Below are 143,104 nucleotides of genomic sequence, written 5' to 3'. Positions count from 1 at the left end.
TTGCGGAAGTTTGAAACTTTTTCCTCGTAGTCGGGAGGGAGCTGCTGACACAGACTCGTTTGTACCCTGATGGACAGGCCTTAAAGTCTCATAAATCTTAGACACCACGATGGTCCACCTCTAAAATCCTCAAACTTCATTGCGTTTGCAATTGTTTTGGCTTTCAGTCGGATCTGCACAGTGGAAACAACTCGGCCGTCTGCTCTCTGTGTGTTGATCCAGTCTTCAAGCTCATTTTCTAGTTCGGGCCATCTGCTTTTCTTCCCTCTGAAAGCTTTTGTTGTCTTTTTGCACTGAGTTAGTTCCTCACGCTGCTGTTTCCAATGTCTTATCATTGACTCATTAAGGCCAAGCTCCCGTGCAGCAGCTCTATTTCCTTTTCCAACTGCCAGATCGATCGCCTTCAACTTGAAAGCTGCATCATATGCATTTCTCCGTGCCTTTGCCATGATGAGGGTGACAAAATGACACCGTAATCAGAACGATGGGAAGTTTGAGCACGCTCGATTTACGTGACATTATGTGACGGTGCTCAGTTTTTTGTCTTTTTTTTTTCAAAATCCCATTTTGACGGCATGAAGCTTGTGAAAGCGGGAAAAATCCATAAATTAGCCGCGTCATTGTATAAGCCGCGAGGTTCAAAGCGTGGGAAAAAAGTAGCGGCTTATAGTCCGGAAATTACGGTACATACAGTGGGGCAAAAAAGTATTTAGTCAGCCACCAATTGTGCAAGTTCTCCCATTTAAAAAGATGAGAGAGGCCTGTAATTTTTATCATAGGTATACCTCAACTATGAGAGATAAAATTAGGGAAAAAAAATCCAGAAAATCACATTGTCTGATTTTTAAATAATTTATTTTCTAATTAGTGTGGAAAATAAGTATTTGGTCAATAACAAAAGTTCATCTCAATACTTTGTTATATACCCTTTGTTGGCAATGACAGAGGTCCAACGTTTTCTGTAAGTCTTCACAAGGTTTTCACACTGTTGCTGGTATTTTGGCCCATTCCTCCATGCAGATCTCCTCTAAAGCAGTGATGTTTTGGGGCTGTCGCTGGGCAACACGGACTTTCAACTCCCTCCAAAGATTTTCTATGGGGTTGAGATCTGGAGACTGGCTAGGCCACTCCAGGACCTTGAAATGCTTCTTACGAAGCCACTTCTTCGTTGCCCTGGCGGTGTGTTTGGGATCATTGTCATGCTGAAAGACCCAGCCACGCTTCATCTTCAGTGCCCTTGCTGATGGAAGGAGGTTTTCACTCAAAATCTCACGATACATGGCCCCATTCATTCTTTCCTTTACACGGATCAGTCGTCCTGGTCCCTTTGCAGAAAAACAGCCCCAAAGCATGATGTTTCCACCCCCATGCTTCACAGTAGGTATGGTGTTCTTTGGATGCAACTCTGCATTCTTTCTCCTCCAAACACGACGAGTTGAGTTTTTACCAAAAAGTTCGATTTTGGTTTCATCTGACCATATGACATTCTCCCAATCCTCTTCTGGATCATCCAAAGGCCCTCTAGCAAACTTCAGACGGGCCTGGACATGTACTGGCTTAAGCAGGGGGACACGTCTGGAACTGCAGGATTTAAGTCCCTGGCGGTGCATAGTGTGTTACTGATGGTAGCCTCTGTTACTTTGGTCCCAGCTCTCTGCAGGTCATTCACTAGGTCCCCCCGTGTGGTTCTGGGATTGTTGCTCACCGTTCCTGTGATCATTTTGACCCCACGGGGTGAGATCTTGTGTGGAGCCCCAGATCGAGGGAGATTAGCAGTGGTCTTGTATGTCTTCCATTTTCTAATAATTGCTCCCACAGTTGATTTCTTCCCACCAAGCTGCTTACCTATTGCAGATTCAGTTTTCCCAGCCTGGCGCAGGTCTACAATTTTGTCTCTGGTCTCCTTTGACAGCTCTTTGGTCTTGGCCATAGTGGAGTTTGGAGTATGACTGTTTGAGGTTGTGGACAGGTGTCTTTTATACTGATAACGAGTTCAAAAAGGTGCCATTAATACAGGTAACGAGTGAAGGACAGAGGAGCCACTTAAAGAAGAAGTTACAGGTCTGTGAGAGCCAGAAATCTTGCTTGTTTGTAGGTGACCAAATACTTATTTTACCGAGGAATTTACCAATTAATTCATTAAAAATCCTACAATGTGATTTCCTGGATTTATTTTTCTCATTTTGTCTCTCATAGTTGAAGTGTACCTATGATAAAATTACAGGCCTCTCTCATCTTTTTAAATGGGAGAACTTGCACAATTGGTCGCTGACTAAATACTTTTTTGCCCCACTGTACGTGCTGAAAATGTTTTCATGTATGATTTTAGAGTCATCTAAAGCAGCCAGACTGTCCTATAAATCCCCCTCATGCATTTGTTCTGTCATTTCCAGGCAACCCGGTACCCACCAGCATGCTCTCCCAGGGATTTTCCACCATGAACCTTGGACCTGCAGCAGTCAAACCACCTGTGAATCCCATGATGCACCCTGGTGCTGGCATGGGCATGGGGATGGGCATGGCGATGTCCCCCAACCAGGGCATGATGGGGATGGGCATGAACATGGGGATGCCACAGGCGGGTATGGCCATGGGGATGCCCAGTGCTATGGGGATGAACCCTGCGATGGTCCAACAGCCCAAACTCGATGCCTTCGCTGACTTTGGCAACTTTGGAAAGTGATAGAGCCGGAGAGCAAAGATTACCTGGTGGAGTGTTGTTGATCTCTCTCTCTCTTTCTCTCTCCGTCCATTGGTGAAGGATTGTCACGAGCTGCAAACAAAGAGTACTTGAATAATGTCAACTATCACAAAACAACACCCTGCAATCTTTTCTTTCTTTTTTTAAGACATGCTGTGTAGTGGATCTAAATGGATTTGTTTTTGAACCAATGATCAGTCTGGTCTTGGGTGACTGCTTCGTTGGTTATGAGAAGGAAGAATGTGCCGCCAAGAGAATGTCGGGGGGGGGGGGGGGGGGGGGGGTCTGCTTTATAACCTCAATCAAGTGAAATCATCAATAGCAAAAAATATCAGTAGCTGCGTAATTATACTGAGATGCATTCTCAGTCATTTTACTGATTTAAGTTTGAATAACATGATCAGATATTTTAACTTTTTCTAATGTACATTTAAGAATGTCAAGTTACCTCTTTGCTTCTTTTTCCATTGCTCTTCCTCTTTTGACCTGTAAATAGAAAATCTGGAGCCCTTACAAATAAGTTATGAAGTTCCGATATGAGAGGCAGCGCTGTGTGAGGAATGGTATCATACCGACCAAATCTGATATGAATCCAGACCCACAACAGAGCACATCGACACCTTCTACATGTACATACCACACTCCAGACATGCTACAGTTAATGAACGAGTGTTTGGAGTGAAGATTGATTCATTTAAGGAGTTATCAGACCATCATTTGTGGCCTTTCTTATTGCTATATGAATATATATATTTTACTTATGGAGAATATAATCAGTTTGCATCCAAATAAGATAATCAGTAGGTAGGAAGAGCCTCGTACAAGGGTCGCGGGTTCATTACAGCACAGAGAGCCTGAGAGACCTTTTGCCTTTCCTCTTCAGTTAACCTCTTTAAGGAAACGATGCGACTGCACAGAACTGAGCGCCTGCTTCTGCCCATGCCTCAAGCCAAGAGGGCTGTCTGTACAGGTTTCAGATGCAATCCTATAATTATTTTTGTTTGTCCCTTGCACACTTTCAGGTCAGATAATACCTTCAGAGCGCAAAAAAACATTGTGTTGAGACTGTTATGTCATTGTAAACGTCCACCAGTGCAGTTGGGTAAATGCTGCCCTCTCACCTTCCGTCATTTGTAATGTTACTTAATTAAAGTCTGTCATAACCATCATCAGGTATCAAGATTGTGAGAGGAAGCACCTATTAGGACACAGTTTGATATGCCGGTTCCATGCCTGTGTTAACGCATAATTAAATGATCTGTTAGTCATACAAAACAGTGCTCTTCAGTGGTTCAAGTGCCTGCCGGTGGTTGCCTCCTGACCCTTGTAATGAGTGATAAGTAAATCTTGGCTGCCTGACATTTTGGGCATGTCGACGATTAGATAAATAATTCACTGAGCAGAGGTGAAGGCGGTGGATCGTGCTGGCCCGAGAGCATCTCCCTGTCCCAAGGGCTCAAGAGGCAGAGCACACTAACACATAGTAGCCTTGCATCGGAGTCTGAAACATTAAAAAAAAATGACCAAAATCTGTTTGCTGTTTTTTCTAAAAGTAGAGGTTGTTTTATTCATTTTTTTTATTTTCTACTTCAAATGTTTTTTTTGGATCTTCTCTAAAATGGGATTGTTACTGAAACACTAGCATATGCAAATGTAAGAAAAGAAAATCCTTTGAGAAAATGAATTTTTGCATTATTCCCATTTTGATTTACACATCGATTCTTTATCTACAACATTAAACAGTTGATTGAAATGTGTTAATGGCGTGTGTTATTTGGTGTGCTGTGTCATTAGCCTCATTCAAAAGAGCTTGAAGCAGCAGATGTGAAATCACTGCGCTTCACTTTGAAATTACATTTAGTTAATGCTAGTTTGTTAACCTCATTGATTGAGGTAATCACGGAAAGTCTTTGATAAATATGCACATTTACAAATTAATAGGGCAAAGAAGAATAAACTGAAGGGAACAAAGAACGTTCAATAATGCAAATCAGCTAAAATATGTAGTATGCTGGATACAAAATCCATAGGTTGTAACAAACGAGAACAAATAATGCTTCTAAGACTTAAAAGGGCCCTATTGTGCTCATTTTCAGGTTCATATTCGTATTTCTTGCCTCTGCTGTCACATGTTAACATGCTTAATGTTCAAAAGCTCTTTATTTTCTCATACTGCCTCTTTTCACCCTCCGTCTGAAACCACAGCCCAGTCTGCTCTGATTGGTCAGCTGGCCATGTCTGTTGTGTTGTTAACCGCTTAGAGATGTCCTGCCCCCTTATCACGTACAATGTGTTGGAGCGTCAGCCAATAGATGCGTGAGTGTTAGTGATGTCACTATGTTATGGAAGTAGACAAAGGAGTCCAAACGAGAAGTGTGTAGGAGGGATTTTAGCCTTTGCAGACCATTTACATGCACAAAAACCTATATAACACACTACAGGAAGGGGTAAACCCTCCAAAATCATACGGTAATAGGGTCCCTTTAATCTGCAGAGTAAAGAAGGTGATTATCTTTGTGTTTGAAGGCAACACATCTCAAAATCTCAACCCTTATATTTAATAAAGGCTGTTGGTGTTGTACCTAAAGAACTAATACTTTGTGTCGTTCAATATCCAATACATAAACTGATATTTACAGTTGCCCTAATGGGATAGATGGCCTGATTACTCTGGTGATATAATACACTCAAGAGAAGATTGTGGAATCTAATTGTGGCTCATCTCTTCACCACAGTGCCCTTCTCATATTTCATCAACACACTAGTGTGACAAACATGAGTAAAACACAGCTTGCATTAAACAATTGACCCTGTTTTCAATCTCTGGAGAGGAAGACTATTAAATAGGCTACACTAATAATATATATGTATGAAAAGTAACAGCATATAGATGAAAAACAGCTCAACTACTGCTACAATTTGTCCCATTTAGGGCATAAAAATATATAGAAAGAGGGTCAATTAAACTCTGCAGTCAAATTAGAAATACTGAAATAAGGCAGACCTAGAAATAAAGCAACATGCAATCATGCGGTGCAATTCATCATCCAAAAGTAACCTCTGCCATTTAAAAATGAGAAAAAAACGCAACATCTTTACAACTTCCACAAGATGCAGTAAATTGTGCTTTTATGGGTAATGTGCCCATTAAAGAGTAAAAGCAATCTGAGACGTCAAGACAAATGACAGCTTTTGAGTGCCATCTGCAATCTCTAGCTTCACAAACTCAATTATTCATAATGCATTTATGAAGTCCGCTGAGACTGCGCTGTCGTTCCTGTTCAAACTAACGGGGAAAAGCAACATAAAGGGACAAGCTCTTCCAGATGACAAAGGCCTCGCAGATGGCACTGATGTGTTTATGCTGCCACCTGCTGGGTAATAACCATAACACCGCAGTTTATGCTGTGGCATAACGGTGTCAAGATACATTTCCTTTAGTGACTGTCAGACAAAAGGATTAAAAAAAGACTATAATTAGAACTGAGAAGCTTTTATTCCTCAAAATCAAGATCATTTCTGTGGTGGGCAGAGAGAAAGCTTCATATCAATATGATATAACAAGGTCCTCTTTTGATTCCTCTGAATCTAATTACATCTCTGGCAGTTCATCTTTCACACCTATCATGACAGATGTGCAGCGTAAAATAAAATCTAAATTGATAGTAATTTTTATTCAGGGGTTTTATCAAACTCAATAATCAGAGAGGCTGTGGGTTAACCAGGAGGACGCTCTCCCCCCGGATGAAGAGTTGGTTGATGTGGCGTGTGTGCACCTTGCCATACTTCTGGGAGGCTTTCTTCTGACAGACCTCTGGCCCCCTGGCCTTCAGCGAGACTTTGTGTTTATCTGTTCTGATTTTAACAGCGTCTGACAGTTTGGACTCAGTCCTGCCGTCCTGTCTCCGGCTGGTGAGCTGAGCAGCAGACAGGTTTTTTGGAGCACTTTTTGGGTTTGCAGTCTGATGCTTGCTGGCTGTTTCCGGGGCTCCGTGCTTCTTTGCTGGCTCATCATCTTCTGGACTCTCCTGGAGCCTCAGCTTCTCAAAGAGCTGCAAAGAGATGTTGGTCACATTAATAAATAAGGTTTGGTAGGAGCACCTCCTGGATTAAACATATATTTTATTTGAGATGCTTTTTGGATAAGGATACATTTAAATGCAAAAAATCAAAACAAGCTGTAGGGACCTCTATTTTGAACAATTATAGTGCTTTCAATATAATGGCACATGAGAAAATGTGTGTCTTATATCTGTTGAATGTCCGCCTTCCTAATGCATCACATTTGTAATTGCTGCTAGTTCTCAAGCTTTCATTGTGAAGCAGTCACAGGAAACAGGCATTTGTGAGGTTTGCACTGACAAAAGCTCAGAAAACTACTCAGACATTAACGTCAGGTTGCAGTTACAATTGTTTTTCACTGACTTCTTTATGAAAACACACATTACTGATTGTAATTTCACTATTACAGAGCAAACATATACTTCTTTACTGCCTACCCGGGAAATGGTGAGGGCCTTTTCATGGTATAAGGCCTCTCCAAGCAGAGGCTCTCGGTATGTCTCATCTACATCCACCATGGCCTGACAAAGAAGTTAAAACAAACAGTAAACATTCAATATAAAAAAGACACAAACTTCATGGTTTCAAGTGAGATGCAGATTATTTTTTCAGCATATGGCATCTGTTGAATAATGAGTGAGCGCCCACCATGTTCCAAAACTTGTCGAAGGCCACAACAAAGCCCGAGCACACTCCCCTCAGCCCCTTGAAGGTCCTGATGTGAACTCTGACCCTGATCTTCTCCTCCACGCATCGGTACAGCTCCCCCAATGGACTGCCTTTACACACTGAAAACACAACAAAGAATATGAAGATTTAATTAATTTTTTTTCAGATTCCTAGCTTTGTTAATCGAATGTCTTTGCATTTTGGACTCTTTGCTGGAAAAAAGAGCTATTATTTGGTCTTGTGGTATTGCGTTCTTTTTTTATTTTATTATTCTTAGTTCATGGTAATAATTTAGTCAGTTAAACACTACATGTAAGTGAGAAAAGTATAAAAAGCTTGTTTTTGTTTCCATTTGAAGAGCAGGACCATATTTTTCTATAATTGAAAAATACTACGGATTCATAATTGACTATTTTATTTAAATTTCAATGCCTTGTTTTTTATGCTGCTGCAACGAAAACATTTCCCAATTAGGGATCAATAAATACATCTTATCTTATCTTTATGAAAGCTTATGGTTTGGTGGCCTGTGCAAGTATGTGGAGTAGTGGCAGCTTCCAAGGGATGGCAAGCCTATCCTAAAAGTCAACATGATAGCATCCCACTTATTGACACTGAATGTGGAGCTCCCAACAAGTATGAATGTATGCACTGATGTAATAGAGGGTCTTATTGAACCTACAGGGCATCCTTGTGAGGACATTTTTCTGCGGCTTCTGCTTTCTTCTCCGCGGTGCGCCACTGCTCTCCCCCTCCGGAGTCACCGGGTTGTTCACCATGAGCTTCTTCAGCCTCTCAATGCGCTCCGGGTCCGCCACCCCTTTCATCGCCTTCTGCCGCTTCTTCTCCACATTCTCCGGCTTGGCTCTGCCGCGGCCGCCCTTCAGAAAGCTCTCGTACGCCGCCACATTGTTGAAGCTTTTGACTTTTGGAAAAGGAAGCGACACAGTGGGAGAGTACAAGGCCAAGAGAGGGTCGAAGTCTTCCGAGCAGACATCTGTTTTATCTGCGCCATCGCCCGCAGGTTTACCTGCCGCCTCCGGGTCTGATGGTGTACTCGAACAGGTTGCAGTGACCGGTTTCTTTGGTGTGTGACTTTTCACTTTTTCTTTCCTTCTCCTCCATGTTCGAAACAGGCGCAGATGAACACACGGTGCAGTGACGAATCCGGGGAAAGTGACTGTCGTAAATTGAGGCTGAGCTCTCACTCTGCACACATTTCAAGAGCGGTGGCGAATTTCAATCACGAAAGCCTTGTGTGTTCCCTATTTATTCTGTAATATTTTGATAGTGATTTTCATATTTTGATAGAAATGACTTGACCTATGTTTGAATCATTAAATATAATGAAGTAAATAATTTCCCCAGAAAACAGTATCTCTGGACTACAAGTTCCGCTTGACGTATTTCCGTAACCTCTTATTCACGATCTTTGGTTGCACTTTCCCTCCCCTAACCAGAAGATGGCGCCAAAATACAGATTATGTTTTTGTAGTTTGTAAATCTGCTTTGATTATTTATTGCAGTAGCAAAATAACGAATTGGTAATTGACGATGTTTTTTGAAGAGGGTGAGCAAGAAGTGTCTGAGAGCGGTATGCTATTTGTGATTAATGAATTATTTGTTTATGTCAGTCTGCTCCGGAACCTTTGTTTGTACTGTCTGCCGCACCACTGGGACATCATTCGTTGACGGACTGTACACAAACCAGCGTGTGTTAGCGAGCTGACTCTCAGGATAAATGTAGATATAATTGTATTTCTTTAATGTTTACCCTACTAACTCAAATCTTGGTGTTAATGTACATAATGGAATAGATAGATTTTAACGCATGAAGATGACGGGTTTTTAGTTAGTAATTAACCTACTGGTACTGTACATCGGCTAACCTTCACACATCACATCTAAGTGTAAGTATATATCTATAATTAGTTGAATATCCTGCATTTTTGATTACTATTCAATGGTTGTAATTCAACACAACACGATAATTCAATGACAAATGTGAGGGGTTTTTTTTTAAAGCTAAAAGAGGCCATCACTGCAAACACAACAGCAGAACAGATGCAACTATTTCGAAAACCAAACACCCACCCATAGAAGTGCCAATCTGTTGAGTTTAAAAATCATTCCATTCATGCTGTAATTGTGCCAGCTTTGTATTTTCTTTCTCTTTTCAGGATCCCCTCCATGCTGTTTGGAAAGGCCTGCAGATTTGGTGGACGTGCCAGGTATTGTGTTGTCAAACCTTTGGCCTGTCTTTTTACTACTTCCAGCAACATGGCCAAGAGCAAGTTTGAGTACGTCCGCAACTTTGAAACAGATGACACTTGTCTACGGAATTGCTACATCGTTGTGAGATTGGATGGTCGCAACTTCCACAAGTGAGTTTTCTCTTCAAGTTGAGTGTTTTGTCATCTCTGGGAAGTAAATAAATAGGATAATGTCTTCACATCTTTCTGTTGTTTTGAGTTCCTCCATGCACCTTTTTTTCAGGTTTACAGAGCAGCACAAGTTTACCAAACCCAACGATATTAGGGCTTTGGGCCTGATGAGCCGGAGTGCACGCTCTGTCATGGAAGAGTTAGAGGATATTGTCATTGCTTATGGTCAAAGTGATGAGTTCAGCTTTGTTTTCAAGAGGACGTCAACCTGGTTTAAGAGGAGAGCCAGGTACAGTTTTGCAGCACTGTGACCCGATCTCATTTCCACACATGCCTTCCACTCTCTGACTTTATTCCTCCACCTTTCTCTTCTGGCAGTAAGCTTATGACACATGTGGCTTCCCAGTTCTCCTCCTCATATGTGTTTTACTGGAAGGAGTTTTTTGGCGAGGACCAGCCACTCTTGTACCCCCCCAGCTTTGATGGACGCGTGGTCCTGTATCCTAGCAACCGCAACCTCAAAGACTACCTCAGCTGGAGGCAAGCAGATTGTAAGTGCCATAACTGTTTTACAAAGTCACACATACAGTACAAGTGATTTATTTTATTAAACCGATGAGGACTTCAGACTGTGTGCTGTTCTGTCTTTCAGGCCATGTGAATAATTTGTACAACACAGTGTTTTGGACTTTGGTACAAAGGGGAGGACTCACCACAGTCCAGGCAGAGGAACGCTTAAAGGTGAGAGTGTCCCAAATCTTAAATGAACAAAAATGTGCATGCTTTATCTAACAATTATCCTGCATTGTGTAATTATATCGAAGGGTTTTTCATTTTACATTTCTATCAATTACTTAAAATGAACAAGACGACCTTTCAAAAGATGACAAACAATAATAAGGAGAAAACACTGCACATTTAGAGGTTACCAAAAAATGCAACATTAATTAAGAAATTACACTGTGTCAATTTTGGTACAACCTTTCTAAATGTGCACATCAATTTATCCGTGTACTGTGTTTTTAATTGTAAGCCACTTCCAAAATGGCCTTGTTGGTGAAAGAATTGGCTGATTAAGTAGGACATTATTAAATTACATTTAGAGAATATGGCCTTTATGTAATAAACAGACCCAACATTTGCTGGTTCAGCTATAATAAATTATTATGTTTTCACAATTTTGACTGTTTCACATCATTCTAAATTGAATGACATTCGATAATACAAACACAAACAAACCAATCAACAGGAAGACATCCCTTTAGGGCCTGATATTAAACAACTGAATATTTCTGACCTTGTCCGACCAAACAGAGACAATAGAAAATGTAACTATAATTGGATTCATTTATTATGACAAGTATAGTTAGTTCGACTAAAATGCAAAAAGATATTCTGTAAACTTTATTTTATATTATTACATTAATGTGTTTTTACAAAGAAGACATGGTCCTCGATTGTCTTGTTGACGCCTTGCTTGTGTAACTATTTTGTGCTTTTCATTGGCCGATTTTTCACGTGTATTCTAAGGGTGACCACTGTATTTACTCCTGGTTTATTCTGGTTGGAGATGAACACATGCCTCTGACTGAAATAGCTGTTCTCTTGAAGTCACTTTATTCTCTGGTGGTCTGTAACTCAGATAAAGTGATGACAGCTGACGGCTTGTGGAAAGTGTTTATTCTGGATGATGAGTCATTCACAACCCATCAAACCACCATGTTTCTGCTTACTTGTATTACTTCCGTATTAAAAGAAACAAAGCAATAATAGAACAAGTTGTGGGAGGTGTGGATGATAAGATTCCAGCAAAGCATGACATATGAGCTGATTTTTGTACTGCATACAACACTTTTTGTAATACTAATTTCACTGTCTTTGTTGTGTCGCCCTCTAGGGAACATTAGCTGCAGACAAAAATGAGATCCTGTTTTCTGAGTTTAATATCAACTACAATGCTGAATCACCCCTCCTCAAAAAAGGCACCACTCTCATCTGGGAAAAGGTGAGCTGCTACAGAATAATTTACTTGGTTAACTCCTACTCATTTAGATATCTTTGGTTTGTGTGACAAAAGGCTTTTATTATTCTCACCTCAGCCACTTCGACTTCACACCTCCTCTAGTTGTGCTTTAGTCAGTGATAGCTGAACATTTTCCCATGAGTAGTGTCTATCTGCCTGAGACAAATATCAGCAGAAAAGGATGACAAATAAAATAGTTTTTTGCACCTGTCTTCAGTTTTGCAGGTTTAGCTGACAGCATAACCTTTATTGTTCATTTATGCTGCACTTACTATTTGTGTTTTGGAAAGCTGTTTTGAGTTGTCTTCTGTGAATGTTTATTTACTAATGGGCTTTTCCCAAACATAACATTACCTGTCAGTTTGTCGGTTAAGGTTGCCTCATAGTCATGTGGTCCATTCACTTTTCATTTGCCATCTTAAACATTCCACTGTCTGAGGTATTAAAAACAGCTGCTAAATTCATATTGAAATGGCTTTTTATTGTTCTAATGTCATCAAAAGGTCAAAAAGTCCCTGCTTGCCCTTAATTCCAAATACTAATAATGTAGCTTAGCTTGATATAATGTTCACTATGTAGGAAAACATACGTAACACAAACAACTTCCAATTTTTTATCACAAGATCTTCATACCACAGTTAAATTCAAGGAACATAAATTAATTAATGCCAGTCAGGTTTATACCCAGGGCACAGACAGCTTAGCTTAGCATAAAGATTTGAAACGAGGGTTAAATTCTGACCAAAAACCTTAGATAAAAAATACCAGTCCCTCTAGAGTTTACTAATTAACACTTTATGTCCTGGTATTTTTGTCAATTCAAAAACATGTTGTTTAAATGCTGGATTACTGCGTGCAGCGCCTTCCCGATGTCTGCAAACTGAGTGTTCAGGCGGAAATGGGATTGGTGCTTTACCAAAATGTTACATTTCCTTCAAACGGCTCATACTCCTCATCCTTTGTGTCCAGCGAGATGAAACTGTGACCAAACGCATGAAGCTGCCAAACGAAGAGGAGAGGGAGGTGGCGGTGACCCGCAGCAGGAGGCGGGTGCAGGCCCATCACTGCGACGTTATAGGAGAGCAGTTCTGGGAAGAACACCGCGACATCCTGGAGGACGACAACTGCTAATGGCTGCTGATGGGAGAAAATCCTTAACTGAAGTTCGCTTGAACGGTTGAAGTGGACCCAAACCAGCAGTTGACAGATAGCCGCTTGTTGTTGACTACATAAAATCAAACATGTCACTCATGAGGCTCAGTGCTCCCTTGAAAGAGCAATTTCTGAGAGTCAGGCCTTTGATAACTGATTTTGTGCAATTATCCTCTCACAGCCGGAACATATTCTTGCTTTCACATATTAAACTTCTTTCATAATGTTCCCTTAAAGTAGGGCGTTCTCTACTTAAATTGATGGTGATGCCTGTCATGTTCAAAGAGAGGCAGATGATTTCTAAATCTTTTAGCAGCGTGTATTGAGGACAAACAGCAGCTGCACCAGACATTATCAAACTCTTGTGCATGAAGCTCTCCTAAAGTTCCTTTTACAAAAATATATATCATTTGATAATGTTTAGGATAATACCATCATTTGATCTTTCAGCATTTTTGATAAATAATTCCTCTTGACCCACTGTTGGCCTTTGTTTAAATCTCGACTCTCCTTTTTTGTTCATAAAGCAGAGTTCTTGTGGTTGAGTTTGAATGATTTGGGAAGCCTATTTGCAAAGTGTTCAATTTCACTTACAGTTTGTAGTAAGGTGGAGCATACTTGATAGGAATAAGCAGAGTAAAGCAGAAACTAATACCTTGGCAGGAACAAGTGGTCTTGTCTTGCAGCCAGGATGCCATTTAGAGATGTGAATGGATTTGGCGGCCTGCACTGTCATCAGTGCTAAGAATACCTCACACACCCTGCATACACTCTATCCTCTGACATGTGCTCCGTGGCTAATTTATCATCGCACTTATAAATGACCGGCTCAGTATGAATGGCTGCTGGAGGATTGAAGTGGACAAGCCAACTGTATTTTAATACTGTAGTAGGCTCAGTTAACGTTGAGATTTAGAGCTGTATTTTTGGTCTCTAAACAAGTAGCCCTCTCTACTGTACTTTATGTAACCAGGATTCAAATCATTCACACTTTAACAAATCATTTTACAGTAGCTTGCATGTTTTAATCAGTCCTCTATGGTTTTATGAACAATAACCTGCTTCATTTTAGATTTAGGTACAAAAACACATTATGAAAGCCGAAGTTTCTCTTTTCTTAAGGACTTTTTCTGTATGCTTAGGATCAGATCCCTGGGAACAGTTGCCAACATTACAATGACTCAACAAATGCCTTTATTGTATAGGAGGTATCATAGTAACCAGAACGTGTTGAGGCAAGCGGTGTAGTTATTTAAAGAGAGCATGTGTTTACATGCAGGGTCTAAACTTAATCCCATTGGGATACTGGTTGAAAAAAAACAGGGAATACTCTAAAGACCTACAATAATATTGTACTTTAATAGCGCTTGTAAATCCTTTCCTGTCCTCACTTCGTTTAGGTAAAACAGCCACTGGGAAGTAAGCCGTCTTTACATCTTATTGCTCAACCTTGGCTCCTACAAAATGATGTTACAATACAACTTTACTGCATTCTTAATGAAGGTTTGAGGGAAACATATTTTTTGCAAGATTACGGTTGCATTTACAAACATGTTGTTAGTGTAGTAAATTGAAAGAAAACAGCATGCAACAAACCTACTTGGTAATGTGAAGGTAACACACAATTCCTTGGTTATTTTCTGTTAAAAATTGACTAACTTCATAATTTTCCTGTTTTTGTCTCTGGCAACATTGTGAAAATGCAGCAGTCTAGTAAAAGAAGTAAATTGTAATCAGTTTCATAGAAACGAGGAGTAATACTGTAAAAACAGTGGACGTCTTCAGCAGCTCTGAAGTGGGAGAAGATAACCGTGATGATGTCGCATTGATGTCATCACCGTTATATCCGCTTGGTCTTGGAAAGTACAATGTCTTGACAAAAAGTATGCATCACAAAAATAATAGGATGTAGGCTTTAATCAGGCATGGAGGGTCCAATGAAAACTAAATGTTGCATGATGGGAAATGTAGGATCCAGATGAGCCCAAAGTATAGTGTGATAACTAAGTGTGATATCTTAATCTCTACTGCTACAATTTCGAAACATCTTTTTAATCTGCCTGTTATGAGTACGCCAACTTTATCGAAGTACAAAAATAGAATTGCTGGAGGCCTATCCCTTTAAGAGATAGGGCTAGCAAATGCAGATAGTCCTTAAGCAACCCCTTCAACTATGTAAAACTGCTTCGTTTTTGACTGACTATTATCTGTTTGATGCGTTTTAATAATAATAAAGATTAAAGACACATCTACTCAACTCTTTATTTTCCAATGTAAGATAGTGCTCCATGGAAGAGCTCTACATCGCTTTTGGAGTTTCTATTAGTCTACGGTAATCGTGATTTCAGTGTCTTGTTCTCACTAGTACATCTTTTCATCACATCCTGTCTTATCTTTCCTCATGTCAGTATCCCTGTCCTTGTGTTTGCGCGCATGTGTGTAATAAAGAAGGGGAGGGGTTGAGAGTGAGAGATGTGCTGCCCTGCAAGCACCTCATTCAGACGCACAGTTTATGCGATGTCACACCCGCGGCGTTTTCTCCATCTGATGTGAAACCCTCACGCTCGGCTCCCCGCACATTGATGTCTCAGTCCAGCACAATTTTCATTTGGAGCCGCGTGTTGTTAGGATGCGTCCGGGAGGAGCGCGCTCTTCTCCTGCCGATGCTGTGCTGTCCTCCCTATGTCTGTGGCTCATAGCTTCACTCCCCTGTGTTCTTCAGGCTGCTCTGTCTGAAGGCGCTGTTTACAATGGTGAGTGTGATTTCTCTCCCGGAGCAATATCTGAAATCAGTCTTTAAGACGTCTATCTGTATTGCATTTCATTCCAAAACATTGGTGGTTTTAAATGCAACACCTCACGTGTGTGTTGGGCATGTACTATGTAAAAGATACTTTGTTTTCATTTGTTAAAAGTCAATCCTCTAATGCATATATTATATTTTGTAAATTGGTGATTATGAGTGAGTATTTACAACATGATTATGTCATGTTGTTTCTGTTTAATCATCAGGAGAAGATAAGCATGGCTCAGTGAGGAGCCTCCTTGACCAGGTACAGAGTTATGAGATTACTTATCCCACATGGCTGCATCCTCACAGACACAGGAGGTTTGCCCACGAAGAGGTGAGTCTCTGCCTCTTTCACTCTTCATCACTAGCATCACTGACACAGGCGAGGGTCTACCACCCCTTACTGTTAAACAAAGAAAGGATAGTATTCTTAATGACTCTTCTAATCCTGCTACTAACCATCTTTTAATGTCAATCCTTTCTTTTAAAATACTCGGTATATCAGAGTGAGATGCAGACACACAATGCTTGTTTTTTTTTAGAAGAATCGGAGGATGAAACCCTCTTTATTGTCACATACATGCACACAGCAGAGCACACACAGTGAAATTGGTCCTCTGCATTTAACCCATCCTAGTACTAGGAGCAGTGGGCAGCTACCGTGCAGCGCCCGGCAGTTCTTTTTATTTTACTCTCAATCATTGATGTTCTGCTATTATTCCTGTCTAAGAGTATTAATGACTGGGGTTATTTAAGTTTTCGATGTGTGACCTCACCATACCAAATTTCATCAGCAAGGCAGATATAAAACATTATAAATATAATAAAGTTGGCATATGTGTGCCAGTCAGTTTTTGTTTGACAACTTGCTGTAATCTTTGTTCCCCGCCTAGCATCCTGCAGAGGCCCAGGTTCTGATCTATGCTGAGGGCCGTGAGCTCAAGCTACACCTGGAGAAAAACAAGTTAGTGACCCCAGTGCACTGCACACCCTGTGTGTTCATACAGAAGGTTCATATCTCTCATTTTAGCTGTCCAGGAAGTACACAAATGAGACAAAAGCCCAAAATAAAAATTCAAGTCGTCGCCTTTATCAAACTGTTCTCATGACAATAAATTAAGTCTTTAAGAATCTCCGACATTGAGCTGTGTATTCTTAGACGGCCAGTAGACGTTTACTTGACCAGATGTTAGCCGTCACACATTTATAAGGTCAGTCCCCCCCTCGGGTGCAGAGAGAGGGGGATGAATGGAGGAAAGGAGCTGATGGTTTTTAGATGACAGAGGGTTGACACCCGATCTGTGTGCCCTGGGCAAACAGGAAGTAAGACTGTGCGTTTGCACCTAACATCCTGTAATCTGATGGAGCGGTTCCTGTCCGGCAACAATGGGATGGTGATAGGAAGAATATTGCTGGGTTAATGGATGGCGTGGCCGCTGTGTGGGACAGCAGGGGTAGACCGGACCAGTGGAGATGTGTGCGGGGACTGCAATGCTGTGTTTATCACTTTTGGATTTGAGCCAGGACAAAAATGGAAATGGAAGCTTTTATGAACATTAGAAATACAGTCAATGTTTACCATCAAGTGCATACTCTCCCTGTCACTCATTCACTCACAGGCACACAGATTAACAGACCATGACTCCTCTGTGTCCAACTGAGGGATTTGACCCCCTGAGGGATTTGACCCTCCCCAGCAGGTGGTCACACTGTTAGATTTCCTCCTGGGCAAGGAATTTTAATCAATCACACACTGGTGGTCAGTGTGTGTGTGCTTAAGAGAAGGACAGAGAAAAAGACAGATTAAAAGTTGGTTTGAGATAGATTTTATTTTTTTAAAGTTACATGAGATACAGTAGAGATGCTGTTAACTGATTTAAAGATTGGCCTGAGAAAGAGGAAATACAATGCTGTATAAAATACTTTTAATCAGAAAATATATTTCGAAACCCTTTTTGTGCAACTTCTCAACGATTTCCTGGTTCAAAAACGCTGGTTACATTTCTTCACTGTTGCCAATCACTTCTGCTTCAGTGACAAAGGATTGAGGTGTTCTTTATTTTTAATTTCACCACAATTTGAGTGAAGCAATCTTCCGCCATGAAATTCTTTGTTTTCATGCTCCTTCCAACATAAAATAAGCATAAAAAGAAAGTAAAACATTTATGATTAAGAATGTAAAGATATAAACATGAAAGAATGCATGAGATAGAGTAGGTCGATGTAAGCAGCTGAGAACCTTAAAAAAAACAGACGTAGTTCAATATTAAAGGAGCTCATTCCATTTCCTTGTCATTGATCCTTTAATGTTCTGTTTCTAAGAGCTTCATTGATGTGGGGAAAAAAATCATCTAAATAGTATTTTCTGTTTCATCCACTTAAGCCTCAGTCTCTAGTCTCCACTGAGGGACTGTAGAAAAATGAATAGGAGTGACTCAAAAGGGGGAGGGTCCTTTGTGTCTTTTCTGTTCTAGTTAATTCAGTCGCTGACAGTCAGGACTGATAAAAAAAAAAAAACTGCTGTAATGTTTGGTGAACATGATATTTATGTTAACTATGATTTACAATAAGGAAGGTGTTACATAGTTTAACATAGTTTAACTTGAAGACAAAATACAACTTTTTAATAGCATAGACCTCAAATTTATATGAATAAAGTCGAAAAAAAATCGAGTTTCTCGTTTTTTAAACATTGTAGCACAGTCCCCCCCCCCCTCCCAAACCCAATAACTTTCACACAGCCCCTTACAGAAAATCTTTGCACAGCTTTCAGAGGAAGACCTTTCTGACTCTCTTTGAAGACACATTATTTAGTCTGAGTTTTACCACTTTACCCAGCTACCAGCCATGTCTCCCCTCTCCGCAAGCCCAAACATTAAATCCCCCGACAGCAGTTTGTGTCACTGAATATCAATCTCTGATTTTGGAGATTAGCCAGAGAAAATGCTGCCAGTTACCATCTCTGTGTCCTGGCTACTCCTTCTTGTCCTCATTGCCCTTACAACTGCAACTCTGATGGTCACCAGAGAAGGGAGAACCCACACTCGCTGTGAGATGGTCTTAATCTTGTCTTTCTGTTTATCCTACAGAGGCATTTTGCACTTCCTTTTTTCCCTTTCTCCCCTTTTATTCCACTCCACCTCCTCTACTAAATGTATCCCTTCATGAAAACCTGGAGAAAGACTTGGCTGTTTATGTTTGTGGGCATCGGTACTCCCTGTGTCTGGAGTACAGAGTCAATCCGTTTATGTCCTCCTCTCCTTGCTTGCCAATTTGTGTGTGGGTTTTCCTTTTTTTTTTTGGTTTGTCGTGCATCGATGCGAGTGTCTTTGTGTGTCAGCCTGAGCTTTTATCTTAATGAAAGACTGTAGAGGGCTGATTTGGTTAGGAGTCAGGCAGTGGCTAGTGTGCTGACTCAGAGTGCAGGAATAGGGATGTAAAAGCAGAGTGAGAGGGGGAGGAAGCATTGTAAGAAAGTGAATGATGTGCCAGAGGAGAAGGGTTAAGGTGAGAAAAGTCATGGAAAGAGAAAAGTAGCGACGCACTGGGTCAGTTTGGGTGTGACTTATGTGGTTCAGATATGAATCCTGTGGATGTTATTGCTTCATCCTCTGCATGACTTTCTCTGTTCTAATGGTTAATGCCTTTCCTGCACACCCTTAAGTGCATGAACCTGAATTAAGCACTCTCATGGGAAATGTTCAAATCATTGTTCCTCCTCTCCCCTCGTCCTCACCTCGTATGTCTTCCACTGTCCACTCTTAAAAAACGAGCACCCCAATCTTTCTTGTTTTTCGCCTTCTCTCTCCTTGTCTGACATTCCCCAGGGCTCCAATACAAATATACATCTCCAACCCGTCTCTGCGGTCAGGGTTTGAGAGACTCTGGCCACACGCAGACAGACGACACACACACACACACACACACACACACACACACACACACAAACACACACACACACACACACACACACACACACACACAAACATACAGCAGCCTGAAAGAACACAAACTACGCTGAAAGACCTGATGGATTACAGGTCTGGGAAGCAGAGATGCACTCGCTTGTCCTTGTTTCTATGTTTAGTCTCACAGTGGCTCGGCTCTGGCTGCTTTGATGTCTTAACGTTGGCCAGTGTGTGTGTTGAGGAGACACTCACACACACTGGAGCTTCACACATCAGTACAGTGGCCTCCCTGTGCAATAAAATACTTTTCATCATCCGTTGCAAAGTGGTACTTTGACTTTGCGTCAGCTTTCTCTCTCCCTCCACCCGCGTGCGGTGATGTCACTCGATACCATGAGAGAATGCGACCCACTGACCCTGATGCATTACCCCGCGTCCCCTTCTCCTCCCTCCCCCCTGCCTCCTTCGTTATCTCCCAAGTACATTAGCATTACTCCCCAACCCCTCCTCTCCCTTCATGAGGCTGAACCAAGCCTTTGTCTCGGCCTCACTGCCAGACAGTCCTGGTTCTTCCAGTATTGCGCTCCTCAATCACAGCATCTGTCTGAACACTGGACAACTTCCAAACTCTGCAAAGCTCTCCCGCGATCACAAAGAGCAGTATGCAGATTTGAAACAGCTTTTACCAGAATTGAATTAGAGTCAATCGGTTTAGGATATTCCAAGGGTGTTTGTCTTTTTAACTATAAAACTGAGCGTTAGATGAGAATGGCATTGCACATTTACTTCTTTAGGGTACATATGAAAAGACTGCCAGCAGAAAACAGGGTGACTTCGCTAGCTTTGTCCAAAGGTAAACAAAATCCTCCTTAATTGGCCTTTGAAACTGATTAACAAATTATCTGTTCTTGTGAATACCAAAGTGTAAAATCAGCAAATTTGTTTTTGCAGGATGTTGAACGCAGAAGTCGTTGTGCACCAGGCCAAAGAGTCCTGCATGTAAAACCTGTGTAACCAGAAATTGCTGTATTTACTCCTTGCACTAATCAAACTTCAAAAATGGCTAAATCATTGGCTTTAAAGGTGCTTTTGAAGTTCTTTTTTTTGGTAAGCATTGGACAGAGCCATGCCAGCTACTTCCAGACTGTTTAAAATTATTATGCTAAGCTAGTATAACTGGCTACTAATTGCAAAATTATTAATTTTGTCACTTTATCATTTCAAAAGATTTTCCTCCCTTTTCACTGATCAAAAGCTATCGTTATGTATAACAGAATTAGATGTATATGAATATCAGTGCTATATTGGGCAAGACTATTCTACACTTATTCTACACTACACATATATATCCTCCTATTGTATATAAAAACAGTTCCAAGAGATGAAGCCATGACTCTGCTGCATTGGTCCATTTACCTCCTTTTACTGCTTGAAACACTGATGAGTCAAATTTAAACTAAACTGTTTTAACCCACTTGCAAGTCTTGGGTGTCTCTTGTGGTTGATGCTTCAGGCAAGGTAACGGATGCTTTGTTTCCTGCTAACAGTTTAAATAAACCATAGGGGGGTGCAACTGCAGTGGCTTTGGCACTATTTGGTCATGTAAGTTATTTTTTTCCTTAACAGATAAGGATGTATTTCACTTTTAAGGTCTGAATATGACAAAATAAATCGCAAGGTTTCAACATCTCATCAGAATTTTAAGACAAAACTAAAACACTGAAACTAAGCTGGTAGTGCTTTGAGTAATGACAATGGCTTTGTTAATAAAATATTTTGTCTATATGTAACATGGCAGCAGATGATTTAGTTATCAGTCTTGTAATGTGCACAGCTGCTGCGGGCATGGGAAAATAAGGGAGTATAAAGGAGAGAAAGAGTCATTATGTGTCTCCTCATGGAAGAAGTGATCCTTCCTGTATGAAGACAGCAGCGTAAAGCTCAGTCCATCATCAGGCACGCTGCCATTATTTCTGCCCGTAAGAGCGACAGAGAGGTCTACACAGATGAGAGGAGAGCATGATGGGAATATTCCGGTGGTTAGACAAGCAGGAAAACTAGAGGAAGGCCAGATATAAATGCGGTTAGAAGGTCAAATCGCAATAAAGGGGGGTTACCATGCTTATGGTGACATCAGTCGGATACATTACAACTGAATGAGGATTTTTTACTTTTCTGTTAGACTGCTTATATGCGTGTGTGGGCAAACAGAGTCGCCCTCACCCCACCAAACCCAGAGTGGTAATCTGTTAAAGGATGAATCAGATGTTTTCTGTCTTTGACTTGCTTTGTGGCTGATTGCATCAACAAGCGGTCATTGTTTCAAGACACTTGTCTCCCTCAGGGCATCTGAAGGGAGAGAAAAGAAAAATCCCCATGTTCCCTTCATTTGTCTTCATTGTCCTTTAAAGGGATAGTTTGACATTTTAGTAAAATGCCCTTACTCACATCCTTGCCAACTGTTAGATTAGAAGATCGATAAGTTGACCGTCTCATGTCCTCCCAAGCAAAAACCTGGAGCTGGCTAGCTTAGCAGAGTTAATGTAGTTTCCCCCTGACTTGAAACAGGGGGAAAATATTAGCATGAATTTGTCCGGGAATAACAAAATCAAGCTATTTTGACCTCACTCAATAACTCATTAAATGTCATTTACAAAACATTGCAGATTCACTGTAACCAGAACGATGCTAGCTGTTCCGCTATTCCAAGTCTTTGTGCTTAGTTTTAGCTTTAGCGTTTAGCTTTAGCTTTACATTGAGCCAGGCTCTGTCCAACAATAACAAAACCCAGTAGCTAACACATCTAAAGATCATTAATTAACATAATTCATTATTTAACATGTCATATGTTTTAATTTCTTAGCTAAGCTAAGCTAGCCAGCTCTTGGCTATAGCTTTACATCAATCTTCTTACCGAACTTTTGTCAAGAAAGGAATAATTTGATAATTTATCAAAATGTTGCACCATTATTTAACTCCATGCTGATTTGCAATACTCAGCAAAGATAAAACAGGAATCCTTACTTAGCTAGTACCCTAAGGTAAAGCCACACACTGGCTTAGTTGGGAAATGGATTGATAAATAATACAATCTCAGTGGGACATCTTAGTCTCTGTCTCTGTATGGTGTTTATTTTAGGCTTAAGTCAAGTCTACTCCTTTAACCAGCACCAGTAGAAACATGAAGGTTTCTCCAAAGCCTGATTTCACTGCAGTTACAGCCTGTTTGATGCATCTGAGTTTTACCGTGGGGGAGATTTAGAGAGACACAGCAAAAGAAAAACAGCTGTGAGGCAGGCACAGTTTATGAATCAAAACAGGAAGAATGGATTGAGACAGAGTTAGACGGAGAAAGACAGGAAAACATCTGTGCAAGATGTAAATATTGGGCCGGTGGGTTGACAGAAGTTTGACAGAAACAGCCCTCAGTCTGAAGACACTCACTCAATCACACTCACAGATGGAGAGTAAGAGGAATGTGAGGTTTTACCGCAGTGAAATGTATGTTTCTTTCGGTTTGTGTATGTTTTCACTGATTTATCTGCATCTCATGTGCAGTCGGTATTGTATACTAATGGGGAAATTCTACAAAATAGGACTTTTGTAACAAATGCACTCTCCTACTTTAGCTGTACTCTACACAAGGTCAAAAGCGTCATTAGAGAAAGGTACATATGGATTTTATTACAGTCCCAACTTATTTCCACACTATTCCTCTTATGTCTGTGAGGATCTTTGTCTAAATCTTTTAAAGCAGTTTGGTTTTGTAGAGTGTCTCTATCAAAGTAAATGTTTTATGAGCTGTGGGCTGCTGGAGAGACTTTTTTCTATCTCCTCTGTCTATTGCAGTTTTTACATTTTTCACCATTGCCCTACCATATTTGTAGCTGTTTCAGGCTATTGAACATCTGACACTACATATATTCTTTTGCATTCTCTGAGTTTGTGCCATCTTTCACCAGGCATCTGTTGGCCCCTGGATATCAGGAAATATGGTACACTCCCGAAGGAGTTCGCAAGTCCTCCTTTCCTGCCAACACTGTAAGTCTGTGCGACAGTTTGATGCTCTCCACTACCGTGGGGAGCTGTAAATGATCATAGAAGAGGAATAGATCCCATTTGGGTTGATCAAAGCCTTTGGCAGGAGGATAACAGGCAGTATGGAAGTAAAATAATACATTGTATGCTCACCTAATATGATCTTCTGGTTGAATGATGGCCTTATCACTGCATCAGTCTGCTTCCCCACACAGAGTTAAGTGTTATTATTTTTCTCTTTCAGGGACACTGTTTCTACCATGGGGAGGTTCTGGGCATGGAAGGCTCAAGTGTTGCTGTTAGCACATGCTCAGGACTCAGGTGAGTAAAACTCCACCACGGGTTGTATTCATAAACTTTTCTAATATTTAGAGTTGGTCCCTATGGTGAAAGGCCTTTCTTAGAATTCTAAGAAGTCTCTCATAAGACTTAATCCTTTTAAAAGTAAAAATGTAAAAAAAAGAAGCAATTCATGAAGACAGCTCTTTTCTCCAGTTTCTTCCGCAAAGCAGTAAAGAGATGTAAGAAGCAGAGCCAAGAGAAAAGTTACCCAATACTCCAAAGCAGGGAGTTAGTGCTGCAGAATAAATCGTGGAGGGATTACGTTTGTGATTCATCTTATTAAAAATGTGTTGGCACTGCTAGATCAATTAATTAAAACATTTAGCTCCATTAATACTAATTTCTGCCCTCAGTTCATTTGTTTTCGAACTGACACGAAAAAACTTTGGGCCAACAGCACAGAATTAATGGGTACATAACCATTTTCACAATGTCATTGATATAATACCTGTCTAAGTAGCATGCAGTAATACATAAGTTACTGTTGTTTGACATTCTCTATTTGGTTAAACTTGTCCTAATGTTGACACAGATTTGACTTATATTAAGATATTGTCAAAAAATGCATTAATCAGGGTCTAAGCTTGGAATCCTTACTATAATTTATTCAAGTCCAGTGCAGTGCAGTCCAGTAGGTTAGTAGGTCATTGGGTCCAGAGCTGGTTCATTGAGTACAGCTCAGTATGGAGATCCTGTGTTTCCTCCTGCTGTAGATCCAAGGCTGCTGACCCTTCCTGCTAGAGACAATCAGACAGGCCAGCAACAGAGGAGGAACTGGCAAACACTGACAGAAATCTTAACCATATGTGTGTTTGTATGGGCTCAGCGCTCTGGAGGATGAGTGAATGAATAAGTCTTCTTGTACTGATGTGGATTCTCTTAAGGAATGCAAACTCAGCACAGAGAGACATCTACATGTGGGCGTCTGACCTCTCCAGATGTTTTGTACAGCTGTTTGACCTGCTGCTGCGTGCATGCGTGTGTGTGTTTGTGTTTAGACGTCTGCCATCATGAAAGAGTTTTGTGAGAATGCCAGAGGAGTGTGTGTATCCCTCTGTGGGCCCCAGCTGATCTTCATTTATAATCGGCAGTAAATTGCCTGAGATGTTGCGCTCTCCTCCACCAATCTATAAAACCACCACAGCTGAAGAAAAAAAAAAATCCAGATCTGACATGCAGACATTAGTTTGACAATGCAATAAAAGATTACTGCTCACAATAACATTAAATCAGAGGTTTTAAGACTTAATTGTAGAAACTATGATTTCCACAGTCCATCACAGCGTGCAGAGGCAGCCAGCAACGTTATTGATCCACCTCGAGCCCTGATTGGATGGAACCATGAACAGTGTCTTGTTTCCCCAGGGGACTGATTTCTCTGAACACAAGTGTCAGCTACATGATCGAGCCTCTGTCTGTTTCCACGGGTGCACAGCGGCACGCCGTGTTCAGAGCCGAGAGTCTCCATCTACCCGGAGGTAGCTGCCTGCATCACCATGGCAACAAGGAGCATGAAGAGGGGCTTAACGACTTCATCCATGGAATGATGTCACCATGGAGCATGAGGGTACGTTAGGACAGAGAGAAAGATGACGCGTGAAATCCTTTGCAAGTTTTACACAAAGTATGACACTATTGTCAACACATCATCTATTATAAACCATTCTGTCTCTATTTTTTAGGAAAAAAGGGACCTGAGCAAGAGTATGAAGTACGTGGAGCTGCTGCTAGTGGCAGACAAGGCTGAGGTGAGGACAAGGAGGTTTTTAATGTGGGAGTACAGGAAGAGACTTTACATGTGAAACAAGCCATGTAGAGTTATTATCATGAGATTTGCCTGACTCAACATTAACAATATACTAATACGAAGAAGGAATGACGGTGCAAGTAAGCCACTCAGCTTGATCGCACAGATAAATGACCAAATAGGCAACAGAAAAAAAAGTAAACAAGGACACTTGCATGTCCAACCGATATGAAATGAAATAGTTTGTGGTATTTATTATTTTGTTTGGCAGGGACTAGCTCTAGTCATATATGTTCTTAGGGTATGTTTAGCCGTTGTTTCATCGCACGTAGGTGTACGGACTTCCATTTGGGGAGAATATTTCTGTACGTTTTTAATAATCTGTCAGGTTAGGTACTATTTTAAATAGCTTTCATGTGTTAACATGTGCAAGAATACTTGTCTGTCTTAATACGTTTAGAATTGTTTCCAGCTATTCATAAGCAGTACATTACTGTACATCTGCCTCACACGGTGTTGCAATAAAATTAAATATAGAAAACAATGTCAGTAACTTGCACCCATCACTCTATTTAAAACTAGTTATTGTGAATATACAACTCAGATTCACATCCTGTTTGTTGTCTGAAGTCTTTTTACGGTTTGAGCTGATGTAAAAGCATGGTGTGGGTGTGTCTGTGTCTCTATTTAATGTGATTGATGTGGTTTGCAGTTTGAGAAGCATGGGAGTAATCTCGAGAGGACCAAACAGAAATTACTTGAAGCGGCCAACTTGGTTGACAAGGTAACATCTGATGTGACTAAAAATGACTCATCAGGTTTGTGACACATATATGTAGTAGTGACAAATTCTGTGTCTATGATTTTTCCTGTCCAAACCTGCAGTACTACAAGGCTTTAAACATCCGTGTGGCATTGATCGGTCTGGAGGTGTGGTCCAGCCAGAACCTGATCAGCGTTTCGGACAACCCTCACAGCACTCTGGCAGCGTTCCTGTCCTGGAGAGGCAAACAGCTCCGCACGCTGCCCAATGACAACGCTCAGCTCGTCACGTCAGTGTCATTCTTCTCCCACTCATATTCCCATTTGCCATACTTCACCCTCTCCAACCGTTGTTTAGTAGATCTCTTAATTGATATTTGCCTGAGACAATAACCATCACCAGTTGTTTCCCAGTGGGCTGTTGTCCAGTTGGAGCTAATCATCAAGGGCATACTGTGTCGGTTTTTTTTTTAGGGGGAAGGGCTTCCAGGGCACCACCATCGGACTGGCACCGCTCAAAGCCATGTGCTCCGAATACCAGTCTGGTGGAGTTAACACGGTGAGAAACAAACAAACATTTTCTCCTTTGTGTGCACTTAAGCTGATATAAAAATATCTACACAGTTTAAATACTAATTTTAGGGTTTGTAGTTGGATCTGAATTTTACTGCAGCAAGACACAAAACCCCAATCTGTGCGCCCAATTTACTTGTATGAGGAAACATTTGAGGACAACAAGTGAATGCCAGATTAATATTCTTCTAAAACTTCAAATATATCAAAAACAATTACTTGATTAGCCATGTTAAAAAAAGGTTTTGTTATTGAATAAACCAAAATATGATCCAATAATGCTCTTAAGTTTAAATTTAGTTTAGACTAGTGGAATGACGGCATGTATCCAGTAATGACAGTATCCCCAAAATGCGAAGAGAAACCTACTGCACAGTATATTTTCATATTATTCCCATTTCTCTTTACACATCTTTAAGTAATCTTTGACTCTTCTTTGAATAGGACCACTCAGAGTCAGCTGTCGGTGTAGCTGCCACCATCGCACACGAGATGGGCCATAACTTTGGCATGAGCCACGACAGTGCAGGCTGCTGCCAAGCCAAGGCCGAAGACGGAGGCTGCATCATGGCTGCTGCTACTGGGTATGAACCAGAAATGACCGAGTAGCACACAAATTATATTTACTAACCCTAATAGGGAAGAAAAAAACAGAATATTTAAAAGTGCATTGGATTTCATGTAGACCTGCTGTGTGTGTGCTCCATCCTCACCCCGCCCCAGGCATCCGTTTCCACGTGTTTTTAACAATTGCAACCAGAAGGAGCTGAAGAACTACCTGAGCTCTGGAGGGGGGAAGTGTCTCTTCAACTTGCCAAACACCAAGTCCATGTACGGAGGGCAGCGTTGCGGCAACGGCTACCTGGAGGAAGGAGAAGAATGTGACTGTGGAGAAGAAGAGGTGTGTTTTGTCTCTCAAATGTTGCTGTAGCCTACATATTTAGCTTGTATGTTTTTAGGAAGATTAATGGCTCCATATTTTTTGTGTAGGAGTGTACAAGTCCCTGCTGTAATGCCAACAACTGCACTCTTAAGGCTGGAGCTGAGTGTGCCCATGGTGTCTGCTGCCATGACTGCAAGGTAAAATAACAATCTGATGATCATCTTAACAAAGCCAAACAGAAAAATCACCCTGGGCAGATTTTCACCATTAGATTAACACTTTAGCAATATCTCCACAGTTCATTCTATATTCATATCTATTGTCATCCTCCTCATCTCACTGTTTTTCCTAAACTTGTCTTCATCTCTCACTGTCCAGTTGAAGAGCCCGGGTGTGCTTTGTCGCGCTCCCTCGGGGTCATGTGACCTGCCAGAGTACTGCGATGGGAAGGCAGAGTCTTGTCCCGCTAATTTCTATCTAGTGGATGGTACGGCGTGTGCAGGCGGTCAGGCCTACTGTTACACTGGCATGTGTCTGAGCTTGGAACAGCAGTGTCGCTCTCTCTGGGGACAAGGTGGGTAAACTGGATGCTTGTTATCTTAAAATATTTTGTTCCATGAGGGGTTGTATTTATTTGGAACACATGTAGCATATTCTGTATTGGAAATGTAGCCTATTTCGTACAAGCATATACAATCCGTTTCAAGTTCATTGGGTGTAACTATCTAAAACTACGGCTACTCCGATTGCAAGTTAAGATGCTTTCTTGGCTTGATGTAGTATTACAAAAATATGTAAACAATTAATCAGCACCATTTTTCTGTGTTGGTGTTGTAATAATTATTTTGGCCACAAGAGGCTGACGTGCAACACCTTGTCATGTTGTAAATAACGTTAAAAAGCGTTAATGTTTTTGTTCCGTGTGAGTTTTATAGTGGATTAAAAAAAAGCTTTTTCCCCCACTTATTTCACGGGTGAAAAGTATCTTTTCCAATTCTCCTTGTTCTTAAGTCATAAACACAGGCACGGAACAACAGCATTTTTTTGTTTTCACATACGTCTTAAAGGCTTGGTACAGGATTGACATGTATTTCCATCCAAGTTAAATAAAGGAATTTCCGAAAGGAGATTCCTGTTCTAGGGCCTTTTCTTTTCAATGTTTGACGGCATGATGTGATGATGAAAGCTTTAATAAGATCCTGTTTTAAATGTGATTAGATAAATAATCTCTAAATGTATAATTGTTACCATCAAACAATCTTGTATTTTTAAAGCAGTTAAACATCCATAGCCTGTTGAAACAGAGAGTCTGGGTAGAGGTAGAGATGAGTCCTCAGCAGGTCACAGGATTAGGGATTGGACAGAGTCCATATTCACGTTGTGACAGAGCCTCCCCAGAGAGCCTTTGTAGTACCACAGGAGCCCAACAGAAGAGTACCAGATGCCATCTGGTCTCCATCAGGTGGTCACATAACGCACTGTGCGCGCATTAACTGCCTGTGTGTGTGTGTGTGTGTGTGTGTGTGTGTGTGTGTGTGTGTGTGTGTGTGTGTGTGTGTGTGTGTGTGTGTGTGTGTGTGTGTGTGTTTCTGCAGCCATATTCCTGTGTTTCTGTTCATTTCTTCTCCTGCCACCACAGATGGCCGTCCAGCCCCTGACCTGTGCTTTAGGAAGGTAAACGAAGCCGGGGACATGTACGGGAACTGTGGCAAGGATCTGTTTGGGAAGTACAGGAGCTGTAAGGACAGGTGATGATCATAACATTCTTGGTTATGTGATCCACAAGGAGGGCATTGACATTTTTTGAGAATGACATTTGAACTTAATCAACAAACTATATACTGTATGTGCTTTTATTATCTCTGCTAGTGATGCTCAATGTGGGAAAATCCAGTGTTTAACCTCAGCCTCCAAGCCCATTGAGAACAATGCTGTCCGAATCGAAACCACTGTTGGTGTGGGCAACAAGAAGATCCAGTGTATGGGAACACATGTGTACAAACCTGGGCAGGGGGACGAGGAGGGGCAGGGAGACACTCTGGACCCAGGCCTGGTCATGACGGGCACCAAGTGTGGTGATGACTCGGTGAGATTACTCAATGGATTTTATTGTTATGGCAGAGATAATTGTTTAGTTGTGAGATTCTGGTAAGTACTTTTCCTGCCAGAAAGCCACATTTTATTTTATGTTTGTCAATTAGCCTATAGAAACTAACCTATATTAACCTATATAGGTTAGTTTAACCTATATAAACTACTTGATTGTCGTTCTCGGACTCTCTTCCTCACATCCCTCCTCTCAACAGATTTGCTTTAACGGAGAATGCCGCAATGCATCTTTCCTCAGAGCTGATGAGTGCAATGCAAAGTGCCATGGACACGGGGTAAGTTTCTATGTGTGTCTGAGAAGAAGGAAATGGATTTCCTAGGTGTGTATTTGGCTACCGGCCCATTATTATGAAAAGCTGGCAAACTTGGCGCTGTTGCAAAAAGTATTAAGATCCTTTTTACTTGATTAAAAATATCAATATAGCAAAGTAGAAATAGTGCATGCATTCTTAATGTTGCTGAAGTAAAAGTACAGCTGATTATCAGAAAAATGCACATACAGTAACTATAGTTATGTTGCACAATAAAAGTATATTGGACTCTCAAATGAAGTACAGTAAAACTAAGTAGCGAGTAAATTACAAGTAGTTAAGAATTATACCAAGTGCCAACCCTGGACTCTATTGATATGTGTTTATTTACTCCTGTACCTGACTGTCAATATAATGAATGTGAACAGGTGTTTTAATGGTTAATGTGTTCTTTCACCAGCTGTGCAACAACGATCACAACTGCCACTGTAACGCTGGCTGGGCTCCTCCTCTGTGTGAGCAGCAAGGGTCAGGTGGGAGTGTCGACAGCGGACCCGTCATAAGCCACAGTGAGACACTTAACTTTTAGAGTTGCATTTTTATAGGAAATTATGCAGCTTTCTGACTTTTTCTATTTTAATTTTCAACAGGCAATCTCCTTCCTGTACTGGTGGTCCTTCCTCTGGTCCTGTTTGTGGTTTTGGCTGCTGTTGGACTGTTGTTCTGCTACAGACATAAACTCCGTCCACTTAAGTCCTCCGCTCCACCTCCTGTGCCAAGGTAAGTCAGTCATTACTGAAGAATAATTACAGGATAAGTCATCTGGTTGCCCATATTGTTTAACATTTCAGAAAGACTTTGAAAATGATATTGTGCTAAACGAACTACTATTTAGTATTTTCTTATTTCTTATTCATAAACTATATATTTTAGTTTAAAACCATTTTAGTTGCTCAAATGTATTTAGAGATGTTTTTTCCTCTGAAGTCGGACGCAAAAAGAATCATTTTTAATATTTTGTATGTTTAAAAATATTGAATTTTTATTCTTATTATAACGTTTGTTATAGTAATATAACATTCCATTTTTTATTTAGTATTTGCAATAGTATGGCTGATTTTTGTTACATTATTGTAACTAAATAAAATACAATAAAAGCTTAATAAAAGCTAAATGATCTTCTTTTGTAATTGTGTCTTACCCCTCAGTTGTTCAATCCCAGTCGAATGCAAGCCTATGCATGCTGATGTGAACGGTCATGCCAACCCAACATTCTTGCTTAAAAAACAGGACTCGGATAACCTGGTAAAGTAGCCATTTCTAACCCAGACAGTAATACACCTTGCTATTATTTGTGAATATTTTAAGAAAGCACTAACTTTGTAATGGTTTTATTCTCCCACAGGGGAAATATTCTCCTCGTCCCAGCCCGTCCTGCTCTTCCCGGTCCAGGAACGCTATAGTGCGTCCAGCAGTGAAGCCTCCTCCCGTCCCTTCGTACGCTGCAGAGCAGAGAGAGCAAACACCTCAGAGACAATGCTCTCCTCAGGGTTATACCTCACCTGCTTCTAAATTTGTGCAACTCACCGAGCAGAGAAACCAGGCTCCTCCACCACCCCCAGGACCTCCACATTTAACTTCCCAGCATTCAGCAGTACCAAAACCCAGGCCAGACCCCCCAAACAGACCTCCACCGCCTTTACCTGTCAACAAGCTACCAGGGGTGAATATTTTTGTAATTCTTTAAGTTAAGCCCATGTTGCTCTTGTGAAGAGAATGTGAAATGTTTAATTTGGTGTTGTTGATGTAGGAACAGCAACACATAAAGGGACTGCAGGTTACCACTAATGCACTGCAGAGAGGAAAAGCTGCTTTGGCTTCATCTGCTGGACAGAAAAAGCCAAACAGGTAATATATCACAATGGTGTTTTATTTTTATTTTTATGTTAATATAAACTCCTTGTTAACCTCCCTGTTTTTGCTTCTTGTAGGAACTAAGAACTCAGGGAGAGATTGGGGACCAGCACCCACACCCAGTAATAGACTGCCTCAAACTATCTTTTTGAAAATAGAAATCTGAGAATGAAACTGTGGGATATGAACTAAACTTGACACCAAATACAGTTTATTTGAACTCGGTGTTTTGTGGGAAAATGCTAGAATCCCAGCAAGTCATACTACAGATCACAATTAGAACATTTTAAGTCTTTAAACTTTGAGATACAGGCTTAATCTGATTTTGTTATTTTTTTTGTAAATCCGCTTGTGTCTGCTTTCACCACTTGAAATCGCAAAAGCTGTGAATTCATTAACTTTTTCATGAATGTCCCAAAAAGTTAATGAAAATGTGAACTAGTTCCATGTGTGCAGCAGTGTTCAAACACTGATCCAGGAGTATTTATTCACAAAGAAAAATGAATGTTTACAATGTAGCCTATGTAATAAACATGGTGTCTCTTAAAGAGCATCAGCTGTATAAGGAATATCTTATATTAAGAAAAGATGCCAATGTGGAAATGCTTACACTTCTTATGTGTGAATAAGGATGGGATTTTAACTGGACTCAAGTGGACCAGTGAATGCCCTGTATGCATGCTATAAGTATATGCTTATGATGAGAGATACATGTCTGATATGTAGCAGGAAATGTTAGGGTTTTTAAAAAATATTATTAGCTTTGATTTAATGATTTTACATTGTTGTGGTGTTGCATTTTGAGCAATCTGGATAGTGTCAAATACTCATCCCCCTAAAGGCGCTTAAGCCTGTAGAAATTGAGAATTTGATACATTTTTAAGCATAATTTCAACCCTCACTCACTCTTATTTCTTAGTTTTGTAACAGACAATCAGTGATGAAGTCATATTTGTCCCTGGGCAACATTTCAAACAAATTCACTTTCGGAAAGATATGAGCCATACTTAAATGTACATGTAAAAAGCAAACATCAAAATTGCAAAGTTAATTTGAACAATTTTGCATCTGGTTCTTATGCATCTCAGTGGGACTTCCCCCATGAGCCAAAGGCTGTAAAGTTACTTTTCTATCTGATCAACAGTAATATATATTCCAGGCTGTGTAACAATGATTACTTGTTACTGTAAAATACTGTAAAAAATCCTGGTCCGTTTGACTGGTAGTGGGGGTTGACGTGGTTTTAACTGAAATATGGAAATACAGCTGCCATGTTTGGTTTTATCTTCTTATCAGACCTATGCAAACCCTGGCACTTTGCAACACTGTGTCTTCAACTGGAAATCAAATAAACACATGGGAAAACAAAAATGTATTGTGGTTTGAATTTTACTGTGTTTTGCTTTTTACTTCTTCAATCAGGAAGATTTCTTAAACATATCAGACATACAGTTTTTCATGATGTTCATGATGACACATTCAATGAGACTTCTCTGAAAAGACCTGCACATCTCCATTGCACAGCAATCAGCAATGAGTCCCTATCCATTTATGAAAGATGTCTCGCCTGTACTGACACATCTTGACTATTACTTGGAAAATGTGCTGCAGTAGGCTACATAAAAAAAAAAACAGTTGTCTGCGTTTGGGTGATATTGTATATGATCAGAGTCAGAATCAGGAATCCTTTATTAGTCCCACAGTGGGGTAATTTACATTTGTTATCGCAAAAGTGGCATAACAGATTAAAAAAATATATAATAATACAGAATAAGCTAATTAGTATATAGAAGAAAAGCAAACTTAAATTATACTAGAATAAAGTAGGTAAGTACACATCCATGACTAAAAAATGATGAGCAGCATTATGCGTTGTTTATAACTGACTGTCAAAACACTGTTTTAAAAAAAACACATTTCTTGTAATCATCAATCAGACTATAATTAACATCAACACCCTAATATTGAATATCAAATATAGCTTCGAGTTGAATTCCTGTTTCAACCAATAGGGGGCATGAAACAACCTGGAATACAACGTGGACATGTCTCGTGTGAAGCTGTAATCGCGAACTTGCTAACAAACATTAGCTTTTTGCACGTGAAGCAGGAAGAAGGCAACCAAAATATTCATATGAAGTCGTGTTGTAACAGCCTGAAGAATGTAAGTCCATTAGTAACTCTACTTGTAATTATGTTCAACTACTGATGGCAATACCTGGGTCATTATCTGCTAAATGCTGACCAAGTGTCAACAAGCTAGTTTCTCACGTTGTCCTGTTTGTTGTGACGTTGATCACAGGCACAGACGCGCAGTAGTGTAAAGTGGGATTGTCAGAGTATAATTTTACTGAACCTGTGAGAGTATCACTCCGAAAAACTATCCCCAAAAATCAGCTAAAAGATGCTGAAATGCACAATGCAGCTGAGGGGAACTACAGACTTGTAAAATAATTCTCTTGAGGATTAATCACTAGAAACAACAGCTTTATTTGCTATGTCCAACTCCGCTTACTGCCCATTTAAAATGGTACACTCGCAGGAATTCATTGACAGTTTTGAGGCGGGGACTTGTTTATTTGGTTGTGTTCTTATTTAAGGCCTTTGATGTCAAAGCATTTCCCTCTGCTTATTAAACAAGCAATATAACATAATCTATAGTGTATAGGTTTGAATGACATCCCCTCCTAGCACTGCTGGAAGTGCTGAAAGGTGCCTGCCCTTCAGATCTCCACATCCTTCACTGAGATTAAAGCTCTCTGATTTATTCCAATCAAAAGACTGCTAAATACCAAGGCTAGACCCCCCTACCACTACCACACCACACACACTATTGAGTTGACTCTCTTTGGACTGTGGTGTCAGGTGATCTTCCACGAGACCAAAGGGAGGTGAAGGTAGCTGTGACTTGGCAGTCAAATGTTTTAACATGTGGACTAATTGCAGCCTTCCCTGTAGAGCATAATTAGTGTTAGCTGGCATGTAACTTCCTGTGGAGTTTCATTTATTAGAAATGATGATTGGCTTGAGTTAAAACACAGGGGTGACAACCCCACCTCCCCTCACAGTGGGAGGGGGGCAGTGAGGAGAGGATCTCACCTGCTGAAAGCTCCCCTGCCTTGTATAATGACCTAATTAAACCTGACTTGTTTTTCACTTGTTACGTTGATTACCTCAGTAATTGTTTCCCCAATTTTCTCTCAATCAGTCCCTTCTTTCTGCACTAGATTTTTTATCCTGAACCTTATCAGTCTTTTCCCTTTTACTTACATGTCATTTTTTTCCAGCTTGGCTGTTTAAAGAAGAACAGCACAGCGCAGAAAAACAGCCTCTAAACATTCAAGATTATGGGCTGTTAGTAGGTTGGTTTGTTTATCAGATCAATACATTATATTGATATTGTGATATGAGACTAGATACTGAACTAACAAAACTGTTCCTGCTGTTCTATTATTTGCTTTCCTAACTTAGTGATTATATCATTTTATTTTGTGGAATAAGTCCAATAGTATAGCTGATGGAATATTGACGCAACATTCATGTTTAGTTTAGTATTTGGTCAGAAAATAGGAGAAAATACTGGTTGACATATCAGGATGTACAACTACACAGAACTATGCTTTAAGGTTTTCCATACGAATTTCAAAACAGAGGGGTTGCCTTCATGCAGTTCTTAACATGGCAGTGGTTGAGGCTGAAACTGATTAAAAAAAAAACTACTACTATTCAGTGTTTTTACTTTACTTATCTAATATGTATTCATCTTTAGCCTAAATTGCACCAGTTGTTTAACAGTGAGTAACAGCTTCAGGCCTTTCTAATTAACAGAAATGTATTGCAAATTGTGATTTACTGCCTCATTTAATAGGGTAAATGTCAGAGCTCAAAGTGTCAAACTGTACGGGCTAGAAATAGTGGACACAAAGTGTATTTAAAGATGGTATCATTAATGTTCAGAGTTACTGTTTATGTGTTTTTACTGTTAAATAACCTTTAATAATTTCTCTCTTCATACAGTGAAGGTTAAATTGCAGTCTAACAATGAGTGCATAGCTTTTTGCCTTCAGTGTTTATGGCCGGGTCACCACCCCGGTGACTGATGCTGGGTTATATAGTTAAGTGTTGCTCTGCTGGAGGTACTTGCCTGTAGCAATAAAAGGTCAACATCAATGATTAATGAGAGGAAAATGTCATAAGGGAGAGGGGGGAAGCAAAAAGTGGTGAAAGACAACTTTGAAAGACACCTTTATCCTAAAAATGTCTATGCTTTTTTTTTTTTTTTTTTACCTTGAACTTTAAATTTATGCAAACCTTATGCATCGGATGTAAAATTAAGAATGTAGGTCCTTTTTTAGCGTGAAAATCTGCATTATTTACACTCAATGTTCAGCACAGCTGGGTTGCTTTTAAATCAGACAGACGAATCGATTGCAGATCAGCTTGGGCACAATTTCCTCTTGATGATTATCCCTTTTAATTGTGAAAGATTCAGGTCAACAAATTGAAATTTATTATGAGCCTCCCACAGGGGCGGGGTCCACTGACAGAACTCCAGTTCAGAAGAAAGCTCTTTACCTCTAATGAGAACCCATGGCAATTCTAATGGATGCCCTTATAAAATAATATTTAATGACCTGGTGTCAGCTGGAGACCATCCGCTGATGTCTGATCCATCTCATTAAGACCTGAATGTACAAGTGTGCATCTGTATCATTGATTGAACCAATAACTAGAGCCTTCCTGATTGAACTTTAGAATTGTCTTTATTGTAAACACTATTCATTCTGATACACAATGATGAGCTACATAAACATCTCTCTCACAAAAAAGAGGACAGAAAACAAGACTTTCTTCACTGTCACATACAAACCTGCTTATCCAAAGAGTAGTATACACAAACAATGATTGCACATGAGTGCAAAATACATTTACGGATGTTTACATCAACTTCCATATGCCGGAGAAGCAGAAGCGCTATTTACAGATTTCAATGTCATTTTACCACATTTACCATAAGAGTTTTCCATTATATTACAAACACAAAAGTAAGACATTATTATGTAATATTTATCATATATACTGAAGATACTGCTCCACCCTTGTACTCCACGCTGATTGTACGTCTTACCTTAGAATAATTACATTAACAATGTTGACAGAATACAATTAATAGACAGTGCAGTGAGCAGCAGTACTTAAACTGAGATCTGTAGATGCAGAAGCTACTGTCTGAGGACCATATTTGTGTTATTTTTCTCCCTCTTTGTTTTGGTTCTCCCATGGCACTGGATCATTTTCATCCACATTATATCCAGTCTCCCTCTCGTGCCAGAACTGCTCCAGATCAGGCAAGACGATCCCATCTTTAAGGCTCTCCGTGTCTACTTCTCTCTCTCCTCCTTGCTCCGGCTGGGGCTGAGCCTCTCTGCTGGGACCCTGGCTGGAGCTTGATCGATTGTTCCTCTCCCCTCGCAGCTGGAACGAAGTCTCTGGTCTGGGGCGAGGCGACTGTAGACAAGTAGGGTTGTGAGGTCCGGGTTTTTTATTCGCAGGAGGATTTTTGCGCAAGGTGAGGCGCCTCCAGAGCCCCCTGTAGCCCTCTTTGAATTCCTCAGAGAGGGAGAGGACGATTAGAGGGTTCACCAGGGATAGGGAGAAGGTGAGCAGCTGAGCAGAGAGGGTCAAAAGAGGGGGAAGAGATGAAATGAGAGGCTTAGCTCCGTCAATTTCCTTTTCTGCTATGTGACGCTCCCAAACCCACTCCACCCACTGTGGAAGCCAGAGAATAGCCATGGCCACTGTCAGGCTGAACAGCATCAAGGTAAGCTTCCTGGACCTTATCTGTGTGCGCAGGTTCTGAGACTTACTGGAGCGCCTCTGGCACTGACTGTAAGCCCTCCAGAAATATATCAGGGCAAAGCTGAGGGGTGCACAGTAGACTCCCAGGGGGTATGCGTTGACGTACACAGCCATGAAGTCCCGGGCTTCAGGGGGAACCACCATCACACACACCTGTCCTCGAGCTTCTCCCTGCAGCGTGGCAAACAGCCAGTGAGGTATGGTGATGGAACAAGCGGACAGCCAGATGAAGAAGAACACCACAAGGATGGAGCCCAGGTGGATGCTCACCTGCTTGTTGGGGTTGGACACGTACTGGTAGCAGGCTTTGGCCATGATGGCCACTGTGAAGCTCTTGGCTGCCATGCAGGACTGGAGGAACCAGTCGGAAGTCTTGCAGACAACCCAGCCCAGAGTCCAGGAGGCTTTCGAGTAGAACGCAGCCCTGAAAGGCACCGCAAACAGCAGTACCAGCCCATCGGCAAACATCAGGTTGAAGACCATCGAGTTAATGAGAGATAGTTTGCCCCTGTGAGCGCTGGAGAACAAGATGACCATCGCCGTGAGGTTACAAGCCACACCCAAGAAACAGATGACTCCTAGAATGGCTGGCATCAGGACCCTCAGCTCCCCGGGGTCCAGGTGTGGGTACAAGCCGCGCTCATTGAATGACCACTTGTCTATAGAGCTGTTCACAAGTGTTGCATTGTTTCCACTTAACTTATCCATCTTGACCAAAAAGATGGAGAGATGATTGGAGAAGAAACAATAGGAAATGTTAAAGCCTGCCTGGAGAAGAAGGAAAAAATGCTAAAAAGAACAATTTAATACTTTAAGCAATACTACCAGTCTGAATCTAAACCTGATTGAATAATTGCATCAGAGAGAACTATCGATTGACGATCAATAATCACAGTGGAGCTCCTGTCTGTCCCAGGGTTTATCCTGAGACGCAATGATGCAGCTTCTGCTGCTTCTGCCGCTGGTTATAAAGATGCAGTTTGATTGACAGCTGCTGTCCCCAGCTGACGAAATATGCGTCGACTACAGCCTCACAGGGCCAATTAGAAAAACTCTGCATAATGTGCCCAGTTGGAAACAGGAATGTATGGGATATATAATTTACAGTGTTCTTATTCTAATACTTGACTGCTGATGTTTTTGATTTAGACCAATGGCCTTTTAAAATGAGTATAAATTCATGGTTTATAACATCTGAAGCATCCACCAGTCATATAGATGGATTCGGTCAATTGTGTTTATTATTCGTTGAATTTCTGCTCCAATAATGGTAAAATACATGATATGAATTACCCTGAATAATCTCAAAATTTCAGAAAAATTGGGAATTTGGCTATTCATTTGAAATCAACCTCCAACTGTGTCTAGTGGAGGAAAAGCATGTTTCATCCACACGAGGGCCCCCTTGCACAACAAGCAGCAATGAATTATTTGAACTACATTCAGCAGCATAAACAGAGGAGGTCCAGGGCTTTCATCTTGCACATCTTTATTCTTTTTTATTTAAAGAAAGTCCAGTAAGCATAAAGACTGCATGGTAATTAATTGCATTTCATTACATTCTGAGCTATAAAAGTTTTTTTTTTTTTCAATTAGAAGTGTCACAAAGGAGGTTGTTTAGAAGACATAACTGTTTAAAGGAATCACACTTAATAATTCCCTGATTTCACAGAGTTCATTTAGACCTTTGACTGCTTTCCTTTATGGGAGTTGGCTTTTAAAAACTAATCTGAGACAAATGAGGATCTCTTGATTGATCAGAGCCTAGTGCTGAAAAACACCTGCTACTGTTCCACGTTACCCATCTTTAACAAGAGGAGGAACGTGGACAGGCACTGAAGCAATCTTAAATCCAACATTTTTAAACTATCCAAATATTTTACTTGCATTGTGCTTCAGATGATCTGTAGCTGTTCAAAATGTCTATATGCAGGCTGTCAGGTCCATCAGATTAAGATCCAACGCATGCAAAAAGAGCTACACTAGCATTATGTTACTCCAAGAACTTTAACAAATCATCATAAAAAGTTGACAGTTCTACAATCTGCAGATCATTTTCAGTACAATCCAAATAAGGTAAAAACGTGGTGCTGTTGTTTTTTTCAAACAGGGCTTTTGCAAAACAAATCTTTATTGTGTCTTTGTCGTGTCTTTTGCAAACGGTTGACATCTGACTGACTGCAATGTGATAAGAGCAACAATAACTTTGTACATATCACAGCGTCCTGCCCTGAAGAACAAGCATGACTACATCGTTTCTAGCTCTGTTTTCCACTTGGGAACTCTGTGGAGCTATTTTGTTTGTTTTTTTTATGGAGAAAAGAGAGAAAAAAAAATCCTAAATTAACATTTCATTTGAAACATTCACACTCCTGCCTTGAACTCACTCCCCACCCCCCTCCCACTGCCACTACATCAACCCCCCCACATACCAAAAGAAGGCACCACAGCTTCTAAACAGACTCATTGACCGAGCGAAGGACTCAATAAAACAACAGCATTAAATAAAACCATTGACACAGCCTGTAAGGGCTTCATTCACATTACAGACTACAGCAGTCTCAACAGGGAGACACAGAATTGGTACTAGAAAGACTGACCATGTTGTGTCCAAAGCAGAGAGAACTCTCGGTTTCTGGGGTCAGAGATGAACAACCTTGCTCTCTTTTCTAAGAATTCTGCAGCAGGTTGCGCTGTCCGCCACAGCTAGAGGCCGCAGGGTTGTTCACATGCACTGCAGCATGAGCGTATTGAAAGAGAGGGGGCACTGTTGCTACATGACAATGAGCCACCATCATGTAAGCTAGTTTTCTGTCTGTGTGCTCTACTAAAAGTTCAGCGTAACCCCTTCCACCAGGGTCCCTCAGGAGGGCTGCTACATCACGTTATTCATGCAGCAATCCCCTTGTTGCACAGGATTCACTTCTCCAGGTGTCCACATGGCTAAATAAATTAAATAAGAAGTCAAATTCAAGAACGAAAGTCCATTCTCAAATTCGAGAAATCTTTTTTTTTTTCTAACGCTGTATCCAGATTGTATCAAATTCCCAAAATAAAACAGCTTCCACATTTCAGTCCCTGGATACCGATCTCTGCAAATCTTCGGCAAAATTCAAGACTGGCAGCAACAAGTCATAGGGAGAAGAGGGGAAGGATGTAGATTAGGGCTCCATCTTTCTCTTCCTCCAACCCTAGCTCTCCCTGCAGCCCCCTCATGTGTAGGGGTTGAGGGGTCAGCAGAGGCAGATCGCCCCTTTAGTTGACCTTGTCTTGAAAGATGTACAGGTTGTTGGTGGCCGCTACAGCGATGATGTTCTCATGGGGGTGCCACGTAGTGTGGAGGATCTTCTTGCTGAAGTCAAGGCTGTCTACACTGATCTCATCCTTACGTCGCTTCCCACCCACACACACCTGGAGGTGAAGAGTAGACAAAAAGAGGCGTTAATATTTGAGTGTGCAAACATTAACAGATTTCAGGGATGTTAAAGCTGCATTGTTAAGATCAGTTTATAGAATATATAGTTGTTTCATTAGCAGTTGCTGATTTACACACCATGGAGAGCAAAATAACCATTCATTGGGATTCATGTTCCTGGCCAACCAAAATTAACACCCAAATTAACTCTACTTTTAGCACATGTTCTCTGACCTCTGATGCAAAGTGTTTTATTTTTATATTATTAATCATACACCAAGTTCACCAGCTTTGCCAAGTTTGTCTGTATGCCGTTTGTTGCTCACAGAAACTACGTAAACACAACAAATACGTGAAAATGTTCATGATCTGTGTTTTACCTTGCGAGGCTTGAGAATGGCTCTGGGTTTGCTGTTCTCCCTGGACGCCTCCAGTGTGACGTCACGTTTAGTGTTCCGGTCGAACATTCTGAAGAAGTTGTTGTAGGAGCCGGTCATAATGACACTGAAGAGGAGAAGAGACATTGCATTTATTATTGAGATAAACTAATAGATGGATCGATGGATGGATAAGAAATGAATCGTACCTGTCTGATCCATTCCAGACGCACTCAAACTTGTCAAAGATGCAGTCATTCTCATACAAAGAGCAAAGTTTACCTCGTAAATAGTCATGAACCTGAAAAAGAATAAAAACATGAACGTCTTGGTGGATTATGATCACACTTTTCCTTGACCTAAGTTCCTCACATCGCCATAAACTGCTCTACCATATGCTCTACTTTCAATAATCCCTTTCAGAGCTGGTGACCCATGCTAAGACCCTAGCTAGCAGGTGGAGGCAATGCTGGAATTGAAAGGGGAATCCCTTGAGCCCGGCTGATGGCGTTATCAATCATGACCTGCCCTAAGATGGCTTCCCCTGATCAGACAGTGTGGATCTGACCCCAGTGACCACACAGTGGGAGGTTTTGCCCTTCAGGTTGCATCAGCACCGCCACTATCTGTCTTTTAACCGACAGTCAGCTCAATAAGCCCGCCTGGGGTAATCGCTGAAGTTGACATGGTTACAGATTGGCAGGGGGACACTGAAACAGGATTATGTTGAGTGATTAGCCTGAAATCAATAAGTTTTGATTTGATCTCAACCTTATTCAGGGTTTAGTCAACGCCATCTAACCAGCAGGCTCATAAAAGCAAGATGAAAGCTTACCTGGTACGTCTCTAGTGGTTTGTTCTCCATTTGAAGGTCCCACACTTTGACAGTGAGGTAGTCCCTTGTCATCAGGTAGCGGCCGTTGTGGCTAAACTTCACGTCAGAAATGGACGAGATGATTTCAGAGAAAAAGGAGCGAGTGGAGGGATCCTCAGGCTCCTCAAAGTCTAGGAGAGAAAAACAACAACAGTTATCTTCTGCTGCTGAAAAAAAGATGCTATTCCTCCTGCAGGTCTTTTAATCATTCACAGGGAGAAAAAGAACGAAACTGATTTTGTTTGGGTGGTGGGGGCTGTCATTAACAAACAATAACAGCCACAACAATGCCTTGGTACAGGGTTTGCCACAGCAGCTGCATCTCTTCATGGTATTATTTCTGTGTGTGTTTAGGGAGAGACTTGTGGGTCAGCATGCTGGGTAAATATTGGTTATGATTCATATTGATTCTGGCAGCTGCTGATCTGTGTGCAGGCCAACACGCTGGGGATAAAAGCCAGGCATTCCATCGTTAGCTGTCAAGTTATTGTTCCTCCTCCTCTTTTCCTCCCACCCTTCCTCCCCTCTCTACTCTCCATCTCTCCAAAAAATGCCCCCCTCCTCCTCAGCTGAGGCCTGGAGAATAGCCTCTGTGATGTGTCAATGGGAAGTCTAACAAGGGATGCGGCACCAAAGATGAAAAATGGGGGGATGAGGAAGGGATCAGAAAAACAAATCAATGTCAAAGTGCTGGGCCCATTTCGGCCCCACTGGATTGGTGTGTGTGTGTCAGTGAATAAGCTTAGGGTGTGTGCAATATGTGCATGTATATATGCATGTATATGTGCGTCCCTGCCCTCCCTCCCTGTCCCACTGCAGGGGTGTATAATAGGGTCCCTGGGGAGTGGGCATGGGGGCTGCTGGGTCTCCCTCTCTGTGTCCTGGGGCTCTGCGCTTTGGTAAACCTCCCCTATACATCTAACCATCCTCAATCTGACAGATACCAGCAGCAGTCCAGATTTACAGGTATGGGAGGGGATACAGTATGATTGCGTTTTTTATGTACGAGGTTCAGGAAGTATTGTGTATGTGAGTGTGTGTCAAGGGACGGAATGTGTGTGTGTGCATGCGTGGGAGGGAAATATCGCTCTGAGCCATACACTGTTCATGCAGTGAGACAGTATGACCTGTCCCAAGGCTAAAGAGAACACCTGCCTGCTCTGTGAGTGTGTCTGTGTGTGAGCATCCGTCAAGTGATGACATGTATATATCAATATGAAACAGCACTAAATGCCACAACTTAAAATGTACACCTAAATGCAAACTTTTGGGGCATATATCATACCTATTCCGTCCTAAAATAAATGATCATGTTAAATTCTACAGGCCACGTTAGTGCATGAATGAACGCATCAATATGTCTGAGGAAATGACTGGCATTATCGAACAACAAGGTGTGTCCATGAGGGACTAATGCGATTGCTCTTAAGCTATCGATTTTGCATTCAAAATGTCAATGTATTCATTATTCATTTGGCCAACGCGAATGCATGTGCTGTTAGGCTTTAGAGAAGGCCGTTCATTGTTTGAGACACACAATGAGAATTATTGATGGGTTATCAACCCCTACATATAAAGCGGGGGGAACACCACACAAAGGCCGAGCTGAAGCGAATACATTCAATGTGAATTGGGAAAATTGTGTCTTGATTTCCCACCTCTGTCGTTTTGTGTTTTTATTATTTATTTAAAAACTTAGATTAAAAACGTTTTCTTTTTCTATCCTTCCATTCTGCTTGAAGCTACCATACTCACAATAATACAAAACATTTTGTATGATATTGATATCTTGTGTCGTTTCTATGAATTTAGAGATTTTGATATCCAAGATCTTAATGTTTTTAAACTGAATAATTACACTTGATTGTTTAAAGGGGGGAGAAACTGTTTTATAATTATTAAAGGGATACATTGATTCATTTTAATTCAATACAATGCGACCAGTTATCCAAGCAAGGGGAATTGTATGCAGAAGCTTGCTTGAGAGAAGGCTTTGAAGCAACAGTAGAGGCGTTACATTTAAATAATGCATATCAGTTAAAGGAATAAAGAAATTATAAAGGAAAAATCCCCCAATGCCTTGAGTTTTACTGACTTTTTTTGGTGGCTAATGAGGCACCATGTAACTTAAACAATGCTTGATGCTTGGTATAAAAAATATAATATTTTCACTTGAAAAAAAATCTATAAAGAGATGTGTTGGCTCTTTGTCGTCTCCCTGCTTGTACTCACATTTGCAATGTTTGTCGCAGAGCGCCGCCTCTCTCATGTCACAGAGGCGTATCGAGCCCTTGCTGCTGCTGTAGGCAAAGGTGTGACACTGCTGGGGATGAAACTCTGCAGAGGTGATCACCTCTGTCAGCTCCTCCATGTTGGCTGGCTTTATGTCCACAATGTCTGAGAGATAGGTGCTTAGGAACAAACATTAAGACAGCTTTTGCTAACATTCAGACCAGACTGTGAAGGCCAAACTCTATCTGTGACTACTGTTTTGAAGTCAGGCCCCCAAAAAATGACACATTTCCTTTTATATCTCCCACATTTTAGTTCCTACGAAGACCAGAGGAAGAGGATACTGAAGCTGCGATCGGTGATCTCCAGGTTCCACAGGTTCACCCTGAGGTCGTCGGTGGAGATGTATGTCTGAAGGTCGGAGTTGACAGAGATGGAGTTGATGTGGTACGTATGAGCATTGCTGAATACTCGCCTGGCCGTAGCCTCCACCATCAAGTCCATAGGCTGCAGCACTGGCACCTATGGGTGAAGAAAGGTCAGTTAATACAGTGAAACTGGTAAAAATGCGTGATGGGTTTTGATTCCTTTTTCTATGTCCTTTCATTCCTGAAAGCTTTTCAGATAAGAAACAAGGACAAGCGAGTGCATCTCTGCTTCCCAGACCTGTGTGTGTGTGTGTGTGTGTGTGTGTGTGTGTGTGTGTGTGTGTGTGTGTGTGTGTGTGTGTGTGTGTGTGTGTGTGTGTGTGTGTGTGTGTGTGTGTGTGTGTGTGTGTGTGTGTGTGTGTGTGTGTGTGTGCGCGCGCGCGCCATAACTAGATGACTTCAGGGATTGAAATGACATTTACTCCTTAGAATATTAATGAAACAGAGACAGTGACTGAGGGGCTCAGGGGCTGTTTGATATCTGTTTTCTACACGGCTACTGTGGGATCACTCACACAGCCCCCCCTTCTCTCTTTCTCATGTTAGTGCTGAAGAAGTCACTCCTGTTTTTTTTGTTTGTGTGTGAGAGAAGGCGAAGAAAGAGGGAAAGAGGTAAAAAGAGAGATGACCGGAGGGCCTCGCTACGCCCTGCTGAGGAATGATAACTGAACTCTGCCGAATTAAGACAAGCTCAAACACACACACACAGACACACACACTCTCTCTCACATATGCAGTGCTGCTCGGTCTTCAAAGACAGCCAGCACCAGTCTGCATGCAGCCCCCCGTTGGCCAGATAAAACCCAGACAAAGAGAGTAGGGAGGGGAGCAAGAGAGGAGAACAAATCGACTACTTCTTCCCTTTTCCTCCCGTCTGTTTCTGGCACTGACAGAGAGACATGGCAGCCCAGCAGGCCACTGTATCTCCATGGGTGTCACTTCATTTTCATGTCTTTCACCGGCCGTCCAGAGAGACACTGACTGTATTAACCCATAACCCCCAACACTGACAGTTACACGGTTCAGCATGCTCTTGCACCTTCATAATGACCTAATATATTCTCTTCCTTATAGAATGCAACGGAAAAAATAATCTTAGAAATCTATTGACAACAGAATTTTTAAGCAGTTTACTTGTTAAAGCAGTTAAAATGTGTTTTCCCAAATACTGAATCATAGACTTTTCATGATACAATAAAGAGCATTTATCCTCATAATTAAGGCTACATTTCGGAATGATTTTTGGAAATCCCCCCCCCCCCAATGCGCAGATTTCACAGCGTCTAAACAGGATTGCCACAGGCCCGGCCTGTCCTCCAGGTTGCTATGATCCCCTGGCCAGCCAGACAAAGAAGGACAGACACGCTGAACACAGCACTAATCTACTATGGCAGACACACACACACACACAGACACAGACACACACACACACACACACACACAAACATACACACACACACACACACACACACACACACACACACACACACAAACACACACACACTCACACATTTCATGTACACACACACTGTCCTATGTGCCTGCCTGCTTTGTGTGGAAATGAAAGAGGTAGTGGAGTGATAAGAATGAGAGGGAGAGGGGAGTGAGGGGGAGAAAGAGAGGATGATCCCTTCACGGTTTTCACCTCAGTGCTCATATCGATCACTCATTCCTACTTTCTGCTACCATTCCAAGTTTAAAAAGGTCCAACGATTGTGTTTGCCGGTGATATAAATCATTCGAACGTGATGATTCTTTACAGGGAAAAATGTGGCAACTTTGACGGATAAAGTACATGCATTTCTATCAAATAAGATTAAAGGCTATCATAGCATAATGATTGATGGTTATGTTATCAGCTGTACACATTCAGACTTTAGACATGCAAACTGAGGATAGACTTTGGTCAGAGAACATATTCGAGCATGTCCCAGAAAGGAAAAGCACAGTTTTGTTGGGAAACGGCTAGACAAAACGTAACACAATTCACCTACCAGCTTCTCCAATGTTCTCTAATGAGCACATTACATGAACGTTGTTTATATACTTTTTATACTAAAAAAGACATGTATGCTGTCACATGTTTATTTGTGAGCTTCAGATGAGCTGTTGGGTAATTACTGTATTAACATTAAAGAGGTAACAACTTCTCATCAAGAAGGCACATAAGCACATTTCCCCAATGTTAAAAATCAATATAGGTTTGGTTGTGAGGATGGTACAATAACGTTAACAAAGGTATGGTCTTGCTACGTGTAGAGGACAAAAGATAGGCTCGATAATAATAATAATATATTGTGGTGCAAGAATTTTACTCTGCTTAGGAATATTCTTAAATTCAGTGTTTTCTCTTCTGATCTAAGGATGAATTGATATTGTGGTGTATTTTGGGGATTTAAATGATCTACTTGTATTAGATATTTACAGAAATAGCTTCAGAAGGTTGTCATAATAACTTAAAGGAAATGTACTATAAATGCAGTGTTATGAGACTGTAGCTCGGAAAGTTTTGTTTGGAATTCTCTGGAATTGTCCCTGTCTTAAGATCATATTTGACTCTGAGCCAAAGGAAAGTTTAACACACCAGCAAGACAAGACCCAGAGGCGTCAACATGACTCCATGTGACATTCAGGTGTTTGGGGTGTTAGTTTCCTGTGACCCTCTTACCCGTAGCGAGGTGATTGTCGACGGGTCTCTGATCCGACCGTCGTCATCCTTCAGGTTGTAGCCCTCCGGACGCTTGTCTCTCTCGCTGATCTTCCACAGCTTCACCGTCTTGTCTAGGATGGATACATCACACAAACACGCACAGAGAGAGACACACAGGAACACAAAATACAGTCATATCACAGCTCACTACAGTGAATCTCAAATACAAGATGGATGCGGGGGGGTGGGGCGGCCAATCTGGCATGTAGCTGGGCAGCAGCCAGCGGGAATGATGAATTGCGGTTCCTGTTTACATTTTGATGTCACAGATATCAATCTACATGTGGACTAAATTTCCCTTCAGCAGTGTGCACTCCCCCTGAAAAAGCCATCTGGGCACTTCATTTCAGTCTCACACAGACACCAGTTACATCTGATCTTCTCTGGCTGGTAAGGGGGATGGCGGCAGCAGTCAGGTTGTTGCCACTTTTTAAAATATATTTAATTTCCGCTGTGAGTATTGGTGTCGGAGCAGCGAGGCCATCGCCACAGGATCCCCCACCATCTGCTCCAGCCACCTCTAGCGCTTCTGTAGCATCCATGCATGAAGCCCACAATCTGCAAGACGTCTCTCTGCTAATGTGTGTGTGCTAGCGTGCATGTATGGTGGCACATGCTTTGATATGTGTGTGTATTTGTGTATGTGTGTGTGTGTGTGTGTGTGTGGGTGTGTTGCTGGTATGGCAGCCATGCATGAAGTTCTCAATCTGAAACGCTTCTGCTGGTGGCACTTGCTCAGCCAAGCGGAAAACCAATACATTCGCACCGAGAGTCAAAAAGACATTTTCATGTGATATTAATAACGTCTCCTCATACATCAAGTGTGTATCTGACCATTATGCACAGTGAGGAATGAATCATGGCTTTACTTAAGACTGTTATTGAGTAACAAAAACACTTTGCCCACATTTAAACACACTCTCATCATGACTGATGAATGGTCTATTTAACCACTTTGCCATGCAGCTACAGTACCAGGGCCAGCTAACTGACTGACCGTTGGTGGAGAGCAGGAAGTAGGCGGCATTCTGCTGTGGAAGCCATTTGATCTTGTTGATCTTCTCCTCAATTTCCAAACTCTTCAGGTAGTCAAACTCTGGCTCGTGGCTCTGGAATGTGCTGTAAACATTGTACTCCCCTCGACGCTGGGGCTGGCTCTTACTCTGCAGGAAGAGAAACATAGTTACAGGGTGGTGCATTTGCTGTTAACTGCAGATGAGTAAATATTGATATTGGTGTAAATGTTCATTGTATTCCATTAAATCTCCTTTAAAGTATCTTCAATGTGAGATTCTCTATTGTTTTTCATGCTAGAGGCTGTAAGTTGATCTTGAGCCGTAATTAGCTAATATTTGGCTAATAATTACTAGTTTATGATCACATATCCTGCTCAACTGATTAACTTTTTATTAGCCTCTGTTTTTACTTTGTTTAATTTGAATTAGCACAGTTTGCCATTGTAAACAAAGATGGTGAACAAAGTAAACATTATACATGCTGACCATCAGCGTGTTAGCTGTTAGCATTGTTGCTGTGAGCGTATTAGCATGCTGATGTTAGCATTCAGCAAAACAACCTTGTGTCTCTGGTGTATATTCTGTGTCTATGTGTGTGTTTTTTAACATGACTTATTTCTTTTAGCACTCCATAGCAGCTACAGTGTGGCATTGTTACACTGGTACATCACTCAATTTCAATATCTGTATTTTATTATTATTCTCCCTGACATTAAACTCAAATTGTAGAGGTACTTTGCACCATTTGCACATATTTCTTTGTAATTCAGAATAAATGTAGTTGGAAATCTTGGCATCTTACCTGTGAATCAGAATACTTTTAAGTGGTTTCAAAAAATGTTTCTCCATTTAACGTAAGTTTATAATAATGGCCCTACCTAAGCTTCTTAGCGGTCAGTGCCATTTTTGTTTTGTTTTACGACATTTACTTTTGAACTTTCCAGCTAGCAATATTTTAAATACACCTTTTTCACCCAGCTAGGTATTTAAAAGCATCAATACAAGTTTAATGTTCCAAGTCTGTCAAATCCTCTCAGCGGAAGGGCAGTATAATTAGTGTAGCATTGTTGGCATTTCCTACCTCCTGCTCCCTCTGGAAGACAACCACTCTGCCTCCTTTATCCCCGGTGGCCAACAGCTCCCCCGATGAGTTAAACTCAACCGTTGAGATAATGTCAGCTGCAACACAGGAAACAGAGCAGAGAGGGGGAGAAAATGTCAGTGTGGACGGCTTGCACAAAGCTGTCAAGGTATCAGTCGGACAGAAACAAAGAGCTTTCAGTTAGATCTGGTAGAGTGACTTCTAGAAAAAAGGGAAATCTCTTGACAAACCCACAGAGGACTCTCCGGCACAGATACCCTGATTTGGTGAAATATGGGTTAGGAGAAGCCAATGATTGAGTCACTGCATGATATCAACTGATTCAGCCCCTTGTCTGACTGAATTGAGCCAATCTGTGTCATATAATTGCACTCCTGTTTTTTTAAGGACACTAATAATGCCATTCACTCTCTCCTCCCGGCTTCAAGACCCCGTGCTGCTCAGGGACTCTCTGGCTCCTTCATTAAAAAAACCTCAGACATACACCTTTAAAACCTGACCTTTTAGCACTTAATATATGACCATGCATGTTTTAACTTTCAATCTATGCAGTGCATCAACAGGGTGACAAAAAACACAGGAGCAGTACGATACAGTTGCTTCATAACTAACATTTCTCAGTGTCTTTCTGCATAGCTACAGTTTCACCTAAAGTAAATAACAGACACCTACCCTTAACCCTGTAAGGCCCCCGGTAGCTCTCAAACATCTGTCTTGATTTCGGAGAGGCTAATGGTGACTGTAATTATTATACAGCCCCAGGCTAAAAAGGCATAGCATAATGTCTGTCACACACACAAAGACACAAACACACCACAGCAGAGGCTAGCCCTCTGTTTAACAGTGACAATAATATTAAACAGAGAGAAAGAGAAAGAGAAGCTTGTTGTTTTGTACCCCCCCCCCCCCCCCGCCCTCTGTGGACCTGCTACTGGCGGAGCGTTGAACAGGAGAGGTGAATGTTGCTATGGAGACCGTTTCCATCTCTAGCGGCAGTCGGAGGGGTGTGTGTGTGTGTGTGTGTGTGTGTGTGTGTGTGTGTGTGTGTGTGTGTGTGTGTGTGTGTGTGTGTGTGTGTGTGTGTGTGTGTGTGTGTGTGTGTGTGTGTGTGTGTGTGTGTGCCAATAGCTCTCATACTTAGTTGCTGATGCTAGCTGTAATTCAGCAGACAGAGAGAGTGCTGCAATAGAGTGAAAAGCTGTTACTGCATCTGGGGGAGTGAGTGCAGTTTCAATGCAGCACACAACTTCAGACAATGGAGTCCCTGTAGACGAGCTCATCCCTGCACATAGAGCTGCTGTGCATTGTGGGAATGACTAAGCGCCATGTCTTCCAATGCATGTGTGTGTGTCTTCCCCTAGTTTCATTTAATTGTTGAAGACACCGGAGGGATTCTTGTGCCCATGTGTTGATAATGACGTGAGGTGGGGGCGCCGATCCTAATCATATTTGAATCAGAAAACTAATTAACGATTCGCAGACAAGACCCTCTCTGACCTAATTACAGCCTGGGAGTACCCCATCGACACGGCATATTGTCGGAGTGTAGACCCTCGCAAATGCAAAAAAAAAGGCCCTGTTTCTCAATCTGCATGCACAGAGATGTGAATTGCAACCCCCCAGCACACACACTCCCTTACACACAATTGTGTCTTCCAAAACACCATCAGGCCAAGGCCACCGGTGTGAATCGAATTGAATTGGCTTAGCAGTCAGCATTCTTGAATCAAAGCTTTTCTCTCTCCCTCGTTTTGTCCTCCCTGTACTTTTTTCTGTGTTTCTCCTCTCTTTTCCCCTCATCATTAACCCATTAAGTCACTGAGGAGAAACAGTAATTGATGGGTGCCGTTTAACGAGTTTACACACGGATACATCCTTCAATCATCTCACTGAATGAAGAACCATGGCAACCCAGTGAAGCGGAAACTTAGAGTAACGTGATGGAATGCTTTCCCAAATGAGTTTTTCCTCATGCAAATGAATTCAAACACGAGACAACTGCAATTTATTCAACCTCAGCTACTGATGGAACCGTGTTACAACGGCAACATACAGTGTGTTCAAACAAACATTCATTATAGAGAACAAACTGCTTTGCAGCGAAGTCACAGGTGGACGGGGCCTCTGACATGATTTCCGCGTGCACCAGGTCATATTTTTATTGCGTCAACATCAACATGTTCAAGGTGGACTTGAATTAGCATTAGACTGATCAAATGTGTACTTACACACACTGCCTCAAACACACACAGCTTCATCAGCAGACCCTAACCAGATGAAGCCCATAAATCCTGTGGCCAGCCAGGTCTGACTCAGACAGGTCAGTGCTTCTTGATGCTTCGGAGGGATGCTCGAGATAACACACATCCATCACAGGTAATAACAAAGACAAGCCTGCTGGCCTGCTTCTGTGATGTGTGTGCATAACTGTGTACGTAAGGCTGAAAAAACACAGGGCGTTATCTGTTTCTATTCACCAATATGAACCTCAATAACCCCCTTCAGCATGCAATATAGAATTGGGACGTTCCAACTGGATGGAAACATAGATATGCATTGATTCTGGAATGAAAAGCGTGCACGAGGTACCAGAAACGCAGGGCGGGGAACGGGGATATTGGATGTATTTATAGACGTCTGGCATGCACCATCCATCCCGCATAACAGAAAGGGCAGCTAAAAGAAAAAGAGGGGGGAAAGTCTGGCAAGTAAGTAGGTCAATAAAAGATTGTACAGTGAGTCGCGTCGGCGCAGACTACAGCAAAGACAAAAATAGGAGCACCCTGGCTAAACTCTAGACACATATAATCCTTTCAGGAGTGGAAAAAAACAAAAGCAAACAAACTGAGTTGATCCTGTGGTGTTGGACGTTGTGTAAGACAAACGTACACAAAATGATGCTTTGGAAAGCTAGTTGTGTAAGCGACGTGCAATAATTCCAGGTAGAGGCAGGGACATGAGCAACATGGTGTCGTGTAAATGCTTTGTTAGCAATTGATGTGGAGAGTAGAGGATTACTGCACTTGTGCTGAGCTGCCTGCGTCAATGGATCAGGACGGGGGATAACTCACGTCTGTTCTCGTACTCTCTTTCACACGACACTCTTGTTCCTTCAAATCAACAATACTTATCAATCTTCACTTTTTTTTGGAAAACACGAAACACATACACAGGTTTCGCACATTTGAACAGGCAGCTGATAACGGCTTCACTTCACACAAGCAACAATGGAGATCAATCAACATTTTGAATAAACCCTACTACCTGCTGGTCCAGTGCCCAGACGTTTAATTAAGGGTTTATTAGGCTTTATTAGCAGCACACAAAGAAACAGAGCACAATGCAGCTCTCTTCATCTCAAGAGCATGATTCTTTGTAAGATCTGGAGTGAACAAGCTAATTAACCTGGTTTGTCCAGGATCAGCCTCTTGAGAATCAGACAAAATGTGTGTGTATGTGTGTGTGTGTGTGTGTGTGTGTGTGTGTGTGTGTGTGTGTGTGTGTGTGTGTGTGTGTGTGTGTGTGTGTCTGTGTGTCTGTGTCTGTGTCTGTGTGTGTGTGTGTGTGTGTGTGTGTGTGTGTGTGTGTGTGTGTGTGTGTGTGTGTGTGTGTAGTTTCTCCCTTTTGTGCGCCTATGTATGCTAGGCTTTCTGTATCCTCACACCCCAGGGAGTAGAGGGTGAAATGGGCGAGACGTGTTACTGCTTCATTTCTCACACTTCATTAACACTTCGCCGTGGTTCACATCTGACTACAGACATGACCCCGGACAGGGCGCAACAAGAAGAAGAAGTGGTGAGAAACAGTGAAATCAGTGATCGATTCCTGCATGCTCCAACATGAACAAGAGGTATCATTTCAGATGCTTATTATTTGGTATTCTCTCAGAAATTCAAGATGCATGAGGGGGGATGGTTGGGAAGCAGGGGTGCATGGAATTATAATCCACCAAAACAAACGCTGCCTCTCTATCTGCCTGTGCTGCTCCAGTGCAATCCCTTTCATCTTCTTGTTTTCAACGCATCAAACAGTCGATGCTTGCTGTACAGACTGAAATCCTCTGTATACAGTAACCTTATCACCCAAACATGAAATATTCAGAGTGACGCTGCTTCCTCGACAGGACACAGGAATTACCTATCAAAACGTACAAATGTATCCCATTATAAAGTCCAGAAAGGTCAAACACTGCTTACCCTTCAGGCTAGCAGTGCTTTGAAAGACTCACCTATACTACATTAATCACCGTGACGCCTGAAATGAACAAGAAGCCAGTTGAGGAAAAAGGATATTTTTTAATCGTCTTAAAGTAGCAACACCACGGGTATTCTTTAATAAATTCTCATTAAATTTTCATGGAGCTGCAGACTTAATAAGAAGCTAATCAGGGGATGAAAGCAGCTGCTGAATAAGGAGTGTGACTCGCCCCAACTTCACAGCTTGCCATTAAGCGGCCGCCACCCCCACACCAGCCCTCATACACAGACACATAGACATTATCTTTCTTGCGCTCTACGTGGCGAGGCGGGGTTCAGCGTTTTGAGTGTTTCGTATTGAATAATGGATAGGACCTGGGGGTATGGTGGGGTAAGTCTTTTTTATGCCGGGGTCCTAAAGTGTGGCCCCAGGCCGTTTGCCTTGGTACAGGCAACCATAGGCGATGCTGTGCTCTCATCAGCAGCTGCAATAAAGGCTGTAAGCTGTGTGTTACAGGACTGCATCAGTATTCAGCGGGGCTAGAGGGGTCACATCACACACAAGCTTGTACTCCTATCAGACAGATATAGAAGAGGCACAGCAGAAAGAGAGAGAAAATGGGAGAAAGATGGGGCAGGGGAGAAAAGGTGGAAAGGATTACATGTCCTACCAATAGATCTTTAGGTCATTGTTCCGGTAGCTAAATTGTAAAGGACCAGAAATCAATACCAAGGCAGACATTAGGTTAGGTCCTGCCTCACAGCAAGGAAGCTATTTAAATGTTCACACCCCAAGTGATGTTGTGCTATTTGACAATTTCATCCATTATAGGAACATCCAAGGTGCATTATGAGAATTAACTGAGAGCCATGTTGTAGGAGCGTAACAGTCCATTGACTCAAAACACAGTGATATACACAGCTGCAGTGAGACACGCCATCCATTCTATCACCATTAGCAATGTGTCATCTGCAAGCGAACGGTGAATGCAAATCAGAAAGTAATGTCATTTATTTCACCAAGAAAACAACGATAGCTTAAGAAACTTTGCAATATATGCACAAAATGTGATTTAGGGGTCTCTCAATCAAAACAATAGACGGAGTTTGATGCTGTCTTCAAGAAGCGCAAGATTATCAGAGTTTGTAATTGTAGTCTACTTCCCCCGTTAGGATTAAATATATATTTAATTCAGGAGGTTTTTACCTGGAGCTGAGTTATCCAAGGATGCCCCCTTTTGCACTGTTGGCTTTCCTTTTTATTTAATATCTAGATGTTGCCTTTTATCTGCACTCTACCTTTGCTGCTGTAATGGCCTAAATGTGCACATTGGAAAAATAAAGGATTTCAGATTTGTTTCTGTTTTCTGAAACAAACACACTGAGTAAAACTGATAACAACATGTAATAAAGCAGTTTTTGCTTGAAAATGTGTATTTCTCCTTCACGGGTTGGACAACATAGGATGGAGTGGCTGCAAGCTAACTGCTAGCATTGACGTAGCTTGTTTCTCTGCTACTTTAAGGTACATACTGTACTTCCAATGGATTATTTATTTATGACAATGTATGACTTCTGGATGTCAACATGCTGGTACATGTGGAAAGGGGATACTACGCCCTTACAGGCAATCACATGAACCAGATTGTTACCTTGTTTGAATTAAGGATCTCTTTAGGTTCGAATAGTGTTGCATTTGGTATAATGGAGGTACACAACTCAACGAAATATGTAACATGGGTCCTGTCTAATTTTAAACATTTTAATGCAGAAATATATCTTTATGCTTTAAATAATTTAAATTAACAAATATGAAAGACCAGTACAGCTTTACTCACAGCTTGTGCACATTACGTAGTCGACACAGGGGGTCAATGTATCCGCCTACAGACCCACTGAGGCGTGGGATTGGTGCAAACCAAAGGTCAGCGCGGGTGACATCATGAAAATGTGACATCATTTTAGTGTCCTGCTGCTGTGGACAAGCGTGGCCTGAGGGGAATCCCTACCAGCTCGCCGACACTCATCAGAGACCTGGGTATGTATGTGTGAGTATGTGCGTCTGTGTGGTCTGAATGGGCCATGCCTGATGGAACATGTGAAATTTTGTGAATTTATGAGAACGGGCGATAGACCCAGACACCGGTCTGTATGATCTTTGGCTTCAGACTGACTTCATACCACTTAGGAGACAAGGAGTGAGCAAGTGAATGGGCGCACACACGCACACACACACACACACACACACACACACACACACACACACACACACACTCATTCATGGTATATGAGGTGTGACGATCAGTCATAAATTACTGCAATAAAATATAACAAAAGTAGACGTTTGTTGTTTGAAAACCACAGATGGGCCACAGACCAGACAGCGCTTTGCTTTAAAAAGACAGGTTTTACACCCTGGGTAACTCTTACCCACGTTCCCCTGATCAAATAAAAGAAACAGATCCAAACAGAAAGAAGCTGAAGAGGAAGATCCCCTACTGTTTTTCCTCTCAGCGCACACATCAAACAAAGATATCCATCACACCCACACTCCCACCCCCACTTCCCTACTCCTCGCTGTAAACCAGTGACTGTGTGTTTAGCATTGACAGGGAATCATCTGTAGGAGCAGAAGCGGAGTAAATGATGATGATCGGCCATGTTGAAATGAAGGGGGAAAGAACGCATTGATGAAAGCAGCAGGAAAAACTGTGAGAATGAGACCCTCTGCTTTATGAGCTTTGACTTTGTCTCTCCTCCAACCTGCACTGGCATCTGTAACCTGAGCTGATGGCAAATGGAAGAAGCTCTTGTGGCTAGGACCCTCCCTGCAGCCAAACACACCCTCCACCAACCCATACAGCCCTAATACCCCTTTATGTATTTCATTCTATCAAATTCTGAAAATAATGTCTACTATTTTGTTGTTCAATTACAGGATGCTCCTTCAAATTCTAAATTAAAATGTTTATTTTATAAATGTTCTATTTTAAACCTTGTTGTAAATGGGGGTTGCAATGTGTATGGTACTACAGGGACTATCATTAAACTGACTTCAACCTGAACTATAAAGACCATTCAATGCACTAATATATAAAGAAATAATATAATCTCTATACAATGCGACGTAATCAATTATTTTTAAAGAACTGAATTATTAAAGAGAACAAAATAGACATCCACATAGCAGCAAATTGACATCTTGTATTAATATGTGGTAAAGTTAAGTATTGATGTGTAATTTCCATATATTTAGAGGCAATGTATCACTATATTACAGCATTGCAGGATAGCAGTTAAGATTTGCAATTATTATCTTACTGATATCACCACACCAGTTAACTTTCATCACCGATATGAATAATAAAATTAAGTGAATGTGGACCGAGGTGGTAATAAGAATAATGAAAGCGTTTCCCATTTAAATCAATAGTTAATGTTGATCAATGATCTAAGCAGCTTGTGGGTTAGAAGGGGAGCTGATTGGTGGAACATAAGGGAACTATTTCCCATCAATTAGATAACAGGCTGATCATTGATGGGCTGATTTATGGTCAATGAGAAGGAAACACACGCACATTTAGGCTAAAGACTAGAAAAGCTATTGTTTACAGACCCAATTATGATCATGTACCGCTTTGCATGTGTGTTTGATAGAGCAATCCACAAAACCCTAACCCTCTAAAAGTGAACATTGAATGAAAAAAAAAAAAAACCGATCAATTCAATCATTTTAAATTGCATTACATGTTTACTTCATACACTCCAGACTATACAGCTTTACGGGAGGCTTTATTCCATTGCTTCCCATGGTCCAAACAGATTAAAACCCTGATTCCCCTCGGTCAGGATGATCATCTTAAAACAGCAGGCATGATGGGAAGCCACCTCATCATATCGTGCTCACCTACAAGCTCCATGTTTATTACAAATGACTGGAATATTCCTTTAATTCCCCTATAGCAGCTTATAGGGTGTTGGGGTGATTAAATGCTCTTTAAATCGCATTTACACACTTTGTGGGCCAACACTATCACTATAAAGCCTGATATGATATATTTATTTCATCACTTAGGCCATTTATATTTTCTTAATAGTTATTTTTTCGGATTTCTTTCAGATTCCCATGCAGTGACTTGTTTTGCTGTGACATTTGCATCCCTCTAGCTACAGCCTCAGGTTATTTCCTCTGCAAGTAAAACAGCTTAAATAAGATTATTTTTTTTCTCTCTCTCTCTCATCGGTTTAAAATACCTTCGGTTGCATAGTTGTGGTCGCGAAGGAAGCTGTTGTTGATTTTCCGGGTGTCACTCTCTTCCTCCATTGATAAATCGGCTGTTTCGGGATCCTGAACGAGGCAGACCTGCTCCCATCATGCCCGGTACCGTCAGCAGGCGGGCAGTGGGACCAGCGGGGGGCCTGTCATGGCTCCAGATCTCCGGTGTAATCAACACAATCACGATCAAATACCTCTGATGATGGTGGTGGTAGCGGCAGTGGTGACGATGTACGGGCAGGTCCTGTCCACACCTCAGGGTGCATCCAACCGCGACGCAATGACAGTGCCGATTCCAACAGTGGATTAAATACCTTAATTATATTAGCGCGTTAGATCCTCCGCTTCAGACACGTATGCCTCTCCAGAAAATAAAATAAAATATGTCAATTTCTCCACAGATCGCCTGTAGAGCTGGTATAAAAAAAATATGAAATGTCTTGTTGAAGGTGCAGCAGCGCACTCCGTAAACCTCTTGTGGAGGATTTGAGTTTAGACAGGCGAGATTTGCCCCCTCCCAGTGCCAGCGGGGCGGGCGGGATTATGCGTCAACAAGCTTGCTCCGATCACTTCTCCGTTTCCATGTCAGTCTCTCAGCTTCTACAGTTGCACCTTTCTCCTTTCCGTATCCAAAACCCTGCAGGGTCTCCTCTCTCATTCATTCACTGGCCGCTCAGCTGACTCACTGTGCCGGATGGCGCAGAGCAGAGCAGTGCTGTAGATACCCAACGAGGTGGGCCCCTCCCATGCTGCCTGACGGCTGGCTCTTTAAAAACCACAAGCAGCCAATGTAAAGCTCACTGGAAGCACCACCACAGAGGAAGCGTTCATATTCTGATGACCATCTACAATGTGTGTGCATGTAAATCCAACAGTTTCCTTATGGTCTGGTAGCAGGTTGCCTTACACCCTGCACTGCTTCGCCATCCATCCCTCCATGCATGCCTGCCTGCTGCAGAGGCATCTATACACTCAAATCAGATTGAGCATACTTTATGTGCTTGCTCAAGTGCAGCTATTCACCAGAGAGGACAACAGATGCTTTATAAGACGTGTTAAATGCTATAGGAAGCGCATGACAGGCTACATTTTGGTCCATACACTTGAGAAATGGGCGTGAAGTTCAGTTTCAGAGAAATAGGGGCTGAGAAGGACACAAAAGGAGCGTGAGGGAGAGAGACAGCGATGAGTCAAGTAAGAGAGAAGACCGGAGAGCCACAGAGAGGGCAGAAGAAAATGAAAAATCCCAGACGCTGATTAATTAGATTAGTAGGGCCGCCGCCTGCACCTTCTTCTGGTCAAACTATGAGCTTTGATGTGTGTGTGTGTGTGTGTGTGTGTGTCACAGATGTGTGGCAGCAGTGCATCCCTGCCTTTATCTACTCACTTTACCCTAAATCTCTCAAGCTCCACAAAGGGACTGGGTATCTCCCCTGCACGAGCCTCCACACACACACACACACACACACACACACACACACACACACACACACACACACACACACACACACACACACACACACACACACACACACACACACACACACACAGCAGCGGCAATAAAGAGATTGCGGAGCCCCCTCTCGTAAATGCATTAGCTCTCTAATCCATGGGACCATTTGCACATCCAATCGTCTGCTCCTGTACTAATGGGTATCTGGCTGTGAGGGTGGCAGGCTGCTCGTGGCAGGAAAACAGGGCCTTGCTACACATGCTATTTAACACCCCATCACCCTCAAACCTCCATCTCACCATCAGAATACATTACAGGACGTTATCCATGCAGGGGGATAATGAAGGTTGCCGGAGCGTCTGTGAGGGCCCGTGGTTCACATGCCTTTGTATTTACAGTCCTCTGCTCCCTTAATGAAATCTGCAGAGAAACTCTGTCATCCTTGACCCTCTCAGATCTGACTGAGTGGTCAGCGGTGCTTCCCGTCTCTATCAATATTTAAACAGGCTCCATGAGGACAAAAGACACACACATTGTTCCTCTTCCACAAAAGACTTACGGCTAAGTTACAGCCGAGCAGCAAGACGGGATGAAATTGAAATGCTATCGGTGAAACAATGGGTTTAGTAGAATGAACCCACATGGATGAGAGGTTCAGGTTTGTCAGATTTTGTTGAGAGGCGAGGAGGGGGGGTTACGAGGAGAGACAGACAGATGAAGGGCAGGGTTGGCAGTTAAAGGCACCGAGATATTTGACTGTATAATGAGGGTATAAGTGGTGAATGCTGCTCGGAGCCAGAGCCTGGATCAATGCTGCCGCTCTAATAACATTCAGCATTTTGCTCCTTGCCTCTCCAATTCTCAGTGCATATATGCCAATCCCCCCCCCCCCCCCATCAAGTCTGAATTTGACCAAACTGGCTCCTGTACAGATGGAAAGCAACAACCCTGACTGGAAACCAGTACAACTCTTAAATTGATGCTGTCTTTGATGTGACCTTCATGTGATCCCAGGATCGATACTAGGCAGAGATCCTTTACTATAAAGGCCTCAAGTTTGTGCACCCAATGGCTCATTTATTGCTACCTTCCTCTACCCCCAGCTACTTGTTCTCCTCTGCTGGCTCACTTCCCTTGCTCATTACATCCCATCTCTCACTCTGCTGGGTAAGAGACCGGTGACGGCGCGTCTACAGACCAGCTGCTGCGTGTCAGACTTGCAGGAAATGCTCGGGGGGCCACCAGGATTGGAGAGCGTGTCCTCAATTCTCCTCTGTCGTATGGACAAAGTGGGTTAAATTAGGCTACAGCAGCCCAAACATAGGGACACAATCACATGGCAATGATATTTTAGTCATGCCCAATTGCTCTCCTTGATGTGTGGTAATTGCTTGACCTGGGGATGCCGTTGTAGGGCTACAGGCGGCAAGTCGCTGTCTGCATACCAAGCAATGTATACATGCACACAGTATAGACATTTGACCACACAGCAGTTATACTTCACCTTCACTGAGAATCTCTCATAGCTCTCAATAATGCAGTCAATGGTATATTGACCACTGCATAAGGTCTGGTTTAAATAGGGTAAAATATTGATTATTTTCATCCACTTAATCCAACAAATATGAGATTAAGATAAATCAATACAAAAAATATACAAGAGCCGTATTGTTAATTATATACTGTATATGAAAAATATCTTAACCTGAGAGGTGGACAACTTATCATTGAGCAGTTGATCTAATTGACAAATAGACAGTGATTCAATTCTGTACTGATTTTCTTCTAAACAGTGAAATATCTACATCTGTAATGCCTTGAAGATACTTTTTTTTTGTGTGTGCAAATCAAGCAAAAATCTGTATCAAATACCTTCACACACAAGATATACCACTATGATTGCCCAAATATATAAAAAGATCTTTCTTTGATGTGTAACTGATGGACTGGATAGATGGATGGATGGATGGATGGATGGATGGATGGATGGATGGATGGATGGATGGATGGATGGATGGATGGATGGATGGATGGATGGATGGATGGATGGATGGATGGATGGATGGATGGATGGATGGATGGATGGATGGATGGATGGATGGATGGATGGATGGATGGATGGATGGATGGATGGATGGATGGAGTTCCTCTGAATGCATGCTTGATTTTCAGAATGGTGTTGGGTTGCAATAGCAATATAGGGTTTATTGAAGTATAACGTTTCATAAATAACCTGATAGGAATATTTGTTTTTGGCTAATCCAGCAAATTAAAGGCTTGACATATAAAGTTCCAACATGACATTGATGCACAAATCATATTAAAAGAGTAGCTGCTAGTTACAGCCAGTCTAGCAGCTCTGTGAGGCTGTACTGGTTACACTTTGACAAAGCTATGCTATGTCAAAAATATAAAAATGCTGACGCTAGCACTGCAACATGCTCAAAAAGACAATGCTAGAATACTGTTCAGCAGGTAACATGTTTACAGTTTTCACCATCTTAGCATGTTATAAAGCTAACATTTGTTGATGTGATGATGGGAATTTCATTTGTTTAGCAGTTATTTTTAACAGTTTGACCTGATGATAGCTGGCAAGGGCTTAGCAAAGTTATTTCAATTCCTACAATTCATCTCATGGAATTGAACTTTAAAAAAATGTCAACGCATGAAGGAGCAAGAGGAAAAACTAGGGGGTCACCAAATTAGAAGATTAACTTATTTATACACAATTATATGCCAATTAATTCAATAGTCGTTTTCATATTTCAGTCATGACATTATTGCCACGCAAAGAGCCGCTGGCATGGCTTAATAATCTATATCGCCATAAAGCATTACTGCTAATTGATTTATAATATTGCCCACAATGGTTTATGGTTACAGCTGAACCAAATCCATGACAGTAAACACATATTATTGCATGACATATAGAGTCATAATGCCCAACTCTGGTAAAGGTAAGACAAGCATGATGCAAGTGTGGAACAGTAAGAACACAGGAACAGGAGGGTGAAAGTGAGTATTAGGATTCAACCTGAGGCTGACTTTTGCCCTCCTTGTTTTCAGCTTTATTGTAGGGGCACTAAATGTATAATTTAGACATGATACATTATTATCTTCAGGACAGGGCAGGGGATTCTGTGATACCCCCAAATATGAGTCCAGAGGGGTTGGCAGCAGTGATGAGACTTTTAAAAAGTCACTTTGCTGGACAAGGGTGAATGAAATCCCTGATGTGAAATATACACAGCAAAGCCTATTTAGTGGCTGAGCTGATTAATATGACATTGCTCAGTGAGACGATCTGTGTCAGAGTGCACTAGCTGAGCTACAAAGTCGTCATGGTTATTATGTTCACTGCCTTTTCACTAGTTTTAGATCTCTTCAAAGTTATTTAACAAATAGAGATGATTCAATACCATAAAATATTTCCTTCCAAACATTCACGCCCTTCCATTAGCCATGCATCCCACCCTGGCATTAAGAGGAGCTAAACACATGGAGGGTAATAGGATTGCCCTGGCCGTCCATCTGTCAGGGGACTGAGCAGCAGCAAACCCCGGGGACGCAGCACCCTGGCCTGGATACACCTGCTTAGTCTGCCCTTGCTTTGCGCTTTCTTCTCTGGACATATTTATTTAGTAATAAAATATAACCTCTGTGAGAGTAAAACACGTCCATTCAAATGTGTAAAAGCCAAAAGGACTAAGTAAAAGGCTGGAAAACACACGCTCGGTGGGAGTTTATCACCGTCTGGCTTGAAATATTATAAAATGCAGCCACTGTTCTGTTTAATAGAGTACAGATGGAGATGCATGGCAGTAACTGGTGAATGAAGAAAGCGCGAGACAGGGTGGGGGAGGAACACGGAGGAGAACAGAGGGCCTGGGAGAGGGAAGGAGAGAAAGATAAAAAGATGGATGTATAGTTTTGGTAGAGGGCATTAAATCAAGCCTAGAGGCTGTCCCTAAATCAGCGGGCTTTACTCTTGGTGTCATTCCAATTACATCAGGATGAGACTAATGCTCCATTGCTCCGAGACTTCAGACCAGCTCGATTGGATTTTCTGTTTCCCCACTGACTCTCCTTTCCCCTCCCCCAGCCTCCCCCCTCTCTGTAGCTCCCTTGATAATGAATTAATTGAAAAGAATGCATGTACAATGATTAGCTCAGGACGGTGCATTTTGGATGAACATTAATCAACTGAAATGATTTTGAAAAAACAGAGCTTTTTCATATGCTGCGACACATCTCATGGGAATACGGACGCACACATGATCCATATGGATGTCTACATTAGCAGGTACCCTTACACAAAACACGCACACATTTAAATGTATTGAAATGTTATAAGCAGTAACGCAAAATCAGCCTTAAGTTAAGGAAACATTCACACATTACGCATTCATATTTGTTTTGTGAACATACAGTGTAGTCTCGCTGAGAGGAAATGGTGCCACTTAACAGAAAATCATTGCATTGTACCATTCTGGTTGCTAGGAAACTGCAATTGAACTGGCATTGCAATGCAGCACAACAGCTGTCTACATAATTGGACAATTAAGATCTTAAAATGTCATTATTTTGGTCATATTCATCTCAATGAAGGTTCAAGCACGTCCCAACACGTTTTCTACCGGTTGGGTTAATGGGCTGAACATGAGGAGTCCATGTTGGGAGCAACGCTGGTTTTCATTAGGGAAATGATCGGTGGTGCATTAAGGGTAAGGACACAGAAATACAACAAAGCACGGTTCCATCAGTGCTGCTCGGAAAAGTTTGGACGAACACTGTGTGTGTTGTTAAGTATTCTATATATATCCTACAGCACTTTCCTCTCTGTGGGCAGATGAAAGACCGGCAACTAGAAAGTAGGTTAAGCAGGTTAGTGAATGAGGCACCTCCCCATACAGGACCAGGGATCCACGCAGAGATTATGTTTAGGACCGCAGACAGCTATTCAAAGAGCAGACGCTGCGGCTAACAGAAAATGGGTTAATGGGAAAATCCACATAAAATGCTTAATTCATTTGTGATATTGTATCATATAGCACAGCTCGGGGATAAATGGTTGTGAGGATGTCATCTAGTGACCAATCCTGGACCTGATTCATCGACAAATGAACAATTCAATCAAATAATGGAAAATGCCTATAATATTATTTTAGCGCCCGTTATAATTGTCCTGCGATTTAAGAGATTTTCCAATTAGCTGTAAGCACTACATTTAACTAAAACCAATTTGGTTGTCATATCTCAAACAAAAACTCATTAAATGTCACTTTCAGTGTCAATGGACCCATTCCACCAGTAACGATATCAATTCAAATGTGATGCCTGAAGATACTTGACATTATCTTTGTAGATATTGGTTATTACTGTCATCATAATGAATGATCATCATAAAATCATCATGAAATCATCATAATAGTAAAGCTGAAATGTTAAAATGTGATCCATTATTTTTTTTTATACCATAGCTTATACATCATTATCCAACATAACATCAATTTAAAATATTTTCGACAGACATTCTCGCTGCTCTATAGGGTTTTTCTTAGACATAGAAGTACTTTAAGCTAAACGCTAACGTTAACAAGCTAACATGCTCACAATCAAATGGTAACATGCTGATATTTATCAGATATAATGTTCACCACTCTTAATGTATTATGTTAGCATGCTAATAGTTAGCAGTGCAGCTGAGGCTGATGGGAATGTCATTAGTTCTGCTGGTGTATATCTATCATAAACCAAAGTTTGATCAAAAATGTATTTTGAACCTCTGATAACGCTAAAGGAAAATCGTTAATGAGTATCCCAAATTCCATGGCAATCCAAAAGTCACAAACTGGTCCCTCATAGCCGCGTTATAAGAAAAGTCGGCATCATATTAAAATCCGTAGGCTTCATCCATGAAGGATTGTGAATGTCTGCTTCAAATGTTGTGCCAGATTGTCAAGCAGATATTGAGACTTTCATGGGACTATAATAACTATCTTAACCAAATATCAAGATAATCTATCAAATAGTTTTTGATCTATTTCAGTCTGGACTAAAGTGGACCTTCGTAAAAAACACCTTTTCAGTGCAGGCAGCAGAAGAGCTAATATTCTATTGGATCCAGCCTCTTCAATGGGATTATTAGCTTGGTTTTAAACTGCTGATGTAATGGGTCTTTCTCATTATTTTTACATTTCAAAACAACTTCTAAACCTCAATTATTCAAAAATGTACCAGTGGATTAATAATTGTTAGTTGCCAAGTAATTACGTCCACTGCACAAAGCAAACACAGCAACATTTTCGTATACAATCTGATACAAAACTTTGATTCAAGAGTAATATCATAACATAGTTGTTATAACAAGGATTAATGCTTTGGGGTTGATATTCAGAACAGCATCAGTGTGGAAATGAGCCTGACCCCACATCTTAACACCTTCCCTCTCTTTCACTGCGTACAACTTGCCAGAGAGAGTTCATGTGCCAACCAGTTTCATGGGACAACAGAACATGTTCTCTGTGCACCTTGTCTTAAGACCTCCACACACACAGACACAGACACACACACACACACACCTACACACACACACACACACACACACACACAAAGAAACACACAGCTTTATTATAATAGTCCCCACACGCACTCAGTCAACAACAAAGACAAACACATGCAAGCGTGTCGCACTTAGAGGCCGTAATCTCCAGGAAAATCCCATTTGGCAGAGCAGCTGCCAGCGTGGATCACAGAGAGACTGGAGTTGTGGTGCCCACAGGGTGGCAAGCTGTCTATCCACCATATTTAACAACACACAAACACACACACACACACACACACACACACACACACACACACACACACACACACACACACACACACACACACACACACACACACACACACACACACACACACACACACACATTTGAAGAGAAGCTTAAGGTGGGATCAGGCCCCACCACTGCGATGATAAATTCATGCCACTTGTTTTAATGGAAACATGTCGATGGGCTCACTCGACCAGTTTCTCATTTGAAACGGGCTGAATTTTCATTGCTCAATGTATTGATCTGGCATGAGGGATCTCTAGTGCAAAGTAGCCTCAGGAACTCGCCATTTCTGATATAGCCGAGTGTTAGGAGACTTGCTGGCAATAATAGTCCGTCCATCTGTCTGTTAGTGGCGCTGGCTGTCTGTCAAAAACACTTTGAGATGATACACAGGTAATAGGAAACAATAAAATAATAAGCATTTTAAAGGCTTAATATTGAATGCAATTTTATGACTCCTCATGCATTTCAAGTTACTAAATTGTTTAGTATAAAGTCAATCTATTTATCTGTGCTTTATATGGTATTATGCAGCAACACGCATGATATTGATTTTAGCAACCTCACACCTGCATTAGTAGAGCTGATCTTAGAGCACCACCATCTGGCACAAACTGATATTACAGTTTTAATCTGAGTAATTCAATCAACCCACTATATAAAATGCATATAAAATGAAGCAAATGCATTATTAGCCTGTGCATATCCAATAACTAGTTATCAGCCAGTCCCATGACACACAGCTAAATGGAGCTACTTCGACAAGAAATATAATTATTCCTGACTTTGTCCGGATTAGATTTACAATTTGATTTAAGGGTTAACCGTGCTTTGGTACGAGTATACTCCAGGGAATAAATCAATCAAATCAAAAGCGATGCAAATTACAGGGCTCCAATGATAATGGACTTTTGAGGATGATCCCATTTCAGAGTGTAAGACTAGAAGAGCAGATAGCAATACAGCACAGTATTATTGTGGCACAAAACAAGGATCCCTTTTGGAAAAAAAAGTTGCAAAATCATTTTTTGATCAATAAACTGTATTATCAGAGATGACTGAACCTCGGGTGCCCTCGGGAAATAATAAAATGTTCACATTTTCACATGCCCATTCACATGTACATGAAAAGAGGTGCTTTCAGCTTTAAATGTTTCTCGTGTTCATGCTGCCTGTAAATAGATGTCTCACTAATGCAATTGCATTGTAAGTGATTAGGGACACAGTCCACCCTCTGTATGCTTACCACTGAAGGTAATATGAGGCTTCAGCTGAGTTAGTCAATTAAATCTTAAAAAGTCACACTTTTTAAGTTGTTGTCACTGTTTATGTTGCTAAAACCTGCTGAACCTCTTCTGTGACTGAAAGACAAACTTTAAAGTACTTAAAAGACTAACTATAAAACTGTAAAATCATTACATTTGCATTCGAGTGCATTTTCGCACTAAATAGGAGCTTTGACCCCCATTACAAACACTGAATTAGCCTTAGGAATAAATATTTGCCAACATGAACACCAGGAACAGTAATCGTTTGTGCATGTTTTTCCCCTTTACCTTCCCCGGCTTCATTTCCTGTCACCTCTCTACTGTTGACTCACTACTATGGGCACAAAATGCCCCAAAGCCAATAAATAATTCACACACACAAATACATAGAAATACGTTTAGTTTAAATGAAGAAAAAAGGAGGGTTAATGTCAATAAAATAAATGCAGTATATAAAAAATGTAAACGATGCAATTCTTTGAAAATATCCTCCAGACATGTACACAAATAAACCATGTATCTTGTGATAACCTAACATCAACTGCGAGACTATGATCTGCTCTGCTCTCTCTAAATCTCCTTAAATAAACTCTCCTCGGTTCCCCTTTCAATCAATGCAGAAAATGCATTGTTTTTTGTATTCTAAGACAATTTTTAGCCATGTTATTTTACACGAAGGATCACCAGGATGCTGAAAATGTGTTATGTATGAATGTGGGAACAAGTGTTAGTGCATGACATTATAGATGTCCTTTCCTTGCATGTGGCGTGACAGCATCAATACGCAATCCATATATTGTACACCCATGGCCTAAGACACCTTCCAGAACTAATTACCCTGGCAACACACAGCTGCAACATGCCATCATGAGGGCCGGCAGGAGAGCCCTGAGCTCAACAAACTGTGGGAGGTGGAGAAGGGGGAGCTGCCCCGTGATTCAAGTATTCAACACATATGTATGAGGTCATACACGCAGGCGAGTAGATAAACACATATATGCATTTCTGAGGGGAGTGGTGCTTAGGAGGCACCTATCTCGTCAGACAAGCCAGTGAAGCAGGCAAAAGAGCGAGGAGGAAGACGGGGGAGTCGGCTGGGAGTTGTGCTTTACAGACATGCTTCAGTAATCATACAGCGAGCAAGCAGAGAGAGGCGATGCTTCTTCATGAAACATCCATTTTCACCTTGCCAACCCTCTCCCCCGGTGCAAATCCAGCTCCTGGAACCACATCACGAGAGATTTTTCAACAGACAATCACAAATGACTCAATATTTTATGTTGCTCAAATTCCTTGTTATCTGTATCTTAATGTAAAACAGAAACAGTTATACAGACTGAATTGAGAAGTCAAACACACAGATGTCCCACATGAGATGTTTTAAGTTTGGGGAAACCAGTAAACAGCCCCAGTGCCAGGACAGCTTGGTCTAGCTGCACACTCAATACTAATGACATCAGGATACAAAGTATCGCTATGGAAACCTGGAGGCTTTGGCCCTATATCCCACCCCCCTATGTACTACCGGAAAGCTGGGGGGGGAAAAAGGAAACAGGACAGAGGAAAAGAAGGTGTAGGTAAGAAATATTGAGAAGAGCCAGAGGAAGGAGGTAGTGAACGAGAGTCAGAAAGATAAAGAGGGGAAAGAGAGGGGTGAGCCAAAACGTCAGGGTGAGAAAGAGAGTGTGCGTGTTGGTTTGTGTGCTCTTCAGAGGCATTGGTGAGTTGAGCCTGGTTAGGCGCCAGAGCCGAGTGCTCGGTATGAAAACAGGCAGAGCAGTGTGCCGCATGCCAAGCCTGAGATTCAACTCTGCCGGAAAAGAGCTTCTTTCGCCCCCAAATCTGCACTCTCATCTTCTCCCCTCCCCCCGCATCCATCACCCCATCCATCACCCTCTCTATTGCACCGCCTGACCGCCTCTTTAGACTCAGCAACACTTTCAAACAGGCCAGATGGGCTCAATGAAATACATCTAACAGCCGCTTAAATCTTCATAATGCTGCTGCCCTCCAGAGCCGTTCATTTCCAAGGCACAGTTTTGTCAAAGTGTGTACTACAAAACAAGCCGCGCACAAAGTCACAATGTGTAGGTCATTACAAACCACAGAAGAAAAAAAGCTCTCAGGATAGATGGCCTTGTCGTGTTGGGTCATGACCCTCAAAAAACATTTACTGTAAGTCATTTCAAAGCATTAAATTGGCTTCTGGTGTGAAACCTAATTTGAGCTCAATGTTGTACTTTGTCACACACACACACACGTTATGCTAGGTGGGTCACAGAGCCATTAGGTCAGATCAATGGGAGCTTATCACAGAGCGCCAAGGGTGAGAATAGGCTGAACAAAACTTGTTTTGTATAACAGATTGAGAACAAATTTATCGACTGATTTGGAACTTAAATAGAGACTGTGGCTGTTAAACAGGAATATAAGGTAGTTTATTTAAAGGTTAATGCTGCTTAGTAGCCATTCTTGATCAGACTTCAGTATCCAATTGTAATATAGCGTCATTTAATCTGCCATTCTAAATTCCGTATCAGCCATCTGGATGTTGAATGACTTGTGGCTCCTTGTGTAGGCTTGTCATTACAAGATGTGCCCTCTTCACAAATGTTGCCCCCAAGATTTTATTAGATTTAATTTGTGATGGAAAGTGACATAAGTCAGCATTTCTTTTTCTTTGGTAGTCCTCGGCCTCTGACTGAAATCCGCCCAGGATTCCCGGTCTCTCGAGCCTGCCTGTGAATATGTCGAGCAAATGAGATAACAAGTGCAGATCCCACAGAGTCCCATTCAGTCACGTCTGCGTAATCCCACTGGAGGGTAGGGAGATGTGGATCCAGAGTACGGTGTCAGTGGAGGGATTTGAAACCTGGTTAAATTCCAGTGAGACAAAGCTGGTCAACAGGGCACTTTGCCAAATCCATTTATGTGAGTAGCTGTCAGCTGCTATCTTAGAAGTCATCTGTTATGTTATAGTAACATTTGCATTGACCCCATGGTTGTACTCAAGGGTTTAATATTTAATATGTGTGAGCCAGACATATAAGCTTAATGTGTTTTACCTTCACAGCCTTCACAACAATTCATCTTAGTTTAGCATGCTAGCATTATAACAATATACTAATTAGTAACACATGGTAAAGCTTAAGATCCTCATCATTAGCTTTATAGGCATTTAGGCATAAAGAGTAGTACTGGACCCAATGAAAATGTGAGGATAGATAGCATATAGAAAGTAACCAAATGTATAACAATCCATCTTGAGGGCACCATGAATGTCTGTCTGAACCATATTTCAAGGCAATCCATCAGATAGTTATCGAGTCATTTAAGCTGGTTGAATTATTTCTTATCTCTGATTAAGGGACTACACTACTCACACATATACAGTATGTACAGTAGGATATGCACAATTCAATAGACTTATATTTTAGGAATAGTCTAGTTATTATAAGAAATACACAATATTGACAAGTTAATGGCAATAGAGCAGAGAAGACATCCACGAAAGGCTGTTTCCATTAGACGAAAATGCGTATTCGCCCCTTGATTCGTTCTTCGGAGGACCAGCTACACTCTTCAACTTAGTTTAATGGAAATCGTCCCAGTAGTCCTGCTGACGGACAATCAAGACACAAACAAAAACAACTATCGGAAGACATAACCTATTTAACAGAGGTTATAAAACTCTAGTTCAAAGGTTACAGGCAGATAAAACTGTTTGGACAAAGAAAGATGTATATGTAGTGTGGTGATATGGCAAAAGGAACCACTTCCTGAGTCTTACAGGTAGTTAGAGTACTATACTTGGTTGGTGAATAATAAGGTTCCCACAGGGGAGGAAACACCACCAGCTTCCTTTCCTGCATAACAATACACCAGCTATAAATAAGGTGTGGCTCGTAGTGAGAATCAGTGAAAATGTGCTGAATCTAGATGCTGCTTATCAGAATTTGTGGCCATAAAAAGTCTAAAACCAGAAATAAACTCAATATAAAAAGGCCGAGCAGATGAAGACAGGGGGAAAAATTGGTTTGCTGAAATATGACTCATCATGTGACATCATGCGCCATCCATTCTGAGAGTTTTGTACATTGTATGTGTGTGTGTGTGTGTGTGTGTGTGTGTGTGTGTGTGTGTGTGTGTGTGTGTGTGTGTGTGTGTGTGTGTGTGTGTGTGTGTGTGTGTGTGTGTGTGTGTGTGTGTGTGTGTGTAGGTGTGTGTTTGTGTGTGTGTGTAGGGGCGTGTAGGGGCTGTGGGGTGTCAGAGACAGACTGGTACTTCATGTACTGCTGCTGTCTGCTGCCTCGTACAGTAGCATTAGGCTGCATTATTTATCCAGTGTCGTGGCTTGCCATTGAGACAGAACAGTGAAAGCCTTCACTACCGTATGGCTGGAGGAGTATCTCTATCGTCTCACACTGTACTCTATCCATGGTGCTGACAGACACAACAAACGCCTCATAAACAGCACTCTATCTATTTTTTCTATCTATAGCCATCTGCTGCAGGCTGTGTTTTGGTCTGATCCCTGCTCCATATCGACCAAATTTCTCAGGTTATTCTGCTCAAACAGAGCTGTGATGACTCTGCAACAACGGACAGCTATTTTCAGAGGGATATTGAAAAACTATGCCGGGAAACTATAAAAAGGAACCTAAAGCCAGACCTAATTGGATCACAGCCATTCCCCCTATGGGTATGGCTGGGTAAGAAAACCCCCATAAAATCTGTTTCTCCACTTTCCTGGGAGCAGATCACATTGTTGTCTCTAACTTCTGTTTGCTACCAATGAGTTCCTGGAACAATTTGGTTAGGTATGTGGATGTTAGTTTTATTATGCGTGAACCATTTGACTTTCCTAGAGAGCCATTATGGGCATGACACCAGCAGAAGACATTCAATCCAGAACTTGAATCAGGACAGTGCAAGTCCTTGCTCCTCTGTCTCAGGGCTTCTGGGGAACCTGGACAATGACCCCCCCTCTCCAGGGAACACTCATGTCAGCCAGATCAGGGAACTGAAATCTGGGGCCTCAAAGCCTTTTGCCTTTCTCAGTGTAATCTTATTAAGTTTCATTCAGCCAAAGGAAGTCAAATTTATGTTTTATGTTCTTGCTGAGGAACATCCTGCATCATGTTAACAACACCAGTTCTTCATCTAGGACCAGAGCAAAACACACAAGTTACTTATTAATTCTCATATTCAAAAAGGGTTATTTGGAACTCTTTCCTCAATACCACGTCTCCCTTGAGTTTTTACTCTTCATGGAATATAGACATTTGTTGGAAAGCATTGGGCCTACATTTTTTTTTCATTTTAGGTACCCCGGAATTCGATCCAGGATCTGATTTATTGTCCAGGGGGTTTCACATGCAAGGGATCTGCTTTGGTGCATTGGTGCATAACAGTGACATTATTAAAATCTAAATAGAAAGCTATAGTCACACAAAAAATAATTTATGATAACATACCATCAAAAAATGAACAAGCAATGTTCTAAAGAGAAAGACCTGAACAGTTTCGGAGTATCTTATATCCCCGGATTATTTAGCTCTTCAGCTGCTAAATGCTTTACCGTGTAGTTCAGTAGTCACTTACTTCGTCTGCCATCAATAGAAGGTCTCTGTAGCTGGCCATTCATAGCTATCTTATTGTTTATAAGTTATTAAGGATCAGCTTAACGCAAAGTGCAATTCTATTTTCTTATTATGTCTAATCACCAACAATACTCCCAATACCCAATGGCAACTCCCCCTACTTCAAAATCACTGCAATTTTGACCCTTATGTTCTTCTACTAAACCTGGAAATCAAAATACAGTTGCAATACACACACATACCCTGCATCTGCCTAAAGCTTAGACTTAGTTTTTTCTTTCTTTCTATTGCATTATTTCAACTATGTATAGTTGCTGTAACACTTGTATTATCTCGGGCACCGTTTGTTCTTCTTATCCGCTGTAAATCCTCTCCTCCGCTGCACAACCTCATTAAAGTTTCATCTAAGCTAGTCTATTCTTCAAAATTCACACAAGTTGAAAGGGAAATGCAAACAAGGAAAGCTCTTTATCCATGTGGGACACCTGGGTGTGCTGAGCACTTGTTATTCCTAAATCTGAGTTAGTCTAATACTAATCGCTTAGGTTTCATTTGAAAAGCAGTAAGAACAGAGATTAACACAAACATGTAGTACACGGAACATTGTTGCCCCTCAACTAAAAAGAATACATCTCATTATTATAATAATCTGTAGTTGTTTTAGTTTCATGAACTTGCTGTAAATTTAATTTCTACAGTACTTTTAAAAGGGGATTAATACAAGATGCACGTCAGGATTTAATAAAAGGGTTTTATTGCAGTGGTGCAGACCTGTCTCAGTCTACCCATCAGGATGCTCTGAAACCACAGAGACAGATGGGTGGAGGGGGAGAAGGTGAAAGAGAGGAAGCCCATCCTGATGTTCTATATATACCCCGATCCCAATAACAGTCTCTGTCTCTGAGGTGCGGCCTGCCAGCCGGAGGAAAGGCCCAGCAGTCCGGCTCGATAAGGAGTCTCTTTGTCTAGCTCTATAGCTCCCAACAGTAGCACAGTCAATTCCGTAGAACACAAAAGCCTGAAAGACCAAGGCTTACCATCGAGTCACAGGCCATAGGTGAATTATTTGTACTACATATTGTGAAACGGGGATAAAGAAAAGAGATCCTAAGACCTGCCTCACTGTGTTTGTAATGATACGCTGCCTCCTGCAAGGCTGGAGGAGCGAAGGGAGTCTCAGTGATACTTTAGCTGCCCGCCCCTCTCCTTGTTTTCATGTGGACTTGCCGTAGAGACCTAGCAGGAAGTGTTTGTGGTAAAGTGAGACTGCGGATAAGTGCTGTGTGAGAAAGAGGTATGTTATGGCATTTTCATCTCATTGTGTAAGAGAACGCCATGTTTGTATCTGTTCCGTACCATCATGAGATCCAGTGGGGTTAAAAGGACACATATTAGCTTAATAACTATTGTTTTCTTCATTTTCACATGGTAATCCAGCTGAATTATGGGGAACACATTTTTTTCTGCTATGTTATTAGATTGACCTGGTTGATAACAACAGTGTTGTGCGAGTTCACTTTTCACTAGAGCTAGTTCTAGTTACTGTTTTTTTCTGATGTTAAAAAAAAAAAAAGACAATTGCCCATTGGTAAAAAATTCTCCCTTTTGCTCCAATTGTGACTGGAAAAATCCCATGTCACTGCTAAGTCCTGCTCTTAGCCTCAGGTGGGTTCACACTGTATTGCGAATGTTTGAAGCAATACACTCCAAGTCCCCAACCGCTGCTTATCACATGCCAGTAAGGAGCTTCACCACAAGGTCTCATCACACATACTTTACTACAGCAGTGACTACATTACGATGCACAAAGAGTCCTGTCTGCTTACCTTGTGTGGACAGGATTTGTCAAATAGGTCTGAAAAATGTAGATTATTGGATTAGTGCATCTTTTATATTGTTGCCAACATAAATGGTTTTGAAAAACAAAACTTATAACAGCACAATCACTGTGGTTCATTACTCTATCCAAAAGACGGAATCAAAAGTCTCCTTCTTTTTTAAGTCTAATTTTCTGAAGGGGAATTCAATTTTCTTTCAGCTACAGCACAAGTCCCACCGCAAAAGAGAACCTAAAGCAAGAAGGCATAAGAGTGTATTGCTCCTGGGCACTTAAGCAGAGCAGATATTTGTTGATGTGTTCTCTACTTTAAAGAGGCACTCCACCAATCTTACCATTCAGTTTCCTCTCTGAGTGTCATTCAGTCTGTGAAAACATTTGCATGATGTCTTCTGTGGCTAGAAGATAAACCTTGCAGTGATGGGATCTCAGCTTAGGCATCATAAAGATTAAAATATCCACTAAAAGTATACTTGTATTTAATGGAAATAATGTAGTGTATAATATAATTAAGACGTTTAAACATGTTAACCAAATATGTCATGAATGCTATAAGGTAGCTGGTGGATAATCTATGAACTTCTCAACCAAATAATTATCCAGAACGTCCTATATCAAAAGTCACTAACAAGTTGCATTTTGGGAATTTTAGGATCCAGTGTTTTTTGGAGCTTCAGCCATTCTAGAGAGTGAGAGTATCTCTGCCTTCTTATTGGTTTATCACTAACTCTTGCAATTTCATCAACTTTGTGAGAGTGCAATGCTACAATCTTAAGAGCTGCCTAGATCTTTCAGGATATTCTCCTTTTTCAACATGCTACCAAGCTTGTCAGGGTGGTGAAGCGCCCTCTCTTCTTCATCTTTATCTGGTATGCTTTTTAGCACCAATTTGTCTGCTGTTCTCCCATCTTTCTGCCCCCTGCAAAAAAAAAGGCTGACTAAACTGAAACAGAACAGTCACGTGTACGTGCCTTTGGATACCTTATGTGTGTGTTTGTGTGTCTATGTAGGGTGTTTGTCCCCAGCGGCACATAAGGAGGGGCGACTAAAGGCGTGTGTTCTGAGCTGTGAAGTGGGTGTCTGTCAGGATAGCAACACAGCAGGTTATATGATAAAGGCGCAAGCACACACGCCAGCATATGCTGTGTTCTTCACCCACAAAACTCAAGTCAATGTCATGCTTTGACAAAACGCCGACAGAAGTCCCCCTCAGGCGCTGCCATGACGGGCTCACTGCTCTTCTGGTATGAATGCAAAATGCTCAAATATGAATACACATACCACAAGACAATTGTCAACTATAGTTCTTAATCACAAAGATTTTCCCGTCCCAGATCTTGTCGTAAATATTCATCCAGCTTTTTTTTTATTTCACTCAAACAAATAATGTATTTAAGAGTTGCCCCAACACACTACAGGAACAGGAAGGAGGAAGATGAGGAAGCTGACTGTGTTGATTGATGGCAGCATGAGATGTATTGAGGTGTCAGTTTGGGACGCTCATGTTTTTCCCCTGACTCAAACACAAGACAGCACAAGGGAGACGCACATACAAATGCACACCCATCAGAAACTTTTAAGACTTAATCCATCACACTACAACTGACAGACTGATGTGAAATGGGTAAAAAAAAGAAAACACCAGGGGACAAAAGACCAGAAAAATACAGTGAGACTCTCACACAGAGGGCCTAAACACACACACTCACACAAACGTTTCAAAAGATATTGTATCTGGCTGTATCCATCGGAGACTGGACCCAGGTGAATTGAGCGATGCGGGCACACTGTTCCCCACTATGGCTCAGAAAAACAAAGAGAAAGCACATTCATAATATGATCCAGTAAAGCTTATATAATGTATTTTCCACTAACATGGTAACCGCACACTCATCTTCCCTGGGGTGAACTCGGCTCAGCTGGACTGGACATGAATGCTGGGAGATGTTTGAAGAGGAGGGGGGGGGGGCGGCTTGAGAGGAAAACAAGGACTTTAGCAGTGCACCGACAAGCCTCCTCAAGACCAGGAGGTCAAAACACCGTAACAAGGTCACAACAGGAAGTGCAAACCGAAGCGTAAACAAACACTGAGGGACTTCAATGCAAACACACACTTGTATGCAATTATTGGATTCTACTTTTGATTTATTTTTGATCACTTATACACACAGTAGATAGCGTGCAGATGAGACGGCCCCAGTCATTTTTACACGTCACATTTCCAAGGTCGTTTGCTGTGTCATCACAACCCCGCTGGCCTCCAGCACATGACATTCAACCTCTTTCGCTCGCTTTAGAAAATATTTCTCCACAAAGAGAGCAACGCAGCATCATGTATCACTGTGACTGAGTGTTGCAGCTACCATGCGTACTAATCTATCACTTCCTCTATTATACCACTCCCTTATCTCAGGCATCAGATAGAAAGATTAAGAGTCAGAGAGAGAGCCAAGAGAGTAGGAGAGAAGGACTGTGTTTGTTGGCTTCATCTCTTTTAAGTTTAGCTAAATTGATCATATCCCTGCATTTCATATAATTGTAAAAAATAAGCATTGAATGGTGTATTATTGTAGAAATACCCCAATTCAAATAATGTACAAGCAGCTGTTAAATTGGAAAAGGCAGAGAGGTATAAATACGATAAACATCTGTAAATGTAGCTCCTCTTACTCAAGCAATAGAACTTTCACCTAACACTTGTAAATTAATACTACTCTGCTTTTGTTCTGATGATTACACCATGTCATAATGACACTTTGGCACATGGAACTGTAACACAAAGACCAGTTTCTTTAAAATGTTCCGTTTTTATGTCAACAAATTCCACACATATTTACATTTTTTGAGTGCCTTGTTTACACATTGTTAGCTAAATCTCAAAATTCCTTACCCCTGCTTTTCAGAAAGCCAATGTCTCTTGCCCTCTTGTAAAAAATTATAAAATAAATTGTTTATATTGTTTTTAAGAATATGTTTTCTTTCCTGATGTTTGTTTTTGTTCTAACTCGGGGTTCAACATAAAACTCATGACATCTTCTGTAAACAGTTTTCAATATTTCAATAAATAAACCTTGTAGTCTTAATATATCCTACAAATCCAGAGCAATTTAATATTTTAAATGGATAATCAATGTAGAATTGCTCACAACAATTAAGGGAGGGAGATAACTTGGGGTAAAACTTTGAAAAAAGTAAATGGATGTAATAGATCAGAAGAATACATGAATGAGTGACTGAATGAATGAGTAAGTGCATTAATGCTTTTCATGTCTTCATATGCAGTATTTGGGTCAGCTCTACATGCTGTGAAGGGCCCTGGCTCTGACCACGACATACTCTACTGTACACTAGCACACTATCTTCCTCCCCAGGCCAGAGGGCTGAGGGCAGAGTTTGCACAGGAAGGAGGGCAACCATGCAAATCTAAATAATGCAGTGGCTCAGTCTCCACATTATGACCTAGTAAATGGCTGGTTATACAAACACGCAGACCCTCTTGGGCTGCCCAGTCTGACAGCACAATCATAAGGATGAATGGACCATGCTCTTTTGAACTAATGTATTGCTATTCACTCAGATCAACATCTATGGTCTGTAAATATAGGACAATAACGCCGTACACCTTGTGTATTACAAAGTAGAGGTTATGTTCAATACTAAGTGAATCACAGGTGATTTACATCACATTTTGTAAGAAACAGGACAGCATTGGTTTAAGGGTCTTAGTGGGGAAATAATGACAAAGGTCAATGGATAGTTGTCATGAGACTCCACAAACTGAGTGTCTCTTGGCATGGTGTAGGCCTGTGTGTTGACAGCTCTAAGGAAAGCAAAACGAGTGAAACAAGGTGTGCTACTCTTTGCACCATACAGATATAATCATAAAAAAAATCTCTCAGGCATTTGCATCTTTTTTTCCTCATATACATTTGAGTAGCTTAACAACTTCCGGCACTGTGACATATCTGCAGTGGGTTAGTAGCCCTACAACTATCTAACTTCTGACATCACTGTATGTTAAGCCTACTGTATGTGTCACAGACCTAGACATTCATGTCACACGCTAAAAGTAAGCAACTCGCAGCCCGTGACAGCCCCCCCGGCGTCCCACCCTACCTTCGGTGTGGCAAGTGGAGGACAGGATGGTGCTCGGAGGGCGGAAGAGGTACGGGAGATAACGGGAAAAACATTTCATCTTCTTCTTCTCCGATGCTTGCTGACGGGTGAAGAGCGCTGCGTTGCGGGCTCCACATCCGCACTGCCGCCGCGACAGCAGCCAGAGAGGAACCGGGGGGGAGCGGGAGGGGAAAGAGGCTCTCCGTCCGCGGCGCAGGGGGCTATGACAGCATCACTTTTCGCAGGCAGACAGTGCAGGCAGGCAGGCAGCAGGCTCCGGTAAAAATGTGCGCCGCCCGGGGAACAAACAGCCGCACAGTGTCAGCGCACCACCGCTTCCGTGTCGTTAGTATAGTCCGAGCAGGAGTTGTTTGAGTGAGAGCCGGACAGGGGGTCGTGTCTGTCCTCACAGATGGGAGGTCAATGTATGTGTGGTCTGCCGGTGTAAACATCCCCACCCCCTCGTGTTAGTCAGCTTATTGGAGGAACACAAGCAATTACAGGGATGATCATGTTGTTCCCACGATGTTCCCATATGATTCAGGGAGGCTACTAAGTATTAAATGTATAAAGCCCCCACAAATGTATGATGTCACTATGATAGACGTTATATGTGTGTTTTATCCCAATGTCAGGGTTGATTTTCAGTAGTGGGACATGAAAACTGCACAGTGTGTGATAATGAACATTGGCTAAAACTTGATGAATCATGTGCAAAACTTCCAACTGCTGACCAGGTTTTTGATTAATTGGGTTTGGCGCCATCTTGTGGCTTTATTTTATATTGACAGCAAATGACAGTTACAGTATAATGTTGCAAATATAATATAAAAGCAGTAATAAAACCAGTAAAGGGAATTTGGAATTTATTTGGGCAAAATAATAGTTATCAATAGTAGCTTGTATGTTGTCCAATAATGCAGGATTATACAACTATGAACGTAGAAGTTTAAATCGGCCTTAAAGTCTAATATAAATAAAGCTTTGATTATGAAGCTGTAATAGCTTCTCATAACAGATATAAAAATAATATAATGTTCTGATGATGTGTAATTTGATAACTGGTAGTTTTTCCCATGGTTTTCCCCCATGTGTATGACCTATCGCGAGACTTGTGTGTGAACTAATGCCAGCGGAAGTACTGTACGAGTCTCTTTTCCGCCGGCCATAGAGGAGCAAACGGCAGGGTAAGATTTCCTTGCAAATAATTTCACTAGTAATCACTATCCATCCTCCCTTTATTCTCATTCTTTATCCATATAAACGTCTAAACACCATGTTAACATTGTCACAATTTAAAAAATGCCAATATTGAGCCCAGATTGATGATATATTGTTAGTAAAATAAACTGTGTTTGGTGTCGGTGCTAGGTCCCTCTGAATCCGCATGTCGGCTACAGCTAGTGAAGGTGGTTGATTTCTGGTGCTTCCGATAAATATTCCGCTTCGTTCACAGTTAACCGGTTTTTATTTAGTCTGTAAAACACTCTGTAATATAACTGAGTTACTGTTGGCAGAAAAATACGGTTGCTCCACTCCGGTTAATGTTATGCTAACTTAAGATCATCATAGCTTAGCATACGGCTCTGAAGGCAGATTGTAGCCGAGCCTGCTAGATAGCCTTTTTTAATACCGTCAAGGTATTAAGTGTTTCTGCTAACGCTTTTTGCAATGTTACTTTTGTTCAATCGTTTGTGTTGTGCAGAGAAAATAGGTTCTCCTGGTCAGTTGGAAACTGGCAATTATATCGGTACATGCTTACATGAGTCACGCTTTGATCAGTTGAGACATTTGAAACTAGTCAATAACCTTTTTTATGTCTCGTTGCTTACAGCATCATGAAGCTCAATCCATTTGTAACATCCTCCCGCCGCAAGAACCGCAAGAGGCATTTCAATGCCCCCTCACACATCAGAAGGAAGATCATGTCTTCTCCCCTGTCCAAGGAGCTCCGCCAGAAGTACAATGTGAGGTCCATGCCCATCCGCAAAGATGACGAAGTCCAGGTATGGTATTTACTATTGCTTAACGTTTGTCATCATTGCCATAGAAAGTGTGGGCATTTGCTTGACTTGCTTGTTGTGTTTACAGGTTGTCCGTGGACACTACAAAGGCCAGCAGATTGGCAAAGTAGTGCAGGTCTACAGGAAAAAGTATGTCATCTACATCGAGCGTGTGCAGAGAGAGAAGGCCAACGGAACCACAGTCCATGTCGGCATCCACCCAAGCAAGGTGAGAAAGTCCAGTATATCCTCAAATTGCATTGCTGCCCTCAGTGGAAAGAAGAAAGTGTAATAGGCATTGTTCAAATGTTTAACTTACACTGTGTCGGAGTCTAAAGCTATTAATTAGCTGGGTGTTGACAATTTGTGTTCCTTTCCCGGCATTTTGTTGAAGAAAACCTAAGTGTCAAACTGCTACGATAAAGAACACTTCCTTGTCAGGAACTAATCTTTTATTCTGTTCATGAAGTACCAGACAAATGTCCTTATCAGAAATTGAATGACTGACTTTTCAAGCACTCTGCAAAAGAAGTAGATCTACAGAGCAGCACTTAAATGTGTTTAACAGTGTTGTGTTCAATGTTAGAATGAAAGTGCTGGACGACAGTTGACTTAGTTGTTCTATAGAAAAAAACAATGTAAAACGTCTTAAAACTGTCAGAATCGTTGATCCGATTCAATTCTGTAATCATTGACTCTGTAGGAAGTAGTGTTGCTAGCATTTTATTGTTTATCAACCCCTCTTTACATCTATTCATCACTGTTACTTCAGGGCTTTGAGGTTCCAAGTTAAGCTTTGAAGAAACTGCATCATAGTGGGTTATACTTCAAAGTTGTTTTTATTTTAATTGAAAAAAAGATTGTTAATTAATTAGATATACATATGAATGTTAACAAGACTACGATGATATTTGAATATATGTTTGAAAGGAGGCAGTATGAAATCACTATTCTACCAACATTCAACTTAGGTGGAGTTACAGTGACTGAAAGGTTGCCTGAAATCTTGCATTTTTTCAAAATTCAGATAAAGATAATAATGACGCTATGTGGAACATTAAAGCAATACTGTTGTATGCGTTTATCTTTAGATTGTAAGGCATTTCTAAAAACATTTTAGCTCATTTATCTAAATGCAATTAATTGCAAAGCTTTTGTTAAGGAGTCATCATCACAGCAGTTTTTGGGTCCTTGTATTTTACATGTTGGCACACTGTGGAATAGCTATGGCTTACACAGACCTTCAGAGGGCAGCCCTTCCACTGCTCATTTTGTCTTGTTTTTTGCCAAGCGGCAGTTGCCTTTACGTTTTCACCCGACCATAACATTTTTTGAAATGTATTAATTCAATCCCAAACTGGCAACATGTCATGTTGGGCTGTAAAAATGGCCGTATAGATGTGATAAACTGTAAGTGTATAAACTCTACACAGAATTTTGTTGTGCTATCAAGGGTACATGTGAGCTGGCCAAAGCATACTGCAGTTCCAATAACTCAAGTGTAGCAAAGTCTTAAACATTTTGACATGTCTTTAGCAGAAAAAGGACAAATTGAAAGAATGACAACAGGATTGCAGGTCCACTACAAGTCTTCCAGTTAGCCATACTGTTTAACAGTCATGCAAAACGTTTAGAGTGTTTGAATTCAAGAAATCCAAAGTAATGTGGTCACAATTGTACTTTCACTTTTATTGTCTGCTCTCTTACAGTAGAGAAACATTTACCAGCGTGCTCGCAGTGGGCGTCTTTTCCTTAAAGCAATATATATTGTGACTTAAAAATATATCCGTATGCCATTTGATGCACATCAAATTTTGCCTTAATAATACTAGGATGTGGTGCCCGTCATGTTTTATCCATGCGTTTGTAGTGGTGGTTGAAACTGAACCTATATGTCACTGATAAATAGTCTTCATTAAAACTGTTTTGGACTTGCTTACGGCTGTAAGGAGTTGTGACACCAGATTATTTTAAGACGTGCTTTGCTATGATTGGTATCACTCGCTTATTCCATGATTGTTTACCAACCTGCTTTTGTTTTTCCTCTACAGGTGGTCATCACCAGGCTAAAGCTGGACAAGGACCGCAAGAAGATCCTGGAGCGCAAGGCCAAGTCTCGCGCCGATGGAAAGGAGAAGGGCAAATACAAGGAGGAGACCATTGAGAAAATGCAGGAGTAAAAATGACCTTTTGCTTTCAATAAAAAAATGTATAAATGGACCACATTTTGTCTGTCCTGCGCTGATTTATTAATTAGTCGGGATGTTTTTGTCTTTGCAAGGCATTAAATATATTGTCTACATTAAGGAATCTTTTGTCAAATATGACTTATTTGAGGTGCAACATGTTCATAACTTTTCAGAAGATAATTGGGTCATTCTCATGTCCATGCAGATCCAACCAAACTCTTGTATACTAATTTTTAATCCACTACTCAAAGGGAGTCTTTCAGCAGCTAAAGGTCTACGAATCCAATGTCTTTAAGAATTTGTTAAAAGAAGTTTGGTATCCAGAGAAACTCATTTTGAATCAATTGGTTTCTTCTGTTCTAGTACTGCATCAGAGAATGAAATACAGATATTTATGTGCCCCGTTTATTTTATTCCTCATCATTGAAGGGATATTAAAAAGTCTGCCCATTTGATATTTGCATTGATTTAAGAGGACTTATTCAAAAAGCTCAAGGTCTTTCAGAACCTGGCAAATGATTCTGAGTGAAAGGTTGCTGGCAGTATCATAAATTGTCTTGCAGAGATTCGACCGATACGTTTTTAGGGTCAGACACTAAAATGGGCACAATACGAGTAACCTGAAACTGAAAAGTATTTATGTAACCTAAACAACACAATCTGCAAAATTAGTGGGAAGGCAGGTGTCTATTAAATGTAGAAAAAAATAGTTTATCTTTTACTGGTCCTACTTATGTAATTTTACAAATGAGCAACAGGTGTCACTTTTTTACCACTGACTGCCCTTTCCCATTTCAGGAAGTCTGAAATATTTATAGATATATATTTCTAAATGAAGTGTCTTTTAGAAACTGTTAAAGCCAAACAGTTTATGTTCCTTATGAAAAAAATAATAATCTTGACTTCATCTTTTAGCAATATCTAATCTGCAATAATTAAAGGAATGCACTGATCTAACAAAAAGAAGAAAACCAAATTGGTCGTTTTTTTCTTCAGATGTAAAGATTATGTTTGTACGCTTCATACACTGACTTGCATAATCATGTCAGTGGTCATGCGCTAATATACAATCAGTTAACCTTCATTATATACGTGATTTGTTAATCAAAACTAAGTATTCCAACTCCTTAAACGTAACAATATGCTGCTATTCGTTGTCTAATGTAATTTTGAATATTTAAGGATTTGGCACTGTTGCAGATTTTTCCTTAGGATAAATATTGTATTTTATATTGCATTTTCACATTGTTTTCATCTCAATGTACATTATAAATAATAGAACAGACAGAGTGCCACTTTTATACAAGTGGATGTTCATTTGTATATGCCAAAGTGGTCACTGGCTCATCTTCTCAGTAGGTCCATATGTGAAGAATAAATTATGTACACATACATATTTCATACACTAAATGGAAGACTGTCTCCTCCCTTTCTGGTAGTTGGTCATGTGATACGTGCCGCCTGTGGATTCTGTCTGGCAGATGCACAGCACTGAAGTTGTCAAAAGTTTGTACTACTGAGATATCCTTGGTTTTCAAGAAACCCCACCATGGCAGAAATGGGCTTTGTGATCGCCATGTCTGTGATGACTCTGTTTTGGGGCATTATCGGAGGAGTAGTGCCGTGGTTCATCCCCAAAGGACCAAACAGAGGGTGAGTTTGTTAGCTTCACTTTAGCTTCCTGCTGGCTAAACAGAGCTAGCTAAGTGAAGTGTTACTTTGTTATCCCGTGACTCTCATTTGAAACTACAAGTACACTGTATAATGTAGCGACACTTCTGAATACGTTTCTCAACGGTACTCGAACAATTAAAACACGTAAAACCTGTGGGGTAACTAGTTTGCCAAAGTAAAAAAGTTAGTGTTAGCTAACTTAAGAAGCTACAGCCCTTCTTCCTGTGTACTTTCTGCTTTTGTAATGGTAGTGTTATTGACATCTCGCTGCAATACATTTATGTTGTGTGTTTTTATATATTTAAAGACCAAACTCAAGGGTAGTGTATCTCTGGAAAAATATGCCTGAATAAACTTCCTCTATTTGCCTGTTTGTCACTCGCATCACGAGATCACGCTATGTTAAAAGCCTGTGATGTATTTTAAACCCCTTAAATATTAGATGTTAACCTCTTAAATATTTTTTCTCCAATTTCCACAGAGTGATAGTCACAATGCTGGTGTTAACTGCTGTTTGCTGCTACCTATTGTAAGTATTATCAACATCATCAAAGAAATATACAGAGTAAAATTGAAGTATGCGTTTTAAAACCAGTATGTTTGAAATATATCATGCATTTATGAACCAATAGCACAAATTGAATATAAAAGTCAATGGTTAGTAATAATCACGTATAAAGCTCTAATAAATCCATGAATCATTAATTAAAATAACTTATTCAATATACTCTTGATACTCCTTACATGTAACAATATGCAGTTTTTCGTTGTCTAATCTCTTATTGAATAACTATTTTTGCACTATTGATTAGCAGTTTCATTGTGTTTTCACGTCAATAATTTGTGGGTTTTAATAATGGACATTATAAATAATATATCAGGCAGAGTGCCTCTTTTCTACCACTGGGTGTTTATTAGTAAAGTATTACTGTTTTGTGATATATTATTTATATTCACAATGAGTTGAAAGTGGGCTCATGTTACATGTCAAATCTGCAGAACAACTCCAGGGACAAATACAGTTAATTTCTGAAAGTCCTCAATAAGTCACTGTGTAGGATTATCTTTAAAACTGAATTTTGAGTAGTAACGTTATTTTACCTGAATTCAGAGTTAACTTTTGTAGACAATAGGAAATTACCCAAACAATAACTGAGCTTGGAAGGATTTTTTAAACATTTTTTATTCTTTTCGTATTAACAAATGTGATTTTAATATCCTTTATTTCTATCAGCTGGTTGATAGCAATTCTGGCCCAGCTGAACCCGCTCTCTGGGCCATCTCTGTCCACTGACGTCATCTGGTACCTGAACTATCACTGGGCTTAATTTACTCTTGAAGGATTTCCGAACCATGCAGGTACACTTCCTCCTCTGAAAAAAGTAAATTATTGAACCTACATTTTATTGTGTACCTATTATGCAGCTCATAGAGACTGTTCTTTTATGAAGCCTATAACTCATTTATATTGCTCGTTTTTTTTTTTTTAAACTGTTAATTTTTCATTTTGCCAGCAGGGGAGGACCTGACACTGCTGCATACCAATGGACGTTTGCTTCTCACTTCATGCTGAGATCATTCCTTCTGAATCGCCTTAAACTCAGACCCCTGTGTGATTTTCAGAGTGATGCCCACACTTGCGCCTTGTGTAAAAATTATTCCCAAAGGACTTCTGAGAGATCTCACTGAATGTGCTTTACTTTAAATTAAAACAAACTTCTTTTGTTGTCCGGTTTATATATTATGTATATCGTGTTTATTGTTAATATGTATGACCTGCCTTTAAAGAGTCAAGTGGAGTGTTTGATGTGTTCAAATTGCTTTTTGTCTGATAATATTAGTAATGGATGTAATCCATATGATAGTTGTTAATAAACTAAAAATACACCATTGCTCTATCACTTCTGTATTTTGTTTCGACAATTTTTTTTATTTTTTGATATTATTTTCATGATACATTTTAATGACATGTTCATGTTCTTAAGACTATTTGTTTATTTTTGTGAATTGTGTCCAAATATTTAGCTTTTTACCGTATATACAATTAATGTAATTACTTTACATATAATATAACACTTCCTTAGTATAATATACGTTCTGTTTTTTAATAAGATATTTGATTTGATTGGGGGAAGTCGACATTAGAGGTTCAAAACAGACTTCCGGCTTTCCGTAGCTGCAGCCAGCTAGTTGACAACATGGCGTCCTCAGATGTCCACGTCCGAATTTGTGAACAAGAAATATTAAAATATGACCTGGAAATCAAAGCTCTCATCCAGGTGCGAGTATTTTTTTGGTAAGATTACATAGTGCTACGTGAAGACACGGTGGTTTTTAAGCTTGTCATGTAAGGGAACCGTGTCCTAGCATTCATGCTACATGAAGTGTTTCCAGCTGCAGACAGCCAGCCGGTGTAGCGACAGCTCGAGCCGCTCGCTCGAGACGAGCTGCAGCTACCGGTGGATTACAAATGATTTTACCTTTCTTTTAAGTGCCTCATATTTCCTTATATTTAAGGGTGTTATATGAAATGTGAAACTCATCAAAATCTTAAATTGGCTATAGCTAATGGTAACGTTACCTTATTCTGTCAGATAGAGATGATTCATGTGGAAGCTGATTAACAGTAGGATTCACCTGCTTTACAGAAAGAACAATCCTGACTGAGTTTGGTTAGCTTTTTCTCAATAATTCATTGATTAATTATTTTGTTTCACACATTTGAGTAGACCTATATTTAGTTTAGTTTCCAGTTTTTTTAATGTGTAAATTAAACCTTTTCATTTTGTTGATAATTCATTGTTGAAGACACTTACAATACGAATGTATAATATTCATTTGTCACTATTTTCACGCTTAGGAATAATTGACAGCCCAAATGATAAAGAAAAGAATCATTCCACTCCTAAGTTTTATTTTTGTTTTTTAAATGTGTTGTTATTCCCACCTAGCAGAATGATTCATCATGCTACTCTTAATTGTGAATAGCCGTAGATCATCTTTAGGAAAACAACTCAAATTATCACAGCCCTGATCCTCCAGCAGTGTTTGGTGGAGGGTTTTTACAGTCACATCAGAGTCAATACCAGTAACTTCAGCAAACAGCTACAAGTAAAACCTATGAATGTTATTCTCATTCTTGTTATGATACCTCACCAGGACATTAATGAGTGCACAGGCCCTGAAAGTAAGCTGACAGAATTGAACGCAGAAGTGAAGAAGAGTTTCCACAATCTCAGGTTGCGGATTCAGGTAAGAAACTATTTTCAGCTGCACGTAAACCACTTGCAAGTGGTAGTATCAAAATAGAGGGCTCAGAAATGATGCACTATTTTTTTTCTCTGACAGGATTTTGAGCAGATGGCCATGGAGCAGGACAAAGAGTCAGAGAAGATAGCTTTAATCAGTCAGGTGGAGGGACACAGAAAACAGATGCTGAGGTAATGTTGTACTTGTATCCTAGTGGTTATTTGTGTCATTTTGGATTAAAGCGTCAGCTAAATGTAATGCCTATATATATATATATATATATATATATATATTATTCCCTGGCTTGTATTATTGTGAACTGCTCTGTTGATAAAGCATTCATCCTGGTGGACAACGCTCATGTGATTATTATATTGTCTAATTACACTTGTGGTGGTCATTCAACTTTTTATTTGTGACTATGTTAACAGTAACCAGACAGGTTGGAGGAAAGCCAACTTGGCAAGCAAACTGTCTATAGACAAAATGGAGAAGCAGGCCCTTCTTAATGGAGCAGATAGTGCTGTGAGGCAGAGGTGAGCTGACAGTGTGTAATAGTTGTTAAAGAGACAACTGGCCTTCAGTTTTATGTCCATCTTTGTACAACATAGAACATCCTCTCAGTGCTGTAATTGGAAAAATACATGCTTTTCTTCATCTTGGTAGTCCTTTTTAGGTAAACATTTAATTAATGTCTTTATTCTATTTCTCAGGAAGATGACCAAAGAAGGCTTGGCCCAGACAACCAGCGACATCACAGAGAATCTCATGAGCATCAGCCGGATGATGGCGCAGCAGGTCCAGCAGAGCGAGGAGACCATGACCTCACTAGGTTATTGAAGAAGGCACAATCCAATTACCTTTTTTATACCAAGGGCATCTACCAGATACTTGGATGTGATCGTTTTGTTTAAATTGTTTAAATCAGATTACAAATGATTTTAAAGGGGAGCTGCTGCCTGTTTACTGAGACCCACTCTCTATCACTGTGTTGCTTACTTATATTATGCTGGGGTAACAATGTAAGGCCACACATTTTGAAAGCCTTTTAGTGGAAGTCACATCTTTTAGAACAATTTGAGTCCTGATCACGAGTAATATTCATAAAATGTTATCCCTTTAAATGCCAGTCTGTTATTGTTTATAAGAACCGCACCACCACTAAACCTTAGTCATTTTCTATGATAAATGCTAGGGGACCTTTCTGTTCCACACTCTGGGTTATGTCAGTAATAAGCAACATCATTGATTTTGATGCATTTAGCACTAAAGGCTCCATGATACAGCAGCAATGAACCTAGTGGAAACCGGAAAAATAGCTTGTATTTGCCCCATAGGTTATTCATGAAAAAATAGCTCCAACTCGTCGTAGCAGAGACTACAATTTTGAGGTGGAACTGAAAGGCTAATCTTATAGAATGAATGTGTGTGTACTGTAATGGCTATGGGATCTCAAATTAGGTTTTCAATGGGGAACAACTTAACCTTAAAAGCCTGTCTGTATTTTGGCTTTATCTTTTTTTAATACAGTTTTTATGGAGCTGGAGAAGTTTAGCTGAACAAAAATGTATGTCATATGCATTATCAAAGCAACAATTGAAAAATGTCTTTAAATTTATACTAATTGTGTATCTTATCTTTGAAGCAACCTCCTCCAGGACAGTGGCAGAGACCAACGATGAGTTCAGGACCATGACGGGGACCATCCAGCTCGGGAGGAAGCTCATCACCAAGTACAACCGCAGAGAGCTCACCGACAAGCTGCTCATCTTCCTGGCGCTCGCCCTCTTCCTCGCCACAGTTCTCTACATCCTTAAGAAGAGACTGTTCCCCTTCCTGTAGACCAGGTACCTTTTTTTTCAGAGGAGCTCTTCCATTACTACATACAGCACTTTCCATGGTCAGTGCAAATGATTTAAACAACCCTGACTGTTGCGTGTCGTGTTACACACACATTACACACGAGTGTCTGCTCCAAGGAATGTGCACCGCTCATTTTGCTGAAGCGGGTGCTGCTGAGGGGGAAATACTGTTCTCAAAGAGTGAATAGCCACACACCTATGGTTCCATGATGTGTTTTAATTATGTATTTATTTGGTCAGTGTGACAGTAATGCTATGTGTTGCTTTTAAATGAAATAAGGTGTTAAAGAAGATGGACCTTCCCATGATATATATTTTTTTCCACATTCCTTTGGACGATATCCAATATGTTTTTTGTTCAATATGTATAAGTATATTGCATATCAAAGATGTAAAGTTAATACATATTTATGTGCATGTATTTATATATACACACCCAGACTCTTATGTGCAGAAAGTCATTCTCAGACCCCTAAGATACTCATGTTTCTGTAGCGAAAGATAGAGGGCTGACGGTGGTGATGACAAACAATGGTTCTATACATTTAAAAAAAAAGGCTAAGGACAAAAATATAAACCTTGGTAAAATCTAATAATCACAAAAAAGTTCCACCATTCATTTCAGTCCAACAAACTTTGATTGGCATGCATGTCATTTAAAAAGTGTTTATAATAGTGTGCAATGCTTTCAATTACTATAAATCTATAGTAGCATCACATGTCACATATAACAATGACAAGGATTTATATTGTCTGTAGTACAACAAACAGAAAAGGGACTCATTCACTGATGTTTTAATCAAACTTGTTTTCATTTTTCTGATATCATAAAATCACTTTGCAAATGATGTGCAAGCATTTAGTTTAATTATTATTTATGAGGATGTGTATACTTAAGGTAATTTTAATTTATTACAGCACCACAATATTCCTATATTTAGGAAATGGAACATTGAAATTACTTTTAGATTTGCAGATCAGTTTGCTAATCAGAACGGCGCTTGCACTTGTATAAATGCACTTCAAATTGTCTCTATGCTTGAAAACAAAAAAACATATAATTTTTAAAAGAGTTTGCACACTCCCCTCCATCGCCGCCCGTGTGAACGCCGCTCTGCTCTGCAGCGGAGCAGAAATGCTCAGGCCGTGGCAGCGATCACACTGGCAGAGATAGAGCAGCATGCATCCCTGCCTTTCTTCAGATAAGACCCGGAAAAGCTGATTATTCAGAACCGTTTCCCTCTCCCTTTCCAGTGTGGGTGGAGGGTGAGGGGGGATATTTTTAGGTTTGTGTGGTGCTGTTATCTGACGTTGCCTTTTCAACACCTCGGATGGGAGGGTGGCCAGAGGAGCTACATGACCTTGCTACCCTGTCTGCTATCGCCTGGCATTGCGTTTTTTGTTTAATATATGCTAATGTGGTCAATGTTAATCATCAATAAACATAAAGACTTCTGACATGTTTTTGAGATGTGTGTTTGTGAGGGTTCATAATGAGAGGGAGGACAACAGAGTGTGTGTGGAGAGAGCTGAGAGAGGCCTAAGCGTCTCTTACTCGTGTAAAGTGGCAGCGGCGCAGGGCAGGCCTGTTCCTATAGCTGCACACTTAGACAAGGACACTGGCTCTCTGTCAAGCAAATTGGATTATTCTTATATTTAACACCATGATAGTGTCAATCAAGTGTTTGGGTTTGTATCCAGACAAGTGGACTGAGGTCTTAGGGGAGCGTACGCTGCACCACACTGATGGCGTAAACACAGGAACCAGACAGTCTCCTCAACATTCATGAAGTCCTTGTTACGGCTAAAGGGAGCTTTATGTGTATTTTATCAGACTGTTGCATACATCAACTGCAAAATTTCCCTCTGAGACCTTCAATTTTTAAATAGGGCTAGGCAGTATTGGTATTTTATTGATAGCATGATACAAATCTTCGCTTTTGGATATCAAAAGTGTAACTTAAGTGTTGCCATTACGGATTTTAAAGGCTGCATAACATAAGTGATGTAATCGGAACTCCCAACACTGTTCTATTACCTGCTTTTTCCCCCTTTTCATTATTTCCATATTACTGATGATGATAATTAAAAATCTCATTATATGTAAATATTTTGTCAAAGCACCACAAGTCAACATTACCATATCGATTGACTTTCCTCATACAGTAGAAAAAAACAGTAATGACATAAGGGAAGGAAAACAAAGTTTTTAATAATCAAGTAAACTGTCCAAAAATAGATAAATATCTTGGATCAGATAACATCTTGAATTTGTCTTGATACTTACAAGTACAGACAAAAAAAAAAGGTGGCTGACTTTCAAGATGGCTTTGAGATACTTGTACACACAATATAATAAAAGAAAATCAAAAAGTTTCTATATCCACAGAATTAAAAACATACAAAGATTTAGTACCGCTCAAGGTCATGGCTGACAGCCATCTCTGTAGCAGTGACTGAAAACATGTGTGTAGGTGGCTGACAATGAGCAGTAAAAAGTGTCCACTCTGAACGACCTTTTAACCTTGTTTAAGAACATTGAAGGAAGCTTCCTAATGGCCACTTGAACATTTTAACCAGACACAAACCATATGAAGGTTGTAAAAACTTTAGGATCCTGCTGGGTAACCAGTTTAACCATTATGTGATCGAAAGACATTGTTCAGTGTTACATATTATATACTTTTTATCATATATTTTATATAGAGCCAACTTTTTCCACCCAACAACTTCATTTACATTTTCATAATTAATTAGCTTATTTCAGGCAATATAAAACACAATATTAGTAATTAGATTTACAATAATGCCTTAATTTACGAGTAGTTGTATTTTTTTGTTTTGTTTTCACCCTCTAAGTCTAACTTTTATAGGTACACATATTGAAAAATACATTTGGAGTCAATACAAATAATAAAATAAAAGGAAGGAAGAGGAAATGGTTTCAAATGTTACTTTTAAAATAACTTTAAATTACTGTGCTTGCAACTTGTTTTGGTTACATTTCCTCATCTGTATGCTGATTCAGATCTTGAAATTTGATTTACGGGGCATTGTCATGAAAATAAATAAAAATATAAGCTATTCAGTGCTTAAAACACAAACGGTAAAACTAGCAGGAATAAGTAATTTCATATAGATAGAATAGAAATTTGACCACACTCTGAAAGTCCTGACACATTTAAAAATGCATGCAATCGTAAAATAACCCAGTTAAAGTGAATAGGAAATACTAGATTTGTTTACCATGTCCTAATGCCATGTAACGAAGACACCCCATTACTGGAGGTGAATGTGTTCTGCACGTTATTCAGGTCCCCAACCCCGAAGTTCATGTAGTTCCCGTTGTTGGAGGGTCCTTGCATAGTTTGCATTGTGGATGCAGGATAGCTACACGCATAGTTTGTGTTGCAGCCGGGGCTGGTGTAGTTACTGAAGGCCGGGTAGTTGTTATACGTGAAATGGTTGATGTGCCCCATGCTGTAGGACGGGTTGTAGGAGGCTGTGTCTGCAGCCAGGCAAGGCTTCCCGTCCCGCACCAGCACCGGCACCGAAACCCTCCTGGGCGGCGGCAGCGACACCATCTCCAGGCTTTGGTCCTGCCTCTGCCGCTTGCACTTGTACCTCCTGTTCTGGAACCAGATCTTCACCTGGGTTGGGGTGAGTTTGAGCACCCCGGCCAGGTGGTCTCTCTCCGGTGCGGACAGGTACCTCTGCTGCTTGAAGCGCCGCTCCAGTTCGTACACCTGCGCCTGGGAGAAGAGCACCCGCGGCTTCCTGCGTCTTCGGGTCTTAGGTCGGCTCGAATCATCTGGTTTTATGTCCTCCACAGGCTCGCTAGGAGGGCTGAACTCCTCTGAACACACCAGGCGTAAAGAAAAGGTTGAAAAAAATAACTTCTTAATCAGAATCTGAATTCCTTTATTAACCCCACAGCTGGGAAATGTACAGGGTTCCAGTTAAAAATCGAACAGCAGGTAAAAAGACAAGCAATAATAAAAAAGAAAAGCAGACATTAGTAATATAATTAAAACAAAGACAGAGGAGAACAGTGAGAGTTGGACATGTATTTACCTATTTCGGCCTATAGAGCTAGGATATTTTACTACAGCATCTTATACTTTAATAATCATAATATCATTATTTTTCGTTTAATTGGCTTGTGTCATAGTACGATATTCAGTTCTTTTAGCTGACCATTCAGTGTATCATTTGGATAAAACATGGGACACTTTTACAATGCAACTTTTTGAGTGGGTTTGTAGTCATTTAGACAAATATTCATATGTTCTATATTGATTATATAACTCCTAAATAAATGTAGCAGGCCACAAGGAAAAAACGTATTCCAACTCAAATGTTTACGCATAGAACATCCCATTTTCAAGCCTGTGTCCGCAGTGAACGAGTTTTTGCTGTATTACTGTTTTATTTCTTTGGTGTACTTTTTATTTAATTGTTGGAGCATCTGATGCGTTTTGCACAAATCAAACAACGCCATTCATTGGGCCTATTTTTGCACAGGCCTGCACAATTAAATGTTCCTCCTTTCATCATCTCACCTTTTCTACGTTTCCCCTCAAACGCGTCTGATTTCCCATCCTTAACTAAATCCATCTCCATGATGGATTTCCCATAAAAGGCAGTAGCAAAGTTGAGTGCATTTCCTCTGCCGGCTCTGGGATCCTGCAGGTCTTCTCCAAACATCGAAGCGGCGGACGACATGTCCCGGAGAGGCTCCTGCTTCAGGCGGGCCAGCATGCAGGAGGAGGAAGAGGAGCAGGAGGAGGAGGTGGTCGGTACGCTGCAACAGTCCATACGAGAAGAAACGTCCAGAGGAGACGCCATAACGTCATGACTCTGCTCCAGGTTTAATATATCCTTTACAGAGAAGGGAGTGGACGTGTTGCTGGGGCAGGGAAACATTGCCAAGAACTGAAAAAAGAAACTATTAACCTGTCATGTGGAAGTAACAAAAAAACGTCAACAAAGTCTCTCTCCTTCCTGGTAATATTTACTGGATTTAAGTATTAGTTTGGTGTAGCAGACTGATCTTGAGTGAAGTGGGCATTTTGAATGTCAACTCTGTCTCCAAACTTTTTTCTTGGCCTTCTTCTCCTCTCAGTGACGCAGGGGGGGGGGGGGGGGGGGGAGCCAGTGGGACCCTCTGTATGGAGACAATGGTACTCCCATTTCATGACGCAAAGCGATGTCTGGTGCATGTTCCTTATAGGCCTACATGTGTCCAATCACTGCATATATACAACACCAACCCATACCTCATTATTCTCCCTCCATAGTTAGAAATATTTCCAAAATCAAAGATAGCTTTGGTGAAAAAACTTCTCTATATTTTTAACATGATGTGAATCTCAATAATTGGCTTGTTGGGCCGCATAGCCTATTTTCAGTGTTGTATTTACGCACGATTCCCAGTCCATTCAAACCCATGCAGCTTTTAGACGGATGTTTACACACATTCAAGTACCAAGAGAAATGATTTATCTAATGCGTCTACATCAAACGTTTATAAGAATGACTAAGGAGTCAAACATGCATCATGTAGGATTCGTGGAGGAATATGACAAGCGAGGTTGTCTGATCATGCGCGTGCATGTATTAGGGGTGTCGGCCCAGTCCCTCATCCGAAGGGAAACGGAGCAGACAAGAGGTTGGGTCCCTGCAGGAACCTGAAACCACCAGCGACACATTCTGCTGTCTGCCTCAGAGAGAATCTGGAGCCACTGTCTGTGTTATCAGGACGTGATAACAGATGACAACAAACCTGCACACACACACACACACACACACACACACACACACACACACACACACACACACACACACACACACACACACACACACACACACACACACACACACACACACACACACACACACACACTCCCACCCACGCCGCAGGCCAGGTTATCCTAAAGAGGTGTCATTTATGACACCCATGTCGTAACGAAAAATAAATACCCGTTGTATTGCATTTAAGCATTTATTTGAGCCAAATCGATATATTTTTTAGAAATTCCAGCTTTAAATCCCAATATGCTCTTCTCGGAGAAAGAATTGAGACACACAACTTCTATATTTGACTACACAAGGTGTAATCAATATGTTGGGAAACAGTTTATGTCTCCATATATCCCTCTCTCACTGTCCAACTGTTACTGTGTTAAGGTAAAACATCACAGACAATTATTTCGAGGGTTAAACCACAGACAATCGTGAATCGTGCCTTTATAATCCACTAAAAATAACGTATAATGCAGATGTCTGTAAAGATTAACAACAACAAAGTCAAATCATTTCGCCGGACAGCAGTAAAATGGAGTGCGTAATGACGCATTAGCTCCGTGTGTTTCCCCCATGCACAGTTGGCACTAAACCTGCTATTAATGCCTGTGGAGACGGTCACAGGAGACAGACAGTATTATCGTTTGTTTTATCTTCAGCGTTTAGCACAGCCACGGGGTAAATGGGTCCCCCTGTCTCCGACCCAGCGATGGTGTTTATAGTTTTAAAGACTATTTGTGCGCCTCGAGAGCTGATGAATGGCCGTAAAATCTCTCTCAGGCGCAGTGAGAGTCAACACTGGCCCGGCTCTTGCTGTAATAATTGGCGAAATAAAGTAAACGCACGGGGGAGGGAGGTGGGGGACGAGACACAGGGAAAATGTTTTCTTGATGATTGATTTCCGCTGGCTTTACGCGGTTTTGGATGTAAAGTCCCCCTGTTTTCTTTCTTTAATCGCAATAAAGTCATTACATTAAAACGATTAATCCCTTGGGATATAGGCCTGTATCATCCACCGCCGGACTTCAGTTCTAACTAAACCACCCAGTCAACTGTAAATTGAACATGACAGGTCTGGCATGTGTTTCATATCCCTAATGCTTCGTCCTGCAGCTCCCCTTTGACCCGTCTTTCTGCAGCACATCTCCAACTCAGATAAAGCTTCAGATAAGGTTGCTTAAAAACTTCCGCTGCACGAACGTGTGGGTATTTTGAGGGCTGTGTGTCGAAGTGAGGACCCCCACCCCCCCTGCCCCCTGTATGTGCGCGTGGTTGCGTGTGTGGGACCCAAATTAAGATTTTTGTCTCTTGCCTAAACGTTCCTGGTGCCGCTGTACAATGGCCTCTCTCTGTCCTAGAGGCCTTTTGGTGATAAGATCCATTAACTGTTCACTGATTAGACTAATTAGGATGCAACAGGCCCATTAGGATATAATGAGGAATGACATCGCAAACATTTTACACTTGCTCCATGAGCTGGCTGGCGTCTCTAACCTGTTCACAATGCCAGCGGGTTGGAGTGATGGACCTCCAAACCTTTTTTTGGAAAATCGCAATCCTTGCTTTTAAAACGTGGTTTATAAATAAATACAAACAGTGAGACTGCAACTAAGGACATTCCTAAATTATTGTACTCAAGCACAACTGTGACATAGCCTACTTGTACTTGACTTGAATATTGTACTTACTCTACTACATTTTGGACGCAAATATTAAGCTTAATTAATCTTAATCCCCTTTAGTTCAGTACATTTATTTTTTTAAGTTATTGCCTTTTAGCAGATTCCAATAACTAATACAAAATCCAAATTATATAAAAAGAGCTTAAAATGTATCAGTTGCAACATTAGGTAGCTATAATGAACACATTACTGCATTAATAATTCTAAAGTATTTTGGCACTGTATAATAACATGAAAAGGCCATTCCTCATGGGTCCTTTTTCCTTTGGTAGGTTAAGTATATATGTTAAAGGTCCTGTCCTTTAGTCAAATTACTTTAAATCCATGGCCTTTGCTTGTAGTATTTATACTAAGTATTGTTACTTGACTTAAAAGAGCTGAATACTTCTTCCACCAGTGCTCATTGTTGATAAGCTTCAATAAAAAAAAAAACCTACAAATTGTAACTCATGACAAATAATTCAAGTATAAAATAACAACTAAGAAATGTAGATCATTTGAAAAGAAGCCTGAAATACATGTTTTGTGTTTTTACATAAACACGTCAATTAATTCCCTAATTAATAGTGTAGTGCATCTACAAAAGACCAACATTCCATGTGTACAAATACACATATTTACAAAAATAATACACATATGTGTTTTTAGTATTTAACTGCATCTGTGCACATATACACTAATGTACATCAATGAAAACACACAGACATAGACACATTTAAAAATGTCTTAATGCAAAAGCCAGTACAATATGCCATTCAACATAACAATAAAGTTAAATCAAATCAATCTTACTTTACAAATGAACAAAAAGCTAATTGATTTTGAGAATTTAAATGAAGGCATACAGTGAGCTTCTCTGACCAAACAGGCTCTTCCAAACCGGGACAGTCAGAAGGGCCTGTTAGAGGATTTTAAAACGCACCCCAGTTCTGACAGTGTTAGTTCTGTGATGTGGGAAACTGTAAAAACCCAAAACGTAATAGAAACCAGTTTTGTTTGACCTACATCACAAATCTGACTGTGCCTTCTGATGAGGATAGCGTCTATGAAATCCCACTGACACTCGGTGGGAGTAACAAAGGCTCCTGTAGAATGTTGTTGAAGTCACATTTACAGTACAAACAGTATTACACTCACTTTGAAAGGTAACATTAGGCTGATCTGTGATATATTTAAGATAAGTGTAATCGAACAATACAAAGCTACAAACACACAACACAAATGTATACCATCATCACTGTTTTATCAGGAGAGTCAAACAGTTCAATAAAACATTCCTCAATTTTATTTTGAAATTCAGCAAACCTTGAAATAATCCAAATTTTATATTAAATCCATTCCGTGCTGCCTCTCTGCTCTGCCACCTCTCCTCTGCATGTGGTTGTGTGTGCATGTATTTCCTCTGTGTTTGTGCATGTATATCCTCTGTGTGTGTAATGTGTGTCAACACAACAGAGTAGAGAAAAACAATTTCCCTGTAATTGATTAATAAGAGTATGTCTTCTTCTTCTTATCTTCAAAAATGTTAGTACTTTGTAGCGTTGAATAAACTGTCTGATGTGACATAACTACATTTAGAGGAACCGGATGAATCACTGGAAAACTTGAGAATTTCTGAGTACAGCTGTCTGTCTTCAACCTTTAAATTAGTTTTACTGTATTAATAATGCAAATTCCAATTTAATCCACAATTGATACTGACTCGCCCTAGATGAAAGGAATCCTAAATTAAACATAAACTTTAAAACTGATTCACATTCTGGTCACATCATAACATCAGACAGCTCTTGTGTGACACCTTGGCGCACCTTGGGTATTTCACACAGTAACAGTGGAGGGAATATCATGAGTTGACTCCGAGTTAGACATGACTGATGTGGTTTACTGGCGATGAGTTAAATCTTTGGTCCAAGGGACCTTTATCCTCTTCACTCCCTGGTGAGAAACACCACCACCATGTGGACATTGGTAGAACACATCCAAATTCTGGCTTTAAGAAATAATGTACTTCACCCAGAAAAATAGCATTTGGCTTGAATGTCCAAAAACAGATACATTTCTGAATTAATTGAAGAAGGTATTGTGTTTAACAACAACTCTTATTGGGATCATATTTTTTCTAACACTCACACAACTTGTGCAGTATAATCAAGTTTCATTTATCCAGTTGTATGCTCACTACTTCTAATTTAAGCAAACGTGTCTTCTGAACAAGGTGTGTGCGGGTTTATAAACAGATTACAGTTTCAAACACTGCCCCCATTCTTTAAGAGATTTAGGATTCTTCCTTCACTGTGAGAGAAACACAAAGACACAAAGTTATTTGGTACACAAATGATCACTTTGTGGGTAACCGTGTTATTTTTAATACATTGTCCTATTGCTATCTTTCCTCTGATGATTTCTATTGTAAGGCTGATTTTGGCATATAGTCTTGAACCCGCTGTGTCAGTTATAGCGTGACCTAAGCACTTGCTGATCCAGAGCCAGGTTGTAGTAACTGGAAACTGAAGTGAATATGGCAGCTGTATCAAGTGCCATCTGTCCATGCATCGTTTGTCTTGTCTGTGATGGAAGGAGCAGCATCCCCTTCATCTTTGCTCCATCCTCTGCCTCCCCACCCCTGACACGCACTCCCCAGGTCATGTTCATGGGCTTGGCACAGCTTCACTCAGTCCTCTGCTGAGTTCAAGGTGATGTTAGAGCCCCTGGGGGACATGAGAGGACGGTTTTTACTCCGTGGTTGGGTTAGTTTTGTCTACAGCTGATGTTTGAGGGTCGGTGGGAGGATATCTGCTGTGTTGGAGCTCATGAACTGTGAATGGATTTTTAGGGGACAGGTTGTGCCCTGCTGACATATTCAATGAAGATATAAAATCAGGATTTAAAGAGGTACTCCGCTGAAAAAACCCTGAAATTAAAGCAGAAGAAACAGAGATGCCCTGAACTTTAACACTTTGTATGAATAAAGCTTCCAAACGACATGATGCTACGTTATAACTCAATAGCATGCGTTATCCAAAGATTTCAAGTCATTCGACCACTAAATCGTATCTGTGTGATATTTCTTCAAAAGATAGTTTCTATCCTTGCTCAAGAATCTTCCCCAAACGTGACATTTAACACAATTATTTACATCCTAGAAGTGAGGAGACATGCGGGAACGTAGAGTGGGTTGACCATTCATTTCATAGGGTGGGCCATTTCATTCCATTTTGATTCCAAATTAGGCCTCCTTCTGAACGTAACAGATCGATATTATTTAGTGTTTTAGAAGCCTTCTTTGGAAATGTGCTTCCCTATTTCATTTTTTAGCACATTGTTTGAAACACGGCTTCTTGCTTTTTACTGACTTCTCTGTGTGTTGTACAGGACACACCTAGCCAACAGTTTCCAGGGCCAAGGTAGAGATACATGCTCATAGGAAAAGCTTACATTTCTGGTCTTAAGGAGAAAGACTGTGGTATCAACATGAGCTCAAATAGCTGGATGTAGGCTATACGTCATATGTAAGATTCATTAGCCATGTGAATGGCTCAGTAGGAATATTTTCTTCGGCATAACGGCGAAAAACAGAATATTTTCTTTTCTTTTCTTTTTGTTTGAAGAGTGGAAATGCATGTTAATTAACATTCAAACTAATGTCAATGTACTCAACTACTGTACTCTACTAATAGTTCAAAACATGTTGTTGTTAAAACATACACCATACGGTTAAACAACATACAAGTACAACATTTCAATGTCAGATGATTCTTGTATATTGATTATGTTGAAATGACAACAGTTCTTTATCAGTCTGCATATGGGGTGGTTAGTACATAAAGTAGCCAGAGGAGGGCAGCAGCACACAGTAGTTCACTTACTCTCCCACAATATTACCCCAAACGCACCCTGTTTCTTTTAGATTAAAGATCATTAAATACTTTTTCACATCACTACATATTACAATTGTAGAAAACAGATAATTCCCCCATTTGTCACTCCTGATTGAAATGAAAATTTGTCACAGCATTTGAGAATCAAAATCTGAAATCCTTTATATGTAATACTTTAGACCAATAGGCCTACTCATTGTTACCTGAACCTGCTTATCCAATCTGTTGATTTGGACTTTCTAACACTAAATTATACTAGTCTGGTGTATGAGAAGCTGTGTTATTTCACTAATGCTCTTTGTAAATGGTAAATATACAGTATAGCTCTGCGTACTCCTTTTGTCCGCTCTTTAAATATTAGTTTTCACGATCATGAGATCATCATACCAGAGTTCTCCAGTGACCCATGATCAACTACGTGCCCTGAGGTTTACAGCGTCTCACCGCCAGCCTGCATGTGCTGTATCAGCTGCCGTCGCTTTATGGCCCTTAGCTCACCCAACCTCCCCTGAACCCATTTAAAATGCTGACTGCTCTATTTTCCATGCAATTGGAGTTGACCAAGGAATGAGGTAAGAGCATTGCTAATGGGTTAAATGACCAACTTTGTAATAAGGCTTTGCTCGAGCAGCTTGATTACCACACTCGACCTGATGGATAATTCATGCGGAGACAACGGTGGCCTGGAAAGAGCACCGGCCTCTCCGCACGTCTCTGGTCAAGGATGAGCCTTGTGCCACGTATCAGGTCTGGAAACACACACACCCAAGAACGCACACACACAGTCAGCTGTGACGTACAAATATCACTGAGTTCCATCTAGTCGTTCCCATCATGCTCCTTTGTGAAAGCTCAAGGGATACTTTACTACACTTCATCCTGAAACCATTTTTTCATCTCTCTTTGAGTGGAAAGTTTTGCAGGACTTAAAGCGGGGATGGCCACTGGCCAAACGACAGTAAATGTGTAGTTTCCAACCAATTATGCTGCCATAGAAAATAGTGATTCTAGATCACAATAAAATGTGCCATGGAAAATAATTTTCTATTAAAATCACTTTGAATCGCAACTTAAAGAAAACATATCAAGTTCATTTTCAGGTTTCTTATAGTATTTTGTGACTCTACTGTGGAGTGTTTTTTTGGTGTCTTTATTTTTCTCATACTTCCTGTGCTGCAGCAGCTTCTTTCACCCTCTGTCTGAAACCAGAGTCCAGTCTGCTCTGATTGGTTAGCTGGCCGGCTCTATTGTGATTGATGAACTGCTTATAAATGTCCCACCCCTTAGCTTATGACGTACAATGTGTCGGAGCTCTAGCCAACAGAAAGGTGAATGTTACAACTTCATGTCACTATGTTATGGAAGTAAACAAAGGAGTCAATTTCAGATATTTCAGGCAGGTGGGGGACTGTGTAGAAGAGAACCTCCGTCTGGAGGGAACTTTGTGATGTTAGCCTTTGCAGATGATTTACATGCACAGACACTTGTATAACCACTACAGGAGATGGAAAACCCCTTTAACAATGAATTATTTGACATTACAGTATTTTATTGGTGTGCCCACATATTACTATTTTTGGATCTACTGCTCTTACATTTTTTTTTACATAAATATAAACACTTTTACACTCTGATACAGTGCCTAAGTGCATAGTTAAACCATTAGGATGTATAATGTTGATTTTTAATGTTTATGTATAAGTCAGGTTAAAAAAGGCAGACCAAATGTGGTTTTATATTTGAAAATTTGCTGTGGGGCCGTTCGTTAAGGGGGACGTTTGACCCCTCCAGATTTAGAGCATTGACCCTGAACAGATTTTACATTGCTTCATCCAGCTCCAGCCCATTATTCCCAGACACCAACATGATGTCCATGTGCTCAGCTCTCACTGAGAAGTCTGTGGAGCAGGTTTAAACACAGCTGAGGAAAATGCTAACTATCTCCAGCCACCAAGTCACCTTAAGCAAGCAAAGTCTGCCTAAGATCTGTATGGCCACTGTGTGTGTGCATGTGTGTGTATGTGTGCGTTTGTGAGAGTGAGAGACAGTGTGTCAATGTGTGTCCTCTTCCTGTCTTTCCTCCCTGCCTGTCTCCCTCTCTAATGGGGACAGTATGAGAAGAGAGCTTGTGCTCCGTCTGGACCTTTCTAATTGCCCCTGCTACAGAGGCCTGGTACAGCAAGACCCTGTGTTCCCAGCAGGTCAGGCGTGTGTGTGTGTGTGTGTGTGTGTGTGTGTGTGTGTGTGTGTGTGTGTGTGTGAAACTTAGAGAGAGAGACTCAGGCAGACAGAATCATCACTCAGGTGGTGCTCCCTTGGCTCCACCACACACATTCAGGCCCCACATAGAGAACACCATTCATTATAGCTACGGGAGCAGAACAGGAGTGGTGGGAAGAGATATGAAAGGGGAAGGAGAGGGTGAAGGAGGAGAAGGCAGGACAAGGAGATGAGCTTAGGAGATGGTAGATATGTGTTACATGCTTGCTCAGGAAATTAATAATTTATCAGTTTTTAGCTTGAAGTCCAACCCACTCTAATTTATAGGAGCTGCAAAAATTAGTCAACAAAAATATAAATATAAAATATGTCACTATTCTTAATAATTCCCAAAGTTACTTTTCCTAAAAAATGGGCAAGAAATCCATATTATTCAGTCTTTTAAACATAGAGATTTCCTGCTTTAACTTAATTAACGTTTGGACTGACAAAACAAGACATAACGTTTTTTTATTAAACACACACACACACACACACACACACACACACACACACACACACACACACACACACACACACACACACACACACACACACACACACACACAAACACGTAGGCAGCTCCATCTTATGCGAGCCCATAATCTTCCTGCAGCCCTGAGGTTCTTTGCTACACTGCCAGGCCAGGTTATGAAATCCAACCAGGGCCAGGTTACAAAAATCCTCTCTGTGGCATCTGCCAGGGAAGGCAGCTCTGTGTTGACAGATGGGCACAGCATTCCTGGGCCCTGGGGCCTGGCAGCGCTCTGCCAGGAGCTGGACTGATGGAGCCATGCAGAGGCTTACTGGCATTTCTTTGCACCTATGTGCTTAATTTCTGCGGCAACCTCGAGGCACGTACAACATGCGTTACATTCTCTGAATGCTGCTTCTTCAAACTGACACTTAGGGGCAGTGACGACTGCTACCAGGGAATGAATAGGGCAGTGATGGGTGTGGGTTCATGCATGTGTCTGTTTTAATTAAAACGGCACTGAAATGGTATGATAGCTATGATAGTCATCTGAAATTGGTCATTGTTGTTATTTTCTGTGATGATAAAGCCACAAAACAAGTAATTATTTTTTTACTGGGTTTATGCACATATAAGCTAACTCTAATCTTGAGTTTTTCCTTGTGGTTTCCCTCCACAGCTCAAGTACTCCCATGCTGGCCCAGTTATATGATCTACAGTATGTCCAGGCAAGGAAGAAAGTTCGACCCCTTCCCCCAGACATCATGCTGCTTCCACAGGGATAGTGTTTTACATGCTCAAGGTGAGTGAAATACCAGCGCAGCTCCTGTTAGCCCTATGCTTAACTCGCTCAGGGTTGCCCATCACCCTAACCCATCTATCTCTGACCACCTGCTCCAACACCGTCCCCTAACCAGGTCACACTTATGAAATCTGCATGGGATTACTTAGCAGCTACTCTGACTGCACACACAATATAGCTTGGTTATTAGGGCAAGATGTAATTCTTTTGGAAGTTGTTTTCTTTGCAAAATGAAGCCATTTATTGTGTGTACAGTACATTGCAAATCAGCAGAACATTTGGAACACAAATATAGCTTTGGCATGGCTGAACTTAATAGGCTGGCATTCTGCAAAACCATGCCACATTCTCTGCAATCACCACTCTTTAACTAGCACTGCATGGACACAATGTTCCTAGTTGCAGTGCACAGAGGGGGCCCTGCCAACTCCTCAGACAGTGAGAGATTACGGTGATTACTCCTAAAGCCATCTCACTATGGACTGATGTATGCAGGGGGGCAGAGAATGGGGTACGCCTGGGGGGGCAGGAACATTGGCAACTTTTTCCAACCCAGAAACAAAAAAGACCTGCAAACGTGAGCGAGTCGTTGACCTAGAAATAAGACACGGTGTCCCCGTTTGGTAATTATCCTCTTCCAGAGATGAGGTCAGGCCGAAAAAACTGCTGAAAACAAAGTGGGGTGATGATGATGGCGGCAGTGACGATGGGAGGGAGAGAAGGAAAAGGAGAGGGGAAGATCACATGACGAGGTGAAAATGAGGGAGTGTGGTGGAACTCACTGCTCAGTGTGAGTGAGCATGGGAAATGCGTGGGACCGTCACTGGCTCTGAGGGCATCTGTTTGGTGACTGGTGCACACACACCCACACATGGATGTACACATATGCATGGGTACATACATACACAAATAAGTGTAGAGCTGTTCATTCACCTACTTAGCAACCCTCAATTGAATGCATTGCTGCAGCAGACGGTAATCCGCCTACATTTCCTTGCTAAATGCTTTGAAAAAATCACCAAATTTAAGCTACAAAAGGTGCACAAAAGTTTTTATGTGGAGTATATTTCTTAATTTAATCGGTGAAAATCATCATCTTTCATCTGCGGCATGCAGCTGTGAGTTATGCTTTCACTTGTGGAGTGAAACAGAAAACAGTGCTGCCACAGTTGGACCACCAGAGGGCAAAATCTGGTCAGAAACTATAATGGAGAGTCTCTCAAGCATCACATGAGTGAACACACAGACACACACACTCAAACACATGGGCATTTTCATGTGCCTACAGGCACAGATGCACACTCCCTGCTATTTGACACACATACAATCCTTATGTCAGCATTTACATTCTTCCACTTGCGGTAACATATACAACTCACAGCGTTAACAGTTTATATTACACATTTCTGTTGAGTGTATGGATCTGGATGTATAGCAGGCTTGCTGAGCAGAGAGTAACCCAATATATATGCAATGGTTGCCCCTTAAGGCACAGTTTGCCACTAAATAGCTAAAATAAATACTTTTCTTATAGTGCTTTTTATTATTGGTGTGACCTGCAGAGTGTTGTGTGAATGTATCACCTGTGAAATTGTAAAAACAATGACATCTTCCTCCTTGAATTATAGCTAAGGCTGTCTAAGTACACGCTTCCTTCTGCATGGTGATACGGTTGGCTGGTGTAGTTTGTTATAAAACATATAGTTCCTAAGTGAAACTGGTCACAACAACATCTGCAGATTATCTTGATTCACCGGGTCATGATTTATGGAAAGAGCGATAGCTGTGGAATTTTTCCAAAGTATTTTTTTCAACTTTTACTACGACAAGCCAAGTTCTTACTAGATCCATTATATTTGAAGGGGGGGCAAACATATTTACAGCCAATATCTCTATTGATAAATAGCACTTCAGGGAAGACAAAAACATGTTTTTGATTTTGGCCTGAACAATTTCTATACATTATAAGAAGATGTCATGTTTTGGGAGGTACATGTGTTGTATTGGGCCTAGAATTCATCTGAATGCCCACCAAGATCAAACAGACAGTACAGGTAGCTGTCAGCTTGGAGCTGGGAGGTCTTGAAACTGACTACCCTGTGAGCTCACCTCACGGTAGATTATGGGTCTAGATTTAAGCCAAACGCTGGCAGGATCCAGCATGATGCGGTCTTTTCTCATGCCTAGGTTATTTTTATAGCTGAGGTGGTGGTGGAGCCATTGGGAGGTCTGATTACCCTCTGGAATAGGCCAATACAATCAAATCTCCCTGCAGTGTATCTGTGAATCCAGCCTTGACGAAGCAAGACTGCAAAGGGTGATTGTGAGCAGCAGCAGGAAATTATTACGCTGCATTTAGTGTATGCTGCACATTCAGCTCCATCCAAGCCCGCCATGCAGTCCACGTCTGTGCAGATTTTTATTTAACATTTTTATGTTTGATATACGTCTGTGCAGAGAAGTTGTAGGTCAGCTGTTGTGGAGCCCATGCTGAGGGCGGACGGGTACAGCCGCTGAGGGCCATGACGTGTGCTGTTACTGCATGCGTGTGCACTTTTATACGGCTTTAATTACAGACTGCAAACACAGACAGACTTGTTTATTCTGCTGCATAGTATACACTGATGCCTGGTTGGCACCACAACACACACACACACACACACACACACACACACACACACACACACACAAACACACACACACACACACACACACACACACACATTTCTTTGTAGTAGTAAAATTATCTGTCCTGGTCAGTGGAGCAGGTTGTACCTGCCAGTTGACTGACTCACTTTTTTATGTTCTTGAATATAGTAATTTATGGATATCTAAGCACAGCACATCATTGCAAGCAGACAACGTCCTCTTACATTTACTTTCTCTTTTCATCTTTTATTTAGTATGCATTAAACAATTCAACTTATCCAGATTTAAGGTATCGCCATGAGAAAGCTTAAATAAATAGGCTATTTAAGGGGCATCAGCCTAACATAGGCTGCTTTATTTTGAGTAGACGAAGTAGGTATAAATAGACTTTCAGGAGTGCAACAAGCGAACGCTTCATATGAAATGGCTGGCGTTACATCATTGCCTGTGAGAGTGAAGTGCTGGAGAAGCGCTGGCCTCTCTGGGCCAGCCATTATGGTTTGTACTAATGTTCTGGTTTCACAATCCAAACATTCTAAGAGCTGTTATTTGCTCTCTTTTTCCCTTTTACTCAGTAATTCTGCTTGTTTTTTTCAGCCGAGCAAAGCTGTCAACAGAGAAGAGAAGTAGCTTAAAGTGGGAGATAGAAAAAGGATGGAGGAGGAGGAAGAGAGAGACAGGAAGAAGAGAGTTGTACGAAGAGAAAAAGTAAAAGTAAAACAACAAAAACATAATGGACTGACAAATTTGTAAACTGTGTCTCCTGTGGGGTAAAGTTATAAAAATACGTGTCCATATACATTTTTACTTATGTGTGTCTCTGAGGTATGGGTGTACGTTTGTCCTTGCGTGTGCGGGAAGAAAAGAAGGTTGGTTTGATTTAAGGATGAAAATGGCCGAATGCTTTTTTCCCTGGCTTTTTGGCACACTTCTGTATTCTCAACCCCTCAAACAGCAAGGTGTATCTCAGTGCAGACAGTCTGAGGTCTGAGGAGGCAGCATCCACCATGTGGTTAGCATACTGCAACTGATCATTACCGTTGGCTTTGGCTGACACTACTGAGCGGACTTGTATAAGTGAATCAGTGCCGCTGTAAAAAGTTCCAACTGGTAGCTAAATCACTGGACAAACCAACGTTCCCCCATCCTGCATCTCACCCGTGTTTATACTCTGTCTGTAACTGGGCCTGCTCTTTTTCAAACACAGAATGATGAAGAATCGCTGAATTGGCACATTCTGACACCAGACTTCAAGTTGGCTCTTACATCTGTCATTCTGTATGAAAGAGAGAGAAAACGTTTAAGAGATAATGAGATGAAAACATCATTTGTGGTGGAGACATTTATGATGGCAGGGCTGGGATTTGTTGCAAGAGACTGTATATGCCATTCGTTTTTACTAAATGACTGCATAAAAGATCACGAGATAAATGCAGTCATGAAATGTATGAATGTGGTCTTAGACAGTACCATTGGACACCATTTTCCCACAATCCAATGCTCAATTGAAATGGCTCTAGTCTGTCCAAATGTTACAAAATCCGCCTGCCAAAGCTGCAAAGCTCAGTTACACCTCTATCTCATTTGTTATACGTTCAGAAGTTTCTTCTGTCACTGCTCCAGGCCAAGCAATAGCCCTGCTCAAAAGGGATACCTTTAAAACCCCAGTCTGCTGCTTTTACAATTCACAAAAAATGTTTGTTTTTTCATTTGAACTCAACATCTGATGAATCATGTCTGCATTTGACGAACTTACGGAATGAGTCCTCCGATTTTTTTTTTTGCCCGTTTGATGGTCAGTATGTTTAGGACATTTGCGTTCTTACATACAGCTCCGCTGGGTAAAGTCTAGAGACTTTCAGGGTTGTGGATGGATGTGTAAAAGGGTCCTTGGACAGAGCAAGCTCGTTGTCCCTGTTTTCAGTAAAGACTTGTACTCCCCCTTGCACAGACTACACGACTTTCAAAGTCGTACGATCGCTTGCCACTTCACACTACACAACTCGCTCGAGAGTCTTGAAGTCGTTGTGGTGTGCACACTACGCGATTGAACACGACAGGGGGTCACACACTACAACACGATCTGTCACCAGGAGAAATCCCCGAGGAGTCTGTCTGGTCTCCAAACTACGTTTTCTCACGAAAACATGCGAGAAGTGACACGGGAAATGACGCGGATTTCGAATGCTATTATGTTTTACCTACAAACTGAAAATAACTTACTTTGCTTAAGCTTGTTAGCAGATCAGCTAACGTTAACTTCAGTGAATTGTGTAGCCTAGCTACAACTTTACAGTTCAAAATCAGGTTTCAAACAGCTGTGTCGACTTGTTGTGTAGGGCAACGCTTCTTGTTCTTTTTTGAAAGCATTGACTGTAGATTGTTGGCGCACCCATTACCAGGCACAACCCTTTTCACACAAAGTTCCGTCTCGTAAACGGTCGTCGCCTTTCTGAACGGTCGTTGCCATTTTGAATGGTCGATGCCATATCCGAGCGACCGATCTTGAATTCCGAATGCTCGTGGAATGTTCATGAAGTTTTCGTAACTTCTCGGAATTCTTAGAATTATGGGTAATCACATTTCTCGAAGAAGACAATCAACATGCAGAATTAATCTGTATGTAAATCCCTGACACTTCATATCAATCTAATGCCATGTAGGTGACAAGTGTTAGATGCAGTTCCTATTGTCAGCTATGCTGGGCGAGCGTCTGCTGTCTTTCTAAGACGCATAAGACATGAAAATAAGTAAGTACAGTAAGTCATTCACCCATTCAGACGTCATTCATACAGAGCAGTGCCACTTGCTCTAGGAACTAACATTCACAGACATATATACAGGGTTGGCCATGCCATGTCATGTAATGTTATAGACTTTTATAGTATGTCAGTAAAATAGTTGTTAACATATGTGCTTTCAATAGTTAATTGCTTGCAGCTTGTAGTACTTTACACATTAATCATATACTATTAGTCAAGCTGACTTGCTGTCCCACCTGTAGAGAAGTCACACATGATTGACTGTGATCTGGTATCTATTGTACCACTGTTAGCATTGTGCTTGATTAGCAATTAAAAACCACAGTCTGTTATTAGGTTATGGCAACATTCAGCCATATTAAGCACTCTGCTGGACACTCAGTGATTGTACCTAAAGGAATGAGAAATGTGATATTTTGACTAATAGTGTGCGAGCTGAAGGAAAGTCAAATTGCCTCTTGTCCATTGACAAAAATATTGGAGCACAATTTGTTTAACATCCTCATCTCAAAGGGAAAAATGAACGCAGTGTACCCGTCCGTTCTTTTTAAGTTGGCATGCTGTTCAACCTAACAATGGGTCTTTCACCAGGTGTTGGGTTGCTGAAGGCGTATTTGTCAATGGGCTACCATTATTTCATTGACACAAGTCATGTTTTCTTAATCTATAATTACTTCGCAATTGCAAACCAGCTGTAAAATCACAAGGATGGCTGTTCTCAACATGCTATTGGTCTGAGCTGCTAAGCTGTCCCAGAACTTTCCTTTTCTTTTACATCCATAATTAAAGTCGAACTGCTGGATAGCATTCTTTGGGCAGATCCACTGGATACTCCTGCAATAATGAATAAAGGGCCTTGCATCCAACATTATATAACATTCCTCCTGGAATCCACACCTCAACAGATGATCTGCTGTAAAACTTTGGCAAACAATGGATGGCAGACCTTTCTAGGCGCTGCCATCTTAATAACCCTGCGCTGATTCCTTTGCGAAAAAAGAGTGGCAGGGAGAATAGCAAAGAGCAAAGTCTGGAAAAAAGCAGTTAAAGAAAACTGTTAATGCACATACTTGAAAGAAAAAGAGACACGGATTGAAAAGTGGATGGCTTTGTGTTTTTGTTATCATTCCTCAAGTGAGACACTGTAGACTAGCACCTCCAGCACAGGGTGCAAGCTGCAAGACGTACAGAGGGAGTGCCTGGCATGGGTGGCATGGTGCTGTGGCCTGGTGCATGCCACTCATTTCTGTGTGAAGCTGAAGCTACATGGACAGCTGGTTGTGAGCTGTAGAGCTCTGAGAGAGCACACACTGCCACATCCTTTTACATCATCAATAAGTCGGTGCATAATACACACAGATCCACATCGCTTTACCCACTCTAAATCACTAACAAATACATTTGTCTAGAGACCATGAAAGTGACTTTAGACAAGTGCCTGGAAACAAAATTACACCCTCCGGTGTTCCACAGCAGTGCAACAGGACCCTGTCCGGAGTTAGATGAGCCTGCTTTCAATCAGCGCACATCAGGCTGTATATCAGGTCTAATTAGTGCATGTGGGCCTGCAGCACAGAGCTTGGTGTGAGACATGAGCTTTCCGTGCGCTGTGAGCTCTCCCCGGCACGGCACAGCCAGACCTCGTGCCTATACGACTTGCATTGCGTGGGATGTGACGCACAACTTTTATAGGCTCGCTATTCCTCATCTTAACAGCACATGTGTCACAGTCTGAACAAGATTCCACAACAATTGAATCAAAAACAAGAACACAGACATCCATTTCCGTGCCGCTCTCGCACACAATCCCTGTAGCGATCGCCGGTGCCAAAAACCTCTTACAAGTGTTACAAGAGTGGATGGAGAAGGAGAAGGAGAAGGAGAAGGAGAAGGAGAAAGAGAAGGAGAAGACAGAACCCTCTTTATTGTTCAAGCACACAGCAGAGCACACACAGTGAAATTTGTCCTCTGCATTTAACCCATTCAATTACTTAGGCCTTGAAGCTATGATTGGTAATGTACTTTTTTATGTAAATCTCTGAGACATCTCTCTTGGTGAGTTTAAATTGGGAAAATTTAAACTTTACTGTTTTTGTTTTTTGTTTTATTATATCCTCTTTATATCCTGACAGCAATCAATAAATAAAATGCAGATATATGTGTGGCTGCATCAGGACTGTTAAAAGTTCATCCATCATTTCATTAAAGGCCAATGGCTGACATGTCTACCTGCCTAACTGCTCTCATTGAGCGTCCTGGATTCTTCAATAAGCTGCTAGCTTGACAGCTGCGGGTGCTAACAATAGCCATGTTCGTTCTTATTACCTTTGTACTATCATTTTGAGGGAGTGACTTTATAGGGATTTATAGGGAGTGGCCTAGAGCGATTGTCTGGCTGGATTTAGAGACTTCTGGGACTGGTGCTGCTAGCTACTTTCATTGAAAAAATGCAACACCATGTTGGGTTTTTTGGTTGGACCTCTTCGAACCATCTAGCCTTCTCTTGCAGGCATCTCTTATGTTACTTACCAAAGCTTTAATAATATAAGGGGGCATTGCTGGGAAAAGAAGGAATGACTCTCCACAGGGGAATATCACCTGATTGGGCAGGTTATTGTTGTTAGTTTTGGTTTGATGGACCCCAACTTTACTGTTTTGAAAAGGTGCCAACACTCTCATCAACCCATGTTTTCTCAGCAAGTAGATGTTTTCACTGAAAATACCTTAAAAAATACACTGTAAAGTACCTGCGCAGCTCCAGAGAGGTTGACAGACAAAGTGATTAATAATGAACATAATGGAGCATTTAGTAGCTTAAAAGTAAAACCTACTTTGTGTATCCGCACCGTTTGATTCCGCTCCAAAATCTATTAAATGTTTTCTCCAAATTGAAATTAAATGAAGTTATTTTGCCGTAATCCTGCTGACAGACAAACAAACCAAGAAAAACTAAAGAAATATCCCCCTCGGAGGGAATGATAATGATGTCAGTGTTTTGTTGTGTCATTGTGCTTCCCCTTGACTTCAAAAAAATCAATTAATGAATGTGGTGACTAAAGGCCTCTACATTTTGAATCCATATCCTTCTTCATAAAATATTATAATATAATAAGTGTCTAGATACTTTTAGTGTCGATATCAGATCATGACGTTCCTCTCTTTTTTTGCAATGATGGGGGCGGGGTGTTTGTTTGAGCAAGCTGCCCTTAGGAACGTTGTGTACGTCCCTGGCTAGATACTGGCTGGGGGGAGGACATTGGCTGAGCTGTGTGACTTTATTGGGAAAATAAGGGTAAGTGGTGTGGAGCATGTGGGCGGAGGGACGAGGGGGCTTTTGGCGCAGGGGCAGTGGGGTTACTGACAGGGGAATTTACTTACTAGTCCCCCGGAGATGTTCCTCACTTGCGCTGTGGCTGTTGAAAAACTAATCCTTGCAGTAAATCATGATATTATACATCCACACAGCTAAAATTATCCGGTGAAGGTCATGCAGAAATTGTGACCAGGGTTTGGCTGCATTCTGACAAAGTGCTGGCGATCCAGACGTAGACAAACATCCAGATAAACATAGTTCTATCACTCTGGTAGCTTTGCACAGCTCCCGGACAATGTCCAAACATTGCAATTTCAATTTGCACGCCCTGAATCATTACACAAAATGCAGGTATTTTAGGTAGGCCGAAATTGTTTTATTATTTTTAACACAGTAATTGCAAGGCAAATGGTCTTAATTGTAACCCCAGCCTCTGAAATAAACAAGGCTGAAAAACGAAAGTGGTGATTATGGTTTCCCTGGAACTGATGTGGGATTTGTGAAGCTGCTGCCAACTGTGTTTTCATGTCACTGTTTGGAAGTCCTGCCCAATATAGAGGCATTGAATCACTCATCAGATGCTTTAATGAAGGACAGTTTGAAGGCTCTGTCCAGCACAGTAGTGATACCGAGTCTACCCCCCCCCCCCCCATCACCCACCCCTGGAATGTTCCATAGGCTTCAACCTCCACAATTACCCCTGCAGCTGTGATGAATGGTGGAAAAACTGGATCTGACAAATAATATCTATCAGTGCCTCATTTTCCCAGAAAAGACATTTAAATTGTGGTGCAGCCATAAGAAATGTACAAATGTCATTTTAACATACAGGAAGGATTTCTATGCTTCAATTTGAATAATGCTAAATGTCTGCAATATGATTTGATATCTGTGCCAATGCTCAACGAGAGGCCAAAACCAGCAGCCAGGGTCTCTGCTTCTCCTAATTTAGCTGTCTTAAGCAGATACTTCTATCACCACATGTTTTTTTCTTGACAGATTAGATGACAGTGGATGATATAAGAATGACTCCGGCCTCATTATATATTACCAGTTGCTGTAGTGGTACCTTGATTAATGCACCTAGTGTGCTAATGGCTTCTAGACTACTAGACACATTTGTAAGTCTGTAAGCCAGTGTTTTCGCATTTAGTATTCTAGGGCAGAGGTGAGGGTGTGACCTTTTTTCTTTTTTTTTGTTGCATAGATTCTTGCTGCCTCAGCTTGGCATTCTCCTCTCAGATGATGCTGCCAGGCGCTCGTTATGGCCATTTCACTTCTATGCCAGTGTTGTGCTTGGCCAGATGTAAGAAGAACTAAAGTAAAAACACACACACACACACACACACACACACACACACACACACACACACACACACACACACACACACACACACACACACACACACACACACACACACCACATTTATACACAGCACCTTTACAATTAAGCATACTTTATAAAGAGTTGAGATGTTTAGAATAAAATTACATTTAGAAAAACCTTTTTCGGAATCATGCTTCTTATTCACTTTCTTTTGAGATTCAGATCAGCAGAAAAGTCTCACACCTGAATGCTAAATATGTAGCTGGAGCCAGGAGACAATTTATCTTTACATAAAGTCCAGTACTGATGGGCGAAGCAGTTTTTTTAATACATACCGTATCACTCTAATCTATTAATTTAAAAGTGTCTTTAAAAGATTTGTTCACCATATTGTTCGGTGCTTAACCGAGGCTCCGACTGCACCTAGTCACTCTCACAGAAACTGTTGGATAAAGGTACTGTTTGCAATCTGAAAAGTCCCATCCCATTCTATACAGCACATATATTTGTTGTGACACATATTATGAAATAAAATTTTTATTCTGCTACCTACATCAAGACATTAAGCCGTAAGAGAGCTGGAGAGGTGCAGGCTTGAGCAACTCACTAAAACATGATCGTTCAGTGTAGCCCGGTGACCAGTGAGCAGGGAATGGTTGCTTTGTAAAGGATAAGACACTCAGATGATAATGTTCTTGGATAAAGATTCTCATATTTTCGTCTCTTGCCATTGCCTGAACATGTCTGACGTTTTTCAGCATCATCCCTCACTGACAAAAGGACTGAATTGAACTCTCACATACTGCTCCTCTAATGTAATGTCTAGATAACCTAAGCGTTACAGTGCATGTGTGAAACGGGAGAATATCAGCCGCACCAACCTTCCAAATTCAACATTCCTCCAATGTATTTAATAATGAAAATACCAACTTGGCAAAACTCTGAATAGCCAGTGGCATCTTATCTGCAATAACAAGGGTTACCTTGAGTAACCCTCGTCTCAGCTTCTCTCTCGCTCTCTTGGCTTTCCCATTCTGTGTGTGTCTGTGTGTCTCTCTCTCACTCTTATACATACATTTTCAAAAACATACAGCTGCAAAAACACATATTTTTAAGCTAATAGGTGGCTGGCATTGAGCCTTGAAAGAGATTTTAGTAGCTCCTCAAGCCTAAATGAGGGAACACAGATCTTTATAAGCTTGTAAGCAGGAGGGCATTAGACATTACCTCAGTTCATCCCTCATGCTTCCTCTAATTTCTCCACCCATGTTTCTTCCTTACTCTCCATCAATGTTTTTCAAAGGATCTTGGCTGATGTTTTAGAGTTGGGAGTTTTTCTGCTCCTCTTTGGTATTACTTCCCATTACTCTTCCTCTCTATCCTCAACCTGAATGCTACCATTTATCCTTTCAGAGCTGCAGCAATGCTGGAGAAAGACAAACACAGACCAGGCTTCTCTTCAATCCCAACGCAATCTCTGAGACATCTCTCTTGGTGAGTTTAAATTGGGAAAATTTAAACTGTATCATATGCTTCTGTTTGAATTGGAAGGTGTGTGAATTCTCACTGTGAGGAACGTACTTCTGGAGTGTGCCAAGCGGAGACAGTAGTGAACATGAAGACAGCTGTCAACAGTTACAGGAATAACCTGCAATTGGCTCCTTAATAGCAGTCACTTTCAAACAAAAAGTGTGTAAAAAAAGTAATGACAACAAAGAAAAGGAAGGCTGGTAGTGGATATACCTTTAATCAGCATCAACGGCTAGCTAAAACAAAAGACGCTAGCCCAAATGTTGATGTAGAAGACTTCTATTAAGTTTGTGGACTTCAAAAGTAGTCGATTAAACAGGCACAGTTATCTGTCACCTTACAAATTTGACCCTGCTGGCTGCTTTGCATTAGCACTTCATACAGCTAGGTTTATTGGTATGCCCCCCGCCCATTGCCATCCATCCAGGAAAGAAGGAAAGTGATGATGTGACCCCAATATTCAACCGAGCATAATGATGTGTAAATACCTCCTAACAGGAGGCTGCCTGCTTGTTAAACTGTAATTTTTCATACGTGTTAGGGTGATAGCCCTTATGTTGTCAGAAGGCTAGCTAGGCTAGCTTGAAGGCTAAAAACACTGGGAAACAGCTGGTTTTGTTAAAATCCATCCACACGCACCTCCAAAGCTCACTAAGATTTTCAGATGTTGCTTTGTGAGTTCTTCAAACAGTTGCAATCTTAACCCAACTATTGTTTGTCTTTATGCAAAGCCAAGCAAGTGATCTCCTGGCTGTAGCTGAGAAGTGTAATACTCTTCTTGTTTAACTCCCAGGTAGAAAGTAAACAAGCCATTTTTATCAAAGCAAACAAGCCAATTCATCAAAGCACAAGGAATCCCTCAACTTAAACACACCTGTTTGCAAGCCTGGTTCCAAAATGGTGGAAGGAGCTCCCCATTGATATGAGGGCAGCAGAAAGTGTTCACATCTTCCTTTGAAAAATGACAACCAACCTGTTTTGACTGTGCCCTTAATAGAAAAATCCTATCTGTATGCAGCAGAAAGGTTTGGTTAGTTAAAGCCAATGCAGAACCACTGTACCAATGGTCTGGCTTATTGAAAGCTAATGAAATTGTTGTATTCTTCCTTCTTTGAATTTGTATCTTCATGGATGAATGTACGTATTGTAAGTAGCTTAAAATAAAAGAGTCAGCTTAATCAAGTGTAATTCACCAAACCAGTCCTTTAACATCTTAAGAAAATCTTCATCTACATTCATTTGAAGAGGCACAGCTAACTGTCCGTCTGCTGTTGGTTTCCATTGACCCCAACAGTAATAGGAGAGCTGAACAAAAAAAAGGCAGCAGAAATAGGACAGAGGAAGCTCTCAGTACTATCTGATGTGACCTGAAAGCGCACACTCAGGTATAAAGCGGTGAATGGAGTGAGGTAATCTTGGACCTCTGTGTGTAACAGATAGAAAAGAAGCAAATGCATTCAAGGACAGTCCCCCGACGGAACTTTAGCTGATCAATTAACTCCATTATGTTAATCTGGGATGCACTCCATGTTCCCTGTGGCTCTCAATCAACCCAGGAACCAAGGGATGAGCCAAGACAGAGAGGACGGGTACACCGGTTCATTTCCCGCCGAACAGTGAATTAGGTCATCAAATGAGGAGACCGGGTGGCATCTGTCCTCCTACGAGGTCACCTCAGGGTCTGTCACGGCCTGGATATTCAGCACATGTCTCATAGCTGACCACTTTGATGTCCTCAAGCAAAACAAGATCAGATGAAGGTTTATCAGAGACAATCCAGTCTCTTTTTATTTGTGTTTTTATTTGCCAAAGATTTAATGGGGCCCAGATTCTTTTGTGCAAGATACCATTTAAACCTGATGAACTGAGGGGCAAACATGCACGCACTCTTACATCTAAAGTGCGTTGGGTTACACCCAAACCCAAGAGCTAAGAATAAAACACAGATGCATTTTCCACCACATCCAGGTGCAGCTTTAATGATGAACAAAGCAAAACAAAGATTTGTTTTGTCTCTGACAGAGACGCTGTGGTTCTGCTAAAGCATGCATCCCGAAGGTGATTCATGACAGTTGAGCACCCAGGGTCCATTGCCTCGAGCTGACGCACCAAATCAAGACCACTTCAATGACCCAGAGAGGCAGCCGTGACTAAAAATAAAGAGGCAGAAAGGCCAAGAATAGCCTCAGCATGAGGGGAAGGAGTGAATTACTGCCGCGATAAGCCATGATTCCTACACATGCAGTGGGATCATGATGTGGCGGGGGCATGCAAATTGGTACCAGCTGTGTGGCCTTGGAGTATGCTGTTGCGGACAGGAGACAGGGTCCAACTATGCGGATTAATCATTTACTCATATAACACGGCCACGTTGGAAACCTCAGGCCCTCACTGCATTTATATCCATTCATGTGTGGTGGCTCTCAAGCTTGGCCTTGTGTCATGGGACTCAGGAAACAATGGCGGCCTCAGAGAAGCGCCACATAGTTCATTAAGGTTGAAGAAGGACCTTACAGGATCAATCATCTCATCCCCCTGGATCGTGAGCAACATGACCCTTATAAGACACCCTCCTGCTCCTCCCTCCCCTGGGCTTCTCACCATCTCATACCCCACTATAATTCTTTCTATTGATAGTCCCAAAATTGTTGCTGTCAATGTATGTTCAAGACTGGCTTTCGTGGAAACCATTTGGCCCACATTTGGGTTATAGATGCATTCTTTCGATTTAGCACCCAGTTTTCTAGGAACGACATATTCTGGGAACTGGAATTTATGATTTAAGAAAGTGTGATTTTGAAAGTGGAGCCAGCGGGAGGGGCAGCCAACAAATAACATTTATTACATTGAGAAACCTTCCAGGAAAGATGTCAGTGCTGAGATGTCAGTAAAGTCATCGCTGACACAACGCTAAGGAGTCTAAATCCAAGCTGGGCGTTATGGATGTTCAACAACTACTGCCAGGTCTTATAAACCTCTGAGTTCACATACATGGAATTGCACACCTCATTTTACAGATGGGGGGTTAAACACTCAGAATCACGATGACAGAATTCTAACGGCTGCATATACATACACAAAAATCATTGCCTCTTTGAGTTGTTGGTTTGTAGGACAAGACCCCCATGTGTTACTCAATCAAGCCTCTGTTTATGGTGCTGTTTTTACAGGTCTATAAAATATTAGTCTGAACCACTCTGCTCTTGTGTGTATGGAAAAGCCACATCTGAAGCCTGCTGGTTTGTCAGGAGTGGCTGTGGGGAAGAGCTAATGCCGTGGCTTGGGACCCTTCCTATAACAACATAGACTCCTTCAAGGGTCCCACCATGACAGCCAAGACCACTGCTCAGGGCCTCGACTGCTGAATGTACTTCAAACAGTGAACACACTGCTGGGGATCCGTGCTGTATTTACTGACCGACCTGTCTGGCTTATTGCCAAGAGCCGCTCTCAGACAGAAGCTGTGACATCACAGCAAATCTCAGCCTGTGAAGGGATGGTATGCAGACCTTAATGCAGCTATATGAAACTAGGGCTGTAACCAAAGCGGATTTGTTTTATTCTAATCTGATTTGGCGGATCAATACAAAGATTTGTCTATTCATTTTTTACATCTGCTTAAAGCGGGAGGATCGTCTCCCACAATTACTCCATGGTGGTGCGCAGCTACATGCTCTAGGTCGTAGTCAGGACCATGCCGTGTTAGCGGTGTCCTCTCTGATGCTCTAGTCTCTAGAGAGGCAACACATCCAAAGAGAGAAGCTCTGTAAAACTGGCCTCATGTCTTTCATCATTTTCAGCTTGGCCTTGCTTTGTGTCCCTAATGTCTCTCTTGTGCATTATTTTACTTGGCATCATTACAGATTTACAGGCTTCTTCAGCTCTTGGTAAAATATTATCTAAACTTATGTTAGCTAAATGGATTTAATAATCCTCCAGATCAGCTAGAAACAGAAAGTAAAGAACACAAACTTTTAATCATTTTCCACCAGCTATGGAGTGCAAACAGAAAACGCTGTCGACAGATTTCCATTAACAAAGCCAAGAGCTCTGCTCAAATTTTGGAGGGGAACACGGCTCACACTATGACAGGTTACTTTTAAAGACCAATGGTAAAGATGACAAACAAAATGTAGTTTGTCATTTCATTAGAAAAGCAATCATCCCCTCTGTCTGCAAGTAGACACGACTAATGCTCCTAATTCTTTGCACATCATTACAAAGAGAATGTTTGGAATCTAACATACACACAACCCATAAACAGACTGAGTAACATTTGTATATTCAAGAAATAACTTTGTCTCTGAAAAATGTAAATAATTCAAAAAGACAAACTCAATCTGTAGAGGAGATATAAACTATGAAAAATAAGAAAGAGAAAGAGAGAGAGGCAGAAGAATATCGACAATAAGGTATTATGATGGAAGATGGCCTGGGGCATACAGTCTGGTCTACACACCATATGCACCACTTTGTGTACTGCATGCATGCATTTACCAGATACACACACACACAAACACAGTGAATCCCGTACACCAACCCACCAGGAGGAATGCGGGTCCAGTAAATATCTAAAAGGGGAGAGTTGACAGATGGCAGTCCTGAACACAATAATTACCACATACTTCCCGCCACTGTGCATGTCTGCTACATCCTCAGCTCCTCAGGCCAACTCCCTCTAACCCAAACCAACGGCACAAAGAGCCCACACAGCAGCTTTATCCAGCTTAGGGCTCACAAAGAAGCCTGGCTTTGGGTTAGCAGCTAAATGTAAACCACAACATATATAGGTTGGCTAGTTGTTAACCAAAAGCATTACACTACAGACATATAGGTTTAAGCTAACTAGAAAGATGTGATACCGCAGAGTAGATCAGCTAAGACCACAGAAGCTTGTAACCACCGAGGAGCCATTGTCTGCCTCTCTCACCAAACCTACCGTGACAGACTCCACTGAGACTGTGTTTAGACCCCAGGGCTGCTTCTCACACCATAAACGCTCAACTTCAATTCACTAGCTGTCTGCAGCTCCCATCCAACCCACAGGTATGGCTACGCAAGCTGGGATGGCCAAGACAGCGTAATCAGCAGATTGGGGGTTGTGATCCGCAACCATGAAGATGAGTGGCGCCCTCCATCAGAATGTCATGAAAACTAAGCTGCACCTCGCTGCGCTGAGGCTCCCCGGACCTGAAAAATGTCTCGCTCTGCCATGTGGTCTCCCTTGATAGAGAGTTCAGAGCCAAACACACTGGAGGAAGACATCAACATTGCAACAAGTACTTATTTCAACTTGTTTCACAAGAGCAGCAGAGTTTCAAATGTTTACACCAGAGTTCTGAACCTTGAGGACGAGATGCTATTTGTGTTGTTTAATATACAAACAGGGTCACAGGAGATTTGTCAGACTTTGAATGTCTGACATATTTAGATGAGGAACTTTAAATATATCAATATGGTAGCTATTTGGAGCTCAAAACATGTACAGTTGTCAATCTGTGTGAAAAAGGTTAAGAAATCGTGATTCAGACATAGTAAATAACTTATATTTTTGCCTTGAAATAACAACAGATTTATTAAACAACTCAAAAAAATGTGCCTGGAGACATGGATAAGTAAGGGATTTAGGGGATAGATCATGGATTGTGAGCAGGAAAAACGTGTGTTCAGTGTGTGCACAAACAACCCTGCTCCCTCGCTCTCACCATGATCTTTCCGCACAAGGTAATGATGAAGGATGAAATGGCCTTCCAGGGTTCACTGAGTTGGTCTACAAGCACTCCACTGACCCCCCTCTGTGCACTCAGCTCTGATGCTTGGCCATGCAAGGAATGTTCACACATACGGATACAAACACAAACACTCAGGCATGGCCTGAAAACTGGTAGCAGACTATCTTACATTCCTGACCTGGAAGACATTGTCTAAATTTGGAGACTGGTCTTTCTTCCAAAAAAGCTACAGCAACGGTTGTTTGCTCAAATGCCTCAAATGACCTATGTTTGTGATTTTCTGAGAAGGACCTCGTGTGGCCATGCGAAATATGACTGTTGTCTGTCAGAAGCAAAGGTGGAAGCAGCGTGATGTTGTTAAAGTACCGGAAAAGCTCTTAGGTTGGTTGGGTGACACCAGCAACTGCTGTTTGCGTCTTCATTTCCTACAAACGTTGTTTTTACCATGACTATCACCCTCTCCTAAACTTAACCACTGAGTTGTTGATTTTAAACCTTCACCACAATGTGTTTCCAACCTTAACCAAGGTTTTAGCCTCGCTTGTGGCTCTACAGATGGATAAGTTATTTAGTTGGTACAACACTTTGGTCCAGAATTAAACATCTCAACCAATACAGGCTGGATTGTCAATAAAAATTGTACAGACGATCATCGCCCCCACAAGATGAAACCCTCTCACTGTACTGATCCTTTGCCTCTTATTTAAGGCACTGCTACACTCACTATCCGAGAGCTGTTAGCATAGCTTTAGATGCTTAACCCCCTTTTAACCTTGAACCATGATTCTTCCACATTGTGCAGTTTTTCTTCTGGGTGATAGTGACAAAGATGCCAATGGGGAAAAGGATCAGAAAACACCCACTGTGTTTGAAATTGTATAACACATTAATAAAGTCAGCCAACACCTCTGATGCAGAGTAATATAGCATTGGCTAACAATGACTAGTAACCCCCTCAGAGCTTTTATGTGAGTTTCATGGTGTTTGTCCAACTGCTTCTGTGTGTTTTTGATCCAGCATCAGTAGATTTTTATTTTCCCCTTTCTCTTTCCTCTGATTTTTACCCTGTCTTTTTCTTTCTCTTAGTTTAAGGGCGGTGGAGAGGGGAGGGATAGTGAGCAAGCCGTCTGACCCCATAAGACTGGACTCCGTCAGCCGTGCATCGACCACAAGCATTGGTAACCACACTCTCAAATGCTCATGTCAGATGTTATAAAGTGCCCATGTGGGCCTCATGAAGGACCCCTGTGTGCCATCACTAATAAAGCGCCTCTCTTTCCCCACAACGACTCACACAGTGGTCTGGCCCTGGGCTCAATCCTAAAAATAACCAAACATACATATGCAATTTAGTGATTGGTATATTTGTTTCAAAGATAATTCATGCACACTCACTGATGCTCAGGCCAGAGATTTTTTAGAAGAGAAATACAAAAAAAAGGGGGAAAAAAGAGTGCACTTGACAGGTTTTAATTAAAACGATTCATTACAGTTTTATAGTCTGACAGCAGCACTAAAATAGGCAGTCTTCTAAACCATTTTTTTTCAGATGGTATTAGGATGAGGTTGGGAACAAGTTGGTCAGCAATGTTGTTTACGGAACTGCCAAGCACATAAATTCATCTTCACTCCCTGTGAGTCGACATATTGTCAAAATAGTAGCACTTAATCAGTGAGATTTCCCCAAGGGACAAAATGTACAGAGCAAACAGCAACACTCGAGCTCAGTTCATACCTCCCATGACTTACAACAGAGGATTTGTGTCCAAAAGCACTTCTGGCAAAAGAAATGAAGGAGCTGTATGAAAAGCCAGGCTGACAGTAGAGTTAACCAGCCCTATACTGCTTTGTGTTGATAGGAAAGGTGGGAGCAATAGGCTTTATAACTAGACATTTTTTAAAGAATCAGACAACCACCATTAAGAATCCAGCACTCTTTTTTAAAGGGAACATATTATGCTCATCTTCACATGTGTCTTTTGTGCTTCTGTGACATGTAAACATGCTTTAATGTTCTAAAAGTGCTTTACCTGTCTCATACTGGCTGTGCTGCAGCACCTCTTTTCAACCTCTGTCTGAAACCAGTAGAAATAGAAATGTACTGTGCCTTAGCATAACTTGTACAATGTGTTGGAGTGATAGCCAATAGAAGCGTGAGTGTTAGTGATGTCACTATGTTACGGAATTAAACAAGGAAGTCCAATGGTGGCGTTGCAGGCTCGGTGGGTGCTAGAGGAAACTTCCACAAACCTTTTGATTTTAGCCTTTGCAGACCATTTACATGCACAAAAACCTAAATAACACACTACAGGAAAGGGAAAACCCCAACAAGCATAAAAGGGCCCCTTTATTCTATGCTCTAAAACTTTGGAATACCTAACCAAGCGGAATAAGAGATGCAGGCTCTGAACACTTTCAAACAACAGATGAAATAATTACCTTTTTTTATGGCTGTTAATGCGTTCTGTTTTTTTGGGGTTTTTTTTCACACATACATTTTAAGATATTCTTTGTTTTTCTTTTCTTTTTGCCCTTGCTAAAATGTATGGCACATGTGTATTGGTCGTAAAGCACTTCAGGCTACATTTCTTTGTATAAAATGATTAATTTGACTTAATTATAATTATATACTGTAGCTCATAGTGATAACCCTAAAGAGGAATATCACCTGCCTCTACGACAGCCTCTGCCTCATCAGAGCATTTTAGCATCCTCCAGTTCATTGTTTTGGTTTATTGACTCGTATCTCTCCACTCAAGTGCAAAAAGTAACTGTTTAAGCAGGAAGCTCTAAAAACAGGCTATACACTGATAGACAGCCTGCTGGACAGAGTAGCTGGGTAACATAGTGGAACATTTAGCAACTAATGAGCCAGATATTACCCCTAAGAGCTTGTAGAGGCCAGAAAAGGTAAAAAGGAGACTGGATACTTGCACGTTATTGAGTTACCAGAAACACAACTCTTAATGAATGCGTATATGTCTTCATATCTGCCAGATGTGCAAAGTCCTCCCTATCAAGTAATAGGTGATAATTATCCAGTGTTGTGTTTAGAGCTTGTTTCTGCTGCCCCCAAATGGCAAAACAATTAAGTTATTGACAATTCCAACTGGAATGCAAGGCGTTTGTTACAAATCCTTGCAAAACAAGCCACCAGGGAAAGCTATCTTTATTTCGCAGTATATCAGAGTTAAGGTGTCTGGTGTCTGTTGACTTTTGGCACATCTCTCCTGCCCAAGGTATAAAACCGTCAAATAATAATGGGTTGCTTTAGTTTTAAAGAGACCTGGGACTTGATCCAAAAAGACTTCCAGGAAGTGGGACAAGCTGACTGGTGCTCGCCATACCAATGAAATGGAAATGGCAATGACTTAACTGTCACTCAAAGCCAGCTCTTTCTCCTTCTTTTCCATCTCTTATCTTCCTCTTTATGCTCTAAGGCTCCTCATCCATTCCCTGTCACTTTCCATCTCTTATTTGATGATGCTCAAAGAAGGGAATTGGAATGTATGCATGTGTAAGTGCGTGTGCTTGCATGCGCATGTTCAGGCAATTTTGTGTGTGATGGGTGAAAGAGGGGTTATTGTTGGTTCCCTGCTACACGGATGTCATAATTAGGAAATGGAATTCTGGGAATTCGTGGTGAGGTTGGACGGTCCTAGAACTCTTTATCTGCTGGAGCCGAGCCCCCCTCTCTGCCGCTGGCCTTACGGAAAATTGCAACATGTTCCAACACACACCATCACAGCAATCAATTACCCCCTCACTGTAGAACACACATCGTAAACAACAAATATCCCAAAACATCCTACAATTGTAACCTCATGGCACCGAGGTTCACAGGCATCAGTGACATGTTGGTTTGATCTGGACCCAACCACTAATTCATGGGCTGGCTAATTAACCTCAACTATTCTAAATATATCAAGTGCTTTATTTATACCACTATCAGAAAATAGGTCCTTCCAGGAAAGGCAAAGAAAATGCTGAATGCACTCCTCAACAGTACAATAAAATGCTTTATTCTTTAAATCAGATTGTTTTATATAAGGCTGTAACATTATCACCATACCAGTCCAATGTTGTTATTTGTGTGTAGACACAGGCGCCAGTATAGAAACAATGCTCTCCAATCAGGACATGTCAAATAACACTTTTCTAATGAGCTGGCTAAAGGGTTATTATTGCTTACTAATGCATAGTTTTGCAGGGTTCAACATGTCTCTGAGGAGCAATGGAAAATAACAGACACAAATAAGACTTGGGATCATCCTACTTCGCAGGAACTCTTAACAACAACCATGTGAGACAGAGTGGATGAATTGATGAAATTGAAATGAAATACTTGTATTTCTAGGTTTCAGCAGTAAACACAGCAGTTTGTTAGCCTTCTTGTGCCATTTCTAGCAGCCGGTACTCCATTGAAAAGTGATTCAACCAAAAACAAGAGTTTCAATAAGCTGTAATCACCAAAACTTTTCTCCATCACCATGTCACTACAGGTCCTAACCTGCAAGTGGTCAACAACATCTTGTTACTAGTAGCTTTTTACCACATTCAGTTATTTTAAGTTGTGTTTTAGGGTTCATTAAGTTGTATACTTGTTTTGTGAGTCATCCGCTTCCAAATTGACTCACAAGGTCTGCTTGCTTGTGTGGACGCCTTTAAACAAACAAACCTGGATTTACATCGCTTAGCCGAGACTTCACTGTGCCTTTCTTGACAGAACTTGGAGAGGCACTGCCAAATTCAATTTAGTTTGGCAGCCTTAGGGGTATTGCCACCTTTGAGTTTTTCACAGGTTGGTCTAGCATTAGCTTTTATTGGTTGTGTTTGGGCCAGTGTTGCTTTTTGGAGATAATCACGTAATAAACACATCAAATAGCATAAGCCTATTTGCAAAAACATATTCATAATTTCATTAAAGCAAGGCAACGGCCAGCCAATGGTCATTTGAGGGATACTTCTGGGGTGATGACAGTAATTGCCACTGTGATCTATAGTAAGGTTTGGGCATAGATTCTATGTGTATGTTTGTTAGGGAGGCAGTCAGCCACTTACCAGCGCTGCCAGGAGAAGTGGTGCACTCATTTGCACAGGTGAACTGGGTGGCGATGAAGACCCAAAACTGCTTCAGAGGCTAGATTAGATAAAGAAGCTCACTTCAAAAACATAAACATTACACAGTGAGTTTATTTATTTATTTTTCATATTACCAACAAGTCAATAAAATGGATAAACGATCCTGCCATATGCCCTCTTAATCGCATTTACACACCAAAGCCCACGTTTTGGACCTACAGTGGAGTGGGGTATTGTTCCACTGCAGGAATACTGTGAGCCAGCTTGTCTTCTAACACAGTCTAATGAGGCAGGAACAAATGACTATCCACTCTAACACTCTTTCTCTACGTGCACTTCCCTGAATATTGTCAATTATCCCCCATGTCTTGGCTGACCTGACTTTGAATGTGGGTCACGGGCTACACAATCACCTGGTAATTACCACAGAGTAAACATGCCAAGCCAGGGGAGAAGTTTTAATGATTGTCAGGCTGCCACAAAGGACCCTTCATCTCTAATGAGGGGTAAGTGTGTCATATTATGTTTGCACAATTGTTGGATCTGAACACCATTATAAATATAGCATCCCTGGATCCAATATTATGGGCTGAGGGAAATGTTTGGGGGATCAGTGTGATCAAATAGAAGCGTAACCTAGAAATGTTTCGCTTTGCCTCGATGAAGCTGTCTAAAGTGATGTTACATAATAAGCCCTTTGCCCAGTTCTTTAATCAGATGATGAATTGCTCACCGTTCTTTTCAGCGGCTATGACACTATGTGCCACCCACGGAGCCGCTCTGGCCTCATGTCTCACTCTCATTAAATGGGGCCTTTGTGTCCCAGCTGCTCTCTTTTGTCCCAGCGTACCCACCTATCAGAGAGGTCGACCCCTGTGTCTCTAGCCACGATGAAATCAGCTCTGTCCTCATCATGGCTAGAGCAGCCAAGGTGTGGGCTCTCATAGGCAGCTACGGGCCATCTCTTTCCCCTTATCACTCAATCACTCCATTGTGCTGGCCGGGCATGGAGGCTTATATGGACAGTAATGAGACGAAGCACTTTGTAATCTGCCAGCGCTCTAGCAATATAACCCATACAGAGCACACTGTATAATAGCACATTGTTTGAGGCAAATTAAGTGAGGGTCTAAGATGTGGCGCTCTCTGGATGGTTGGAATCAGGGCCCAGAGTTTGCCTGCTGAGCTGGGCCGGTAAAACCTCTCTTTTCACGAGTCAGGTGAGTTAACTCACCAAAGAGTGCATTAATGGGATAGGGAGTGGGAGGGAGAAAGACTTTGCAGACCTATGTTGTGAAACAGCTTGTTTTTTATGTTGCAGTACGCAGTGAAAAACATCAAGTTTACATGCTCTTTAATGAGAATAGACAGTTTTTCAACTCTCTGGACTCATAAAACCTTATAAAATATGTACTGTCATTATGCTTAAACAAGCATATTTTTTCTTAAATGCAGCTCCCATAAGTCAACATTTAGGCGATAGGACGTATACACTGGACACCATCAACACACACACACACACACACACACACACACACACACACACACACACACACACACACACACACACACACACACACACACACACACACACACACACACACACACACACACACACACACACACACACACACACACAAACACACACACACACACCAACAAAATCACAGTCATAAACATAGCCATATTTAGAAATTAAGATATCATCTTCAGTTTCCTCGAAGACTTTAGTGTTTGATATTTCACAGCTTCTACTTACAGACGAACACTGCTCCCTACTAGTGCTGTTTCTCCTCTGTGGGGATTTAAAAGTTTTGTTTACATTACAACACTCTATGCTCAGCTTTGATGTACTGATCTGATTCTTTTCAAAGTATGTTTTTGTAGCCATGTCCTGAATGGATCTGAATTGACCCTATGATGCCGAATAACAATATTAACATAAAGATAAACACCTCGCATGGCATTTTTGAGGGGGAAGTTCATGCGTCTGTTACAGTCAAGCCCAATTGAAAAATAAATGTTAATGATTAATTCAAGATATTGTGAAATATGTGAATTAGTTCTTACTGAGATCCAATATTTAGGCTGTATGGGGATCTTTCGGCAGAAATGGCTAGTCTTTTTTTCTTCCATTAGATTTGATAGAGGTTTTCATATTTGTCAGGTCCAGTTCCACAGGGCCAGCCACGTTGCATCGCTTCGTCAAGCAAACCAAAACTCCAGCTGTAGAGAGGTCCTTTCATGTTTTAACTTACCAAAAGGCCAATGTAGTTCTCCTACACGCTTAGAAAGGGAAGGGTGAGCGGATTTATAATATTCAATTGGTTGCAATCTGAAACCTCACCACTAGATGACCCTAAATCCTACACACTGGTCCTTCAATTCAGAAGATTATTACGTTCGTGTTGATGCAATAAATCTTTAGCTACAGCTAACATGCAGTTAGACTAGTAAATCCACTACTTCTCTTTTACACATTTTGTAAAAAATGAATATTAGTGAACTTTAGATGTCATTTCTATAAAAGAGGGTCAGGCTAGCTGTTTCTCCCTGTTTTCAGACTTTGTGCTAAACTAGACTAATCAGCTTGGACAAACATGAAAGTGGAATCAATCTTCTAATCCAACTCAAGAATGTATATAAGAATATGAACTGCCGCCTCTTAGTTGTTTAATCACTTAATTGGTCATTTATATCTACTAACATTTCTTTGGTGGATTCGTCATTTTTTATGCATCTAATTTACTTTTTTAGAAGTAGCTCACGAGCACATCGCTGGTAACAAAAGATTTAAAGTGGAAAAATAGCTTTTGCATTATTCCTTTGGGAGAAACTTAGTTGTAATTAGGCTTGCTCATCAACTATTCCATTAGTCTACAAAATTGTATGTCATTGTAAGTGTAAGTCGACTGAGATCTTCTATAGTCGAGCACAGTCTTATGTAGTATTTCCTAGAACATCAAATCAACGTATATACATCACCTTTTACACCAGTGTGTTGGAGTTGTTTTTGAGTGTTCGTTTGTTTGTTTATGTTTGTTTGTTTTTCTTTTTGGCACTGAGACAAAATTCCAAATTCCATTCAAAACATAATTGTTCAGTGATGCATCATTAAAGCTATCACTCACAATTTAACATAAAATAAATATATCAGATCAAAGACCACAATCAGAGAATGTATTGAAAATGGGAAATATATATTGTTATACAGTATCTATCTATATTCACACTGAACAGATTAGAGGGGGAAAAAATCTGATTGGAGACCCTTTTACCTGAAGTATAAATGCAACCATACTGTCCCTCATTTACAACAACAACAACAACAACAACAACAACAACAACAACAACAGTCCGAGTGTTAAAGGAGAGGATACTTTTTTTTAATGAAGTCTCTTTGGGGTCACTCAGTCAGGAGTAATGGTCCAGCGGCTTTCCACGTCTGAGCCTGAACTTTTAGCCAAATTGCACCCACATGCTTCCCGTAAAGTACTATAAGCACTCTGTAAACTTGTAACATTAATTGCTGTTACAGAGGCCTCCCTCCCAGTGAAGTGACCCCCCATTCACACACACAAATACATATACGCACACACACACACACACACACACACACACACACACACACACACACACACACACACACACACACACACACACACACACACACACACACACACACACACACACACACATCCCAGCCGGGCCTCTCTGTTGTGGTTTCATTGGTTGATCACTTGCCAGGGCCCCAGGGGTCCCAACTCAGAACACATGTCTGCTTTCTGTATGTTTACACTACAGTCGTCTAAGTGAATGAGCATTACTCCTGTCAAAGCATACTCCTCATTTTCTGGACAGTGTCACAAAAAGGAGACAATGCCTTCACGCAACATAAATATGAAACAGATTCTTAATACCTCTGAAACAAGACAGATTAAATAGGCTATGAAAAAAACACATCGCTTTCACGTAACCATCTGTGGATCAGACTGAGACAGTCCTCACACTTATTCAAGTGAGCGTGACAGATGAAGTCAAGTTGTGAACAAGGTCGTCAAACAAAGTCCAACAAACCCTGACACACATACAAAACATGCAATCTTATCATATAAACTCAATTTTGTACATGGATGACATGTTCTTGCTTCATCTGCTGATGACAACTATGTAAAATGGTTGAAAGCTCCAGGATAGTCACTAAATGGCGCTTGAGGTGCGATTGTTTAGTCAAACTTTAACTTACTTTATATTCAAATCGAAAAAACATGATTATACGTCTCAAAGTTAACAGTTGGTTGCTGTCTGCTCACTCTTTGCGAGATTATTTTAACCTTGTGAATAAAAGTTTTAAGTCATGATGTTCATTTGGTTAGTCAGACCGCTGAATGTTCTTGTTTCTTTGTTTGGCATTTTATGTTGCTTTCATGTAAAGTAGTAAACACAAGTGGTGCCAATTGCTCCCACCCTTAAGGTGTCCTGTGGCGTTGTCATGATAAAAACAAAAGCTTTGTTCAAATTCAGTGTCATTGACTGACACAAATTATGTCTGTCCTCGAAAGACATTAGCAAAAGTTTTATTGTTTGAAAAAGCTTAAATCCTTCATAGTTTACTTCCATGTTTGTATTGGCCTGCTTTTGTTTGATCATTGCTGCATTTCCATAGCACTTCTAGCGGCCAGAAACTCCACGTTACCTTTAACTAAACTTTATATATGTTTAGTTAACCACTCTGGTGCTCAAACAAGTCCTAAAACCCTGAAATAACATTCACCTCTTCCCTCGTCTCCAAGTAAACGTCTTTTTGACGGTGTTTTCATTAGATGCCTGACATAATAAAACAAGCCTGAGAGATTTTCACATTATGATCTCCGACTTAAAATACGTCAGTAATTACCCACTAAATGTCTGAAGCTTCAATGTGTCTTAAAAAAAGGCGGTTTCTCACAGGTGACTAACAGAGACTGCAAAACGTCATCACACCAAAACGAGTCGCCTTTAGCCACATGGTTCCGTTGCGTGGACGCTTGCCGGTGGGCGTGTCTGGTGCTTGCGGTTAACGCGACCAACAACCATCACATTAATCTCCCTGCACATTTTGGGAGACGTCCATGTTGAGTTTGGTCAATCCAAAGAGGAAGACTGAAATGCAAATGCTGTTCTAGTGTAATTTGACCTTGAGAGTCATTTATTTTTAGTTTTATATACCTGACATACAGTAGCCTAGCTGACGGTTAAATCGATTAAATCGCGGTAGACAAAGTCTTCAGATACGTTCTTAAGTAGGCCTAGTATTAATAGGCCTACCACAGTCCTACTTTGTTTGTTCAAAAGACATCAAAGTATACCCTACCTAAAATACCAAAAGTGTAGAAACGTATACACACCCGCTTTTTGCAGAATTCTTAATGATTTAATATTATTGTGTATATTTATCGATGCAATAATGTGTTGATCACTTTAAGGTTTTGATTGGTTAACAATATGCTGTTTAGCCAGTTAATTTGCCAGTAAAGATTGTCATTACTTGAACAATAAATCAGTTATTGATTTTTGCATTTAAAACTTTTAATAATCAACACAGTTGTATTAAAGTCTCTAAATAACCATAATACTTGAAGGCCTCCAGTCCGTTAGTCTTGGTTGAGCAGTTTTTCCCATATGACTTGAATGCAGCACCAGCAGGCAACGGTGACGCACTCCATTACGAGCCTGTGGTCCACTGCAGCACCCTGATTGGGCCAAACCGAGGGTGTGTGCACAGCGTGGGCAGCTTTAACAGACGTGAATTGAGCAGGAGATTCCAGTTTGTGGTATAGGCACAACTGGAAACGCTCCAAGTCCATCTCCAGACGCACGCCTCGGCCGCTGCACGCTCCTGTGTGTGAGCCGGCTGCAAATCCAGTGGACTTTGAAAATAATGCTGCATTGCAATTTCCGTTCTGTGCTCTTAAAGCTTAAGCCAATTTGTGGCAAACAGACTGGAACAACTTTTTATTGAGGAACGCTAACGATGTTATATTGAATTTAGATTAGACGATAACCAAAACGAATCTTTGTATCACAGTAATAGTATGAGGATAGGAGACAAAAATGAGACAAGATCATTATAAATCAACAGCAGACAGCAGAGTATACCACATCCAGCATAAGAATATAATGGGAATATTGAAATGTTGAGGTTTTCCACGCTCCACCATTTCCTGGCCAGAATACCTCCCATTTCTCAGCTGTGGTGACTTCTCTGAAATTCATTCCACAAACTAAAAACCTCAATTAAACCAAAAGATACTGCAGTCTGTAGATAATAATTATCTATATTTAGAGCTATAAGTGATCATCATTTTGGTTAGGCTAGAGTTGGAGTCCAATTCCTACTCTAGGCTAATTTCATTGATGGTCTAAATATAGCCATGGGTTTAAAGTTTTTCCACCAGACAGAGCCAGAGCTTCCCATGAAAAGGATTTTATGAAAATTAATGAAATTGTTACGATGAAAACATTTCAAAGTTACAGATCTATGAAATTAGGCAGGCCACAATCAGATGCCTTTTTTGTCTGTCTCTTCCTCTGTCTGTCTTTCACACACACTCGCACCAGGCCAATTGTTTCCCCATGTTCCTGTATGGGAGGTCTGAGCAGTGGCGTAACATATTTGTCTCAGGGTTTGAGTTTCAGTTGGGTCCCCACACCCACCCGATCACACGCAGATACTAAAACACATCGTAATTCCTCATTATCACTGCCAGGATGGAGATTTAAGTTTGTGTTAAACCAGTGTGTGTTTTTTTTTTCGAGAGGGCAGGTCATTTCTTGTCTTCTTGAGTTTACTCGCAAATTGTATTTGTGTTTATTGGTAAGGTGTGTCAGCATTGAATCTTATTATAGTGAGGTTGCTCTGGTCCAAAGTTATAATTGCGAAAAGGAATGAACAATTAGTATCACTGGGCCCCCTAGAGGCTTTTGACATAAGTGCAGTTGCCTACCTTGCACCCTGATAGTCATTTCCTGCCATCAATACTATTTCCTGTCCCCTGGTGATCCAGTGGCATGACCAGTGACACACGAAGGGACATCCTGTTCTGCATCGCACCACTGTCTCCTATGGGGGACTTTACCTGAAATTAGTTCCCCCATTAGGTAACTGGAAACATTTCAAAGACAGAGACTCTGTTCTTACTGCAGGCTCAGTCTGCTCACAGTTATTCCACATGACATCTTCAAGTGTTGCTCTTGAAAAATATTCCTCTAAGGTCTCCAAATGTGCGACCCTGCCAACCTTGATCCTCTATTTTTAGACCACTCCCTTGAGTAGTGGTTAGCAGATCTCATTGTCATGGACAAAACCAGGCATTTTGTTACAGATCCCTTCATATTTCCTTCCCCATAAAAAAACAAAGTTCTTAAGGCTTCTATTTTTAGGATCATTAAATGTAAAAATCAAGTAATTATAGCATTATCACAAAATCAATATGACATCCTGTTGTTTGAGTAAAGGTATTGATTTTAAAGAATTGATTGCAACATTACCCATTTAATTTATTTGTATGGGGTGTTCCTGCTATAGCTGACTTTTCACCTTTCTTGTGAAAACATTATGAAGCTGCAGTAAAGTGAACCACTCCCTTGCATTAAAGACTCACAGGTTAAGCCTATTTTATGTACTACTTTGACATCATAATATAGCTACAATTCTCTCCTGTCTGTTGGCAAGCTTGATCCTCCCGCTGCTCTTATACATAGCCTGAATAAGTGGTCCGGATTTGTGGCAAAAACAGACCTCCTTTGACTTTTAACTGATGTAACGAAAATAAGGAACTGTGAGTTATCTTGCAATATGCACATGAAATAAGCTGTTGGAAGTATCACAGTTCCTATTGGTGGTGGGTGTTTTATATTGGAGCATTTTATGATTGACATATTTGATTTGTGAAAAACAGCTTGATCATCCGAAAGCTGTCACAGTCAACTTACTCATGAATATTGCTTTATAGCGCCAATTTTATTGCAAAAAGGGACTTTCAAAAGACTTTCACTAGACACTCCCCTAAAACCTTGGACGTGGATGTCTGCGTCTCTGATTGGTTGTGAAGCCCCAACCGACAACACCTGCTTAACTCCTTCATCCAAATTGACACCCGGGGCTCTGAGAAATATAGGCAGCATCCCTTCCAGCTCATGCATTCAGTCCCACAGCTGCCCCATAAGACACCGAGCCGCAGCTGCGCTGATCACTGATCCAAGGTGAACCCCTGACACACACACACACACACACACACACACACACACACACACACACACACACACACACACACACACACACACACACACACACACACACACACACCCCCCCCCCCCCCACACACACACACACACACACACACACACACACACACACTGCCGGATCTTTGCTGGGAATCGTAGCACCAGGGGGACGCAATGTTGGTCAAACTGGCCGTGGCGCTGCTGGTTTTGTCAGCGCTGGAGCAAGTGGTGGGATCGGATAATATAGATATCCACGACAGCCTCCCGGAGAAGCCTGCGAGCCAGAAAGGACGCCTCTCCCTGCAGAATACAGGTAAGAACTACAAGTGTCAGTGGAGATAAGGAATGTGAAGATTCGGTGGTGCAACTGATCGCACATCTCTTTGGGGTTTGTCCGTACACGTGTTTCAGTGGCTGCAAATTAAATCATGCTGGGGACCCCTCCGGGCGATTTAATCAATCCGCAGCTTTTAAATTAAATTCAGGCGATGTGGTGCACACTAGTGACCCTTTTTCGATTATTCAGAAAGACGATATCTTGTAAATACTCTCAGACAGAAACTCAATATGTTAGTAAACTATTAATAGATCGGCACAAGGTAATAGGTAATGTATACGGCAGCGCATCTAGGTGTGCTTGCGTGCTGGTGTACGTGTGCGCGCGTCAAAGGTGACAGTATCAGTGGTTTTCTGGAAAAAAAATCTGTTTTGTGCATGTGTTGTGTCTCCAATGAATGCTGTGTGGTGTGTTCAAGCAGGTTAGTAGAGCAGTCATGATTGTAGTAGTGTGGCTAAAGACGAGCAGGAGTTTATTTCTTGACCCAATCCTCTGGGGGAAATGTAGCTTAGAAACCATCCAAAGACACGCGTCTAACACACAGCACTAACCACATTGGACTACTGCCTTTTTTGCTGAATCTCTCCCTCTATCTCTGGTTTATATTGGCTGATTTGTCCCCCCTCATAAACAGAATGACTTGCGCCACACCACGAGAACCTGTGGCAACATATTACAGCATAATTGTTATCTTGCCTCCACATTGGAAGAAAAACTATAAGGACAAACTCCAATGCAGATTTCACAGCAGAGACCCTGCTAACACCACTGTGTAATTCAACGCACGTTGCGGCCAGGCTCGTACGATCCAAGCACATTCCCGTGATGCCAAAACAAGCACTGCTGACAGCGGCTCACTTTTCCTGCGCACTAAAGTTCAACTCAGTGCCTACAAACTATTCCCCTTCCCCCTACCACCCCCAACAGAGGCTCTTTGTTGACAAGCGTGATTCACATTTAATCCTGTATTTGCTTCACCTTCATGCGACTGATGCGCACTTCCAAAGAAGAAATGTTCTTATCCCTTCAGTTATCATCTTCGAGGCAGATCACGCGTTTAATTATGTTTTCACTTTAGTCAACAGTCAGGGTTTTCATAGCCAATCTGTGTGAGGCCATCCTTCTGCCAACCTAACCTACAATTTGCCCGATTAATTTAAGAGTAATGTCACATAGGGTAAGCAGCAGTTTCTGACAGGTTCCCTGCTGGTAGATGGCTCATAATGCATGCCTTTAGACAGCAATTTAGGGTTAAAAGAGACCTTAACATTCACATGGTAATTTCTGTCCTCAGACATCTGTTTTATTCCTGTCTTTTGTGGCCACTGTAAAGAGAAAATTTCATTTTGGAGCCAGCCAGTGGTGTGCAGAAGCTCATATTATGTGTTCACATGACATATACTTACATATTTTGCAAGTTTTTTTGCCTGCATGGCTGCTGTTTTACCCCTTCATGTAGCTAATGAAGCATATTTCTCTTACTGCCGTTTTAGTGTGCAGTTCATATTTGAATGCAAAAAAAAAAGAGAGACTTGTTGCTGAACATTAATAGAAATGACTGCATTTGTGTTTTCATCCACTCAGTAGCAGTCAAGGCTATATCTGCAATGCACCATCCCATCTCAATGCTAGGCAATGCAGATGGATTGTGGTGCAGAATGACACAGTAATATCTGTCACCAGTCAGAGTGTTCCTCTGCAGGAACCCCTCAGCCTGGGAAATTAGACTTCTCTCCCTTCTCCCCTCCCTCCACCCGGAGCCCTGCATCCCTTTTCTGTCTCTGACTCTAGGTCATGAACACAGGAGCGACCGCCTGTGTCTGTGGTTATAGTCATACGCCACATCAGCTTTGAGATTTTGTGCAGCAATATGAAGTGGAGTTGTGTCTTCCATCAGTAAAACTGTAACAATGTGCTGCCGTCTTTGCTGTGAACAGACAATAAGGTCCCTCCCCTAACCTGTTCTCTCTTTCCAGCTGAGATCCAGCACTGCCTGGTGAGTGCAGGGGATGTCGGCTGTGGTGTGTTTGAGTGCTTTGAGAATAACTCCTGCGAGATACGAGGGCTGCAGGAAATCTGCATGACGTTCCTGCACAACGCTGGCAAATTTGACTCTCAGGTACTAAACTAGTCCGTCTGTGTGTTTGCAAAAATGGTATAACCAGAGGCAACATTCCTGTTCACCGCTCCGAACCTGTCATCCATGCACAGATGTGTTTAATTGTGCTTTTTTCCTCCTTGTATATACATACCCACATTTCCTAGAAGTAAGGTTGTGAATGTACGGATCGCTTAATCTCTTTTCCTCTCCTGGGAAGTTCCCTTCCCTCTCATTGGACTGGTGCATGTACAGTTGGGACCAGGGGTCATGAGCCAATTGGCCGTATGCCTAGCGGACACCGAAGACCTGCCAAGCCAGGCCTGACTGGGGTCTTAACATATCTATAGGATCACATTCTGGGAATCTTTGGCAGTCAAATCCAGCACAATTTATTGCTATTCACTCAGAATTTCAACACCCCATACAGTTGCGCATTCAAAACAAGTTTGCTTTAACACAATTGCATATATGTTAAAATCTGCTTAAATGAGTAAAGTTCTCGAAAGTAGCACATTATAATTTAATATGTCAACTAAATACCTAAAGGTTTTTCTTTGGCTGACGTAATCCAACAACTTCAGCTTGTCTTGAGCGTTTGCTCAACAGTTTTTGTGTCTGCTGTGTTTGTAGGGGAAATCCTTCATCAAGGATGCTCTGAAATGTATGGCACATGGGCTACGGCACAAGTTCAGCTGCATCAGCAGGAAGTGTGTGTCCATTAAAGAGATGGTGTTCCAGCTCCAGAGAGAGTGTTATATCAAACATAACCTGTGCTCTGCGGCTAAGGACAATGTGGCCGTCATGGTGGAGATGATCCATTTTCAAGATCTCTTTCCTAAAGGGTGAGTTGCTGCTCCGGACTGCATGTTTCGATAGACTTTCTTTAGCCTGTCCTTTCTTTTCATGAAATCTCTGCTAGTGTACTTTCCCCACCTTCCCTGTTTTGTTATTTCTTGTATAGTAATAGTGCCATCCCATTTATTCCTGTTGTTTCCTAGACCTTGGTCTTTATTGTGCTTCCAAATCACAAGCTTCATGTGAGTTATCTGCCTCTCTCTGCCCAGCCCATACGTGGAGCTTGTGAATATTCTCCTGAATTGCGGAGAGGAGGTGAAGGAGGCATTGACACGGAGTGTGCGGCTACAGTGCGAGCAGAACTGGGGGGCTTTGTGTGATAGCCTGAGCCTCTGCTCCTCCCTGGCCCCTTCTCCAGCCGGCGCCGCCGTGGAACACCACCGCCATCCCTTGACCTCCCACCCTGAGCCGGAGCACCCTCGCCCTCCACGGCAAGGCGAAAAGGACAAACCGGCTAAAGCGGCCTTCATTGCTCACCCACGCAATCGCAGTCAGGGACCCCCGCCGCCAGAGCCCAGAGGCCGGACTCGTGGCTGAGCAGGAAGACCCCGAGGCCACCGACCTCCGGAGGTGAAAGCGCAGGAGACTGTCCCGACCTTTGATCCCATACAACGTTTAAAACCACGCTTGCAGACTTATGCACATCTCCACACACACACACACACACACACACACACACACACACACACACACACACACACACACACACACACACACACACACACACACACACACACACACACAAACACACACACACACACACACACACACACACACACATACACACACACACACAAATTCCCAGACAGACTGAGCAGAAGGAAACAAGCCCCGACCTTTTCCTGTCCTTATTCCGCCCTCTCCAGTCATTCCAGCAGTCCGACATGGTAAACTTGCAGGGTAATTGTGGTGTAGCTTGTACTGTTATGCCAGACTGTAGGCCACCATTTTTTAGAAATTGAATAATAATTGTAATTATCATGATTATTTCATCTGTTAGGACTATTTTGGCTCTAATATAGCATTTCTCAAATCATACTTACTGTAAGGTTTGATTATATTTGTATTATTTATTTTATTCTGTATGCAATGTTGAAGTATCAAAATGTACATAGAAATATACCTATCTATATTTATATAAACATGTATAAATATAGTTACAATATGCAATACTGATGTACTATAGATAACATAGTATGGCGTGCTGTCTGTCGTTCTCTTCACAGTATTGCACCCATCACACATTGGTCTGTAGATATGTAACATACACCATTTGTTGTTTCAAAAGTGGGAATGTGTATTATAATTATAGATACTTGATGATTAAATACAAAATTGTACAGGTTTCAAGTCCAGTTCTGGCACATATGAATTGTAGTGCATGATGGCCACGAAGCCAACAAACTTGTGCAAGTGAAAATCCACTCTAAAGAGGATGCACATGTAATACTATGAATATGGACATTTCACACTTGTATGTATTGATAAGTCTCTCACAAAGCTAATAATAAGAGAGCCAACACTAATCTCTGATGTCATCCAGCACTGCTGTCTGGACAGCAATGAATGCCATTCATTGTTAATGTAGCTTCAGAAACAGGGCCCTGGTGACATTACAGATTACTTTCATGTTTATTCTTTCAGGAGACATTATTGTTCTTTTCCACAAACAAGAATTTAACTGACATATCTTATGCATTCTCTTTGAGTTGGTTTTCCATCTAGCTGTTGGTGAACTGCAGCAAAGAGAGGGTGTTCAATCAAGTCCTTTTCAAATGTAAAATCACACACATCAAGGTGCCTAAACTTGTTATTGTCCACAGTGATCGCTTCTCTGTGATTTAAGTGAATGGATGATACTGTGTCATGGGGAGATTTAATGTTGAAGCTATTTAACGATGATGTTGAGCCACAGAAGTCTTAGATTTTGCACTTTGGATGATTGTCAGTCCGTGTTGGACCGCTGCAGGTTAAGAAATAAGACCGGGTTTCCAGAGCAGTCGCCCTCTAATCAGACCTTACTGTATAAGATATGTCATTTTATCAACCCTGGTTTCCTTATCAACTCAAGCACCAAGCCTCTAACCCCACATGCCCCTTAGGACCAGATTCAGCCCCTTCTTCAGAAGATCAATGTCATTTTTTGAGGTGTCCGATTCGGCAGGAATGAGGCCTGAAAAAACCCCTCCAGATCTCCGGACCCTCTAATTTATCCCTTATCCCTCTCTGGTCCCATACCTAGGTCAGGAGAGACATGAAGGCCTGTTATTCTACCCGTTAGAGCCGCAGGCAACGCAGCAAGGAACCAGGAACTGGGTTAAGTCCACACACGGGGGCTCTGGCGTTGTTATTCTAAATGTTATATTTACCGAGGCCACCAGAGAATTCCTCTGGGCAACAGCCAAGAGCGAGCAACTCGTAGAGGCAGAGGAGTGCAGCAAAAAGGAGACTTTTTTTATGTGATGATTCACTCCATCTTTACTTCTCCTAGTACTCTTCTTCTCTCCCTGCTTTAAGTCATAGATAGTTATTTTGTTCATTTCAGGCCAGTCTCACTATATAAGCTGGGGAAGTGCAGCTTGTGAGCACATTACACCACATGCCGGGGAGCGATTGGTGCATAAAAAGAAACTAAAACCTGCACAGACTTTGTGGCTCAGTTTTTTTTCTACTTTTTTTTCCTGATGTACTTACATTAAGGTTATTTCCTCCCAATCCTTTAGAGAGTATTATAAGCTCTGAGGATTTTAATCATCAGTGAGGCTTTCAGGCTTTTCTTTTTTTATTGGAAGTTGGGATTCCTGTGATATCCCAGCATGAGAAATAAGCTAATCCTATTGAGAATGTACTGTATGTGTGTGTAAAGTGACAATCTGTTCAGCTCTGTCATTAGGTTTGATATGGCTTTTTGTAATAATGTAGTGGCTTGAATGGCTTTTTCTTTATGTGTTCAGAGGAAATAAAACTAACCACGTTTCCGGTATTGTTAGCGCTCCATCACTCCATCACTACATGTTTTCCTCCGTTAAGCACAAGGACTCTTTTTCCATGGCTGGAAATACAGAAAATGGTCTAGAAGTTTGTAACTCACCTAAGACATTGGGTATATGATCTTAAAAATATCTATGGACTCATGAAGTCAGATGTATCTTGTTATCATTAAAATATTTTTGTCTGTATTTTGCACATGTGTCTATCACTTTAGTATTTATTTAACCCTCCTGTTGTGTACATTTGTCCCCCCTTACTTGGTGTTCCCAGTCAAATTTGACTGTCTGTTTTAACTGCTCTTACAACCATTAATCATCAACACATTTTATATAATACCCTTTTAGGCTGTAAACAATGTCTCAGACTACTGGT

General features: G+C 41.2%; 11 protein-coding genes and 1 long non-coding RNA gene across 16 annotated transcripts in view; 8 read left to right on the top strand and 4 right to left on the bottom strand.

Moving 5' to 3' along the window:
• clint1a (clathrin interactor 1a) overlaps positions 1–4,454 on the top strand; it is a 15,619-nt gene extending 11,165 nt beyond the window's left edge. For both annotated transcript variants that reach the window (XM_063876341.1, XM_063876340.1), the window contains one exon: positions 2,394–4,454. In XM_063876341.1, the coding sequence (XP_063732411.1) occupies positions 2,394–2,683 (290 nt within the window). In that variant the 3' untranslated portion in view covers positions 2,684–4,454. The remainder of the gene's footprint in view (positions 1–2,393) is intronic.
• A 1,724-nt stretch (positions 4,455–6,178) lies between these two features.
• lsm11 (LSM11, U7 small nuclear RNA associated) lies at positions 6,179–8,813 on the bottom strand. Its single transcript, XM_063876834.1, is given in 5 exon segments — positions 6,179–6,753; positions 7,201–7,284; positions 7,412–7,551; positions 8,115–8,508; positions 8,510–8,813. Coding segments are annotated over 5 exon segments (1,017 nt in total). The 5' UTR covers positions 8,558–8,813; the 3' UTR covers positions 6,179–6,402.
• Positions 8,653–15,237, top strand: thg1l (tRNA-histidine guanylyltransferase 1-like). The gene is made up of 7 exons (XM_063876835.1): positions 8,653–9,342; positions 9,613–9,816; positions 9,929–10,105; positions 10,195–10,367; positions 10,469–10,557; positions 11,714–11,821; positions 12,809–15,237. Exons 2-7 carry the CDS (start codon positions 9,623–9,625, stop codon positions 12,968–12,970), a joined length of 903 nt encoding a protein of 300 aa, XP_063732905.1. The 5' UTR covers positions 8,653–9,342; positions 9,613–9,622; the 3' UTR covers positions 12,971–15,237.
• Positions 15,238–15,481: 244 nt separating this feature from the next.
• On the top strand, positions 15,482–33,680 carry adam19b (ADAM metallopeptidase domain 19b). The gene is made up of 23 exons (XM_063876741.1): positions 15,482–15,744; positions 16,004–16,116; positions 16,676–16,746; positions 23,653–23,731; positions 23,973–24,049; positions 25,436–25,637; positions 25,753–25,818; positions 26,530–26,601; positions 26,703–26,869; positions 27,054–27,138; positions 27,597–27,736; positions 27,876–28,053; positions 28,143–28,232; positions 28,414–28,609; positions 29,675–29,783; positions 29,905–30,121; positions 30,342–30,419; positions 30,856–30,964; positions 31,046–31,175; positions 31,604–31,700; positions 31,801–32,118; positions 32,206–32,303; positions 32,387–33,680. Exons 1-23 carry the CDS (start codon positions 15,621–15,623, stop codon positions 32,391–32,393), a joined length of 2,823 nt encoding a protein of 940 aa, XP_063732811.1. The 5' UTR covers positions 15,482–15,620; the 3' UTR covers positions 32,394–33,680.
• A 3,544-nt stretch (positions 33,681–37,224) lies between these two features.
• On the bottom strand, positions 37,225–38,974 carry gpr151 (G protein-coupled receptor 151). The gene has a single exon (XM_063876920.1). It carries the CDS (start codon positions 38,874–38,876, stop codon positions 37,557–37,559), a length of 1,320 nt encoding a protein of 439 aa, XP_063732990.1. The 5' UTR covers positions 38,877–38,974; the 3' UTR covers positions 37,225–37,556.
• A 666-nt stretch (positions 38,975–39,640) lies between these two features.
• Positions 39,641–80,317, bottom strand: ppp2r2ba (protein phosphatase 2, regulatory subunit B, beta a). Of its 3 annotated transcripts, none has more exons than XM_063876917.1 (10): positions 79,911–80,317; positions 50,302–50,399; positions 49,202–49,367; positions 48,163–48,275; positions 45,411–45,588; positions 45,067–45,231; positions 42,796–42,965; positions 42,170–42,261; positions 41,964–42,087; positions 39,641–41,579 (listed from the first exon to the last, which is right to left on the bottom strand). In XM_063876917.1, the coding sequence occupies exons 1-10, from the start codon at positions 79,987–79,989 to the stop codon at positions 41,424–41,426; spliced, it is 1,341 nt and encodes a 446-aa protein (XP_063732987.1). In that variant the 5' UTR covers positions 79,990–80,317; the 3' UTR covers positions 39,641–41,423. The 3 variants fall into 3 exon arrangements, with proteins under 3 accessions (XP_063732987.1, XP_063732988.1, XP_063732989.1); XM_063876918.1 differs by lacking the exon at positions 79,911–80,317 and adding an exon at positions 58,773–59,512; XM_063876919.1 differs by lacking the exon at positions 79,911–80,317 and adding an exon at positions 50,995–51,148.
• Positions 80,318–80,973: 656 nt separating this feature from the next.
• On the top strand, positions 80,974–84,133 carry rpl26 (ribosomal protein L26). Its single transcript, XM_063876051.1, has 4 exons — positions 80,974–81,097; positions 81,745–81,916; positions 82,002–82,142; positions 83,965–84,133. The coding sequence occupies exons 2-4, from the start codon at positions 81,749–81,751 to the stop codon at positions 84,091–84,093; spliced, it is 438 nt and encodes a 145-aa protein (XP_063732121.1). The 5' UTR covers positions 80,974–81,097; positions 81,745–81,748; the 3' UTR covers positions 84,094–84,133.
• Positions 84,134–85,509: 1,376 nt separating this feature from the next.
• Positions 85,510–87,668, top strand: atp6v0e1 (ATPase H+ transporting V0 subunit e1). Of its 2 annotated transcripts, none has more exons than XM_063876052.1 (4): positions 85,510–85,755; positions 86,258–86,305; positions 87,011–87,135; positions 87,294–87,668. In XM_063876052.1, exons 1-3 carry the CDS (start codon positions 85,652–85,654, stop codon positions 87,102–87,104), a joined length of 246 nt encoding a protein of 81 aa, XP_063732122.1. In that variant the 5' UTR covers positions 85,510–85,651; the 3' UTR covers positions 87,105–87,135; positions 87,294–87,668. The 2 variants fall into 2 exon arrangements, with proteins under 2 accessions (XP_063732122.1, XP_063732123.1); XM_063876053.1 differs by having other exon boundaries at positions 87,291–87,668.
• A 174-nt stretch (positions 87,669–87,842) lies between these two features.
• On the top strand, positions 87,843–92,345 carry bnip1a (BCL2 interacting protein 1a). Its single transcript, XM_063876050.1, has 6 exons — positions 87,843–88,055; positions 88,936–89,028; positions 89,125–89,216; positions 89,457–89,561; positions 89,739–89,857; positions 90,671–92,345. Exons 1-6 carry the CDS (start codon positions 87,975–87,977, stop codon positions 90,865–90,867), a joined length of 687 nt encoding a protein of 228 aa, XP_063732120.1. The 5' UTR covers positions 87,843–87,974; the 3' UTR covers positions 90,868–92,345.
• An 842-nt stretch (positions 92,346–93,187) lies between these two features.
• Positions 93,188–95,940, bottom strand: nkx2.5 (NK2 homeobox 5). The gene is made up of 2 exons (XM_063876766.1): positions 95,450–95,940; positions 93,188–94,743 (listed from the first exon to the last, which is right to left on the bottom strand). Exons 1-2 carry the CDS (start codon positions 95,811–95,813, stop codon positions 94,130–94,132), a joined length of 978 nt encoding a protein of 325 aa, XP_063732836.1. The 5' UTR covers positions 95,814–95,940; the 3' UTR covers positions 93,188–94,129.
• An 18,468-nt stretch (positions 95,941–114,408) lies between these two features.
• Positions 114,409–117,333, top strand: LOC134859548 (uncharacterized). The gene is made up of 3 exons (XR_010165116.1): positions 114,409–114,491; positions 115,720–115,833; positions 117,253–117,333. It is a non-coding gene; the product is annotated as an uncharacterized LOC134859548 (long non-coding RNA).
• Positions 117,334–136,521: 19,188 nt separating this feature from the next.
• On the top strand, positions 136,522–142,920 carry LOC134859350 (stanniocalcin-2-like). The gene is given in 5 exon segments (XM_063875782.1): positions 136,522–136,761; positions 138,762–138,904; positions 139,517–139,728; positions 139,951–140,236; positions 140,238–142,920. Coding segments are annotated over 5 exon segments (858 nt in total). The 5' UTR covers positions 136,522–136,622; the 3' UTR covers positions 140,316–142,920.
• The last annotated feature ends 184 nt before the right edge of the window (positions 142,921–143,104 follow it).

Source organism: Eleginops maclovinus, chromosome 23, assembly GCF_036324505.1.
Source record: "Eleginops maclovinus isolate JMC-PN-2008 ecotype Puerto Natales chromosome 23, JC_Emac_rtc_rv5, whole genome shotgun sequence".
Classification (NCBI taxonomy): Eukaryota; Metazoa; Chordata; class Actinopteri; order Perciformes; family Eleginopidae; genus Eleginops; species Eleginops maclovinus.
The sequence above is the reverse complement of the archived record's forward strand: the minus strand, read 5'-3'. Positions and strand labels throughout refer to the sequence as shown.

What these genes read in the sequence shown, in the direction of transcription:
- thg1l (XM_063876835.1), top strand. Translation starts at nt 9,623, where the DNA reads ATGCTGTTTGGAAAGGCCTGCAGATTTGGTGGACGTGCCAGGTATTGT. An exon ending in GATGGTCGCAACTTCCACAA is followed by an intron (nt 9,817 to 9,928) that starts GTGAGTTTTCTC and finishes CCTTTTTTTCAG; the next exon opens with GTTTACAGAGCAGCACAAGT. An exon ending in TGGTTTAAGAGGAGAGCCAG is followed by an intron (nt 10,106 to 10,194) that starts GTACAGTTTTGC and finishes CTCTTCTGGCAG; the next exon opens with TAAGCTTATGACACATGTGG.
- adam19b (XM_063876741.1), top strand. Translation starts at nt 15,621, where the DNA reads ATGCGTCCGGGAGGAGCGCGCTCTTCTCCTGCCGATGCTGTGCTGTCC. An exon ending in GGAGGTTTGCCCACGAAGAG is followed by an intron (nt 16,117 to 16,675) that starts GTGAGTCTCTGC and finishes TTCCCCGCCTAG; the next exon opens with CATCCTGCAGAGGCCCAGGT. An exon ending in TGTCACCATGGAGCATGAGG is followed by an intron (nt 25,638 to 25,752) that starts GTACGTTAGGAC and finishes TCTATTTTTTAG; the next exon opens with GAAAAAAGGGACCTGAGCAA.
- gpr151 (XM_063876920.1), bottom strand. Translation starts at nt 38,876, where the DNA reads ATGGATAAGTTAAGTGGAAACAATGCAACACTTGTGAACAGCTCTATA.
- ppp2r2ba (XM_063876917.1), bottom strand. Translation starts at nt 79,989, where the DNA reads ATGAAATGTTTTTCCCGTTATCTCCCGTACCTCTTCCGCCCTCCGAGC. An exon ending in TCTTCCAGAGGGAGCAGGAG is followed by an intron (nt 49,368 to 50,301) that starts GTAGGAAATGCC and finishes CTCTTCCTGCAG; the next exon opens with AGTAAGAGCCAGCCCCAGCG. An exon ending in GATCACCGATCGCAGCTTCA is followed by an intron (nt 45,232 to 45,410) that starts GTATCCTCTTCC and finishes CCTATCTCTCAG; the next exon opens with ACATTGTGGACATAAAGCCA.
- rpl26 (XM_063876051.1), top strand. Translation starts at nt 81,749, where the DNA reads ATGAAGCTCAATCCATTTGTAACATCCTCCCGCCGCAAGAACCGCAAG. An exon ending in GCAAAGATGACGAAGTCCAG is followed by an intron (nt 81,917 to 82,001) that starts GTATGGTATTTA and finishes TTGTGTTTACAG; the next exon opens with GTTGTCCGTGGACACTACAA. An exon ending in TCGGCATCCACCCAAGCAAG is followed by an intron (nt 82,143 to 83,964) that starts GTGAGAAAGTCC and finishes TTTCCTCTACAG; the next exon opens with GTGGTCATCACCAGGCTAAA.
- atp6v0e1 (XM_063876052.1), top strand. Translation starts at nt 85,652, where the DNA reads ATGGCAGAAATGGGCTTTGTGATCGCCATGTCTGTGATGACTCTGTTT. An exon ending in CCCAAAGGACCAAACAGAGG is followed by an intron (nt 85,756 to 86,257) that starts GTGAGTTTGTTA and finishes CAATTTCCACAG; the next exon opens with AGTGATAGTCACAATGCTGG. An exon ending in GCTGTTTGCTGCTACCTATT is followed by an intron (nt 86,306 to 87,010) that starts GTAAGTATTATC and finishes TATTTCTATCAG; the next exon opens with CTGGTTGATAGCAATTCTGG.
- bnip1a (XM_063876050.1), top strand. Translation starts at nt 87,975, where the DNA reads ATGGCGTCCTCAGATGTCCACGTCCGAATTTGTGAACAAGAAATATTA. An exon ending in CACAGAAAACAGATGCTGAG is followed by an intron (nt 89,217 to 89,456) that starts GTAATGTTGTAC and finishes CTATGTTAACAG; the next exon opens with TAACCAGACAGGTTGGAGGA. An exon ending in GATAGTGCTGTGAGGCAGAG is followed by an intron (nt 89,562 to 89,738) that starts GTGAGCTGACAG and finishes TCTATTTCTCAG; the next exon opens with GAAGATGACCAAAGAAGGCT.
- nkx2.5 (XM_063876766.1), bottom strand. Translation starts at nt 95,813, where the DNA reads ATGTTTCCCTGCCCCAGCAACACGTCCACTCCCTTCTCTGTAAAGGAT. An exon ending in TGAGGGGAAACGTAGAAAAG is followed by an intron (nt 94,744 to 95,449) that starts GTGAGATGATGA and finishes TGGTGTGTTCAG; the next exon opens with AGGAGTTCAGCCCTCCTAGC.